This window comes from Halichoerus grypus, chromosome 8 (genome assembly GCF_964656455.1).
Source record: "Halichoerus grypus chromosome 8, mHalGry1.hap1.1, whole genome shotgun sequence".
NCBI classification, from domain to species: domain Eukaryota; kingdom Metazoa; phylum Chordata; class Mammalia; order Carnivora; family Phocidae; genus Halichoerus; species Halichoerus grypus.
Window position 1 is genome coordinate 5,864,988 of NC_135719.1, and position 131,247 is coordinate 5,996,234.

General features: G+C 44.2%; 2 protein-coding genes and 1 pseudogene across 6 annotated transcripts; 2 read left to right on the plus strand and 1 right to left on the minus strand.

Annotated features, from left to right (window-relative positions):
- Window positions 1–42,817: 42,817 nt before the first annotated feature.
- On the plus strand, window positions 42,818–53,003 carry ARPIN (actin related protein 2/3 complex inhibitor). Its single transcript, XM_036069922.2, has 6 exons — window positions 42,818–43,025; window positions 44,367–44,442; window positions 47,424–47,556; window positions 49,911–50,117; window positions 50,492–50,655; window positions 51,575–53,003. Exons 1-6 carry the CDS (start codon window positions 42,934–42,936, stop codon window positions 51,581–51,583), a joined length of 681 nt encoding a protein of 226 aa, XP_035925815.2. The 5' UTR covers window positions 42,818–42,933; the 3' UTR covers window positions 51,584–53,003.
- Window positions 53,004–57,401: 4,398 nt separating this feature from the next.
- AP3S2 (adaptor related protein complex 3 subunit sigma 2) lies at window positions 57,402–120,449 on the plus strand. Of its 5 annotated transcripts, none has more exons than XR_013450257.1 (7): window positions 57,749–57,929; window positions 63,072–63,163; window positions 63,554–63,665; window positions 82,371–82,442; window positions 82,675–82,732; window positions 86,850–86,990; window positions 109,076–109,184. XR_013450257.1 is itself a non-coding variant. In XM_078078878.1 (6 exons), the coding sequence occupies exons 1-6, from the start codon at window positions 57,608–57,610 to the stop codon at window positions 110,994–110,996; spliced, it is 525 nt and encodes a 174-aa protein (XP_077935004.1). In that variant the 5' UTR covers window positions 57,402–57,607; the 3' UTR covers window positions 110,997–120,449. The 5 variants fall into 5 exon arrangements, 3 of the variants coding, with proteins under 3 accessions (XP_077935004.1, XP_035925818.1, XP_035925817.1); XR_013450256.1 differs by lacking the exons at window positions 82,675–82,732; window positions 86,850–86,990 and adding exons at window positions 110,868–112,072; window positions 120,323–120,449 and having other exon boundaries at window positions 57,771–57,929; window positions 109,076–109,183; XM_078078878.1 differs by lacking the exons at window positions 57,749–57,929; window positions 82,675–82,732; window positions 86,850–86,990 and adding exons at window positions 57,402–57,619; window positions 110,868–120,449 and having other exon boundaries at window positions 109,076–109,183.
- On the minus strand, window positions 77,354–78,699 carry LOC144382810 (uncharacterized; annotated as a pseudogene).
- Window positions 120,450–131,247: the final 10,798 nt, after the last annotated feature.

Below are 131,247 nucleotides of genomic sequence, written 5' to 3' on the forward strand. Positions count from 1 at the left end.
TGAAGGCAGACCCTTAACCAACTGAGCCACCCACGTGTCCCTAAAGTTTGCTTTTATAAACAGTAGCTAAATGGAGATGATCTCACAAGAATTCTTTATTTTTTAAAAAGATTTTTATTTATCTATTTGAGAGAGTGAGAGAGCAGGAGCTTGGGGGAGGGGCAGAGGAAGAGGGAGAAGCAGGCTCCCCATTGAGCAAAGAGCCAGATGTGGGACCAATCCCAGGACCCCAGGATCATGACCTGAGTTGAAGGCAGAGGCTTAATCGACTGAGCCACCCAGACAACCTCACAAGAATTCTTTTTTCTTTTTTTTTTTTTAAGATTTTGTTTATTTATTTGACAGAGAGAGACACAGCGAGAGAGGGAACACAAGCAGGGGGAGTGGGAGAGGGAGAAGCAGGCTTCCTGCGGAGCAGGGAGCCTGATGTGGGGCTCGATCCCAGGACCCTGGGGTCATGACCTGAGCTGAAGGCAGACACTTAACGACTGAGCCACCCAGGCGCCCCCCTCACAAGAATTCTTATGTAGGAACTTTGCGCTTGTAAACAGCACTGAACCAGAGACAGGCCCATCCAAGTTCTTGTACATGATGGTGGCCCACATTTTCCATCCATTTCTTTTCATGTTAGCAACTAAACACATCTGCCAAGTAAGAAGCATAAATTGTAACTTACTAGAGCACGATCACCTTTAATTTGAAAATAAATGTAAACAATTGGATCAAGCTATGCAAGTGTTTATACTATCACAGCTGAATCAGGAAATATTACCAATACCCATCACCAGATCGATAGATTCACCATATGGCTACCAAGGACAGCTATAATATTAAATTTCATTACGCATGCACTAGTTATATGATCAGTGCTGGGATTATATTTCATCTCAGGATAAAACCAACAAGCAATTATAGTTTTCGTCAAGAGTTTTAATTAAGGCTTACTACTTTATAAAAGGAAAAGGGTAATAAATTTAAACACTGACAACAAAACTCTTTTGAAAGAGTCCATCCCCCAGTGAGAACACCCTTGTTCATTGACAGTCAGGGTCACAAACCTTACTGGCCAAATTATGAAGGGAGTCTGCATCACTCGGAATTAGCTGCAATTTGGGAATACAAAATAGGATTTAAAAAAATAAACGGGACACATTTTGCACAGAAACCTAATTCAGATGGCCAGATGCTTTTCCGCTATACAGTCAACAAAAAGTTGAAACTTCCCCCCTGCAGAGTCAGGATAAGCCCCTTTGTTATTCTCTGCAGATATTTATCAAAGGTAACCATATTCATTGATCTATTGAACACACTCTTGCATGTGTTTTTGAACACACTAAAAGGTTTTTGTTGGGATGGATTGATTATATTTGAGCATGACTGTATGCGCAAGAACCTTAAACTACCCCATGAGTGCCCCATTGGAGAAACATAACATTCTTTAAAACAACACTACAAATATATTCCCTATGCATGTATTTGCCAAAACATGGAATAGATAAGCCACTTTAGATTTTATTTATTTATTTGTCAGAGAGAGAGAGCACAAGCAAGGGGAGCAGAGGGAGAGGAAGAAGCAGGCTCCCTGTTCAGCAGGGAGCCTGATGTGGGACTCGATCCCAGGACCCTGGGATCATAACCTGATCTGAAGGCAGACGCTTAACCAACTGAGCCACCCAGGCGCCCCTAGATAAGCCACTTTAAATAAATAAAATGATTACCTACAGGAGAGGAAGGAGACAAGATGGGAGGGACAGGGGTAGAAGACACACTTCTCTGAAACTACCTCGTTTTTTTTGTAGATTTGACTCTAGAATTATGTGAATGTTTGGCATAAGAGTAAAACAAACTTAAATCAAAATGTATTGGCAATTTGTGTCTTCCTTTCTTTTTTCTTGATCAGTCTGTCTCGAGGTGGATCAATTTTATTGATCTTTTCAGAGAACCAGCTTTTGGCCTCATTGATTTTCTCTAATGTTCTCTAATGTATTGATTTTTGCTCTTACTTTATTTCTTTCCCTCTACTTACTTTGAGTTTAATTTGCCGTTCTTCTAGAAATTTCTTCTTTTTGAATACACGTACTTGCACAGCTATAAATTTCCCTCTAAGAATGTGGCATGTGTGTGAAGATGTTGTTTTTAAATTACAAATCCAATTTCTTTAACAGATACAGGGATATTCCGATTGTCTATTTCTCCTTATTCCAGTTTTGGCAATCTGTGAGTTTTTTTCAGGGACTTTTCAAGGAATACCCGGGCTGTTCAACATGGCCCCTCCACTCAGCCTCGCTGGAACTAAACATCTCCGTGCCCTGAATGGATGTGGGCATGGTTTGGCTTACAATTCTTGGACAGTTGTCCCCTGTGTGTCCTGCAAATATGGACGTTAGGTGTGCCCATACCTTTTGGGGAGTCACTTCTCCCAGGTCCTCTCAGGAGACAGGGCTAGGGACTAGATGTAAGTGTATATCTATACACAAACATACCTATGTCTATTTCTTTTCTTTTTTTCTTTAAAGATTTTATTTATTTATTTGAGAGAGAAAGACGGAACACAAGTAGGGACGGGGACAGAGGGAAAGGGAGAAGCAGACTCTCTGCTGAGCAGGGAGCCCCATGCTGGATCCTAGGACCTAGGGATCATGACGCCAATGGAAGGCAGACGCTTAACTGTCTGAGCCACCCAGGTGCCCCAGGGCCTGCCTTTATATACTTAGTTTTAATAATATAGTAAGAACTCATTAATCCATAGCCTAAAAGGAAAGCAAGAACTGTGACAATATTTTATATCTAACCGTATGTCCCCACCATACCTCTCTTCCAGACTTCTCCCAAGATAAGTATTATCTGTCTCACTATAGTTCAATCATCTGACTGCTATAGCTATTTGATTTGTATGACTTCACCATAGTTAATTCGTCTATGCCTCTATTGATGGGCATCTAGATTATTTCCAGGTTTTGTTTGCTTGCTTTACAATTTTTCTCTTTTTCTTGGAATTTGGAAGCTCCTTCAGGATGTGACAGTGTGTGAATCTTTTTTCACAAATTGTCCCAGCACGTGGAAGATTCTTTCAAGCTTGACCCCTATTTATCTTTTTCAGTGTACGGACCCTGTCATGATTATTTGGAAGTTTTTGATATTTTCAATAATGCTGCTATAAATATTTTTTATGTGTTTCTCTGGATGTGCATGTGTCAGAATTTCTCTAGAATATTTATCTAAGAGCAGACAGTATAATAACTTTGTTGTTTTCTAAAGTGGTTGCATCCATTTACATTTCCACCAGCAATGTTTAAGAGATATTAGAGATTCACGTCTTTTCTAATGCTTGATGGTATCAAACTTTCACATTTTTGCCAATCAGATATATGTAAAATAGCATCTCTTTGTGGTCTTGAGTTGCATTTACCAGATCAGTTTTAAATATCTCTTCACAGATTTATTGATATATATGGTTCCCTTTCTATAAAATGCCTGTTCACATCTTTTACCTATTTTTCTATTGGACTGATTGTCCTTTTTATATTAATTAATGAAAGTTCTTTAACCATTTTTGAGCTGAATTCTTTATCAGGGTGTGAATTTTGTTTTCTTTAGGTTTTCCTTTGAGATAAAAAATCTTAACTTCAATGTAGCTGATTTGTCGATCATATTTTATTGTCAATGTTTCTTGTAGCTTGCTTGAGAAATTTTTCTGTACTCCATGGTCCAAAGGGCAGACCTCTATGTTCTCCGTTCAATTTTTTCCAGTTTTGTTTTGAAATCTCAATTCTTAAATGTTCTGGAATTGATTTTTGTGTATGATGTGAGGTAGGGATTTTTTTCTCTAATTTTTTCCTACATAGGTAATAATTTTTCTCCTTTCTCACCGATCTGACACACTATCTCTGTTATTTGTGTATTGTGTATCAATAGAAAACTATTTTAATTATAATAAGTTCGTATTAAACCCTGATATCTGGTAGGGAAAATCTTACTCTCACCTCTTTGTCTTTAGAAATGTCCTGGCTATCTTTGGCTTTTTATTTTTCCATTGTACATTTTGGAATAATCTTAACAAGTTTTATGGCAAACCCTATTGAAATATTGATTGAACATGCATCGAATATACAGATCAATCTGGGGGAAGATTGATATCTTTATAATAATACATTTTCCTACCCAGGAACATGATACATCTCTATATCTATTTAGGTCATCTTTAATATGTCTTAATTGAGATTTATTATTTTCCTTAGAGGTCTCAAATATCTTCTCTTGATTTACATTTTCTAGTAGTTTGCTGTTGGGGTATAAAAATGCAACTAACTTTTGTATATTAATCTTATATCCTTCCATTTTGTTAAAATCTCTTCTTGTTTCTGATACTTACCTGCATATTCTTTTGGGTTTTCTGTGTTAATAATACTATCTACAAATAATGAAAGCTTTGTTTTTTCTCAATCATTATGCCTCTAATTAATGTTTCTCAGATTGTTGCATTGGCTAAGATCTCATATACAGTGTTAAATGGAAGTGATGATAGTGGGCATTCTTATCACATGTCTGAGTTTAAAGGGAATATTTTTAAAACATCCCCTTTAGAATCATGTTTGCTCTGGTTTTTCCGATTTAAGAAGTTCTTTCTGTTTCTAATTTACTAAGACTTTTAAAAAAATTCCACATGGGTGTTGAATTTTTGCAAATACTTTTTCTGTATCGAATGTTCAGGTGGATTTCTCTCTCATAATCTTTTAATATGGTAAATTACACTTGTAGATTTTCTAATCATCCTGTGATTCCTGGGACAAACCTACCTTGGTCATCGTGTATTGTCTTTTTTATACACTTTGGATTTGGTTTGATAACATTTTGTTTAGAATTTTTGCATCTATATTTATGTAATTGTCCTTTCTCATAATCTTTGTCTGGTTTTAGCTTCAAGATTATGTTGGTGCTGTAGAATGAGTGTACTAAATTGGTTTGGTCTGTTCCTTGAAGGTTTGGTAGATCTCTTTAAAGTTTACAGGCCCAGGGATGCCTGGCTGTCTCAATCAGTGGAGCATGTGACTCTTGATCTTGAGGTCGTAAGTTTGAGCCCTATGTCAGACATCAAACTTACTTAAAAAAAAATTGTGGGCCTAGTCTTTCCTTTGTGGAAAGATTATCAGGCACTGATTAACTTCTTAAAATAGTTATAGGACCATTCAAGCTTTTTATTTCTTTTTGGGTTAATTATGATTAGTTCTATTTTTCTAAAAATCTGAATATTTTGTCCGAGTTCTCAAAATTGTTAATTGTTGCCTCTTCTCTTCTTCCTCTGTACTTTATGTGTAATTATATCTCTATTTTCATTCATAGTATCTTTTTTTTTGTTAAGATTTTATTTATTTATTTATTTGACAGAGAGAGACACAGCGAGAGAGGGAACACAAGCAGGGGGAGCAGGAGAGGGAGAGGCAGGCTTCCCGCGGAGCAGGGAGCCCGATGCGGGGCTGGATCCCAGGACCCTGGGATCATGACCTGAGCTGAAGGCAGATGCTTAACGACCGAGCCACCCAGGTGCCCCTTCATTCATAGTGTCTTGTGTCTTATCTCTTCTCTTGACCAATGTTGCTAGAAGTTTGTCAATTTTATTTGTTCTTTTTCAGAGAAACAATGTTTACTTTTTGATCAACTCTCTTGAATCTTTGCTTTCTATTTTATTGGTTTCTGTTTTTATCATCTTTGTCTTTCTAGTCCATTGTTCTTTTTCTAACTTCTTAAGGTGATCACTTAGTTCAGTAAATTTTAAGGCCTTCCTCTCTCTAATATTTAAGTAATTTGAAGTGAAGATTTGCTGTGCCCTGCACAACCTGAGATATGTTTTCATGTTATTGTGTTCTAGTTATTTAGAAATGTCATGATGACCTCTTTTACCCATGAGTTATTTAGCAATATGTTTTATAGTTTCCAAATATGTAGGGACTTTTTACTTACCTTTCCGTAATTAATTTCTGTGAGGTGATAGAAAATATATATTGGTCTCCGCCCCCAGTTCCTGTCACAGAGCTCCTAAAACTTGTAATTTCCTAAGTGACAAGAACACTACGAGCATCTCTTGGTCTAAGATTGGTCTTTGACCTCTGCTCCTGACAATGGGCTCCTGAAACCCTTGTGATTTCCTGGGTAAAAGGAGTGTCTTATTCTATTGAGGTGACTCTGGCTAGATTCCTGGATGGGGGCTGGTCACCAGAAAGACCGCGCCATGACTAGAAGCTTGGAATTCTCATGTTTCATGTTCTCTTGGGAAGGGGGAAGGGCTGAAAATAGAGCTAATGATCAATCATGACCAGGAGGTGAAGCCTCCATAAAAATCCAAAGTAGGAGGTTGGAGAACTTCCAGGTAGGAGAATGTGTGTGGGTGCTGGGAGAGGGGTGTCCACAGACAGGTAATGGAAGCTCCATGTCCCCTTCCCTATACCTCGCCCTGTACATCTCTTCCATCTGATGTTCATCTGTATCATTTATCATATCGTTTTATAATAAACTGTAAATGTAAGTAACTGTTTCCCTGAGTTCTGAGCCACTCTAGCCAATTAATTGAACCCACGGAGGTGGGGTGGTTGGAATCTCCGATCTAGAGCCAGTTGCTCAGAAGCACAGGCGACAAGCTGGACGTGCAGCTGACATTTGGAGTGTGTGGCATGGCAGGGGGTGGGGGCCGTCTTGGGGGCGGAGCCATTAACCTGTGGGATGTGATGCTGTGTCCAGGTAGACAGTGTCAGAACTGAGTTAAATTGTAGGACGTTTGTCTTGTGTCACAGAGCATTGAATTGTTTGGTGTGGTATGGTAAAGATATAAAGGTATGGTGCATCTTTACCTATGCATTGAAAAATATGTTGAGGTTTTCTAGATCAGTTTTTGTTAGTATTTCATGTGTAACTGCGAAACAAGAATTGCATTCTTTCCCGGTTGGATGCAGAACTCTCTCTAGACTCATTAGATTGAATCTGTTCATTGTGTTGTTCAGACGTTTAATATCTTTACTGAGTGTTTTTCTGCTTGACCTCTCAATAGTCAAGAGAGATGTGATGAAATCTCCCACTCTGATGGAGGTACATTTAAGAATTTCTCTCTAGGATGGCTCAGTTGATTGGGTGCCCGACTCTTGGTTTTGGCTGGGGCCATGATCTCATGGGTGGTGAGATCTAGCCCTGCATCTGGCTCCCCCCTCAGTGGAGAGTCTGCTTGAAGATTCTCTCCCTCTGCCCCTCCCCCCACTCACATATGCGTGCTCTCTCTCTAAAATAACTCTTTAAAAAAAGAATTTCTCTTTATATCTTCACCAGTGTTTGGTTTATATACTTTATTAGGTGCATACACATTTTAAATTGCTATGACTTCTTGGAGAATTATGTCATTTATCTTAAAACAGTGACCTTCTTCACCTCCGATAATGCTCTTTGTCTTAAAGCCTATTTTATCTAATATTAATATGATTATTGCTACCTTTCTTTTAGTTTGCATTTGCCTGATAAGCCTTTTCCCATCCTTTACCTTCAATGTTTGTGCATCCTTATGTTTTTAGGTCACATTTTATATAAATAGCATATAACTGCGAAGTTTTAAAAATCCAATATTTACCTCTTTATCTTTTAAAATTATTTTAATTATTGGGGCGCCTGGGTGGCTCAGTCGTTAAGCGTCTGCCTTCGGCTCAGGTCATGATCCCAGGGTCCTGGGATCGAGCCCCGCATCGGGCTCCCTGCTCCGCGGGAAGCCTGCTTCTCCCTCTCCCACTCCCCCTGCTTGTGTTCCTGCTCTCGCTGTCTCTCTCTCTGTCAAATAAATAAATAAAATCTTTTAAAAAAATAAAAAAAATTAAAAAAAATAAAATTATTTTAATTATTAATATAATTGGATGTGGTCCTGCCAACTTATTATTTTAATTTTTCTGTTTCTTTTTATTTTTTTGTTTTTTTCAAAAATTGATGCCTAGGGGCACCTGGGTGGCTCAGTCGTTAAGCGTCTGCCTTCGGCTCAGGTCATGATCCCAGGGTCCTGGGATCGAGCCCCGCATCGGGCCCCCTGCTCGGCGGGAAGCCTGCTTCTCCCTCTCCCACTCCCCCTACTTGTGTTCCCTCTCTCGCTGTGTCTCTCTCTGTCAAATAAATAAAATCTTAAAAAAAAAAAAATGGATGCCTACATCTCCCTCCCTAGTAAGACAAAAGCTCCATCATATTAATATTATAGGTATGTTTACCTTTTAGTTTCATCTTAAAATTTTTTTTAAGACAAGCTTGATCGAGGGCACCTGGGTGGCTCAGTTGGTTAAGCATCCAATTCTTGAGCTCCATGCTGGGGGTGGAGCCTGCTTAAATAATAAAAAAAAAAAAGACAAACTTAATCACTTTCAGTTCTTATATCTCTTGCAGCATCCATTAGATTTGTCTCTGTTACTATTCAAATACTTTATGCAAAAGTATTTCTTCTTTTTTTAAGATTTTATTTATTTATTTGACAGAGATAGAGATAGTGAGACAGGAACACAAGCAGGGGCAGTGGGAGAGGGAGAAGCAAGCTTCCTGCCAAGCAGGGAGCCTGACATGGGACTCGATCTCAGGACCCTGGGATCATGACCTGAGCCGAAGGCAGACGCTTAACGACTGAGCCACCCAGGCGCCCTGCAAATGTATTTCTAGTGTGAATCTTGCTGTGGCAAATCTTCTCAGGCCTGGTATACCTCATGATATTTTTTTATCATGCCCTTCTACTTGAATGAAACTTTGGCTGGATGTAAAATTTTATGTTTCTAATCTTTTTCCTTCAATCGTTTGAAAAGAAGCCTCTTTTGCCATTTTGCATCCAGTACTGATATTGAAGAGTTGATGTAAATCTGATCTCAGTTCCTGTGATAAAATCTTTTCTTTTTCCTGTAAATTTTCAAGTTTCTCTTTGTCTTTGACGTTCTTAAATCTCATTATGATTTCTCTAGGTGTGGGATTTCCTTCTCTCTCTTCTGGGGCCCTCGTGGCCCCTTTCGATCTGAAATCCTTCTTCTTGGCGTAATTCTAGTGAATTTGTCTTTATTATTTTTCAATTATTTACTCCTCTCTGGTTTTTCCCCCTTTCCAGAGTTTCACCTATTTTTTCTGTTTAACTATGTTTTCTGTTCGCTATACTTTTTTGCAGTGGGCAGAATAATATCCTCCCAAAGGCATCCACCTCTTAATCCCCAGAATCTGTGACTTATGTTACATTACTTGCCAGAGGGGAGTTAAGGCTACGGATGGAATTCAGGTGACTAATCACCTGACCTTGAAATAGGGAGATTATCCTGGATTATCCAGGTGGGGCCAACATAATAATGTGGGCCCCTAAGTGTGAAAGAAGGAAGCAGGAGAGTTGTGTTGGAGTGATGAGATGTGGACAGACTCAACCATGCTGATGTGCAAATGGAGGAAGGGCCACAAGCCCAGGAACGTCGGGGGGGCCTCTGGAGGCTGGAAAAGGCAAGACAATGGATTCTACCCTAGAGTCTCCAGCGGGGAATGCAGCTTCGCCAGTGAGATCCATTTTGGACTTTTAAAGTTCTGGAACTGTAAGCTAACGAATTTGTGTTGTTTTAAGACACTAAATTTGTGACGATGTGTGATAGTAGCAGTCGGAAACTAATACACTTAAAAAAAAACCCAATACACTTAAAAATTGTTTTTCTTGTTTCTTTTTCTTTCTTAGGGAAGCCTTTTTAAATTTATTATATATTTTTTATTTTTTTAGGATAAATTTTTTTTTTTTAAGATTTTATTTATTTATTGACAGAGAGAGACACGGCGCGAGAGCCAACACAAGCAGGGGGAGTGGGAGAGGGAGAAGCAGGCTTCCTGCTGAGCAGGGAGCCCGATGTGGGGCTCGATCCCAGGACCCTGGGATCATGACCTGAGCTGAAGGCAGACGCTTAACGACTGAGCCACCCAGGCGCCCCATTTTTTATTTTTTTATAGTAAGCTCTACACCCAATGTGGGGCTTGAACTCATGACCCCAAGATCAAGAGTCTCATGCTCTACCAACTGGAGCCAGCCAGGTGCCCCTCTTGTTTCTTTATCTACCATTTGTTGGCTTGATTGCATTTTATTTTTTCCAATTTTTTTTTTCTTACAGATAGTTTGAAAGATCTATTTCCTATTTTTGTAATTCTGGTGGTTAGCCTTAACGTGTTCATCTTTTTACAGTGTTGTATATGTGCTCAGTGTCAGAGTCCAATCACTGTACAAGTTTTGTTATGAAAAATAGTCTCGCCCTTCCTCCCCCCTACCATTTCCTCCTCACCAGCGGAAACCACTTTCACTCCTCTAGCTGATTCTTCTCATATTTACTTCTTTATCTCTAAATAAACTGCTCCTTCTTGATTTTTCAGTTTTGGTCATCATCTGTTGACTTTCCACTGGAGAGGATGAAGATGGAACAGTTCCATCAGCACACGCGCATCCCTCTTCCCAATCCTCCCAAGCTGGTAGGAGGTAGGAGAAGAAAGAATAAACTTTGGTATGTTCACAAAGCTGTGGAAATGAATGAAGCATAGCTCCAGGAACAACAGGCATGAATCTCAACAGTCTAATGATGAGAGGAAAAGCACATCTCAGACGATCACACAGAATAACATTCTTTTTTTTTTGTAAGATTCTAAACCGAGTAAAACAAAACCATCCATTGTTCAGGCGCCCATATATGTGATAAAACCATTTTTAAAAAAGCAAAGAATGATAAACACAAATTTCAGGATGGTGGCTACCTTTCACTGGGGGGTGCTGGGGGATGGGAAAAACAGGAGGCGGCAGAGAGTTGTTGGCTAGTTGGCTGGTGGGTTTATGGGAGTTCATTATGTAAACAGATGCACACTGCATACATAAATGCAAGTCTAAGTGAATCAAATGAGAGAACATGCATGAGCTACGCAATGATAGCATGGTCTCAGCTCTTGTAAAAGTGTTCGCAGCAGCACTGTGCTTCACGGCAACAATTCTGGAACATTTCATCAAATTACATTGTTTTGTAAATACTTTCCGCTCCTCCATTTTCCTGGTTTTCTCTGTCCGGGCTAATTATTGGACCATTGGATCTCCTGGATGGATCCTCTATTTTCTCTCTTCTGTCTCTTTGTCTCTTGCTTTATTTGCTGGGAGATTTCTTCACCTTAATTTCCAGCTCTCTACTTCGACTGTTACGTCTTTAATTTCCGGCAGCTTATTTTTTATTCCCCAAATGTTCCTTTTCTATACTATCCTTTCATTTTTAGTTTCTAGTGGATTCATTTTTCCTCTCTTAAGGATTTCTTTTTTTATCCTTGGTGTCGTGAAATATCACACTGTGTCTAGGTGTAGATCATTTTTTTTCCTTCCCTCTTGATTGGTCTATCTTTCTGCTCTAGGCTTCACATTTCAAGTGTGTCAATTCTGACTTTGAGTTTGTTTTTTTAAATATCCAATTTACCTTTTTGCCAGAATCTCTAATTATTATTATTTTTGAATGCCAACTTCTCTTTTATCTATCTGAGGTTATTATATATAAGTAATCTAATGTCTTATTGTTTCTTCTGCTTGTTGGGTTTGGGATCTCTGTTTCAAGGTGTTGTTAATTCTCAAGTGTTTTTTGACTCTTGGATGTGTGATTGTCTCTGTGTTCAAGTGCTCCTATTAGCTTCTACAGAAGACTCTGGCAATGGGCTACAAATGGGCGTTCCTCACTTCTTGCTTCCTGACAGAACCCTGATTGTTTTTGGGCAGTCATATACCCAACCAGCTCAAGTGACAGATCCTGATTGTACTAAATCAATTCTAATTCCAGTGCCTCTTTTTTCCAGTCTCCCTGCAGCTAAGTCTGGCATGTAACAAACTTCTATCCAATGAGATATAAGTGGAAACCTACTGAGAAATTTCTGGGAAATCTTTTACTTTATTGTAAAAGGAACATTTGTATGAGGAAAAGTCAATGGTACTGCCTCTTTTCCTTTCTTCCTTCCTTTGACATAGATGTAATGCCTGGAACACAGCAGCCATCATGTGACCATGAGGCAGCTATACACTATGGATGTTGAAGTGGAGAGTATGAAATCGATTTGTGGATAGCTTTAATTGGGCCAGAGCTGCCAAACCTGAAACCACCTCTAGACATCCTGTGATGTGATTTAATGAAATGTCTTTTTTGCTTGAGGCACTATTAGTCATATTTGTTATTACTTATTAAAGATTTCTGACAAATGTGGCCAGCGCATGAACACTGTAACTGTTTCCCACATCCTGAATCCGGGGATTATGGTGGAGGAATGGAAGACTCTACCGGGTGAGGTGAACAAGGAGCTTATGTCTTTGACCAAAGAAGCTCCTTGCTCCTAAGTGTTGATGGCCTTCCTGGGCATGCCATTATTTTTAAGCTCAAGTGCCCCCCTTACTACTGACTGCAGGCAGATGCTTCTCTTGTCCTCTTCTTGGCACAATAAAGGGAGGAAAACAGAGAGCCAGTGTCCTGTTCCTACGTTAATGCCTCAACAAACCACCTTCAAGCAGCCAGAGAGCTTGCTTTCTGCTTCCCGTATCTGCCATTTCTGAGCTTAGAGCCTCTCAGCTGCTCTTGGCTTCTATAAGCAGTCTTCTCTTGCATGTGGTTTCTACTGTGGTTTCCTCCTTCAGTCTAGCCTCATTCTCCTTCTGTCTTTTAAGAGTTCCTGATCACTTCTGGTCTACTGAGAACACTTGTATTCCAGTGTCGCCGTAGTCTGCACGCATGCGCACACGAGCACACACCTGTGTCTGCCTACCTCACTTTCGATCCGATAGCTATGACATGTATTCACACACAAAAAATCGCCGAACTTTTAAATATCTAAACCCTCTTCTAAAGAGTCTATTTGAAGAAATAGAATTGTAGTCAAGGGTTTCTACTCATAGTTTTTCTTTCCAGCAGCAATGATAAAATTAAGGGGACTAATAGCTCAGAAAGTATTAGAATCTTTCCAGGAACATGACTTTCTTTCGGTTTGACTGGAAGCATCTACCTGCCTGCAGAGGAGGGGTGGGAAGGAGAAATATTAAGGCTTACTATAATTCATCATTTCTAAGACTTACATTTCTTTGAAATTGGGTGTGTCTTGTAATCAATGTTGGCTGACAGTAGCTGTTGGCTTGGCAACGGTCGGGACATGGTTGTCATTGTCAGCATATATGCAAACTTGGTCTGAAAACCTTCTATTAACACCTTCCTTAAGGCTTTTAAAAGGCTGGATGTTGGCGGGGATGCGGAGAAAGGGGAACCCTCCTACACTGTTGGTGGGAATGCAAGCTGGTGCAGCCACTCTGGAAAACAGTATGGAGGTTCCTCAAAAAGTTGAAAATAGAGCTACCATACGATCCAGCAATTGCACTACTGGGTATTTACCCCAAAGATACAAAAGTAGGGATCCGAAAGGGTACGTGCACCCCGATGTTTATAGCAGCAATGTCCACAATAGCCAAACTATGGAAAGAGCCAAGATGTCCATCGACAGATGAATGGATAAAGAAGATGTGGTATATATATACAATGGAATATTATGCAGCCGTCAAAAGGAATGAGATCTTGCCATTTGCAGCGACGTGGATGGAACTGGAGGGTGTTATGCTGAGCGAAATAAGTCAAAGAGAGAAAGACATGTATCATATGACCTCACTGATACGAGCAATTCTTAATCTCAGGAAACAAACTGAGGGTTGCTGGAGTGCGGGGTGGGGTGGGAGGGTTGGGGTGACTGGGTGATAGACACTGGGGAGGGTGTGTGCTCTGGTAAGCGCTGTGAATTGTGCAAGACTGTTGAATCTCAGATCTGTACCTCTGAAACAAATAATGCAATATATGTTAAGGAAAAAAAAAGAAGAAGATAGCAGGAGGGGAAGAATGAAGGGGGGAAATCGGAGGGGTGGACGAACCATGAGAGACGATGGACTCTGAAAAACAAACTGAGGGTTCTAGAGGGGAGGGGGGTGGGAGGATGGGTTAGCCTGGTGATGGGTATTGAGGAGGGCACGTTCTGCATGGAGCACTGGGTGTTATGCACAAACAATGAAGCATGGAACACTACATCTAAAACTAATGATGTAATGTATGGGGATTAACATAACAATAATAAAAAAAAAAAAGGCTGGGGAGGGGCAGCATGAAAACTTGCAGGATGGGTGTCAGCAGTTCCAGAGGCAGTGGCAGATCTCTTAGTCTCTGGGTTAAGAGATCCTGCGTGGACAACACTCTGGAAGCACAGACAACTCTGAGTTGAAGACGGATTCAGAAGAACCCTCTGCATCAGTCTCTTCTGCAAAGAAGTTTTAGGAATACTTTCCAATTTATTTCACTTCTGTTTTCTTTTTTACCGATGCACAGGGGTGATATGTGATAAAAATGTATGTCTAAATAAGTCCAAAAAGAGCTTTTGCAATAAGTATAAACCGAAATTCTAAATTATAAGAAAGCATCACTCATAACTTAATTGGCAGCTTGTTTTTCTTTCTTGGGAGTACCTAAAATAACAGTGCATCTTACAACCGATGGCATTCATTTCAGTGAATGCAAAATTACAGAAAGAATGAAGAGAGAAAGAAGGAATTAATATCTAGCTTCTGACATTCAGAATAGAATTATGCAGCACGACATTAGCCTTGCAAAACGGGTGTCTGTCTTAAAAGAAGATCTTCTAAATTATTTCCTTTTGATCCTAGGTACCCCCCGCAACCCCCCTTTTCTTCAGCATTTCAACAGCCGAGCTCAGAGAACTCAGCCTGTGGGGTCCTCCCTAAGTGGAGGAGATAATCCTTCCAGCTGGGGAAGGCAGGCCAGGAGGCTTGCTACTCTACACGGCAGGGATGGGAGGCAGAGCCCGGTGGAAGCCCGCCTGTGTAAGGCCTGGGGAAAAGCAGGAAGATGAAAGCAATGGAGGAGGGGCGGAGGGAGGAGAGCACATCAGGCAGAATGGGATGGGAGATAGAGAAGTCGGTAACTCCTGACACCCATGATGGGGGGCTGTGCCTCTCTTCCTGCTTGGAGCCCCTGGAAGCGGTGACCTCCCAGAAAGTCCTGTAACTAGCCCAGGCGCAGTTCCAGGTGGAGGGGCCCTGCATCTGGCTCCCCCAGCCTCTGTACTGCCTCCACATGGAGATCCAGACGTAGCTAAGAGGGAGCTGTCACGTTGCTGGAGAGGACCACTGTGATGTGACATCACCCGGGACTCAGAAGGCACCTGAGGAACCCCACGGCCAAGGAACCCCCAGCTTTCCTTCCAGCCCTGCCCCTGGGATCCCAGAAGCCATACTCCTTCCCCTGTTTCCCAGTCTCCATCTCAGCAATAGTGGAAGACTGGCCATTTTTCTTAGAGAGGCTGAGCCTCACCTATAGGGATTATTGACTAGGACTAATATTTGGAAGGTAATTTTTTTTCCCCCAGACTAGCCAGAGATAGGATATGGGGGAGACCAGAAAAAATGAAAGAGCTACATTTTTGCCTTCACCTCCCAGAGATAGTTGCATTTCAAGACCTTGCTACATTTATAAAAGTGAAAGCTGGAAACAATTTTGATGGACTGCAATAGGAGGATGGTTTAGCCAGTTATTACGCGTGCATCAATATAACTTTACACAGTTATCAAAATGATCTTTATGGACTATTTTAATTATACAATAAGTGGGAATCAGGAAGTAAATGTATATATACTGAAAGACCTCAGTTAGATATAAGAAACAGACTGGAGGAAATTCACTAAAATGTTAACAGTGGTTACTCTGAACAGAGAAGTATGGGTAATTTTAATTCCTTATACTCCTCTGTAGTTTCCAAATTTTCTACAATGAGTATGTAGAGCCAAAAAAATAATAACAACATTTAGAAACAAAATCTTATATAACAAATGTCACAAATGGGTTTCTGAAACCCCTCACTCTTCTCAAACATAACCCACCTGCAAGGGGATGTGGGCGACTTGGCTGAGGGAGCGATTGTGGGAAATGATCCCTTTTTCCCTGTTCCCTAATACCCAGCCCAAGTATGACAGTTTTCAGGGGAAAACTGACAGGATATTTCTGTAACACTAGCCCTCAAAGCAGAAATATAGCAGTGGTTTCTCCAAGATGTCCCTAAGCCCTACCACACAACACTACCCATTTCTTTATGAACACGTCAGTGACGAATTTCCCATTCACACTGGCCTCCACGCTAGCAGCTCTCGGAGGACCCGAGTCCGGCATTCTAATCCCCAGCAATAATTTACTTCTCCATAGGCACCTAAGACAAATAAGGATGTAAATACAAACAAAATGTGGCCAGATGAAGACAGCCTGTCTGTCTGATCAGGCAGAACAGTGTCCAGCGGTCGGAGCAGGGGAGCGTGGCCAGAGGCCCCTGAAGGGACACTCACCCAAATCATCCTGGCCTGTCCCACCTCTCTGCTCTGTCAGACAGTTTCCCTTACAGGCAGCATGACAACTTTGAATATGAGGGCATTTATTTTCCAAAACTCAGCGTCTTGCAAATAGCACCAAGGATAAAAACACCTAACACCATGTCGGGAGTCTCCAACACCACAGCTCCCCTGGGCAGACCTGTGCCTGGTGTGAGGGCTTCTAGTCTAGGGAAGAAGTAAATTTAATCCCTTCCTCAAAACAGGCAAGTTTCAGGGGCTCTGGGCAAATCAATCACACCTGGGTGAGCAGCAGTGGACCGTCAATTGGAAGAGGACACTCTTCAGCATTCTGGAATGTGAGTCTGGCAATAAATGGGGATCCCCTTGAGGATACCTTGCTTCAAAGGTTGGGGGACAGCTGCCGTCACTCAGACTGTGCCTTAGCAATGGAGATTCCTGCTGGGCAGAGAGAGACCTGCCTGGGAGCCCAGCATCACCATGCCTTAAGCTTTGAAGTTCAAGTATCACCCCAGGGGCTCTAATCTGTCTGGAATAGATTGATACACCTAGGAAAATAGGTATAGGAGGAAAATTCAAGGTCAAATAGAGAAGAGTTACAAAGGGGAACTTGCCTTATCAGTTATTGGAATATCTCCTAGAACTACAAAAATTAAAACGGTGTGGTACTACACAGAGGGTTCAGTGGGTCAGAATAAAAAGCCAAGAAATATTTGCAAGTAGAGAAAAAAAGAAAAGAAAAAAAAGATAGGACAAAGGTGACATTTCAAGTAGGGATGTATTTAGTTCTGAATATAATGACAAATTGGGGGTGAGGGGGATATCAGGAACTGCTACAGATATAAAAATTAGTTCCTATTTAGTAACTATGAATGCCATGGCTCACAGAAGTGCTTTCTAACACCCTCCTTGCTTTGGTCTTCTATTCTAGTTTCTTTATTTTGGGTCTTGATTTTTACATTTTTACTTCTGTTTGATTTTTTTTTTTTTACATGGGTAAGTGCTTTTTTTTTTTATCACTTTTATTTTATTTTATTTTTTCATCATGATAAGTGTACTCTTTAATCCCCAGCCCCTATTTTCCCCCACCCCCCACCCACCTCTCTTCTGGTAACCATCAATTTGTTTGCTAGTTAAGAGTCTGTTTCTCAGTTTGTCTCTTTTTCCCCTTGGTTGTTTTGTTTCTTAAATTACACATAGGAGTGAAATCATATGGTATTTGTCTTTCTCTGACTGACTTATTTCACTTAACATAATACTCTCTAGCTCCAACCACGTTGTTGCAAATGGCAAGATTTCATTCTTTTCTATGGCTGAGTAATATTCCATTGTGTATATATACCACCTCTTCCTTATCCATTCATCAGTCGATGGACACTTGGGTTGCTTCCATAGTTTGACTTGTAGATAATGCTGTAATAAACATAAGGGTGCATGTACCCCTTTGAATTAGTATTTTTGTATGTTTTGGGTAAATACCTAGTAGCGCAATTCCTGGATCATAAGATAGTTCTATTTTAAACTTTTTGAGTACCCTCCATACTGTTTTCCAGAGTGGCTGCACCAGTTTGCATTCCCACCAACAGTGCACGAGGGTTCCCCTTTCTCTGCATCCTCTCCAACACCTGTTGTTTCTTGTGTTGTTGATTTTAGCCATTCTGACAGGTGTGAGGTGATATCTCCTTGTGGTTTTGATTTGCATTTCCCTGAGGATGAGTGATGTTGAGCATCTTTTCATCTGTCTGTTGACCATCTTGTATGTCTTATTTGGAGAAATATCTATTCATGTCTTTTGCCCACTTTTAAATTAGGTTATTTGTTTTTTGAGTATTGAGGGTTTTTTTTTTTAAGATTTTATTTATTTATTTGATAGAGAGAGAGAGCACAAGCAGGGTAGAGGAGCAGAGGGAGAGGGAGAAGCAGGCTCCCTGCTGAGCAGGGAGCTCGACATGGGGCTCGATCCCAGGACCCTGGGATCATGACCTGAGCCGAAGGAAGCCGCTTAACCAGCTGAGCCACTCAGGCTCCCCAAGGAGTATTGAGTTTTATAAGTTCTTTATATATTTTGGATACAACCCTTTTAATAGGATATGTCATTTGCAAATACCTTCCCCCATTCATTAGGTTGCCTTTTAGTTTTGTTGATTGTTTCCTTCACTGTGCAGAAACATTTTATTTTGCTGAAGTCCCTATAGTTTATTTATTTATTTTTAGGTTTTGTTTTTAAGTAATCTCTACACCCAGTGTGGGGCTTGAATTTACAACCCCGAGATTAAGAGTCTCATCCTCTGCTGACTCAGCCAGCTAAGCATCCCAGTTTGTCTTTGTTTTTGTTTCCTTTGCCTCAGGAGACATATTTAGAAAGAATTTGCTATGGCTGACGTCAAAGAAGCTATTACATGTGCTCTCTTCTAGGATTTTTATGGTTTCAGGTCTCATGTTTAAGTCTTTAATCCATTCTGAGTTTTTGTGTATTGTGAAAGAAAGTGGCCCAGTTTCATTCTTTTGCATGTAGCTGTCCAGTTTTCCCAACACCATTTGTTGAAGAGACTGTCTTTTCCCCATTGCATATTCTTGCTTCCTTTGTCGAAGATTAAATTAACCTTGTACTTGTGGGTTTACTTCTGGGTTATGTTCTAGTCCATTGATCTATGTGTCTATTTTTATGCCAGCACCATACAGTTTTGATGACTACAGCTTTGTAATATAACTTGAAGTCTGGAATTGTGATGCCCCCAGCTTTGCTTTGCCTTTTCCAGGTTGCTTTGGCTATTTGGGGTCTTTTGCAGTTCCATACACATTTTAGGATTGTTTGTTCTAGCTCTGTGAAAAATGCTTTTGGTATTTTGATAAGGATTGCATTAAATGTGTAGATTGCTTTGGGTCATATTGACATTTTAACAATATTTGTTCTTCCAGGGCACCTGGCTGGCTCAGTTGGTAGAGTATGTGACTCTTGATCTTGGGGTTGTGAGTTCAAGCCCCATGTTGGGGCTTTTAAGATGACTTAAAAATAAAATCTTTAAAAAATTTTTTGTTCTTCTAACCCATGAACATGGAATGTCTTTCCGTTTCTTTGTGTCATCTTGAATTTCTTTCATCAGTATTTTATAGTTTTCAGAGTACAGGTCTTTCACATCTTTGGTTAAAATTATTCCTAGCTATTTTATTGTTTTGGTGCAATTGTAAATGGGATTTTCTTAGTTTCACTTTCTGCTGTTTCATTATTCATGTATAGGAATAAACAGATTCCTGTTTATTGATTTTATATCTTGCAACTTTACTGAATTCATTTATTAGTTCTAGTAGTTGTTTGGTGGAGTCTTTAGGGTTTTCTACATATAATATCATGTCATATGCAAATAGTGACAGTTTTACTTCTTTCTTACCCATTTGGATGCCTTTTATTTCTTTAAGTTGTCTGATTGTTGTGGCTAAGACTTCCAGTACAATATTGAATAAAAGTGGTGGGAATGGACACCCTTGTCTTATTCCTGACCTTAGGGGAAAAGCTCTCAGTTTTTCATCACTGAGTATTTTGTTGGCTGTGGATTTTTCGTATATGGCCTTTATTATGTTGAGATATATTCTCTCTAGACTTACTTTGCAGAGGGTTTTTATCATGAATGGTTGTTGTACTGGGTCAAGTGCTTTTTCTGCATCTGTTTAAAATGATCATATGGTTCTTATCCTCTCTCTTATTGATGTGACACATCACATTGATTGTTTTGCAAATATTAAATCACCTTTGCATCCTGGGAATAAATCCCACTTGATGATGTAGAATGATTTTTTTAATATAATGTTGGATTCAGTTTGCTAATATTTTGTTGAGGATTTCAGCATCATATTCGTGAGAGATACTGGTCTATAGTTCTCTTTTTTTTGTAGTGTCTTTGTCTGGTTTTGGTGTCAGGGTAGAGCTGGCCTCATAAAATGAATTCGAAGCTTTCCTTCCTATTGTATTTTTTTTAATAGTTTGAGAAGAATGGGTATTAACTCTTCTTTAAATGTTTGGTAGGATCGGGGTGCCCGGGTGGCTCAGTTGGTTAAGTGTCTGACTCTTGATTTAGGCTCAGGTCATAATCTCATGGTCCAGCCCCATGGAGGGACTCCATGCTCAGTGGAGGTCTGCTTGAGGATTCTCTCACTTCCTCTCCCTCTGCCCTTCTCCTTGCTCACATGGGTGTGTGCACTCTCTCTCTGAAATAAATAAATAAATAGATAAGTAAATTTTATTTATTTCAGGGGGTGTGCAGAGGCAGAGGGAGAGAGTCTTAAACAGACCCCATGCTCAGCCCGACAGGGGGCTCAATCCCACAACCCTGAGATCATGACCTGAGCTGAAACCAAGAGTCAGAGGCTCAACTGACTGAGCCACCCAGGCACCCCATAAATAAATAAATCTTTAAAAATAAATAAATGAATGTTCAGTAGAATTTGCCTGTGAAGCTACCTGGTCCTGGGCTTTTGTTGGTTGGGAGTTTTTTGATTACTGATTCAATTTCATTGCTGGTGATTGGTGTGTTCAAATCTATTTCTTCCTGCTTTGGTTTTGATAGGTTTTATGTTTCTAAGAATTTATCCATTTCTTCTGAATTGTCCAATTTGCTGGCATATCATTTCATAATATTCTCTTTCAGTTGTTTGTATTTCTGTGATATTGGTTATTTCTCCTCTTTCATTAGTAATTTTATTTGGGTCCTCTCTCTCTCTCTCTCTTTTAATGTATCTTGCTAGAGATGTCTCAATTTTATTCTTTTTTCCTTTTTTTAAATTTAAATTCTAGTTAGTTAATATATAGTGTAATATTAGTTTCAGGAGTAGAATTTTATTAATTTTTTCAAACAACAAGCTTCTGGTTTCATTGATCTGTTCTATTGGTATTTTTTAGTTTCTATATCATTTATTTCTGCTCTAATCTTTATTATTTCCTTCCTTTGCTGGGTTTGGGTTTTTGTTTGTTGTTCTTTTTCTAGCTCCTTTAGGTGTAAGGTTGGCTTGTTTATTTGAGGTTTTTCTTGCTTCTTGAGGTTGACCTGTGTGGCTATAAACTTCCCTCTTAGAACCACTTTTGTTGCATCCCAAAGGTTTTGGAGTATTATGTTTTCATTTTCATTTGTCTTCATGTAATTTTTTATTTCTTCTTTGATTTCTTGGTTGACCCATTCATTGTTTAGTAGCATGTTATTTAACCTCCATGTGTTTAGGCTCTTTCTAGATTTTTGTGTTCTTGTGGTTGATTTCTAGTTTCATAACATTGTGGTCAGAAAAGATACATGGTATTATTTCAATTTTTTTGAATTTGTTGAGACTTGTTTTGGTGCCTAATATGTGATCTGTTCTGGAGAATGTTCCATGTGCACTTGAAAAGAATGTATATTCTGCGGTTTTAAGATGGAATTTTCTGAATACATTTGTTAAATCCATCTGTTCCAGTGTGTCATTCAAAGCCATTGTTTTCTTGTTGATTTTCTGTTTGGATGATTTGCTCATGGATGTAAGTGGGGTGGTAAAGTCCCCTACTGTTATTGTATTACTATCGATCAGTTCCTTTATGTTTGTTATTAACTATTTATGTGTTTGGGTGTTCCCATGTTGGGGTGCACAAATATTTACAATTGTTATATCTTCTTGTTGAATTGTCCCCTTCATTATTATATAGTGTCCTTCCTTGTTCTTGTTACAGTCTTTGTTTTAAAGTCTATTTTGTCCCATTATCAGTATTGCTACCCTGGCTTTCTTTTCACATTCATTTGCATGATAAATGGTCTCCATCCCCTCACTTTCAATCTGCAGGTGTCTTTCAGTCTGAAATGAGTCCTTTGTAGGCAGCATATAGATGGGCCTTGTGTGTGTGTGTGTGTGTGTGTGTGTGTGTGTTTTATCCATTCTGTCACCCTATGACATTTGATTGGAGCTTTTAGTCCATTTACATTCAAAGTAATTATTGATAGATATGTATTTATTGCCATTTTGTTACTTGTTTTGTGGTTGTTTCTATTGATTTTCTCTGGTCCTTTCTTCTCTTTTTGTCTTTCATTGTTTGTTGGCTTTCTTTAGTGATGTGCTTGGATTCCTTTCTCTTTATTCTTTGCATATCTATACTGGTTTTTGATTTGTGGTTACCATTATGTTTGTATATAAGCTCTTCTGCATGTAGCAGTCTATATTAAGTTGATGGTCTCTTAGTTTAAACCGATTCTTTATTCCTCTTCCTCCCACATTTTAGGTATATGGTGTCATGTTTTACATCCTTATATTTTATGAATCCCTTGAGTGGGTTTTACAGAAATATTTGTTTTTACTGCTTTTGTGATTTTTACTTTTCATACTCTCACTTATGGTCTCCCTTTCCACTCTAAGAGTCCCCTTAATATTTCTTGCAGGGCTAGTTTAGTGGTCATGATCTCCTTTAGTTTTTGTTTGTCTGAGAAACGCCTTATCTCTCCTATTCTGAATGGTAGCCTTGCTGCATAGAGTTTTCTTGGCTGCAGATTCTTCCCTTTCAGCACTGTGAATATATCATGCCACTCCCTTCTGTCCTGTAAAGTTTCTGCTGAAAAATCCACTGATAGCCTTATGGGGTTTCCCTTGTTCATAACTTTTCTCTTCCCTTGCTGCTTTTATTTTTATTATTATTTTTTAAAGATTTATTTATTTCAGAGAGAGAGAGAGAAAGCACGAGTGGGGAGAGGGCCAGAGGGAGAGAGAGAGAGAGAGAAGCAGACTCCCACCAAGCTCAGAGCCTGATGTGGGGCTCGATTCCATGACCTTGAGATCATGACCTGAGCTGAAATCCATAGTGGGATGCTTAACCAACTGAGCCACCCAGGCACCCCTTCTCTTGCTGCTTTTAAATATTTTTCTTTACCGCTACCTTTTGCCATTCTATTTGTTTATTTTTAAGGAAACTCTATGCCCAATGTGGGCTTGAACTCATGACCCCAAGATCAAGAGTCACATGCTCTACCAACTGAGCCAGCCAGGCACCCCCACTTTTTTACCATTTTAATTACTATGTGTCTTGGTATGGACCTCCTTTGGCTGAATTTTTGGGGGTGTCTCTGTGCCTCCTGGATCTGGATATCTGTTTCTTTCCCCAGATTAGGGATGTTTTCAGCTATTATTTCTTCAAATGAATTTTTTGCCCCCATCTCTCTCTTTGTTTTCTGAGATCCTTATAATGGGGATGTTATTACATTTGATGGAATGACTGAGTTCCCTAAGACTATTCTCAATTTGCATAATTTTATTTCTTCTCCTTTCCTCAGCTTGGTTACTTTCCATTACTCTGTCTCCCAGGTCATTACTCCATTCTGTTTCATCTAGCCTACTATTTATTCCATCAAGTGTATTTTTAATTTCATTTATTCTGTTCTTGATCTCTGATTGTTTCCTTTTTGTCTCTGTGTTAAGGGTCTCATTGATGTTCTCCATTCTTTTCTCAAGTCCAGTGAGTATCTTTATGATCATTACTTTATTTTTTAAATTTTTAAAAAAATTATTTATCTTTTTAAGATTTATTTATTTAATTTAGAGAAAGAAGGAGAGAGAGCGCGCGTGTGTAAGAGTGAGCAGGGGGAGGGGCAAAGGAAGAGGGAGGTAGAATCCTCAAGCAGGCTCCCCACAGAGCACAGAGCTGGATGTGGGGCTCAAGGCCAGGACCCTGAGATCATGACCTGAGTCGAAACCAAGAGCCTGCCGCCTAACTGACTGAGCCACCCAGGTGCCCCATGATCATTACTTTAAATTCTCTATCAGGCATATTACTTATATCTGTTTTACTTTGGTCTCATGCTGTAATTTGTTCCTGTTCTTTCATTTGGGACATATTCCTCTGTCACCTCAATTTGTCTGATTTTCTGCATCTGTTTCTGTGTGTTAGGAAAGTACTTCTCTTGCTCCTATCAATAATAGCCTTATGACGAAGAGGTCCTGTAATGCCCTGCAGAGCAATATCCCTTGTTCCCCAGGGCCTGGTCCTTCAGGGAGTGTCTCCTATGTGCGTTGCGTGTGCTCTGCTGTTGAGTCTTGGCCTTTTATTCCTTCAGTCCAGTTGTCTGCAGAGGCTCTATTTGCCTATTTGGATGGCAAGGTGTGCAGTTGTCTGCTTGCAAAACAAGACCCGCCCCCACCACTGCTGGAACCAAGGTCCTCTGTGTTCCTATAAGCACCTCCAAATCTTTTGTAGAGAGAGACTAGGCACCAATAATTAAAAGTCAAAAGTTTAAGAAGGTAGATATGGAAAGTACAAAGTACTATGAGTATTTGAGGGAGGGAGAAATCACATCTGCTTTTGGAGTTTGGGATAAGCGCCAGGGAAAGGGTGGCATTCTAGATGAGTCTTGGAGGTTGAGTCAAATTTTAGGAGATGGAGATGTTGAAGGAATGGCATTCTCGGTGGAAGGAACAGAAAATATGAAGACAACAGAGACAGAAAAGAACTAGGTATCGTGAGGCACAGGGAGTGGTCCTGTGTGGAAGATGTATTCATTCATTCACTTATTCCGAAATATTTATTGAGGACTTAATATGTACCAGATGCTTGCTGCTGGAGTTGACTCAGTGGCTCAATTATATGATCAAAGACTTTAGTCTTTTGTAGATTTTTAATTGTCCGTATTCTGTGTATCAGCAACATTCCTCTCTGGGGACACAATGGCTGAAACAGTGCCTAGCACCAAATCTTCGTATGACAACATGCAAGAAAACAGTCTCAGTTAATATTAAGGAGGAAACCTCAGGGGCCACTGCAGACTTCCCTCAGGTCCAAGACTTTGTTTCCTTGCCCAGCTCCATTTACCGCCTGGTCTGTTCCTCACATTCTATCCTGCTACCTCCTATACTCACCAGTAAATGGAGCTGGGCAAATTGATTATCCATATGGCAAAAAAAGGTAATAAACTGCATCTCTTCTTCCTCAGACCAGTATGAAAATTGGTATATTCTAGATCTAAATGCCAGAAGTAAAACTTAAAACCTTTTACAAAGCAATCTAGGAAATACCTGTCTAATTTTAGAGTAGGGAAAGATTCCTTAATCCAGATGCCAAAAAGAGTTGTAACTATAAAAGATAAGATTTATACATTGCATTTATTTTTTTTTTTTAAGATTTTATTATTTATTTGTCAGAGAGAGAGAGACAGAGAGCACAAGCAGGGGGGAGGGGCAGAGGGAGAAGCAGGCTCTCCACTGAGCAGGGGGCCTGGGGCAGGGCCCCATCCCAGGACCCTGGGATCATGACCTGAGCCGAAGGCAGCTGCTTAACCGACTGAGCCACTCAGGCGTCCCTGAGAGTCCGTTTTCTCATATTCTCATCAAATATGAGCTTTATGAGTTTTTGAATCGTTTCTAAAAAATCTTATTTCCCTGATGTTTTAATTTGCATTTCTCTGATTACGACTGAGATGGAATATTATGATGTTTCCAGAGTTTAAAAAATTAACTAGTTTTTAATTGAAAAAGTAATGCATGTACATGATATAAATATCAAACAACATAAAAACATACACTATGCAACATAAGTCTCCTTCCTGTCCTGGAGCCCCAGTCCTCCCAAGGCAGCCACCGCCATCAGTTTCTTGTGTCTCCTTCCAGAAATATGTACATAAACAAGCACACACGCAAGAAAAAAAAAATGCATGAATGTACATTTATATCCTTTTTTGTATACAGCGAGAGCATGTTTTTAGAGAGAAATACAGATCCCCAGCTCTGCCTACTGCTCAGACCCCATCTGGGGCGCTCTCCCCACCAGTCACCACACTCTGACAGGACCAGCCATCTTTGTGGCCCTCACTCTGAGCTCTTTCCTGCCTCAGGGTCTTTTTTTCTTGCACCCTGCCGCTTCAACCCCAATGGCACCTCTAGAGAAGTCTCCCTGACCACGTGTTCTAAAGCAGCCCCACTTCCCCCGATCTTTCACAGTCACATCTCTTGGTGCACAGTTTCCTTTGCAGCATTTACCACGATCTGAAATGAGCTCATTTCTGGATATCCTATTTGTTCCTTGCGCCTCTCCTCTAGCAGAGTGTAAGCTTGGATCTGAGCCATTCCGGGCACCTCCATTTCTCCAGTGCCTAGGACAGGTGTGGCATAAAGCAAGTCCTTGACTAATATTTGTTGAATGAGTGCTTCTTGGGCACACTGTACTGAATTTTGCTGTTTTTATTTCACAGTGAGTGAACTAGTTCGGTATCACGTGCACACATATACATATGTTGTGTGTGTGTGTATATATATGTTCCATTCATTTTACTTCTTCGTAAATAATTCATGATTCATTTAGCCTGTTCCCCATGCATGGACAATTAGATCATTTGTAGTATTTTGGTATTTCTTTTTTTTTTTTTTAAGATTTTATTTATTTATTTGACAGAGAGAGACACAGTGAGAGAGGGAACACAAGCAGGGGGAGTGGGAGAGGGAGAAGCAGGCTTCCTGTGGAGCAGGGAGCCCGATGCAGGGCTCGATCCCAGGACCCTGGGGTCATGACTTGAGCCGAAGGCAGAAGCTTAAAGACTGAGCCACCCAGGTGCCCCTGTAGTATTTTGGTATTTCAAAACAGGCTCACATATATGTTAATCCACACACATAGGAATATATTCCTGGAAATAGAATTGCTGGATAAAGCGGTATGTGTGTTTATAGGTTTTTATATTTTGTTGAGGTGTAATCGACACACACCATTATTCTGGTTTCAGGTGTACCGTGTAATGATTCGTGTGTATTGGGAAAGGATCATCAAAGTAAGTCTAGTTAACATCCTCCACCACCCATAGTTACAAAATTTTCTTTCTCGGGATGAGAACTTTTAAGATCTGTGTTTGTGCTTTTAATAGATCAAGTGCCCTTTCAAAAAAGTCACACCAACTCCCACATGTATTTCCCCCAGAGATGTCTGTGTCTGTTTATCCATGTTGTAACCAAATTTTATTACCAAATGTTCTGATTTTCCTCAAACTGGGTGAAAATATGGACACAAGCAAAAATCGGCTTTCACAGAAAATATAAATGGCTCATAAAACATGTTAAAAGATGGTCAACCCTACTCAACGGTTTTATCGCATAGCTTTCACGATGAATGAGGAGGAGCACCTTTTGCCATGTTTATAAGGCAATTATAAATCTAAAACCGGGCTCCCCCCACCTTATTTTTATGCCATTGGCACATTGGTGCAGAACTCCTAATTACATGCACTTGCAATCCATGCCCCCCACCTTTTTTTTTTTTTTTTTTTTTTTTTTGTGGCCGAGAGTTTAGGTTTTGTTTGGAAAAGCCATACCACTCTGAAATTATTAAGCTTTTTTTGCATGTTTTTTTTCTAGTATTTTTACAGTCCTTTAGAACTTTCACCTTTAATCGATTGGGATTCAATGGTCCTGATACCACCTATTGATCTGTCCATCTCTCCCCTGCTGATTGGCAATGGCACTTTTATCATATACTGGTGTTCCATTTGTCTACCACTCCCTCGTTATGGGAACGTCAAGTCACATATGAATGTGTGAAGCCGCCTTCCTAGAGATTTTATTTGGGGGAAGCCTAGGAATCTTGAGGCATAATGCTGTGGTGAGGGTAAAGAAGTAAGCACCTTTGAGAGTAGCGAGAAGGAAGATCTTCCAAAACTAGAGCTCTCAGTGCGGGGGCACTCCCCGGCCATCTATCTCAAGGGCATGAGACAGGTGGCAGGGCCTGAGGGTGTTAGAGCTTGGGAGGTGGCTCAAGGGGAAATTTACAACCCTATAAACTGAGATTACTAAACGAGGTAGAATGAAAACAAAGGGTTTAGCATTCAATTCAGCACATTTTTAAAGGAACAAAATAAATGTAAGGAAAGCAAAAGGAAGGAAATCATGCAGCTGAGAGAAGAATAAATTCAAAAACAGAAAAACTATCAGCCAGAACTGATAAATAGGACTGGTTTTTGAAGAGAAAAAATTAAAAACTGTAAACAACGAAGAAGAAAACAGGGTAATGCACACTCATGGCAAAATGCTGAACTGAGATGCTAACAAATAATTCGTGTCTATTTTGTCTGTTCTAGGTTGAGAGAAGTAAATTAGTCTCTCATTTCTATTGTATTTTTTTAAGTTTTTATTGAAATTCCAGTTAGTTAACATACAGTGTAATATTAATTTCAGGTGTACAATATAGTGATTCAAAACTTCCATACAATACCTGGTGCTCATCACAGGTGCACTCCTTAGTCCCCATCACCTGTTTCCCGCATCCCTCCACCCACTTCCCCTCTGGTAACCAGCAGTTTGGTTTTTGTAGTTAAGGGTCTGTTTCTTGGTTTCTCTCTCTCTCTCTCTCTTTTGTTTTTCCTTTGCTCATTTGTTTTGTTTCTTGAATTCCATATATGAGTGAAATCGTATGGTATTTGTCTTTCTCTGGCTGACTTATTTCACTTAGATTATACTCTCTAGCTCCATCCATGTCATTGCAAATGGCAGGATTTCATTCTTTCTTATGGCTGAATAATATTCCATTGTATATATACACCACCTCTTCTTTATCCATTCATCAGTCGTTGGACATTTGGGCTGTTTCCATAATTTGACTATTGTAAATAATGCTGCTATAAACATTGATGTGCATGTATCCCTTTGAATTAGTGTTTTTGTATCCTTTGGGTAAATACCCAGTAGTGTGATTGCTGGATCATAGGGTAGTTCTATTTTTAACTTTTTGAGGAACCTCCATACTGTTTTCCAGAGTGGCTGCACCAGCTTGCATTCCCACCAGCAGTGTAAGAGGGTTCCCCTTTCTCCGTACCCTCGTCAGCACCTGTTATTTCTTGTGTTCTTGATTTTAGCCATTCTGACAGGTGTTAAGGTGATATTGTGGTTTTGATTTGCATTTCCCTGAGGATGAGTGATGTTGAGCATCTTTTCATGTGTCTGTTGGCCATCTTGTATGTCTTATTTGGAAAAATATCTATTCATATCTTCTGCCCATTTTTAAATTGGAGTATTTGTTTTTTGGGTATTGATTTGTATAAATTCTTTATATATTTTGGATACTAACATTGGGTATGTCATTTTGCAAATACCTTCTCCCATTCAGTAGGTTGCCTTTTAGTTTTGCTGATTATTTCCTTGCTGTGCAGAAGCTTTTTATTTTGATGTGGTCCCAATAGTTTACTATTTTTTTTTTTTAGGTTTTATTTTTAAGTAATCTCTGCACCCAGCGTGGGGCTTGAACTTACAACCCCGAGATTAAGAGTCTCTACTGACTGAGCCAGCTAGGCACCCCAGTTTGTCTTTGCTTTTGTTTCCTTTGCCTCAGGAGACATATTTAGAAAGAACTTGCTATGGCTGATATCAAAGAAGCTATTGCATGTGCTCTCTTCTAGGATTTTTATAGTTTCAGGTCTCACGTTTAGGTCTTTAATCCATTTTGTGTTTATTTTTGTGTATAGCATAAGAAAGTGGTCCAGTTTCATTCTTTTGCATGTAGCTATCCGGTTTTCCCAACACCATTTGTTGAAGGGACTTTTTCCCATTGCATATTCTTTCCTGTTTTGTCAAAGATTAATTGACCATATAATTGTGGGTTCATTTCTGGGTTTTCTATTCTATTCCTTTGATCTCTGTGCCTATTTTTGTGTCCGTACCATACTGTTTTGATCACTACAGATTTGTAGTAGTCCAGAATTGTGACGCCTCTAGCTTTGCTTTGCTTTTTCAATGTTGCTTTGGCTATTCGGGTTCTTTTGTGGTTCCAAACACATTTTAGGATCGTTTGTTCTAGCTCTGTGAAAAGTGCTGTTCATATTATGATAAGGATTACCTTAAATATGTAGATTGCTTTGGGTAGTATAGACATTTTAACAATATTTGTTCTTCCAACCCATGAGCATGGACTGTCTTTCTAGTTCTTTGTGTCATTTTCCATTTCTTTCATCAGTGTTTTATAGTTTTCAGAGTACAGGTCTTTCGCCTCTTAGGTTAGGTTTATTCCTAGGTATCTTATTATTTTTGGTGCAGTTGTAAATGGGATTGAGTCCTTAATTTCTGTTCCTGCTGCTTCATTATTGGTGTATAGAAAAGCAGTAGATTTCTGTATGTTGATTTTGGATCTTACAACTTTCCTGAATTCATTGATCAATTCTAGCAGTTTTTTTGGTGGTGTCTTTGGAGTTTTCTATATATGGTGTCATGTCATCTGCAAATAGTGACAGTTTGACTTCTTCCTTGCTGATCTGGATGCCTTTTATTTCTTTTTAAAAATTTATTTATTTATTTTTAAAGATTTTACTTATTTATTTGTCAGAGAGAAAAAGAGATCACAAGCAGGAGGAGCGGAAGGGAGAGGGAGAAGCAGGCTCCCCACTGAGCAAGGACCCCCCCCACCCCCAACATGGGACTCAGTCCCAGGACCCTGGGATCATGACCTGAGCCGAAGGCAGATGCTTAACTGACTGAGCCACCTGGGTGTCCCTGGATGGCTTTTCTTTCTTTTTGTTGTCGGCTTGCTGTGGCTATGACTTCCAGTACTAGCTGAATAATAGTGGTGAGAGTGGACATCTCTGTCTTGTTCCTGACCTTAGAGGAAAAGCTCTCAGTTTTTCCCCATTTAGGATGGTATTAGCTATATTTAATATATGGCCTTTATTATCAATATAATAATATTGATAATAAAAAATCCATGTAGCAATCTATATTGCTGCTGGTATGTTTCCTCTAAACCTACTTTGTTGAGGGTTTTTTAAAATCATGAATGGATGTTGTACTTTGTCAAATGTTTTTTCTGAATCTACTGAAATGATCATACGGTTTTTATCCTTTCCCTTGTGGATGTGATGTATCATGTGGATTGATTTGCGAATATTGAACCACCTGGCAACCCAGGAATAAATCCCACTTGATTGTAGTAAATGATTTTTTTTAACATATTGTGGGATTTGGTTTGCTGGATTTTGTTGAAGATTTTTGTACCTATATTTGTGAGAGATATTGGCCCGTAGTTCTCTTTTTTGTGGTGTCTTTATTTGGTTTGTGTATCAGGGTAATGCTGGCCTCATAGAATGAATTTGGAAGTTTTCCTTCCTCTTGTATTTTTTGGACTAGTTTGAGAAGAATAGATATTAACTCTTCTTTAAATGTTTGGTAGAATTCGCCTGTGAGGCCATCTGGTCCTGGATTTCTGTTTGTTGGGAGTTTTTTGATTACTGATTCAATTTCTTTGCTGGTTATCAATCTGTTCAAATTTTCTATTCCTGTTTCATTTTTGGTAATTTATGTGTTTCTAGGAATTTACCCATTTCTTCTAGGTTGTCCAATTTGTTGGCATAGAGATTTCCATAATATTCTCTTATAATGGTTTGTATTTCTGTGGTGTTGATTGCTATTTCTCCTCTCTCCCTTGTGATTATATTTGTTTGGGATCTCTCTTTTTTCTTTTTGATAAGTCTGGCTAGAGGTTTATCAATTTTATTAATTTTTTCAAAGAACGAGCTCCTGGTTTCATTGTTCCTTCTATTTTTTTTTTTTTTTTTAGTCTCTATATTGTTTATTTCTGCTCTCATCTTTATTATCTCCTTCCTTCTGCTGGTTTTAGGTTTTTTTGTTGTTCTTTTTCTAGATCCTTTAGGTGTAAGGTTACATTGTTTATTTGAGAGTTTTCTTGCTTCTTGAGTTTGGCCGTATTGCTATAAACTTCCCTCTTAGAACTGCTTTTGCTGCATCCCAAAGGTTTTGGACCATTGTATTTTCATTTTCGTTTGTTTCTGTGTATTTTTTAATTCCTTCTTTTATTTCCTGATTGACACACTCATTGTTTAGTAGCAGTAATTTAACCTCCATGTATTTGTGGTCTTTCCAGACTTTTTCTTGTGATTGACTTCTAGTTTCATAGTGCTGTGGTAAGAAAAGGTGCATGGTATGACTTTGATCTTCTTGAATCTGTTGAGGCCTGTTTTGTGGCCTAATACATGATCTATTCTGGAGAATGGTACGTGTGCACTTGAAAAGAATGTGTATTCTGCTGTTTTAGGATGGAATGTTCTGAATATATCTGTTAAATCCATCTAGTTCACTGTGTCCTTCAAAGCCCCTCTTTCCTTGTTGATTTTCTGTTTAGATAATCTGTCCATTTATGTAAATGGGGTGTTAAAGTCCCCTACTATTATTGTATTATTATCAATTAGTTCCTTTAGGTTTGTTATTAATTGTTTTATGTGTTTGGGTGTTCCCATGTTGGGTGCATAAATATTTACAATTGTTATACCTTCCTGTTGAATTGTCCTCTTTATTATTATTATATAGTGTCCTTCTTTGCCTCTTGTTACAGTCTTTGTTTTAAAGTCTCATTTGTCCCATATCAGTATTGCTACCCTGGCTGTCTTTTCACATCCGCTTGCATGATAAATGTTCTCCATCCCCTCACTTTCAATCTGCAGGTGTCTTTCAGTCTGAAATGAGTCTCTTTTGGCAGCATATAGATGGGTCTTGTTTTTTATCCATTCTCTCACCTTATGTCTTTTGATTGGAGTGTTTAGTCCATTTACATCGAAAGTAATTATTGGTAGATATGTATTTATTGCCATTTTGTTACTTGTTTCATGGTTGTTTCTGGAGATTTTCTCTGATCCTTTTTTGTCTTTCTCTCTTTCATGGTTTGCTGATTTTCTTTAGTGATATATTTGGATTTCTTTGTCTTTATTCTTTGCATGTTTATTAGTGGTTTTACCACTAGGTTTGTATATAACCTCTTCTGCATGTAGCAATCTATATTAAGTTGATGGTCGCTTAAGTTTGAACCCCACATTTCTTCTCTCCTCCCCACATTTAGGTATATGTGATTATATTTTCTATCCTTTTTTTCCTTGTATGAGTTACTTGAATAATTTTTTACAGAAATATTTATTTTTACTGCTTTTGTGTTTCCTACATTTATACTGTTACTTTTGGTCTTACTTTCCACTCAAAGAGTCCCTTTTAATATTTCTTGCAGGCCTGGTTTTGTGGTCATGAACTCCTTTAGTCCTCTTTAACTTTCCTTCTGTTCTGAATGATAGCCTTGCTGGATTGCGATTCTTGGTTGCAGATTTTTCCCTTTCAGCACTTTGAATATATCATGCCACTCTCTTCCGGCCTGCAAAGTTTCTGTTGAAACTATCTCCAGCTAGCCTTATGGGTTTTCCCTTGTAAGTTAGTGACTTCTTTTGTCTTGCTGCTTTTAGGATTTTTTTTTCTTTATTACCATATTTTGCCATTTTATTTACAATATGTCTTGGTGTTGGCCTGCTTTTGTTGATTTTGATGGGAGTTCTCTGTGCCTCCTGGATCTGGATGTCTGTTTCTTTCTCCAGATTAGGGAAGTTTTTGGCTGTTATTTCTTCAAATACATTTTTTGCCTTTTCTCTTCTACTTCTGGGACTCCTATAACACAAATGTTATTACATTTGATGGAGTCACGGAGTTCCCTAAGTCTATTCTTGTTTTGCATAATTCTCCTTTCTCTTTTTTCAGTTTCATTGCTTTGCATTACTTTGTCTTCTAGGTCATTAATTTGTTTCTCTGCTTCTTCCAGCCTGCTGTTTATTACATCAAGTATGTTTCTAATCTCGTTTATTGCACACTTCGTCTCTGATTGATTCTTTTTTAACTCTTTTATCTCTGTGGTGAGGGTCTCACTGATGTCTTCCATTCTTCTCAAGTCCAGTGAGCGTCCTTATGATTGTTGCCTTAAATTCTCCATCAGGCATGTTACTTATATGCCTGATGTGAACCTATGTTTCACTTAGATCTCTGGCTCTGGCCTTATCTTGTTCTTTCATTTGGGATTAATTCATCTGTCTTTTCATTCTATTGTATTTCTAATACACATATATACAGACATGTACATTTTTACTTTGTTTTAGAGGGGGAGGGGCAGAGGCAGAAGGAGAGAAAGAATCTTAAGCAGGCTCCATGCCCAGTGCAGAGCCCAACGTGGGGCTGGATCTCACAACCCTGAGATCATGAACTGAGCCAAAATCAAGAGTTGGATGCTTCACTGACTGAGCCACCCAGGTGCCCTACAGACATGTACATTTTAAAATGGCATTTCCGCACTGAAAATGGCCAAGCCTATGATATATTTAAACCTAAGGAGGGAGTTGCAGAGGACAGAAAATGAAAGGAGATATTTCATAGAAGATACTCTAAAGGATTGGATCAGAAGTAGTTCTGTTTTGGTGTCCAGGCATTATGCTAACATACAAGGGAATGAGAAACATCCTCTCATTTCTGCATGAAGCAAGGTGGGGCTGCAAAGAACACAGGGCTACACCAGCCTCTCAAGAACTGTGCTACCCCACAGAGTACAGAAGGAACAGACCTAACTGGAAAATGCAGCAGTGGTTGGTATGTCAGGGGAGGGGGAGGGAAGAAGGGTACCCAATGGTCGCTTGACATCAGAGGCAAAGATAAAGTGCCTTCCAGATTCTTCACACACAGCAGGGCCTCAATGAGAGACATAGGATCAGGCACACTGATCAGGAAAGGATGAGTGTGATGGATGCTATATGATCTTCTTGGAGGATGGGACTCCTAGAAATAATTAGGAGAATGTCATAGGGAGAGTGTGGGACATAAGGGTAGAAATCAATAAAATATGAGTCTGTGATGTTATTATGATCCATTTCAAGCCCCAAACTCATATCCTTAGGAAGTATGGATTACCATAATATTCAGAAAATAAACCCATTTAACTGTAAAAAAGTAAATAAAATAAAATGGCATTTCCCCTCTAGTCACTATTTCCACTCCCATTCCAACTCTGTTCTCCTGCCACCCTCATCCTCTAGCGCCCACTTTTATGCATTTAACTGTGTGTCCTTGGTTGGGAATGTATCACTGAATGACATACAGTGTTGTGGTCTGAATTGTGTCTCCATCAAAGTTCCTATGTAGAAGTTCTAACCCCTAGGACCTCAGAATGAAGTCTTTAACAACATAATTAAGTTAAAATGAGGTCTTTAGAATTGGCCCTAATCCAACATGACTGGTATGCTTATAAGAAGAGGAAATGTGGACACAGACATGTACCTGCACAAAGAAAAGACTATGTGAGATTTAGGGAGAAAATGACCATATACAAGCTAAGGAGAGAGGCCTTGGTAGGAGCCTACCCTGCCAGCACCTCGGTCTTGGGACATCTAGCTTCCAGAATTGTGAGGGAATAAATATCCTCTGTCTAAGCTACCAGTGTATTGGACTTTGTTATGGCAGCCTAGTAAACTAAGACATCCAGTGTTGGTGTATGCATGTGTTTGTTTTTTAATTTACATATATCATCTTAGATATAGACTCAGATCTGTTTCTTTTTTTTGCCCCTTAGTGCAATTTCTAAAAATGTTTTCTTTTTGCTTATCATATTTTCTACAGTGCATGTGTACATTGATTTTTTTTATTGTGGTAAAATCTATTTAACATAAAATTTCCCATCTTTGCCATTTTTAAATATACAGTTCTGTGTTGTTAAGTGCAGTCATATTCCTGTGATGTATCCTTCTCCAGAAGGTTTTCGTTTTCCCAAACTGAAGCTCCACACCCATTAAACAACAATTCCCCATTCTTCCCGCCCCCAGCCCCTGGCAACCACCATTCTATTTTCCGTTTCTGTGACTTGAGTCCTCTAGGTATCTCATATAGGTGGAATCATATAATATTGTCCTTTTGTGTCTGGTTTATTTCACTTAGCATAATGTCTTCAAGGTTCATCCATGTTGTGGTATGTGTCAGCATTTCCTTCCTTTTTTTTTAAGAGAGAGGGACAGGATCCCAGAGTTCTGGGATCGAGCCCCGCATCGGGCTCCCTGCTCATTGGGAAGCCTGCTTCTCCCTCCCACACTCCCCCTGCTTGTGTTCCCTCTCTCTCCGTCTCTCTCTCTGTCAAATAAATAAATAAAATCTTAAAAGAAAAAAGAGAGAGAGAGAGAGGGACAGGAGGAGAGCAGAGGGAGAGAGAGAATCTCAAGGAGGCTCTAAGCCCAGCGCAGAGCCTGACGTGGGTCTCAATCTCACAACCCTGAGATCATGGCCTGAGCTGAAATCAAGAGTTGGACGCTTAACCAACTGAGCCACCCAGGTGCCCTGCATTTCCTTCCTTTATTAAGGCTGAATAATATTCTATTGTATGTATATGCCACATTTTTTTTTTTTAATCCATTCATCCACTGATGGACATTTGGATTGTTTCCACCTTTTGGCTGTTGTGAATAATGCTGCTGTGAACATGGGTAGGTAAGTAAATGTTTGAGTCTCTGCTTTCAGTTCTTTTGGGTGTATACCCAGAGGTAGAATTGCTGGATCATATGGCAATTCTATGTGTAATTTTTGGAGGAGCCTCCATACTGCTTTCCACAGCGGCTGCACCATTTTACATTCCCACCAACAGTGCACAAAGGTTCCAATTTCTCTGCATTCTCGCCAACATTTGTTATATCTGTTTTTGTTTTTATATAATAGTAATTTTAATGGGTGTGAATGTGGATCTCATTGTGATCCCCTTTGATTCCTATTCATCCTATAATGTTTTATTTTTGAATTCCAATCCTACTTTATTTGACATGTCAATATTAACTTCATTCCATTTCCTTGTGGACTGTAATTTTTAGCACTATAAAATCCCATTTTATTATTATTATTATTTTTTAGTCTTTTTTTTTTAAGATTTTATTTATTTATTTGACAGGGAGAGACACAGCGAGAGAGGGAACACAAGCAGGGGGAGCAGGAGAGGGAGAAGCAGGCTTCCCGTCGAGCTTGGAGCCCGATGCGGGGCTTAATCCCAGGACCCTGGGATCAGGACCTGAGCCGAAGGCAGATGCTTAACGACTGAGACACCCAAGCGCCCCAAAATCCCATTTTAAAAAACCTGAGTTTGTGCATTTTGTGTTAAGTTCAGCCTTGTCTGTTACTACAAGTGTGACTCTGCCATTTTGGTTTGCATCTTTCTCCTCTTTGCCAAGTCTTTTTTTTTTTTTTTTTTAAAGATTTTATTTATTTGACAGAGAGAAACCCAGCGAGAGAGGGAACACAAGCCGGGGGGGTGAGAGAGGGAGAGGCAGGCTTCCCACAGAGCAAGGAGCCCGATGTGGGGCTCGATCCCAGGACCCTGGGATCATGACCCTAGCCGAAGGCAGACACCTAACGACTGAGCCACCCAGGCGCCGTTTGCCAAGTCCTTTTACATATATCTTTCTGGGTCGCTTTGTTTTAGAAAATTCTTGTATATGATTGTATTAGATTGGGTTCTTCAAAAAGCAGAGCCTGAGACCAAATCTCCCTTGCCACTGCTTTATTAGGGAATGCAATCCCAGGAAAGCCAGAGGAAGGGAACATCGCTGAGGGGCAGGGAAGCAGGAAGGGCAAGTCTAAGGGTGCCCTATGCAGTGGGTCACCACTTGGAAATAAGAGGGAGCGAGTGTCTGATCTCATGGGACCATCTTCTAAGAGGCCATCTGCCTTTTCCGCTATTTTTCATCACAGTCTGTACAGGGAGAGAAAGGAGAAAGAATTTACTTGGCAGCTTCCATCCCCCCTATTCTCAAATGTTCTCTCCAAGGTGTTAACTCCCCTGCATATGGGGTTGTGCAAGGTCGGTACCCAGAGGGCCCAGGTGTCTCATGCTTCAGCATCGACGTGGATGCCTCAGGGCAAGAGCAGGAGACACGCACTGGGGAGGGCTCAAGGCACCGCTGGGTTGTACCCGCACGAAGTGAGCTGCAGCACGGAAGTTCTGTCATCCCAGCAACAGCTGGAACAGAACACGCCGCTCTGTCATCCTTACAATCAGCTGCAGAGCCTGACTGCGGAGCAGTTTGCCCTGGAGCCACAGGAGATGAGAGTCTCCTTAAAAACTGCCATACAGCTCCCCATGGCGTATCCTGAGGTTGGCCGTGGGCTACCCTGAGCCTATCACCTTCTTTCCATCAGGGTTTCCATTGCCGTTCATAAAAAGCGGGCCTGTTCCACATGTCTCATAATTATCATTGCCCCCAAGACCCATCACAGGCTACAGACATTCCATCTCCCAGCAGAATGTCATCTCCCAGCAGAATGTCACCTCCCACCTGCACCTCACCCCATTTAACCACAGATGAAAACCTCAGGAATTTCGATGCCTCTCTGTGCCGAGGGTGACCACCACCCACTTTCCATAGCAAGTGTCCTTATTGCCATCAGACCAATAGGTAATTCAATTTCACAATCCTACGCTGAGAGTCTTCTTTTAAGGGCCACCCTTGGGACCAATTGTCTTCGGGGGCAAGTGTTGAGGTGTGGCCGCGAGGTGAGGGGTGGAGGATTGTTTCTGTGTGAAGTCAGCAGGGTTGGTCATCACCGAGGGGCTAGGACAGGACGGGTCAAAGGCCCCGGAGGCATGTGAGGACCAGAGGTTCTGATGTGGCCTGAAGAGATGTCTGCTACAAAGGCATATCATAGATTTTCTTCCCCAACAAGGCTTGTCCTATTTGCATTTATTGATGTAATGTGATGGATAGCTTTAGCTCTCCTTCTGGCATCTTATTTTATATTATGCTTGCTCTCTTCACTGCGTCCTTTGTTTGGCATCTTTTGCTCTGCGGTGTGTCTGTGTGTTTTCTTCAGGTGATTTCACTGCATTTGTGGCAATTTGGCCCTCTCTTTCTTCCGGAACCAGCAGACTTTGTCAAGACAAGATGTGTCAGATATGCTAAGATGTGTTGTGAGGCATAAAATCTAAGACTACCCACACAGGCACTTCTTGTTGGTTTTACTGTTATCTATTTCTGCTCTACAGAAATCCTGGTAAATTCAGTTTTGTCCCATGCACACCAAAAGAGGAAAAAAAAGGTTGGTGGGTTTACAATGACATGTGCGGCTTTAGTGAGAACATTCCTGAGTAAACATCCATTTTGACTAAGGTTAATAAGAACCAACCCTCTGCTTACGGTTTTACCTGTCTGGTGAGTAGGAGAATTTTCTACACACTAGCTTCCGGTTCCTTATGTTCCACAGTTTGTTCCTTGTCCTCTCCCCACGCGGTCTCAGTGCCAGGAGCTGCAGCACACATTTCTACTGTGATGGGACCCCTTGTCCTGCACCTTTGAGCCCTCCCCTAGGTGAGTCGGCACAGAGGCTGGTAGGGCCCTCCTATACCAGGACAGCTTGCAAAAACTGAATGATAGTGGGAAAGACTACAGACCCCATAAATCTATCCCACAAAGCCCAAACTAAATGTATCTCATGTCAACTGTTCTCTCATTCAGGTCCATTGCAATATCATCTGATGTGAGGCAAAGGAAAATACAGGCAAAAAAAAAAAAAAGATATTGGTCTGAACTGACTATAGCAAAAACTGCCCCACCTGTGAAAATTTTGTAAAAGCATATGCCCATATAAACATAATGTTTGGGGTCCTCAACCCTGTCCTCAAAAGGGGCCGTTGAACTGAGGGGCCCAAAGCTTAAGCTGTCTCCATGTTGTACCTCATGGTTTATAATTTAATATAGAAACATCAGTAACCTACAAATAGGTATAAGGAAGTCCAACAAAGTTCTGGTCTTTTCCCCATGATGATTGGTGCTCTTTAGGAGATAAATATGTTTAAAAAATGTTTTCTTGTTCTGTTAGCTTCCTGTCTTGCTGGTGCCTGGTCTACCAGTTGCACTGATGGGGTGAAGTCATAGAGCCCAGTAAGCAAGGGATTACTCTTCCCAGAAAAGGATTTACAGCCGTGCTGTCCCATAGAACTTTCTGCAATGATGGAAGTGTCCTGTGTCTGTGCTGTCCAAAATGGCAGCCACTAGCCACATGTTGCTAGCTATGAAGCCCTTGAAATGTGGCTGGTGAGACGGAATAATTGAAGTTTACTTAGGTTTAATTAATTAAAACTAAAATTAAAATAGCCATATGTAGCTAGTAGCTGCCACATAAGGCAGTGGAGATTTGAAGCCATTGGAGCGGGAAGTTGACAGATAGGGGAGGAAGTCGGGGGGCACACCAGCCACGTGGTTGCAACCAGCCTGGGGTTTTTTGTTTGTTTTTCAAACCATTTTATTGAGGCATAATTGACATACAAATCGCTGTACATATTTAATGTATACGACTTGATGAGTTTGGAGATAAGTACACACCCAAAAAACCATCACCAAAATCTATGCCATAAACATACCTATTGCCTCCAAAAGTTTATTTATTACTATTATTATTTTATGTGTGTGATAAGAACACTTAACATGAGATTTACCCTCTTAAGGGTGCTTGGGTGGCTCAGTTGATTAATCGTCTGCCTTCGGCTCAGGTCATGATCCCAGGGTCCTGAGATCGAGTCTTGCATTGGGCTCCATGCTCAGCGAGGAATCTGCTTCTCCCTCTCCCTCTGCCCCTCTCCTTGCTTATGAGCTCTCTCTCTCTCAAATAAATAAATAAAATCTTAAAAAAAAAATTTAAAAAAAGATTTACCCTCTTAGTAAATTTTTAAGTACATAAATCAATATTAACTATAGGCACTATACTGTACAGTAGATCTCTAGGTCTTTATTCATCTTGTATACCTGAAGCTTTATACCCCTTTGACTTCTACCTCCCGATTTCCCCCTCCCCCCAGGCCCTGACAACCACCATTCTATTCTCTGCTTCTGTGAGTTTGACTATTTTAGATTCCCCATGTAAATGAGATCATGCAGTATTTGTGTTCCCGTGTCTGGTTTCTTTCACTTTCAGGTTCATCCTTGTTGTTACAAATGGCAGGACTTCCTTCCTTTTTTTTTTTTAAAGGCTGAATAATATTCCATTGTATGTATATACCACATTTCCTCCCCCATCTATCCATTGATGAACATTTAAATTGCTTCCATGTCTTGGCTATTGTGAATAACGCTGCAAGGAACATAGGAGGGCAGGCATCCTTTTGAGATCCTGGTTTCAGTTCCTTTGGATGTACACCCAGAAGTGTGATTGCTGGATAACATGGTGGTTCTATTTTTAATTTCTTGAGAAAGTTCCATATCGTTTTCCACAGTGGCTGCACCAGTTTACATTCCTACCAACAGTGTATCAATGTTGCCTTTTCTCTACATCCTAATACTTATCTTTTGTCTTTTTGATACTAGCCATCCTAACAGGTGTGAGATGAGATCTCATTGTGGTTTTGGTTTGCATTTCCCTGATGATTAGTGATGCTGAGCAGCTTTTCACGTACCTGTTGGCCATGTGTATGTCTTCTTTGGAGAAATATCTATATAGTTCCTTTGTCCATTTTTAAATCAGATTATTTGTTTTTTTGCTATTAAGTTGTAGGAGTTCCTTAAATCAACTAGGGAGTTTTGAAGAGAGAAAGCCCAAAGATAGTTCTGCTCAGAGCCCACTAGGGCTCTTGTCCTTCTCTCTCAGACTTTCTGGAACAGCCAGGTAGGACAGACTGAGGAGGGAGGAGGGGAGGTAACTAAGCCATTTGACACAATGCCTAGGACCCATGAAAATGTTTTAATTTCTTTAAAAAATTAGAAGAAGAAAGAATTTTTAGGCTGAAGAAAATGTTTTAATATATAATATTAATGTATTCATCTTTATGTCAACCCACCCATAAAATATAATTTAAAAAAATTTTTTTTTAATCAAGGAAGGAACCCTTGAAAACAAGTGTGTAGGACCCACCAAAGTCTTAATGTGTGTGTGGGGAGAGGGTGTTTCTTCTACCACTGACAGCTCATCTTGGACTCCCAGGTATCTAACTGGCCACCTCCCCTTTGAATGCTCCCCCAGAGGCCACAGATGGGTCTAAGAGAACCAAGGTTCTCCAACAATCCCAGGGTCAGAACAGACTCCTGCACCCAGGCTTAGAAAATGCCCCTCTACACTGTTACATACTTGGGCAAAGGGCAGTAGGGAGCTGGGGGGGGGGGGGTTCAAGAACTGTGTGGGAAGGCAGAGAGGGGAAATACTATGTTCTAGAGTGAGTTTATGAATCGTTACCACCCCTCTGATGCTGACCCCATAGAGGAGGAAGCATGGGTTCAGAGAGGTTGAGACACTTGCTCATACTCACACAGCTGGGATTTAAACCTTAATAAGTCCTTGATCTGACACCCAAGCCTAGGCACAGATCCCTGGAACCCCTTCCTCAGCCACTGTGGGACCTTGGGCAGAGCATAAAGAGCAGCTTCTGTGCGGACCACCCCGCCATCCCTGAAGACTGTTCCCTTTTCTCCATTCCTGCTCCTTCCAGAGCTGAGGGCCTCAATTTCCCCTTTGTGCGTGTGTTGGGGCGGGGGTCTCCCTCTAGTAACCAGAAAGGGAGGGAAAGGGGAGGACTTGGCTCCCCCCACGCCCACAATGAGGCCCCAAGTGCGGCGGGTCTTCCCGGAAGCCCACCTCCCGCGCGCGCCGTCCCGCGGCAGGAATGGGGCCCGGCCCCTTTAAATCCCGCCCGGGCAGGCCGGGCCCGGACCGCGCCCTTCCCGGATCCGCGCCCCCCGCGCTCCCCCGCGCCCAGCCCGAGACCCCGCGCGCCGCCGAGCAGCGCCAGGCCCGCGGGCACAGCGGCCGTGCGCATCATGAGCCGCATCTACCACGACTGCGCCCTCCGGAACAAGGCGGTGCGGAGCGCGCGGCTGCCGGGGGCCTGGGACCCCGCCGTCCACCAGGGGTAGGCCCGCCGCGCTCTGCCCCCGCCTCTGCGGCCCCGGCTAGGAACCCGGGCTCCGGGATTGGGGAGGGGACCGCGATCCGGGTGCGGGTGGGAGGGAAGGCGGACCTGGCCACAGCTACCCCCCACCCCAACGCTCCCCTGCGCCCTGCGGCCGGAGCGCACCCCCTAAAACACAGATAGGCTTAAATCTCCCCACTGCCCCCCCCGCCCCGTACCCTTCCCGACGCCTACACGGAGCTCAAAAGCACCGACCTTTGTCTCAACCCCTCCCCAGCCGTGACTATGAACTCCGGCCACTTGCCTCGGCGCCCTGCCCGCGGGCCTTGGCACAGGCCGCCCCGCTTCCCGCCCCGGAAGGGAGGACGTCGTGCAGTGACCCCAAGAGCGCGGGCCAGTTGGCTTGGCGTGGCCGTGGGAGGGCAGTGCCAGCCTGGAGGCGCGTGGGGGCTCGGGATGGGGGGGTGGCTGTCGCAGGGAGGTTATGAGAACAAATGGACCATTCCATTTGCAGTTAGAAACGCAAGAATTTGGAGGTGAGGCGGTGGGTAGGGTAAGTAAAGTAGAGCGAGTTTCCATTTTCATGCCCATCCTTTCATGTCCCCACCCCCCCTCTCATTTCTGTGGCTCTAAAAAGGGAAGCCTCTGGTTCTGCTTTTTATGAGAACTAGGAGCGGGAAGCGGGGATCTAGTTCCTCTCGGCGAGGGACCCGGCGATCTTGGACTAGTCATAAAACTTCTAAGTTTGGGTTTTCCCGCCATTAAGTGGGTATGAGTGAGGAGAAGAATAGAAAGTGTTTTAAAACAGGTGGAAAAAAAAAACAGGTGAAAAAGGAAGATACTTTATAGCACCTTAGACCCCTCCCTCAAATTTGGCTAAATAAAAAAGTAAAATCCTTTATATTTAGTAAGCACTTAATAGTTTACAAACACCTTCACTTACACGATTTATGCTGTCATCACAGAAGCAGTGAGGTGGCTGTTACTCTCCCATTTTGTAGATAAGAAGACTGAGGCTCTGCTTATAGTAAGCCCTTGTGGGAGGGGCCACAGCTTGGTCTTGCAGCCTGAGGCGTCCCCCCTACCCTCTATGCAGAGCCCCAGCCTTTGGGACCCTCGGAGGAATGGAGGAATGGAGGCCCCATGTGGGAAGCACAAAGAAAATCGTTGTTCAGTACCAGGCCTGCTGGGGTGGGGGTGGGGGGCGGCCAGGTGACTAGCAGATGCTTGTGGGCCCTGCTCTTTGTCCCAGTGCAGACTCTGGCCTGGGCCGTTGAACTTGTGGTTCTTCCCTGAGGACTGACGGAAGCAGCGGATCCCTTCTTTCTCTCACATCCCCAGGGGCAACGGCGTCCTGCTGGAGGGAGAATTGGTAGATGTGTCTCGCCACAGCATCTTGGATGCCCGTGACAGGAAGGTGAGGATGCCTCCCCGGGGACACCCGCAGGGCACTGGCTTCCCGGTCCTCAGCCACCAAGCCATCTCCCTGTGCTTGGCTCTGCCAGTGACCAGACTTGGGGTGCAGCTCATTCCTGGAGGGGCTTGTAGGGCAGGTGGGGGGTGGGTGGGGAGATAGCAGCCCAAAGGGGCCACTGGGTGGGAAGGGGTCAACTGGGACTGTGCTGGGCAGAGGACAGAGGGCAGGACCTGGCTTCTTGCTCACAAGACAGACCAGCCCTAACCCCGTGGCGTGTTTGGGGCTGGGATTGGGAGGGTGAGAGCAGAAGGGGTGAGATGACTGGTTCGGGGCTGAAGCTGTGTGTGAGCTGGAAGGCACTGTGAAGAGGTCCTGTTGCCTTCTGTTTAGAGTGCTGGGAGCCTTGCTGGGTGGGCAGGAAGAATGGCTCTTTATTCTGGGAGGGCCGAGGGCCCAGATTCCTGGCTTCTGGTCTGGTGGTTCCCGCTGCCCGAGGGCCTGATGGACAAGGTCAGAGCGGGTTAGCAGCCTGTGCGGGTATGACGGGGTCAGCAGTGACCTTCCCCTTTCTAGGTACCAGGTCTGTTCCTGGGAGGTCTCACGTCCTTGGAATTTTTTGGAATTGCATTATTTTATTTTATTTTATTTTTAAAGATTTTATTTATTTATCTGAGAGAGAGAATGGGAGACAGAGAGCATGAGGGGGGAGGATCAGAGGGAGAAGCAGACTCCCCGCTGAGCAGGGAGCCCGATGTGGGACTCGATCCCGGGACTCCAGGATCATGACCTGAGCTGAAGGCAGTTGCTTAACCAACTGAGCCACCCAGGCGCCCCAGGAATTGCATTATTTTAAATGTACTGGTGGAATTTGCTTTTAGAAGGAGCCTTGAAGTTCTCCCTTTGCAAAGTGGTGAATCTCTTGGCATGGGCTCGCTCGTCTTTGAATACCACTGTGTGGCTGGGCACTTTGGGTTTCTGGGACCTCCTCGTGCATACAGGTGGGGACGTTGGGCTGGGAGGTGGGTTGCTGTGTGCAGGACCATTGTCCAGCCTATAGTCTGTGTTGTTGACCCTGCCGGGGGCTGCATCTCCCGTGTCTGCACGCCTTCTTCCCTTGCGCTCTCACGCCCCTGGGGTCATGCCGTCTGTCACCCCGCCATCTCAGGTGTGCAGAGACACACCTCTGCTTCTTGCCCGTGTTGCTTTCCCGAGCACTAGTTCTGAATTTCCACCCCCTCCCATACAGCCCCACTCTGGTGTGCTGACCACCTTAGTTCCTTGGTCTCTAAGGCCGAGCTCACCTCCTTGCCACTGAGGCAGGCCAGAGACCTGGTGCTACTCAGAGCCTGTTGCTGTTCTGCGGCCCAGGGGAGAGCCTGCTCGCCCACCCCCTCCTTAGTGTGCAAGTCAGCAGGGTAGACAACCAATCCAGAGCCCCCAGCCAGCCTGCCCAGCAGAGCCGACACTAGTAACTCCAGCCTGATGTGGGGCTCTCTTAGCCCGGCCCGAACTTGCCTCCTCTGAGTTCCTCCTTCCTCGTGATAAGGCAATAGACCTCCCAGCCGCTGGTCACAGGCCTGCAAGCCCCCACTGTCTCTTCCTCCCCTCTCCCCCAGGCCAGCCGTGCCTGGTCCTGTTGGCCTGCTCCCTTGACCATCCCTTCCCTGGCCCTTCCCTTCCTCTTTCCACTGGCCTCACATGGGCCTCAGGAGCTTCGCCTGTCCTCATCAAACTTGCACCTGCCCCTCCTTCCTTCTGGCTGCCCCCAGCGCTCGTCCTTGCCCTGCAGCCAGCTTGTTTCCCGAAAGGCATCTCTGAGGATCTCGCTGCTGCTGAGAAACCTTTGGGGATTCCTTCTTGTCTACCAGATCAAGTCCAAACTCCAAGTACCAGCTCAAGGCCCATCTCAAACTGATCCTACTTGCATTCTCAGCCTGGGCGCCCACGAGGCCTCTGCGTGCCCTGCGTTGCTCAGACACGCACATGGGACCTTGACTTTGATTTCGTACCTGTCCCAGGCTTTGAATAGTCTCCCTACACCCTTTTCCCCCCGCAGTCGTAGGTCTCTCCAGCCTTGGAGACCTTGCCTTTTCTGTTTCTCCTAGGAGGTGGATTCCTCTTCTTCAGTCTCTGGGAGCGTGTCGTCCACCTGCTTGCATTAGAGTAGCTGGCAAACAGCGTGGCCAGCTCGCTCCGTGTCTCCCACTGTGCTTGCTCCTCTATCCTCTCATTGAACCTTTACAGCACTCCTGAAAGTAGACAGCACGTTGTCCCCCTGCCCCAGGGGAAACTGAGGCTAGGAGGGATTTGCCTCAGGTCCCACATGTGTTGGAAGACGCACAATGGCCGCCCTCACTCAGAACCCTCACACAGCCCTTTCCATGACACTTTGGCTTCTTTCACTCCTGCTTCACAGTATTTGGGGTCCTTGGTGCTTGGGTTATGGTTTTTGTTTTTGTTTTTTTTTTTAAAGATTTTACTTATTTATTTGAGAGAGAGAGAATGAGAGAGAGCACATGAGAGGGGGGAGGGTCAGAGGGAGAAGCAGACTCCCTGCCGAGCAGGGAGCCCGATGCGGGACTCGATCCAGGGACTCCAGGATCATGACCTGAGCCGAAGGCAGTCACTTAACCAACTGAGCCACCCAGGCGCCCTTGGGTTATGGTTTTGTGTCTGTGTTTTCTGTCTCTGGCTGGGTGGAGACCGTGGGGTCAGGCCCGGGGCCTGCCGTCTCATGGCTGTCCACGTGGTTCATTTTGTGTGGCAGGTGCTGTACTAAGCACACAATTGGATGAATGAATGAATATTGGGCCGTGGGGGGGGGGAGGCATCTGCCCAGCTTGAATATCTTTTGGCGCTGAGGTGGGATTCAGGGTGGAGGGAGAGGTTGGGGGGGCGGTTTGCAGTGGAGCCCTGTGGGAGTGTGTGTGTTGGAGGGTGGGGGGAGTGAAGCACCCCCCTCACTCTCTGTCTGGCCCCAGGAGCACTACTATGTGCTGTACATCAGGCCCAGTCGCATCCATCGCCGGAAGTTCGACCCCAAGGGAAATGAAATCGAGCCCAACTTCAGCGCCACCAGGAAGGTGAACACGGGCTTCCTCATGTCATCCTACAGTAGGTATCCTCCATCCTTCCTCCCTCAGGGCCTCCTGACCCTGTGGCCTTTCTGTGTCTCTAGGGGTCTCGTGGCCCCTAGTGAGTGTCTTAGTTGTGGTTGGCCTTGAAGCCCATGTCTGGCCTGAGGGACCCTGACTGGACTCCTTCCTGCCCCCCCATTCACTCAGAGGATCCCCAGTGCCCCACCTCAATCCCCAGGGCCTGGCTGGCCTTCCACCTCCTGCCGACTCCTGCAGTCGGGCAGAGTCGTCCATGTACCCGGCTCTGGGCTCTCACTGCCCTTGTGCAGAGCCTCCATTTTCCTGCCCAAATTCCCATGTGATTCTTAGGCCCTTGGTGACTTCATTCCTCTTTCCAGCAGGAAAGAGGGGGGACCAGCAGGCCTGTTAGGAAGCTGTGATGGCCGGATTAAGGGCCTGTCGGTGAGGATGGAGAGACTGGACAGATTGGAGACAGAGGAGGGACAGTGGCCTCGGTGTTTGGCGACGGGGAGAGTGAGGGAGGAGTCAGGGACGACCCTGGGGTTTGCGCTTGGCTGCAGGTGTGGGGAGAAGAGTTCTGTCTGGGACGTGTGCTCGCACTTCCGGGGAGAGGTCAATGTCCACTGGGGCCTTGGGGACACCGTTCTAGAACCCAGGAAGCGGGCTGGGCTGGAGGCACATGTTTAGGAGTCAGGACACACTGCTGGTACTGAAGCTATAAAAGAGGATGGAGTCGCCCAGGAGGCCATCTTGGGGAAGAGCAACCACAGGAGAACAGGGAAGGAACCTGTAAGGGGCAGGAGAAGGGACCCCTGCAGAGGGCTGAGGGAGAGGGGGAGCCTGTGTGTCTCCGAGGCTCAGTGAAGGTGGGGGGTGGAATATGAGGGAGAGGTAGCAATGGGGTCAGGTGCTATCTCGGGCCCAGTAAAGTGGGGACTGCGGAGCCTCTGGCAGGCTCACAATGAAGAGCTCCCAGTGACCCCGGTCAGGGTGGGAGTGGGGGTGGGGGGCGTCTGAAGTAGTGGGTGTCAAAGCCAGAATTCAGGAGGGCATTAAGGAAAGATCCAGTATGGAGAAGGAGAGCCAGGTCCCCGAGGAGGGGGAGGGGGTGGAATCCGGAGCCCAGATGGAGGAACTGGCTTGAGGCGGGAGGGGGACCCGTGGTCCTTTGAGACAGAAACAGAAGAGAAGGAGGAGAGGTTTCATGTGCTTATCGGTAAATTGACAGGTGGTGGCAGGGGGTGAGTAGCCCCACCTCTGGCTTCTGCTATCTTGGGAAGTGGAGGTGAGGAGGTTTGTCTGAGGGACGTTAAGCAGGGCGAGGGCTGAGCAGAAGGGATCAGTTCAAAAGCCCTTGGTGGGAGTGAGGCATCTGGGGAACCCCAGAAAGCATCCCTGACAGAGCTTGGAGGTTTTACACCCTGACGGAAGGGGGTGTGGGCTCCCTGGGCTGGCTGGCTGCTCTCTAGCAGAGCTCTGCCCCCGGCTGTCGGTGTGGAGAGGACCACCTGCAGGACCGTTTGGGGTTGCTGAGCTGGGGGGTCGCTGTGCACACGTTCATGAGGTCTCGGGGCCTTGTGAGTCCTCCTGGCCCTGCAGGTCCTCACTGCTCAGTCTGGGACACCGCTGCCCATCCCCTGGTCCCCAAGCCGGGATCTGCAGATTTGGGACATTTGGGGCAGGCAGGTGAGGCTATTGGAATCCTCCCTGAGCCCTGAGCTTTGCCAGGACGGGGATGAGCAGGCCGAGGAAGAGTATGGGGATCACCACCATTTGCTGCTCATTCCAGCAGACCCCAGCCCAGCCCGGAGACCCTGAGAGCCTGGAGAGAACCCTGGCTCGTCACTGGGGACTCCATGGGAAGGCAGAATTCTGTGGAGGGTTGGGATCCTGCCTCCCCCACTGACTAGCTGTGTGACCTTGGGCAACTCACCTGACCTCTCTAAGCCTTCGTTTTCTCCTGTGTCAAAAAGGAATAATTAAGACATTTACATGCATTGAGGGTCTCCCATGCGCCAGACACTGTGCTGAGTGCTTTACGCGTGTTACTTCACTTACACCTCACATCAACCCTATCAGGTAGGTACCGTTTTTATCCCCATCTGTCAGGCCCAGAGAGGTTAAGTCACTTGCCCGAGCTCACGTGGCTTGTAAACAGATCGGCACCAGGCAGCCTGGCTCCAGAGCCCACGCCCGTAACTCCTCTGCCAGGAGTCCCCCTGGTGAGTCCCGGCACCGTGGGGTCGCAGAGCTCTACCTTCAGGTGCTTATGAGTATGTAGAACCCTCAGGCCTCCCCTGGCTCCTGAAAGACCCCCCTGCGTGCTTGCTTTTCCAGCAGTAACGACCTTCTTGTGCTGTGTGCCTACAGAGGTGGAAGCAATGGGGGACACGGACAGACTCACGCCCGAGGCGCTGAAAGCACTGGTACAAAAGCCAGAGCTGCTTGCGCTGACGGAGAGCCTTACCCCCGACCAGACAGTGGCGTTCTGGATGTCCGAGTCAGAGATGGAGGTGATGGAGCTGGAGCCGGGGGTCGGGGTACGGCTGAAAACTCGAGGCGATGGCCCCTTCCTGGGTGAGCATGTCCCCGTGGCCTGAAGAGGCTCCTGGCCTCCTGTTTGAGGCTCCTCTACCCCTCCTGCTTAGAACTCATGGGAGCAGGCCAGGTCTGCTTAGTCCTGAGATTTAGTCCTAAGTCTCTGGACAAGTGCCCTGGGGCCAACAGCCTAGACACTCTGGATCCTGGGGTGCCGCCCAATCCCGTGGTTCCTGTGGGTGATGTCTCCTATCTAGTGCCTCGGGGATCACACTCAGGGCCTCCCCGAGGGCACCCAGGTCTGAGAGAACAGTGGTTTAACCCAGGCCTCGGAGACCCCAGCAGAACAGGCCAGCCCCCTCTATGTTTCCAAAATAGGGAGATGGGCCATTCAACTTCTTCCCTCCTTTCAGAGTCATTAGCCAAACTTGAGGCTGGAACAGTGACCAAGTGTAATTTTGCTGGTGATGGAAAGACAGGGGCATCCTGGACAGACAACATCATGGCCCAGAAGTCTTCGGAGGGAGCCACAGCGGAGACCCGAGAGCAGGGGGACGGGGCGGAGGACGAGGAGTGGGTAGGTCAAGAGAGATGACTGTGGGCCTGGCATTGGTACAGTCTACCTCTCGGCAGGAGTTTTGTCTGCACGGGCTGAGGTTGGGTGTAGATCAAGAACGCAGCAGCACACAATTCACACCCCCATTTCACACCCCCAGCTTTGGTGGAATTCCACGGGATTCCTGAGTGTGTGTTAGCCTCAGGAAAGTTCTTTTCAAGGAATGAAGGGTGACCACTTGAGACCTTTCTTTTTGGTGGCTCTGAACTGTGCCAATCTACAAGAAAGTCCCAAAGATTGATAAAAGCAAGGGATGGAAAGAATGGACTATGGAGGGGAACCTGTGAAACCTGATGCCGTTAAATCTCCAGACATTTTCACTTCCAGTGAATACATTAGCCATGTTGTGGCAGCTGAGCTGAATGAGCATTTTTTTCCCCCTCCTTCGTTCTGGGCTCCCTGCCCAAAGTGGCTGCAAAATGGCTGGCTTGGTCCTCACTAGGTTGGGTATTTTTTTTTTTGCCAAGGATCAGCCCCCTAGTTGATCTTTAGTCTATCCACGGTCGATGTGTTTTTCTGAAGCGTATTTCACCCGAAGATTTGAATTGATGTCAAAAGGCCCCAAATTGAACATTTAAAACAAAGTCACAGAAGAATGGGCTATTTACCTAGGTGATGCGGATAATGATACTTGCCAGAGAAAGCAGGGCAGAAAGAGTGGAGGGTCTGGAGTCCCCTTTTTCTTAAAAAAGTGAGTCTCAGAATGAAAAACAATTAGAGCCACCAGACCCGATCCCTGGGCCCGCTCAAATGAGGTGAAGCCAAGAAAGGTGGCTGAGGGTTCCGCCGGTACCCCTCAGGGGAATCCTTGTTTGTCTGATGACTTGTAGGAGACTTTTATGAAATGCGCTCTGTTCATACCTCTTTACTTAACCCCGAGGACGACTGAGGTGAGTGGGAGTGAAGCGCCTCCCAGGCCCACCAGCACTGCTGAGAATCTCTTCCATCAACATCGACTCTGGAGTTCGAGGGAGCGGTCCGCCAAGCCTTCCCTGGTTCTTCCTACAGCTGCCACGGAATGCTCTTGGAATAAGCAGTGCTAAAATCAAATCCAAGACGGTGACATGAGCAGTGGCGCCCCATGCTGTGGCTCATGGAGGGGCCCTCCCTCGATGTGAGTCTAGATCTCCTAGATGTTTCCATGGTGGCCCTTGCCCTTAAATGGCAGCCTTGTTTCTGGAAGCAGTCAGTGGAACCAAACTTGGTCTTTGTGTAGACTTGGGGAATGTCCCTCATCTGCATGCAGAGTGGCTCAGGGGTCCCTTCCTCTGCCCTCGTATTTTCTCCTATACCTTCCACGCCTGCTCCCCCGCCCCCCTGGCCCAGTGCTCTGAGTTATAGTCTTTGCTCTCCTGTTCAAACTTCCTTGTCCCCTCTGTGCCCTTTTCCTCCCCTAGAGCTGCCAATTCTTTATTCCTCCTCTGGTTCTCTGCCACACGGGGGGGTTGCTGTCTCCTGACCTCCCTGGCTGCTTTGCTGGGGATGCTGTTCTCAGGGAGGCCTAGAGTCTTCACAGGTGTGGCTGGCTGGTCCCCACCTTTCAGGCTCACCCTGCCAGGCCACATTTTGATAACACCTTTGCCGCTATCGTTCTGTACTTTGAGAACTTTTTATGAGTGAGTAAATCTTCAGAAAAGGATTCCTCTGCATTGACCGGGTTATGTCAGGTATTAACGGTCTTCCAGCTGAGCAGTGATCCTATAAGAAGGAAGCCATGTCTTTTTGATCATGAACATCGCCTTGCTGGGTAGTGCGCCCACACTCAGATCCAGGACGGCTTGTGGAGTTGAAATCCACGTGTCCTAAGAATGGGGCAGAGACTTGGTGGCATTTGGATCCTGCTGGCCTCAGGGACAAGAGAGGGTGGTGGTGAACTAACAAGTGTTGAGCCCCCTAATGTATCGAACACGGCACTAGATGCTTTCCATGATGATAATCGTAGCCACTGACTGTCGAGTGCTTCCCGGTGCTAGTGTACATATCCCCTGCTTTTCAAAAGTTATATTAGGACACTTGACGTTCATGAAAGACCTACCTTAGTACCTGTTTTTTCTAACCAAAAGAAATCTGTGTTTTTATGAAAATAAGGCAAAAAAAAAAAAGGAAAATAGCATTCAGCATTTGTTTCGCAGGGAGCCATTATAGAGGCCGCGCACCCCAAGTAGTGAGAGCGACCCCACCAGTCTCCTCTCCTGGGAACATCTATGCTTTACTTCAATTGATTTCGTGTGTGTGTCAGCAAGATGTGCCCAGAAAAGCCTAAGAAAACGCTCAAAAATTTTTCCATATAAATGAATGGTGATTGCTTCCTCACTGTCTCTCATTTCAGTTTACAAAAGGTTTCATAGGAATGCTGTACTTTTTGGATAGTAGGGGAAACCTGTACTTGCTAAGCACTTGCACCATCTTACTTCACTGTCACAACAATCCCGTGAGGTATGTGTGATTATTATTCCCAATTTTTTCATATGATTCCGAAGCTTAGAGTCTCCATCTATAGTATATAGAGGAAAGAGGAATTTCAACTCAGGCAGTCAGATTGCAAACTCTGTATTCTTTACTGGGTTATTCTGCTTCCACATGTACACTCCAGGGAAGAAAAGGGGCTTCAGAAAGGTTAAGGCTACTTGCCCAGATTCACAGCTGCTAAGTGGCACAGCCAGGATTTAAATCCAGGGCTGTCGAAAGCAAAGCTTATGTTCTTCCCCCGTCCTTTGCCTCCTTGGCCTACAGAAGGACCTTGGACATGGGGGCCAGAGGAGTCCTGGCTCTGTGAAATGGGGTTATATTCCTAGACTTTAGGGAACTTGCCTAAACCCTTGACTGCTGGTCTGCCCAGGCTGAAATCAGTTCTATTGGTATTAGCAGTTGAGCAGGTAATATTACGCTTCCAGAATTTGTTACTATGGTTCCAATTTTCATTTACCTTCTTGCATATTTGAGCCTGGGCTTGACAATATGGCTGTGAGGCTTGGGATTCACACTTCAGTGAGGCCACCTGAAGTCACAGGTCACTGGTCTGCTCACGATCTCTTCTGTTCTTGTTGCCCTTTTCTTAGTTCAGACCCTTGTGACCTCTCACCTTGACTGTTAGAATAGCTGCCTCCCTGGTGTCCTGTGTCTGAATGGGGCTGGCTGGGTGTTGAGCGTGCTGGGGCCTCAACCATGGGGGTGGCCAGGGAAGTGGTTAAGCAGCAGGAGGATGGGGGATATTAACTAGAATAGAGACACCTGGTGAGGGCGTCCTGCTGCCCATAGCACTGTGGCCAAAGGGTATGGCAAGGTCATATAGGCAGGCCACCATTCCAAAAAAGGAGGTCCGGTGTGTCAGTGGGGGAAACCTTGGGCAACAAATGGGCTTAGTGTCTTGGGTGGGCGGGGAAGAGATGAAGGAAGGGAGGGAGGGAGAGAGAGAGGAAGGAAGGATGGAAGGGAGGGAGGGAGAGATGGAGGGAGAAAGGAAGGAAGGAAAAGGCCTTTGTGGCTGGAGGTCAGAGAATGGGTGGAGGTAGAGGTTGTTTGAGATGATGCAGGAAATCAGGCATGACATTTTTAGCATGTTAAGTATTTTAGGACTTTATCCTTAACTTCCTGGAAGCCAGTGATTCTGGGGAGAGTGATACGATTTGATTTGTTTCTATCAAAGATCACTAGACTGCAGAGAAACTGAAGGCAACGAGCCCAACTGGGAGACTGCTTTAATTGTCACAGTGAGAGGCTAGAGTAGTTTGGTGTATAGCGACAGGAGTGGAGATGGAAAGAAATCCAGGTAGATGGAGGAGGAAAGGGACTCCCCAGCAAGACAAGAGCACCTGAAAAGCCATGGAGGTGGGGGAGGGGCCCACTCCTGGATTATGCAAATTGTGTACATGGTTGTTATTATACCATACCTACACATAAAATTTGATAATCCTTTTTCAATTAATGTTATATAATCACTTTCCATATTGCTACACAGTCTTCATAACCATTGTTTAAGATTGACTACCATTTAATAGCTCTATCATTGCCCAATTTTTGGATAATTAATTGATTCCTACTTAGAGCTAATTTAATTAACATGTCAGTAAGTGTTTTAGATTATATAGTTCCCTAAATCTCACCCATACAGCCTCCCTGCCCTGCCCCCCCCACGTACCCCCCCGCCCCGTTCCCCACTCCCACCCCTCTACTGTATTTTTGTATTTTGAGGTTATTTCTTTAGGGACAGATTCCCAGGAGTCCGATTACTGGGAATCTAGGAGTTTTTTGTAAAAGTTTTTTTAGATTGTCAAATTGCTTCCCAAAAGTGTTGTTCTAAATTATAATTTTACCAGCACTGTAGGAGAGGACCATTTTCATGCTACCCTTGCCAGAATTGGGTGTATTAACATTTGAAAAATGATATTTGAGGGGCGCCTGGGTGGCTCAGTTGTTAAGCGTCTGCCTTCGGCTCAGGTCATGATCCCAGGGTCCTGGGATCGAGCTCCACATCGGGCTCCCTGCTCCGCAGGAAGCCTGCTTCTCCCTCTCCCACTTCCCCTGCTTGTGTTCCCTCTCTTGCTGTGTCTCTCTCTGTCAGATAAATAAATAAAATCTTTAAAATAAAATAAAATAAAAAATGATATTTGATAAGGTAAAAACAATACTTTAAAGTTCATACTTTGTGATTAGCCTTTCCCCTCGATTAATAGTGAGCTTAAACATTTTTCCATGTTCATTACCTAGATATATTTCCTCTTTGCTTACTCAGTTTCTTTGCCTATTTATATACTGAAGGTGGAGGTCTTTTCGGCTATTTAAATTTTAAACATAACCATTTACCATATTTTAACAACTTTTCTGTTTTTAAAAAATTGATTTTCTTACAAACATAAAATCTTTATATAGATATATCTGTTGACTTTTTGTGATTTTTATTGCTTCTAAGCTTATATTCTCCTTTCAGATGTTACTCAGTTTCAATTCTTCCATTTTGGTTATTACCTGGTTTTACATTTAAGTCCTTAATCCACTCCGCCTTTAATTTGTGAAAGGGTAGGAAGTGAGATAACTAAATAGCTTATTTTCAAATTGCTAACCAGTTATCCCAACATATTTATTGGATTCCTTCCCACTCTCAAGTTATGATGGCTCCTACATCACATATTAAAGTTATTTTATACTTAAATTATTATTCTATTTCAATAAGTCTCCCTATAGTAACAATTTGAACTATCATAGTAGGTTTTAATAGTTGGTAGAGCTAAGTCCCCCTCATTATTCTTCTGTTTTAGAATTTTCTTTGCTATTTCTCCTCAACATTTGAAACATTTTGTCAAAGTTTCAGTGCATATTTATTGACTTTGTATTTTTTTTTTTTTAAGTATGCTCCACACCCAGGGTGGAGCCCAAGAGCCCAACGCAGGGCTTGAACTCACGACCCTGAGATCAAGACCTGAGCTGAGATCAAGAGTCCAATGCTTAACCCTTCGTTTTTTTTTTTTAAGTTAAAAAAAATCTGGCACCAAGAGTAATACATATTTATTTTAGAAAATTCAAAAAATGAAAAACATCAAATTTCACTGCTGTTTGTTAAATCGCTTATGTACTAAATTATATGCCATGCGTTGTGCCAAGTGCTTACAAACAGTAACTAATTTTGTGTTTAACCATCTAAGTAGAATAAAACCTACTTTTATAGTAAAGGAAACATACCATGCCTGTTTTACAGATGAAGGCATTTGCCCAAAATACCCAGGTGGTCAATAGAGCCAGGGTTTTAACCAGGGCAGTGTTGTTACAAGGGCCTGTGCTGAACACTTGTGATGCTGCCATTCCATCAGACATGATGATTATTCATATTTTGGTGTATCTACTTACAGTCTTTTACCAAGTGGGATATCCACGTACATACCTTGTGTGATCTTTTCACTTACAGATATGCCATGAACACTTACCTATACCATATACCTTTCACAGTATTATTTTTAATGGCCATTTAATATTCCTCATGTGCCTGCGGAACAAGGCATTTAACAAATAACTCGTTTCAGAATAATTTGTTTCCCATTTTTCCCTGAAGTTAACACTGCTGAGACGTACATTCTTTTTTTTTTTTTTTAGATTTTATTTATTTGTCAGAGAGAGAGAGCACAAGCAGGGAGAGGAGCAGACAGGGAGAGAGGGAGCAGCAGGCTCCCCGCTGAGCAAGGAGACCGAGATGGGACTCGATCCCAGGACCCTGGGATCATGACCTGAACCGAAGGTACAGGCTTAACCGACTGAGCCAGCCATGTTCCCTGAGATGTACATTCTTGAGGTTTTTCACACGTCCACAATTTTTTTATTATAAATTCTACAACTGGAAATGCTGGGCCGAATGTTCTCTATATTTTAAAGGCTTTTGATGTCCACGGTCAGTCCTCTGGACAGGTGATCCCAACGTGTAGCTCTAGCTGCAATAAGGGACGTGGCTCCCCCTCACCCCCACTAAGTCATCAGAAGGAGAAACCAAAGCTACCAATTTGGGATCGCCACGTGGATGTGCATGGAAGAGTCCCTGATTCCACCTTCACTACCGACCATGGAGAAACGGCCCTTCTGCACGAGCACGCATTTGTGTAATTCACTGCAGCACTGTATGTAACACGGAAAAACGGAAATGAACCAAACGTCCCCTAAGCGGCCAGTGGCTAAATTAGCGGGCACCTCCACACTGCGGACCGTCCTGCAAGTGTGACGGGGAAGGCAGGGCTGTACGCTCTCGCGCGGACGGCGGGACAGAGAGGTCCCCGCCGCCCGGTCGCCTGGGAGCGGGGCTGCTTTCGGGAGCTTCGGCTTCGGGATCGGCTTTTCCGATGTGCTCCGCCCTGGATTCTGCGGCAAGCGTTCCGTCTGGGCGAGCGGCGGAGGTCCGGGTTCGCGCCCTGGCCAGGCCCTGACTGGCAAGCCGATGCTAGCCGAGGTGACGCCCCGGCCCGGCCCCGCGGTCATAACCGGCCCGACCCCCGCGAGCCCGCCGCCCACCCCGGAGCTTTCTCCTAGGGGTGCAGGGAGGCCGGACTCTTCGCGGCCGGGCCCTTGGGCGCGGGGGCACGTTTCCGCCGGCCTCGCCCCGCAGCGCACCCACCGGAAGTGGCCGTGTTGTGACGGAAGGAAATGCTTTGTGGGAGCTGCCGGCGGTGGGAGAAACGTGGCCGGCGAAGATGATTCAAGCGATTCTGGTTTTCAACAACCACGGGAAGCCGCGGCTGGTCCGCTTCTACCAGCGTTTCGTGAGTGCGGCCCAGCTTCGTCGCGTCCCTTCGGAGCGCCCGCGCTCCCGCTTCTCTCCCTTCGGCCGTTCCGGCCGGCTGACCACCTCGGGCTCCTGGCACCGGGCGTGACCCTCACACTCTTCACCCTCCTTGCGGGACCCGGGCGGCTGTCGGGCCGTCTGTCCCACCCCCGCGCTCCCTCACCCCTTCCTGGACCCCTGCATCTCTCTGCCATTTGGTGCCACTTCCCCTTGGGTCTCAGGGCTCGCTAAATGACGGTGGGGTGTGCCCCATTGAACACGCGACTGATTGAAGTCCCTTTAATCTTGTCGGTCCTTAAGCGCGGTTGTAAGAGTAGGAAGACACATGCCAGCTTATGAAACTTTTTGCTTTGGCTAGAAGATCTGGAGAAGTGCTTTCTTGGGCTTATTTTGCTTCATTGCTGGCCGGGACTGCCCAGGCACTGGATACCCTTCCTCCTGTAGAGTTGAAGAAAGTCAGTTTAAAAGCGGGAAGCGATGAGAAATTATAAATGCAACCGCGTGAGGGCTCAATAAATGATAATATAAATTTGAGTTTTCCCAGAAACTCTTCTGGGAAAACACAAACATCATTATTTGTCTCTTGCCCTCCAGCGTTGTATTTCTTCGTGGCAAGGTTTCAAAATGTTACAGACATAGCTGGTGAAACGAAGAGGGGAAAGAGTCAGAAAACTCCTGTTCAGGCCTCAGCTCACCTTTTTTACCCTGTGTCTGTTGACCTTGTGTTTTTCCTCTTTTTTTTTTTTTTTCTTTTTTTTGTCAAATAGATACGAACAAAATAATTTTACCTTTTTCGTGGAATTTTTAAAGCTAGATTACATTTTATTAAATATTTTGAGATAAAACTTAACAGTCAATAGAACCATTCAGTTTGTATTTGCATTTGTGTGTGTGAATTTTTTTTTTTTTTAGGTGTTACTGAGAAATAAATCACATACATATAGTTCACCTATTTAAGGTATACAGTTCAGTGGATTTTAGTACATTCACAAAGTTGTGGAACCATACCCATGGTCGATTTTAGGACATTTCCATTTCCCCAAAAAGAAGCCCCTACCCATTAGGAATCATTCCCTATTTCCTCCTAACTCCCTCAGCCCTCAGCAACCACTAGTCTACTTTCTGTCTCCCTAAATTTTGCCTATTCTGGACATTTCATATAAATGGTATACAGTATGTGATCTTTTATGACTGGCTTTTTCCACTTAATATGTTTTTAAGGTTAATCCAGCTTGTAGCATGTGTTAATTCTTCATTCCTCTTTATTGCCGAGTTATATTCCGTTGTGTGGATATACCATGTTTTGATTGTCCATCAGTTGATGTTTCTACCTATGGCTCTTGTGGATAATGCTGCTGTGAACATTCATGTACAAGTTTTTATGTACACATATGTTTTCATTTCTCTAGGTTATAAACCTAGGAGTAGAATTGCTGGGTCATATGGTAACTTTATGGTGACCATTTTGAGGAATTGCCCAACTGTTTTCCAAAGTGGCTGCACTGTTTTACATTCCCATCAGTAATGATAGGAGTTTCAATTTTTCCACCTGCCTATCAAAATTTGTTATTATCTTTTTGATTAGAAACACTTTAGTGGGTATAAAGTGGATTCTCATTATGGTTTTAATTTCCGTTCCCTAATGACTAATGATGTTGAACATCTTTGCATGTCCTTATTGGCCATTTGTAAACCTTCTTTGGAGAACGTAGAATTTTTATAAGAACCACATTAGCTTGTGAGAGAAAGTTACTTTGAAAACCGCAGAGAACTAAAAACTATTGAGGGATTGTTAAAGTCATTGAGGCATGTAAGCAAGTGGTAGTTCACCTTTCTGTTGAAAGTAGAAATAAGGGGTGCCTGGGTGGCTCAGGTCATGATCCCAGAGTCCCGGGATGGAGCCTTGCCTATGGCTGGCTCACTGCTCCGCGGGGAATCTGCTTCTCCCTCCGCCCCTCGTCCTGCTAGTGCGCTCTTTCTCAAATAAATAAATAAAATCTTTCAAAAAGAGAGAAATTAGTTAGCTTCACTGTTTCATTACCACTTCACCTATGACTGCTGCCGCCTCCCCCTAGGGTCAGATAAAAGGCTTTAGTTTGAAAGATGTTTTTATCAGGTTAAAAAGTGCTGATACTTAGCATGTTTTGTATTTCCAAGTACACAGAGTTAATCCTTTACACATCCTGGCGTCAGTGAGCTTTGTGTCTTTAAATGGAAACCAGGAAAATAGTAACTGATTGACTCAAACTTACAGTGACTAGTGATTAGCAGGTTTTCTTTTTTCTTTTTTTTATTTATTTTTTTTTAAAGGTTTATTTTTTTTTTAAGGATTTATTTATTTATTTGACGGAGCGCGCACGGGACAGCATAAGCAGTGGGAGCGGCAGGCAGAGAGAGAAGCAGGCTACCCAAGGAGTAGGGAGCCAGCCAGAGGCAGGGCTCCATCCCTGGATTCTGGGATCACAACCTGAGCTGAAGGCAGATGCTTAACCAACCGAGCCACCCAGGCATCCCATTAGCTGGTTTTCATTGATTGAGTAAATACTGAGAGCCACTGTTTATCCACGTTGAGTCAAAGTTATGAAAAATAATTTCTCCACAGTTACATTTTCCCTGGTTTTTTTTTGGTCTTTATTTTTTCTTTTATTTTTTTAAGATTTTATTTATTTATTTGACAGAGACACAGCGAGAGAGGGAACACAAGCAGGGGGAGTGGGAGAGAGAGAAGCAGGCTCCCCGCTGAGCAGGGAGCCCGATGCGGGGTCCCAGGACCCTGGGATCACAACCCGAGCCGAAGGCAGACACTTAACGACCGAGCTACCTAGGCGCCCCATCTTTCTTTTAAATAACTATTTCAAACTAAAATTCAATGCTTTATTATTTTTTTAAAGATTTTATTTATTTATCAGAGAGAGAGTGCGCACAATCAAGGGGAGCGGCAGGCAGAGGGAGAAGCAGGCTCCCCGCTGAGTAAGGAGCCTGATGTAAGACTCCATCCCAGGACCCTGGGATCATGACCTGAGCTGAAGGCAGACGCTTAACCAACTGAGCCACCCAGGCGTCCCAAATTCAATGCTTTAGAAAGAAGGGATTAACATTACTTGAATCTATTTTCTGACTCTTAGGGCAAGTCCAATCTGAAGGTTTTCTTAAGCTTTGCTACTCAAAGTATGATCCCCAGGCCAGCAGCATTGGTATCACCTGGAAGCTTGTTAGAAATGCAGTCTCAGGATGTACCCCAAACCTACTAAATCAGAACCTGTATTTTAATAACATTCCCAGGTGATTCATTGCACACTGAGATGTGAGAGCTTTTAATTACTTTTGTCTTAATGATCAGTTTCTTCCTTCCATCATCCTTTTTTTTTTTTTTTTTAAAGATTTTATTTATTTATTTGAGAGAGAGAATGAGATAGAGAGAGCACATGAGAGGAGGGAGGGTCAGAGGGAGAAGCAGACTTCCCGCTGAGCAGGAAGCCCGATGTGGGACTCGATCCCGGGACTCCAGGATCATGACCTGAGCCGAAGGCAGTCGCTTAACCAACTGAGCCACCCAGGCGCCCTTTCCATCATCCTTTTTTTTTTTTTTTAAGATTTATTTATTTATTTGAGAGAGAGCAGGGGGAGGGGTAGAGAGAGACCATCTCAAGCGGACTCCTGGCTGAGCGCACAGCCCATGGCAGGGCTCAATCCCACAGCCCCGAGATCATAACCTGAGCTGAAAGCAAGAGTCGGAGGCTTAACTGACTGAGCCACCCAGGTGCCCTCCATCATCCTTTTATTTTTTTTAACCATACTTATGAACCTCCTCTGTATAAACAGTGTGAATTTATAACTCACAGTGTGAGTTATCAAGAGGTATCATTACAGTCGAGCTTTCTTGTGTATGGTAGTGAAAAAAAAGGGTAACTGTTCAAAATTCTAATCTGTAAATAGAACTTTTTCTGTCAGTAATACTTTGTTGGTGAGTAACACCCCATCTAATATGTAATGCCATATTACCAGTACAGAAGATGGAAAAATTCAGTTTTTAAAAACATAATTACACAATTAAATCTTGACCTCCTTGAAGGGTTAGACCTATTGACATTTGTTATTTACCTTGGCATAGATATTTTCTAGGTGAAGGCAAAATATTCCAGGACTGGCCTTCTAGTTATCTTTGACCTTTTATGAGAGTTTATCAGTTCTCCTTTCCTTGTTTTTTGTTTTTTGGGGTTTTTTTTCTAAGATTTTATTGATTCAGAGGCGCCTGGGTGGCTCAGTCGGTTAAGCGTCTGCCTTTGGCTCCGGTCATGATCCCTGGATCCTGGGATCGAGTCCCACATCAGGCTTCCTGCTCATCGGGGAGTCTGCTTCTCCCTCTGCCCCTCCCCCCAACTTGTTCTCTCTCTCTCTCTCTTTCTCAAATAAATAAAATCTTTTTTTTAAGATTTTATTTATTTGAGAGAGAGTGTGCGAGCAGGGGGAGGGTCTCAGGGAGAGAGAGAATCTCAAGCAGAACCCACTGTGGGGCTCAATCTCCTGACCCTGAGATCATGACCTGAGCTAAAACCAAGAGTCAGACACCAAACCAACGGAGTCACCCAGGCTCCCCGCTCCTTTCCTTGGTTATTAACTATAAGGCTTACCTATCAAGACAGTAATGGTTAGTGACTTGATGTCCAGGTAAATATACCCTAGCTTAATTCCTGTAACTGAGTCTTTTTTTTTTTTTTTTTTTAAGATTTTATTTATTTATTTGAGAGAGAGAGCATGAGAGAGAGAGAGCATGAGAGGGGGGAGGCTCAGAGGGAGAAGCAGACTCCCTGCTGAGCAGGGAGCCTGATGTGGGACTCGATCCTGGGACTCCAGGATCATGACCTGAGCGGAAGGCAGTCGCTTAACCAACTGAGCCACCCAGGCGCCCCGTGTAACTGAGTCTTTCCCATTTTCCATAGATTCCCCTTTTATTTTTCCTTTACTCATCACTTCTTTTTTTCTGGAAACTGGTACCAAATGTTCAGATTGTTCCTTGTTTGGAAGCACTTCTCTCTTTGTTCATCCCCATTCATGGAATGTAGTTTTTCAGACTGCCTCCCCCGCTACTGATTCACTTTTATTTCTTTTATTCCATTAGCCAGAAGAAATTCAACAGCAGATTGTTCGAGAGACCTTCCATCTAGTTCTCAAGCGAGATGACAACATCTGTAACTTCTTGGAAGGTGGAAGGTAAATGATGGGCTTCCATTTTCTCCCTGTGTATCCACTGTTGGGTGCCCTTCATCACTCTTGCCTCTTCAGGTAGTACTCAAGTGTCAGGTGGTACCTGAGCTGCTCACGAAGAGACCCAATTCTGTTTTGGAAGCTGTTGAATGGTTGTGCTTCAGATATTACTCATTTAGATGTTTGGTTCCTGGGAGGGATGGCAGAAGAAAAGGTGAGGTAAAGTGGTTTTAGGCACCTCTTCCAAACTTGGTTGCTGTTCCCCTGGTAAACATGGCCTGTTGTTTGGCCTGTGCTCACCTTTCTGTTGCACCTGTTCTCATTCTTTGGCATAGGGTTTCTCTTTGAAATGTTTAATTAAGATACAGCCATTTAAACGTTTCCCGTCTTCCACAGTTTGATTGGTGGCCCTGACTACAAACTGATTTATCGGCACTATGCTACACTCTACTTTGTGTTTTGTGTGGATTCATCAGAGAGTGAACTTGGAATCTTGGACCTCATCCAGGTATGCATAGTCAGCTAATGATGGCAGCCACTAAAGAGAATTTGCACTGGATTTTTGAGTAACCATCCTGTAGATCTTTTTGTCAGTCTTTTTATTGATACTGGTAAGAGTTGCCAGATGTCCACCATATGGTGCTGTAAGAAAGCTCCTAGCAACCCGTAAAAACTCCTAGAGCTTTCGGACTCATTGGTTTCTACCCAGCCCTCTCACTGCCCTTGGTTTTCATGTACGATTCTGATACCAATTCCGATGTGTGTGCTTCCCCCTCACCACCACCTAGCAGTTAACTCAGTTCTCTGTGGGCAGTGACCAGGTGTTCCACAAATTTAACTCAATTCTGACACTATCTACCTGAAGATAGACACCAGTCACAAGTCCAGGTTGGTGTCACTTGTGCTTCCGACTGACTGGCTATGGATTGGAGGTTCCCATGACTTCCTCCTTGGGTTTAATTTGCTAGAGTGGCTCACAGAACTCTATAGAAGAACATGGTACTTACTAGATTACCATCTTACTATAGAAGGATATAACTCAGGAACAGCCAGACGGAAGAGATTTACAGGGCAAGGAATGGAGAAATGGGGAAAGGGCTTCCATGCCCTTTCCAGTCAGGCCACTCTCCAAAGTCCACCAACCTGGAAGCTCTCCAGACACAGACCTGTTGGGTGAGATCAGGGGTGGGACTGACAGTTCCAGTCCTCTAATTGCATGGTTGGTTTGCCTGGCAACAAGCCCCCATCTTCGGTGCCTTCTAAAAGTCACCTTATTAACATAAACAGGATACCTTTATCATTTAGGAAATTCCAAATTCCTTTATCACTTAGGAACTCTGTGCCAGAAACAGGAATGAATACCAAATATTTTCTTATTATAAATTACAGTATCATACCATGTTATGAAATTTTTTTCAACTATTAAGCCAAATGACATTTAAGAATTCATACTTTTTATTTTCACTTGTAATTCTAGCCTAAGACAAAGATACTTGATGTTTTGGTTAGTCTATGCAATCTTAACATAGGTAAACATGATTTTTTTTTAGGATTTTTGAAAATTAGAAATGGCTTACAGATTCTTTTATTTTTTTATTATTATTTATCCATTTGAGAGAGAGAGTGAGTGAGAGAGAGAGAACACAAGCTGGGGGTGAGGGTGGGGGTAGGCAGAGGGAGAAGCAGGCTCCCCACTGAGTAGGGAACCTGACACGGAGCCCCATTTCAGGACTCTGGGCCCATGACCTGAGCCGAAGGCAGACACTTAACTGACTGAGCCACCTAGGTGTCCCGTGGCTTATAGATTCTTTTTATTGTCTTTATGGAAACTGAGATGTGTAGGGACCCTAGCTTGGGAACCATTAATTTAGTATAATTCTATCATTTTAGATTTTTTTTAAAAGTAATTTCTGCATCCAACATGGGGCTCAAACTCTGAACCCCGACAGCAAGAGCTGCATGCTCTACCGACTGAGCCAGCCAGTGGCCCCTAATTCCATCATTTTATATGTGAAATTTTAGGTAGGCTTCCTTTAAGTGACTTGAATAAGTTTCTTAAGTAGAAAGCACTGAAATAGAAGCTTGCATTAAAACCTAATTAACAATTATAGAAAACTCTCTAGCTACAGAAATATAAATTTTACATTCAGAAAATGATTTAAGATGATTAAAAACTCATACATTATATTCGCGTATTGTACATAACAGTATATAAATTATCTAAAAAGATTATCTCAAGTTTTTTTTTTTTTAAAGATTTTATTTATTTATTTGACAGAGAGAGACACAGCAAGAGAGGGAACACAAGCAGGGGGAGTGGGAGAGGGAGAAGCAGGCTTCCCGCCGAGCAGGGAGCCCGATGTGGGACTCGATCCCAGGACCCTGAGATCATGACCAGAGCCAAAGGCAGATGCTTAACGACTGAGCCACCCAGGCGCCCCTCTCTAAGATGATTTAAAAAGCTTTCTTAAAACACTTGAGTCAGATTGGACATTGAGAGTCAATGTGGCATAATAGAAAGAGTTTAAGATCTAGAATCAGAAAACCTGCATTTGAGTCATGGATCTACCATCTGAATAGATGTATAGATTATAGGATTCAGTTGTGACAATGTATTTTATAGTATTGTAAACTATAGAATGCTATAAAAATGTGCATATAATAAGTGTATTAGAAGAAAAAGGAAATAGTGATAATACAGTTTAAAAATTGGGATGCGGTTATTGGAGGAAATGCACTTCACATATCTATGTTGTCAAGATAAAAAGAAATTAACCCTACAATGTAATGGGCGTTTATTAAATAATGGGCATTGGATTTGGGAAGATAGATAAATAGAAGATGAAAATAATAGGAACTAAGGGGTTTGATCTTTGAAAAGACAATGAAATCAATGAATAGTTGGCCTAATATATTGAGGATAAAAGTCAGAAAACATCAACATGTTTTTAGAGGATGATATACGTAATTGTATTACTAATGTATTTGAAATAGCTGACTTCAAAACATAAATACCCAAATTAGATCAACAGCAAGGCACTTAATCCAGTATTAGGATGAAATAAGAAAGGATTAAAAAAACCTGACTCCTTAATAGATTCAGTAGAATTTTTAAGTGTTGAAGTACAATAAAACCTCTGTATTGCATAAGGTATTTCTTAAACTGAGAATTTAAAAAATCATATTACTTAAGTGTATTTTACAGTGTAAATTGGTAGTAATCCAAAAGCCTCTCAAAAAAAAATCCTACTCACATATTGCATATTAGTTTTGGTACAGAATTACTAAAGAAGATCTTAGCCAATAATCACTTGTAGCAAGTCAGGAGACCTGGCTCGTGTTTCTATCTGTCCTATTAATAAGCAGTGTGACCTTAAATCATTTACACTTTTCTGGCTCAAGGGTTCTTGTTTTATGTTTTGGCTCTTCAGTGTGTGTGTGTTTCAGTTTATAAGTGTACAAGTTGTTCTTTTCTAGCTCTGAAAGTACTCTCTCAAGACTAGCTCATTCTAGAAGAATTATTCATTGTGTACAAATTGTCTTTATCCCAAGGATGCAAGTCAGTTTAATAAGGGGAAAGTTCTTAGAATCTATTACAGCAGTAAGGAAGATAGTGGAGACTGATAGAATTGCATCAGAGAGAAATGATTTCCAAATTATATTCCCGAAATGCTCTTGAATTGGAATAGGAAGCATTTTTCTTTGATTATTTAGTGCATATTTATTTATCGTAAACTATTTTTGAAGAAATAATACATGTACATGGTTCAAAATTCAAAAGGCAAACCAAGAATATGTCGTGAAAAGTATTTTTCTCCCTCTTTTCTCTAGTACCTAGTTTATTTTTCTAGGAGCAGCAAATTTTAGTTTTATTTATTTATCTTTTCAAGATTTTATTTGTTTTTATAGAAACGCTTTTATTTTTTTTAAGATTTTATTTATTTATTTTGAAAGAGAGTATGTGAGCGGGGGGCGGGCAGAGGGGGAGAAAGAGAAAATCCCAAGCAGACTCCCCACTGAGCGCAGAGCCCATGGCGCATGGGTGGGGGGGGGGGGGGGGAGAGATGCTCAATGTCACAATCCTGAGATCATGACCTGAGCTGAAACCAAGAGTTGGCCGCTTAACCAACTGAGCCATCCAGGCGCCACTTTATTTTTTTTTTTAGGTTAACTCTACACCCAGCGTAGGGCTCAAACTTATCCCGAAATCAAGAGTCACACACTCTACTGACTGAGCCCGGGAAATTTTAGTTTTAAAACCAAGAGCAGGGGCGCCTGGGTGGCTCAGTCATTAAGGGTCTGCCTTCGGCTCAGGTCATGGTCCCAGGGTCCTGGGATCGAGCCCCACATCGGGCTCCCTGCTCGGTGGGAAGCCTGCTTCTCCCTCTCCCACTCCCCCTGCTTGTGTTCCCTCTCTCGCTGTGTCTCTCTGTGTCAAATAAATAAATAAAATCTTTAAAAAAATAAATAAAAATAAAAACAAGAGCCAGTGTTATCTCAGGAGAGAAATCTATAGGCATTCATGAAAACAAGGTTGTCCCTTATTATTTACTCTAATTTGAATAAACATTTGTAATGAGTGATAAAAAAGGAAAGGAACAAGTTACATGGTAAAGGAAGAGAGAATTAAGTTTCACTATAGGATGGCCTGATTATATACCTAGAAAACCTGGAAAAAAACAGCAAAAATTATAATAATAAATAAGTAATGAATGATATGAGCAAAATAGCAAAATATGAGATAAATCCATCAAAATTGAATTTTTCATTTCTGTGAAAATAGCTAGAAAAACCATAATTAAAAAAAAAAAAGCCTCAATAGTGACAAAGGATATCGAGTGTTTGGAAATTAACTTAGTATGGAATACTTGACATTAATTCCAATAGAATTACGAAATTTAAAGGAAAAACATAAAGGAATATTTGAAATAAATGGAGCTACAGGCGCTCTCCTTGTTGGGAAAAGTCAAGCCAAGATAATAATAGTAATCAACAAATTAAATGGGAAACCAATTATAAATCCATCAGGAAATCTTATAGAACTTATTGAAGGGAAAATTCATCAGGAAAAATGAATGGCTAAGAAATTCAAAAGTATGTTTTGAGGGAAAAAGTTTAGTTAATGGGGGATAGGCTTTACTAGGCTTGCAGATGAAATTATTACCTAGGAAATCCAAAATGGTCACTGGGAAACCATTAGAGCTAATAATAGAGTTCAGTACTGGGACAAGTTTAACAAACTTAAAAGTCAGTAACTTTCAGGAAATATAATATTTAAAGGGGCCCACTCACAAAAGCAAAAAGGTTCATAAGATATCAAGGAATAAATGTAAAAAATATGCAAGATATATATGAAGAAAACTTTCAAACTCTACTGAAAATATGAAAAGGGCAAAATAAATGAATAACACATACCCTTTGCCTGTTGAGAAAACTCATTACAGTGTCCATACTTTCAGATTATAAATTTACTGAAAACCCGATCAGAATCCCTATAAGATTGTTTTTAAAATTATATTCAGGGGTACCTGGGTGGCTCAGTTGGTTAAGCGTCTGCTTTCGGCTCAGGTCATGATCCCAGGGTCCTGGGATCCAGCCCTGCATCGGGCTCCCTGCTCAGTGGGGAGCCTGCCTCTCTCTCTGCCTCTACCCCTCCACCCCGCTCGTGCTTTCTCTCTCGCTCTCTGTCTGCGCTCTCTCAAATAAATAAATAAAAATCTTTTTTTTTTTTTTTAAGATTTTATTTATTTGACAGAGGGAGAGACAGCGAGAGAGGGAACACAAGTAGGGGGAGTGAGAGAGGAAGAAGCAGGCTTCCTGCAGAGCAGGGAGCCCGATGCGGGGCTCGATCCCAGGACCCTGGGACCATGACCCGAGCCAAAGGCAGACGCTTAACGACTGAGCCACCCAGGTGCCCCAAAATAAAAATCTTAAAAAAAAAATTATATTTATTGTGAAACCTGTATATACAAAAAAAAAATCTAAACATGTCAATACAGTTTCAAGAATGCCAGTAAAATGAAGCTATCACCCAGATTAAGAAACAGTACATTACTAGTTCCGTAAAGCTTGTGTATACTGTTCCTCACTTCCATCCGCTCATTCATTGCATCCCTCTTCAGACTTTTATGTTGGTCTTCCCTTTGCTTCTCTTTATTTTTACCATGTGATGTATATTCCCTAACTGGTACTTATCTTAGTTTGGAAAATCTGAGTGGCAAGCACAACAATTAGTTGTGTAAGGAAAGGATAACTTGCCACTTTTAGATGAAGGCTCCCAACAGAAGATGAGCTGAGCAGAGTGGCTGGGTCATGGTCTGGCTTCAGCGTCCCTGAGAGTATACCTGAGCTCCTTCTGGGGACATCTGAGGGCAAGGTCATGTGAGTGCATCGGGAGAAACAGCTCACCATAGGTGGGGCATCAGGCTCTTGCTGTCTAGCAGAAACATGTCAGGAGGAATGGACCGCTCATTTTCTTTTTCAGCTTGTCCTGACCATACCCCTGGTTTTCAAGAGTAAGTCAAAGCACATTTCAGTGGGAGTAAAACGAGTGTCCTCGGCTAATCCAGGCAGCAGAGCAGTAGAAGAGATATTAGATTGTTTCCATTTTCCTTTTTTTTTTTTTTAAGTAACACAAATAAAACTACTCTATGTCTTTATGCAGACTCTTGGGCCTATTCACACCCTACTGAAAATGGAATTCCCGAGTGAAAGAGATGAATGTTGCTAATTATAATGCACGTAGCTAGGTAGATATTTAGGAGAGCTATATTAACGTAAGGTGGCTCCAGGACTGTTTGAGTTCATGTTTCTTCCTAGCTCCAACATTGAAATATGTCATTTTTAATCTCTACTCAGAGGTAGAGTGGTGCCTCACAACTGTCTGAATTTTTACTTTTATTAATTGTGCCTACTTTTTTCATGTGTAGGTTTACATTGTTCTTTTCAAATATACCTTTTATAATATAATTGAACCACTTGTCTGGTAAAGTCTAGATCCTGGTTTATAGTTTTATATTTCATCTATTCTATGATGCACATTTCCCCACACTTTAGTAACTCCTACATCAGGATGTATATTACAATAGATGAAATCTTACAATTGTAATTGGTAGCATTTTCTTCTTAGCACAGTAAGTGTTTTCTCTTATAATCAATGGAAAAGTAATTCTCTGTATTTTTGAGTTTATTTTAAAACTAACTTATTTTTTTCTAAACTATTATATTAAGTTGTAAATAATCCATTTTACTTCCCCTTATTAAAGAAACTGTAATGTATAAGGTTTAGAGTAAAATCGAAACTCCCTGTCAGTCTACAAGGCCTGTCATGATCTGGCTCCTTTGTCTTTCTCTGTTTGAGCTCATCATATTCTCGCTCACCTCCAGGATACTCTAGCCATTTCCACCTTCTTTCTGTTCCTCAGACACAAGGACATTTTTGCTTCAGGGTCTTTGTGCTTGTTCAGTGCACTAGAATGCCTTTGCTCAAGTTCTTTTCCTCTTTAGCTCTTCAAATGACTGGCTTCTTTATCATTCATGACTCGGCTCAAATGTTGATCCTCCAAGACTTTCATGAAGGCCTGTCTGAAGTAACCTCCATCCCATCATCCTGCTCATTTCCTTCAGAGCACTTATGACAATAGAAAAGATCTTGTTTATATGCCTTGTTCTTCCCACACCCGGAACATAAGCCTGGCAAGAGCATGACTTGTTGACCGAGGCAAGAGCATGACTTGTTGACCGAGGCAAGAACATGACTTGTTGACCGAGGCAGCCCCAGGGTAGAATGTCTAGCATGCGGGAACCACTCACTAAATATTGGTTGAATAAACATAATACATAGTGAGGTTTAGTTTTTACTCATCATTCTGTTCCACTGAGTTGTGTTTCTCTTTATGCATGAGTTTCATACTGTCTTATTTATTGTTGTTAATGTAGGTTTATATACTCAGTAAGACCAGTTACTCCCCTTGGGTGCAGTTCTTTTTCAATATATTCTCTGATATTTATAACCATTTGTTCAGCTGTATACATTCTTGAATAATTTGTAATGGTCCCAAAAGTCTCTGTTGGATTTATACTTAGAAATGAATTAAAAACAGCATTTCCTTCCATTTATTCATTTCTTCTTTCAAATCTTATGTTAGTTTTGTTGTTTTTTTTTCAAAGGAGGTCCTAATACCTTATGGTTTATTTTGAAATTTGAAGATATTAAGCTTTTATTCATCATTATATTTGCAGATATTTCTTATAATTACACAACCTTCCCTTTAATTCTCAGTTTAATTTACAAGTTCACTATTCACTGAGACTCTCTACTTTATGCTTATCTCCTCTTCTTCAGTAGTTGTGTTTGTCTTCTTATCACTGTTGTTTCCAATTAAAAAATATATGTATTATTAAGCTTTTAGCACAAAGGTTTATTTAAATCTCTTTAACACAAGATTTATTTCAATATATGTTGAGATATGGAGCTGAGTTACTTTTTCTCCATACCATTATCCAGTTTCTCCAAATTATTCAGCCTCCTGTCATTTTGCTACCCCTAGTTTAAACTTAAATTTCTATATAAATTTAGGCCTATTTCTGGAATTTCAAGGATATTATTTTGGGTTTTTAAAATTATACAAGTAGAAAAAATATTTAAAAAGTCATATAAATAGTATATGAATATATTCTTTTTAAGTTTATTAAGTGAAATGGAGAAGTCCTTCCCTTAGCATTCATTTCCTTCTCTCTCATACACCACTCTCCTTTCTAGAGGTGACCACTATTAAGTCTTAATGCATGTACACACACACACACACACACACACACACACACATCATATGCATTTACTTTTTTTTTTTAAGATTTTATTTATTTATTTGATAGAGGGAGAGCACAAGCAGGGGGAGCGGCAGGCAGAGGGAGAGGGAGAAGCAGGTTCCCCACTGAGGAAGGAGCCCGACGTGGGGCTCAATCCCAGAACCCTGGGATCATGACCTGCGCCGAAGGCAGCTGCTTAACCAACTGAGCCACCCAGGCGCCCCGTATGCATTTACTTTTTAAAATAAAAAGTAGTCACACCATATACATAGTTCTGTGACTTGCTTTTTTATCACTTAATAATAAGTCTTGGAGCTTTTTCCATTTCATATATTCTTTTTAGTGAAGAATGATTTTATAAAAATATAAATGATATGCTGTAATCTTTTATTCAGTACCCAGCTTCTCAGTGTTTCCAACAGCACTGCAGTGCTCCCCTTCACATGGTCTGTATGCTCGTGTGGTCGTTTCTTTAGGATAAATTCCTAACATTGGAATTGCTGCTTTGATTAAAGGATGTGTGCTTTTTAAATTGATAGGTATTGCCAGATTATCTCCCAAAAAAGGCCTGTTTCCCCATAACTTCACCAACTTTCAGTATTAAGAATATTTCCAAATGTTTGCCAATCTGATGGGTGAAAACAGAAATTCATTATTGTCCCTAGTTTTCTTGAATATTGCTTAAGTTGCGTGGCTCTCAGTGTTTACTGGTCATTTATATTTGAAAATATCTGACCATAGCATTTGTCCACTTTTCTCATGGCCATTTGTTCTATTCATTTGTAAGGGTTGCATTTTTTCTTAACTATATGGATATCAATCCTTTTTCTGTTACATTTATTGCAAATATTTTCTCCTAGTCCATTTGTCTTTTAACTTTAGGTAGTTACATCCATTGATATTTTTCCTGATAGCTCCAAGCTATAAAAATGTTGTCCAGGGCGCCTGGGTGGCTCAGATGGTTAAGCGTCTGCCTTTGGCTCAGATCTTGATCCCAGGGTGCTGGGATCGAGTCCCGCATCGGGCTCCCTGCTCCTTGGGAGCCTGCTTCTCCATCTGCCTTTCTCTCTCTCTCTCTCTCTCTCTCTCTCTGTCTCTCATGAATAAATAAATAAAATCTTTAAAAAAAAAAAGTGTTCAGTATTGCAGTTCCTTTATTTTTCTTTTGAGAAAGCCATTTTTTAAAATTTCCTCATACATGTGTGTATATATATATAGTTTTTTAGGCTCAGTAAACTGTATTGATTGATGACACATAAAGATAACCCTTATTTATTCTCCTTATTCTTCAGCTTTTTTTTACATTTAAAAAAATTTCCAGTATAATTAACATACAGTGTTATATTAGCTTCTGGTGTACAATATAGTGATTCAGCAATTCTGTACATTACTCAGTGTTTGTCACTCTAATTGTACTCTTAATCCCCATCACCTGTTTCACCCATCCCCCCTCCCACCTCTCCTCTGGTAACAACCAGTTTATTCTTTGTATTTAAGAGTCTGGTTTTTTGGTTTGTTTCTTTTTTGGTTTGTCCATTTGTTCAGTTTCTTAAATTCCACATGAATGAAATCATAAAATATTTGTCCTTCTCCAACTGACTTGTTTCACTTAGCATAATACTCTGTATCTACCCATGTTGTTGGAAATGGTAAGATTTCATTCGTTTTTATGGCTGAGTAATATTTGTGTGTGTGTGTGTGTCTGTGTGTGTGTGTGTACTCACACCACATCTTTATCCATTCATCTATCTATGGATACCTTGGTTGCTTCCATACTGTGGCTATTGTAAATAATGCTGCAATAAACATACGGTGCATATACCTTTTTGAATTAGTGTTTTCATATTCTTTGGGTAAGTACCCAGGAGTGGAATTACTGGATCATATGGTAATTCTATTCTTAGTTTTTTGAGGAACTTCCATACTGTTTTCTATAGTGGCTGTACCAATTTGCATTCCCACCAACAGTACACAAGGGTTCCTTTCTCCACATCCTTGCCAACACTTGTTTTTTGTGTTTTTGACTTTAGCCATTCTGACAGGTGTGAGGTGATATCTCCTTGTGGTTTTGATTTGCATTTCCCTGATGATGAGTGATGTTGAGCATCTTTTCGTGTGCCTATTGGCCATCTGTATATCTTCTTTGGAGAAATATCTGTTCGTGTCTTCTGCCCTTTTTTAACTGGATTATTATTATTATTACTTTTTTTTTTTGGTGTTGTTTAAGTTCTTTATGTATTTTGGATACTAACTTCCTATTGGATATGTCATTTGCAAATAACTTCTCCCATTTTGTAGGTTGTCTTTTTACTTTGTTGATTGTTTCTTTTGCTATGCAGAAGCTTTTTTTGTAAAGTCTTCCCAGTAGTTTATTTTCGCTTTTGCTTCACTTACCTCAGTCAGGGAACCTGTCTAGAAAAATGTTACTATGGTAAGTGTCAGAGAGATTACTGCCTGTGCTCTCTTCTAGGATTTTTATGGTTTACAGTCTCACATTTAGGTCTTTAATCCATTTCGAGTTTATTTTTGTATATAAGAAAGTGGTCCAGTTTCATTCTTTTGCATGGAGCTGTCTAGTTTTCCCAACAGCATTTGTTGAAGAGACTGTTTTTTTCCCATTGCATATTCTTGCCTCCTTTGTCAGAGATTAATTGACCATATAATCGTGGGTGGGCTTATTTCTGGGCTCTCTATTCTGTTCCATTGATCTGTGTGTCTGTTTTTGTGCCAGTACCATACTGTTTTGATTACTATAGCTTTGTACTGTATCTTGAAATCTGGGATTGTGAGACTTCCTGTTTTGTTCTTTTTCAAGATTGCTTTGGCTATTTGAGTTTTTTTGTAGTTCCATACAAATTTTAGAATTGTTTGTGTTCTAATTCTGTGAAAATGTTGTTGGTGTTTTGATGGGGATTGTGTTAATGTGTGGATTGCTTTGGGTGGTATGGCCATTTTAACAGTATTTGTTCTCCTGAGAAAACCATTTTTATCACCATCACCACCCAGTTTATCTGTGCTGGATATGTAGCAAATGGCCAGATTGTCTAAAGAACATCTGCATAACATTTCCTTCATGTTTCAAGAGATGAAAATAACTGCAAAAAGTTAAGTACCAAAGTACACAAGATGACACAGATAATCCATGTATGAAATTTTATCCCACCTGCAGCTTTTATATATTTGAAAAGTAGAATTCATGAAATAAAAAATTTGTCCTGTAAAGTTTAATGGAAGGAGATTTAGCCTGATTACAACACTAACACCAGTGTCACTGATTTGATTTTTATTTATTTTTGTTTAAGGTTTTATTTATTTGTCAGAGGGAGAGAGAGAGAAAGCACAAGCAGGGGGAGTGGCAGGCAGAGGGAGAAGCAGGCTTCCTGCTGAGCAAGGAGCCCAATGTGGGACTCGATCCCAGGACCCTGAGATTACGACCTGAGCCGAAGGTAGACACTCAATGGACTGAACCACCCAAGTGTCCCTGATTTGATTTTTCTAAAAAATGATCCCCCAGCTTTATTGAGATATAATTGATGTATATAGTGTTGCATAAGTTTAAAGTGTACAGTCCTGTTGATTTGATGCACTTATATATTGCAAAATGATTACCACTGAGCATTGGCTAACGCCTCTTACTGCATCACATAATTAACCATTTCTGTTTTTGTAGTGAGAATCATATTTTTTCAATAAATTACAGTGTGATACCCACACAAGTTGGAATGCTAGACCTCTGGTGAACAAGGACCTGATCAGAACAAGAAGTCTTTAAAGTCCCAAACTTTATAAGTGTGATCTTTTTCAAACTGAATCCATTCCTTGCATTATATGTGGGTTTATGATCTTGCCATTTCATACTGAGCATCTAGATTTCCAAATACAGTTGACCCTTGGACTGCCCTAGGTCCACTTATACATAGAGTTTTTTCAGTAAATACAGTATAGTACTGTATGTGTATTTTCCTTATGACCTTCTTAATAACAGTTTTTTTTAGCTTACTTTATTGTAATAATACAGTGTATAATACATATAACATGCAATATTTATGTTGATTGATTATGTTATTGGTAAGGCTTCCAGCTACTAGTAGTAGGCTATTAGTAGTTAAGTTTTGGGGGAGTCAAGTTATAGACGGATTTTTTGATTGTGTGGGAAGTGGGGGAGGGTCAGCACTCCTAATCCCCATGTTCTAGAGTCATCTGTACTTCTTCCTGTTGCTTAGTCTTGGAACTTCCTTCATCAGCTGAACTATACCCATCTTCGTCTTCACTTGTAATATCACTTAATTTTCTAAATTTGACGTTTTGGTTCTTGTTTTCAAAATTCAGTTTAATTCCATATTTAAGCAGGCTGGGATTTGTCCCCTTCTTTTTTGCCTTGCTGAAGCGCCTTCCTTTTTTCTCTTGTTCAGCAGGTTTTACTGGATTCACAACTGCGGGGTTGTAATAGCTAGATAAGACTATTCTTGTCTCTGCCAAAGTATTGATTTGGGCTAACATCTGAGCCATAGCTGTCTGAGGTGTCAGAGCAGTCCCGCTTTATGCACAGCTTCACTTTCCCTGGTTTCAGTTACCCGGATCAGCCACGACCCAGAAGCATGTCCTTCTGATTTATCAGAGGGTCAGTAGTAGCCTAATGCTGCATCACAGTGCGTTCGCCACTCACCTCACTTCATCTCGCCATGCAGGCATGTTATCTTTTGTCATCACAAGAAGAGTGAGTACAGAACAGTAAGATATTGAGAGAGAGAGAGACCACATTTATTTAACTTTTATTATAATATTATTGTTATATATATATATTTTTTTAAAGATTTTATTTATTTGGCAGAGAGAGACACAGCGAGAGAGGGAACACAGGCAGGGGGAGTGGGAGAGGGAGAAGCAGGCTTCCTGCCGAGCAGGGAGCCTGATGCGGGGCTGGATCCCAGGACCCTGGGATCATGACCCGAGCCGAAGGCAGACGCTTAATGACTGAGCCACCAGGCGCCCCTAATTGTTGTATTTTTATTATTGTTGATCTCTTAGTGGGCCTCATAAACTAAACCATCATAAGTGTGTGCGTATAGGACATAGTCTGTACATGGTTGGGTAATACCCATGGTTTTAGCACCCACAGGGGCCTTGGGGTGCACCCCACAGACAAGGGGAGCTCGCTGCACTGCCCACAGGGCTGCAGCAGTGAGAACAGAGCCTCCCGTAGCTGCGGCTATTTCTTGTTTTTGTTTTCTTTTTTTTTTTTTTAAGATTTTATTTATTTATTTGACAGAGAGAGTGAGAGAGCATAGTAGAGGGAGAGGGAGAAGCAGGCTCCCCGCCAAGCAGGGAGCCTGATGTGGGGGTCGATCCCAGCACCCTGGGATCATGACCTGAGCCGAAGGCAGATGCTTAACCATCTGAGCCACCCAGGTGCCCCTTGTTTTTGTTTTCAACAATTTCCTCTTCTTGCTGTTCTTGTAATTTCCAGCGTCTGCCCTTTCCAGCCCCCTAGCTAAAGCTTTTTGTGCACCCATTGCTATTTCTGCCTCTGAAGAGAGGTAGCCTAGGAGTGTGGCTTAAACTTTTGTTAACTCTTCTTGGTTTGTCCATTGTCTTCTTTATATCTTGACGTCTCTTCTGGTACTGCTCCTGCTTCTACCCCTATGCCTGTTGGTGTTGAGCAGGGACTAGATCTGATCCACAGTGCTTCCCCTGCTTCTGGATCATGGTTTCTTCCTCTCTCTGCTTCTAGATTATGGCTTCTGGATCTGTTCCTGGATCGAGACATTTCCACTCCCCGATTCTACTGTGATGATGCCTTTAGTGAGACTTAGGTCTTGAGTGAATTCTGCCTCTTGATGACTTACTTTCTTGTGTTTGTGTCTGTCCTCACCATTTTCAGATGAATTTAATCTCTCCTTTACTTTATAAGAAGAATGTTCTTTGTCAATATGTTCCTCAAATTTGTATTTCTTAGAGGATTTATTTTTAGATTCATGTCTTATTATTTTGCTCTCTGCGCCTGTAGCTTCTTCAGTTTCTTCACGCATTAGCATACTCTTTGCTTCTGCTCTGGCTCCTGCATTTTATTCCTACATTATCTGACTTTCATGTTCTTTTAATCTTGATCATGATCTTGAATGATGATATCGTGAGGCTCTAGGAGAAACAGATACATCTGACTGCTCTTTTTTGATCTTTATCTGGGGATATCTTTTCTGGAGCTATTCCATCTCATTCTGTATTACTGGTCTATTTGAGAACCCAATGTTATGGAGTAAATTGGGTCCCCTCAAATTTATATGTTGAGGCCCTAACCCCCAGTGTGACTATATTTAGAGATGGGTGCTTTTAAGGATGTTGTTATGGTTAAATGAGGTCATAAGCTTGGGGCTCTGGTCCCATACAACTCATGTTGTTATAAGACAGGAAGAGATACTAAAGATTTCTCTCCATGTGCACAAACCAAAGAAAGTCCTATCAAAGACACAGCGAGAAGGTGGCTGTCTGTGAGCTAGGAGAGCCCTCATCAGGAACCAATCCTACCAGACCTTGATCTGGGATCACTAGCCTCCAACACTGAGAAAATAAATTTCTGTTGTTTAAGCCACACAGCCTGTGGTATTTTGTTATGGCAGCCCAAGACGACTACTACACTAATTTTAATTTCATTAACCCTCTTTAATAAAAACAGCCCCTTGGCACAGTGCTGCTGAGCAATATGGTCTCCCTTTCCTCACATATGCTCTGGGCATCTTACTCCAGAGTCCTGGCTGCTGGGGCAGCGCTTTTAACAATACCGGCCACCCAGAAGCTTCCCACAGACTGACCAAGAGACCTGAGTGGCACAAAGGGGATCTGCCATTGCTTTTTTAGTTTGTCTTTTACACTTAGCTCAGTAATACCTGTAAGGTATTTTATGTCTGTATTGGGATAGGCAACTACCTTTAATTTTTCCCCTGAAGGATAGCCATTTGTCCCAGCACTGTCAACTAGTACAGCTTTTCCCCACCAATTCAAAATACCACCTTTGTCAAAAATTGTATTTTCTTTGCATGAGAGGCCCCATGTACGATGAAGTGCCCCCAAACCTTGTAGGGCAGGGAAGAGGAGGGGCACGTGCTGTAGAGGGAGAGGAAGAGGATTTGGTGGTGCCACCCACTGGAGGCTACGTGAATGTGGCGCTGGGCATAGAGGCAGCCTGGTGACAGGAGGCTCCAGTGACTCTTTCACAGACTGTTACGGCTTTCATGGTTTTGATCTTCCTAGATTACATCTAAAAATACTACACACAAAATCAACTTTTTAATTTTCTCAAGCTTCAAAACCCAGAGTGCCCATGATGTGTCCCCGTGCTTCACTGGAGTGGCTTTTCAGCATAGTTTGTCTGAAATTCCTGGACTACAGAATTCAAGACGATGGTAGATTTTATCATGATTTGCTTTTGAATTTGGTCTATTGAGGTTCACAATAAGTGGAAAATAATTTCAGAGAATTCATTTTTGTTCAGAATTGCATAGAATTCTAGAGCCAGCATTGTTCAGCATTAAGGCAGAAACCCACCTTTGCTTTTTATGGAAGGTATTGCTTTAAGAGATCGATATGATGCATTTTAATCTACCTCTATCTTAATTTATGGCAGGTTTTGTATGAATTTTAACCTTTTAACAAATTTCCAAAACTGGATTATGCCTTTGACAATAATTAAAATGATTTACCACGTCTGGGAGGGGGAGAGGAATGTATTTTCTTATACACATGTGTATGTTTCAGTATTTTATTTATTTATTAAAGATTTTACTCATTTGAGAGAGAGAGAGAGAGAGAGAGAGAGAGAGAGCACTAGCAGGGGGAGGGGCAGAGGCAGAGGGAGAAGCAGGCTGCCCGCTGAGCAGGGACGATCCCAGGACCCCGGGACCATGACCCAAACTGAAGACAGACACTTAACTGACTGAGCCACCCAGGTGCCCTGTTTCAGTATTTTATATCCTGTCCCATTGATCCATACTTGTATTTCTATCTTAGTATTTTACTATTTTAATGACCAAGGCTTTGCAATGAATTTTGATGCCTAGTCATTCCTTATTAACATTGTTTTTCTAAACATTCTTGGCAGAGTATTTTCACGGTTTATTTTCTGTTAAGAACTTTGACTTTGTTAGTTTTTTGTTTTTTTTTTTTAAGTCCTATTGGGAACTTCCACACTTCTAAGTTCATTTTTTTTCCTTTAAAACTAGAGGCCACACACACACATACGCGCTTGCGCGCACACTCACGCACACACACAGAACAGGAGAGGAAACAATAGCAAGGAACTTTTTGAAAGGAGGAAAGAATATGGTAATTGACTTGGCAAGGCCAAGGGAGCCACATCCTGGGCCAGCAGTAGAGAAGGCTGACAGCCACGCTGCTTCACTGCACGTAAGCCTCACGAGGCTCAGAGCTGGCAGCACGGCCCCTGGGTGTGGTGTGGAGTTGGGCAGGGAAAGCTGCCTGAGCAGCAGTTAGATCCCTAAGTCCTTTCCCCAGGCCCGGGTCTCTGGTTTGGGGGACACCAGACATGGTTGGTGGTGCACGGCAAGGGGATCAGTGAACGTGTGCCTTGTGAATGCTGTATACTGACTTCCTAGCCCTTTGCCACCACTCTGCTCCCAAATTTCGGGTAGCTAGTCTTTTCATCTTCAGGCTGGAGATTGTAAAATATTTCTGGGAAATTTGAGCAATCTGAGGGGAAGGAATAAAAAAGCCTAAAGGGGTGAAGGGGAGGATCCCCAGCAAATAGCTAGGGTTGCAGAGCTTCCAGTCAGCCTTTGATTCTTATGACTAAAAAAACAAGGCTAATCAGTAATCTGAGGAAAGCCTCTAACATGGAAGGTGAAGACTAAAATGAACAAACCGGAAAAAGCAATGTAGAGGAAATAGAGACCATAAAAGAAAGGACAACAGTAAAACAAACCCCTGTCTTTAAGCCACAGGGAAGTAAAACAAAAAAACGGTCTGCTAAATAAAAAAGAAAGATGGAACAAAATGTTCTCTTAGAAATTAAAGACCTGAGAGAAAACTGGAAGGGAAAGGATAAGAAAATGAGGAGGTCTAGTACCTCAGCTGCTAATTCCAGTTATCAGCAGATACAAATCAGCAGAAGCAGCTCCAAAAAGAAAGACTAGGGACAGGATAAGGGGGAAATTCTCAACTAAATTATTTGATAAAATTTTCCCAAACTGAAGGACTTGAGTTGCTAGATTGTAAGGGCTCACCAAGTGCCCAGGGATTGAAAATAAGCCCCTATTCAAGTATGTTATCCTTATAGAAAAAAATTCAGCCACTGATAAAAATGTAAAGAGTTATGGATAGTGCTGTTATGAAATTATGTTGTTTTTTTTGGGCATATATATGTATATACATATACATATATATGCATTTCTGTTGGGTATGTACCTAGGAGTAGAATTGCTGAAACAATAAAATAACAATAAATAATAAATAATATAAATAATGTCAAAGAGCTTTCCAAAGTAGCTAGAAATATGATTTCCATTTCTATTAGTTTATAGCCAGTCAAAAGCTGAAAACAACTCAAGTGTCCCATCTGTAGGAGAATGCATAAATATTTCTATGAAATACTATCCAGTAGTGAATATGAATAAGCTTTTATGACATGCAGCAGTGTGGAGGAATTCACCAGCACTGTTAAATGAAAGAAGTCAGACAAAAGGAATACATGTTGTATGATGTCACCTATGTAAATTCACAGACAGGCAGAACTAAACTGAGATGATAGAACTCAGGGTGGTGGCTACCTTTGGAGAGGGTGTTTTGTCTGAAGGGGCATGAAGAGAGCATCTAGGAGCTGGGAGTATTCCATTGCAGTATTTGGATGGCGGTTGATTATGTGATGTGTTCATTCTGAAAATTCATTAAGCTGTACTCATCATTTGTCTGCTTTTCTGTTTAAATGTTATATTAAGTTAAAAACTTAAAATTGTGAGTATGTTAAGTGATTCATGGAAAGGTGTTTTGAAGTTAATGTTAACTGGAATTAGCAGGACAAAACTATGATAACACCGTAATAGTAAAAATTTTTTGTACGGGTATACATGGAGGCTTGTGGAAAGGACTGCAGTAGTTGGTATTTCAGTTTGTTATTTTTCTATGTAAATTAGCACCTTGTAAAGGGGGAAGAAAAGCCCATGTGTCTGCTGCTGGTTGTATTGCTATACTAAAAACAAGATTGTCCTGTCCTAGACTGTGCTGTCTAAATTGGGATAGGTAGGGTGAGTGCCTGAAGCTGGTAGTTTTTTGGTTTGTTTTGAGATTTATCATAAGGTAAGTAGTATTGTGACTGCTCCTCTTTACTTTCAAATATGACATTTATGAAGATGTGAATATGTTTCTATTTCTTGATCTGTTTTTCCTTGTTTCCTAGGTTTTTGTGGAGACCCTGGATAAGTGTTTTGAAAATGTTTGTGAATTGGATTTGATCTTCCATATGGATAAGGTACCTTCTCTCCCTAACCAGGGTTACTAGAAAATTAAAAGCCTAGGATAGTTCTATCCACCTCTACACCTTTATGTTCTTTCTTGTGGCTTTTTACTCTGGGGGTAGTCCCAGACGTGTTTCATTCAATAACTTAAGTTTCATAGTTTTGGGAGTGTTTTGCTAAGATCTGTTACCAGTTTTAACACAACATGAGATTACTGGACCTATGTCGTGGTTCATCTCTTTACAGACAGACTTCTTGGTAGAGAGCAGTGATATCACTATAATGACTGGCTGCCACACCAATGGTGAGAGAAATTGTTTGATGTTGATTGTAAAGTGAGTTTCCTTGGCATAATGCAGTGACAGTGAAGCTTTGGAAGAATCATGACACAGGGTCTTTGACCTAGCTAGTTACTCCCAAAGAGTAACACAGTGACTCAGACATTTATAACAGAGTTTGAGGTCAGGTGATATTCTGTAGGGAAGCTGACGTCGGCCAGAATTGAAGTGGTACAAAGTACATGTTCTCAGATTTGTGCTGCTAGCATCACTTTGACATGGCCTATGTCCCCATGTGCCGAGTTAAAGGTGGGAGATAGCCAACAAGGGGATAGGAACTGTCTCATGTATTTTATCCAACTGGGCTCGTGCTGTATCCAGTGCTGTTCACCTTAGGTGTGTTTGCTCCCGGTTTTCCTCAGCTGATTGTTGTCACCATGCTCCATGGCCCTTGGAGAGAGCGAATGATTTTTTAGGAGACAACGACTCATTGCTAAGCCATGATCCTTTATTACTCTATTTTCATCCCAACAAGGTAGTTGTTTTTAGATCCATCATTGCTAGCATTGCCATCTAGAGGACTTTCTTGTCATTTTTCAATAGGATCTTCAGTCTCTGTTAACTCTCCTGAGATTCTCAGATGACACTCTCTGGGCGAATGCAGTGAGTGCGTTCTTAAGGTTGGATGTTGGAATGAGTGAAGTTTTCTCTCTCAACACCTAGCTTGGCATTAAGACTCCCTGAGCATCCCTGTACAAGAGAATCACAGAAGCCCATTCTTGCCAGAGATACTTGCCTTGGGGCTCCCTGCTAGGCTCAAGGCATCCAGAGCTCGTTGGTGCTTTTGAAGTGGTCACTCTCCCTTTTCATATGAAAGAATCTTAGAAGCTTCAGAGACCTCTTTGCCTCCTCTTCGCAAGCATTTAGAGTTGCTTTAAGCATGTCAGTTGTTCAAGGCGCTATCTTGTAGTTTCCTTTAAGGTGAGCCATAGGTCAAACCCGGTGTCCCTCCCTGCTAGTGGCGGTGGCTTTAAAAGGAAGTAAAAAGCCATCAAAATGTTGTTCTTTCTCCTATGTCTTATCTTTAAATAAGTTCCATAAAGTAGTTTGCTGCTGCTGCAGATTCCTTTTATAGTTTATAAAACTGTCTATTTTTAGTTGCTCATGTAACATCAGGAAATTACCATCCATATTTCCTGAGATCTTCGGAAAGTGATGGCGCAAGGAGCCAGGACCTCACCCTGCTCACCTTTACACTGTCTGAAGGTGTCTTACAGCAGGTGACTTTTTTTAATTCCATCTCAGGCTTGACTTTGCCCTCACGTAGAGCCGTTGCTAATTCAGGCATTATCTTCTACTGATAGGTAGGCAAAGGACCTGTCAGAAGACAATAGGAATGTCACCTTGAACTCCATCCTTCTGGATTGAAGAAACCTCTCTACCCTAAGTCTCTTCAGCTCTTCTCTCTCCCTTTCTTTCTGGCTTAAAGGAAAGTGTGTTTCGTCCCATGTGTAGAGCCAGATCCTCTTCCTGTCTCTCCCCGCCGTACACCACAGTGTCTCTGAGCTGTCTGTATCTGTTCCTTCTGCTGTGGCTGCGGTCTCTCACAGAACCCAGCTCTCCCCTTGCTTCTCTCGTTCTTCTAACTGGCATCTCATCTCCACTCTTGCATTTAAGGTGAACATCTTGAATGCATGAGTGATTTGCATGCAGTCTTGCATTTCTGCTTCATCTGTTCCCTTTCTGGAGCCCTGTCTCCTGGTTTTCACTCTCACCCAAAAGGCACTGATACTTTCCTAATCCTGTTTACCAGTATCACCTTCTGGAAGGTTTCTGCAGCATTCGATGATACTGATCCTTCCAAGAAGTACCGCCTTCTTAGTCCTTTTTCCACCTGTGCTTCTGTTACATAGAACCTTCCTGGCTCTTCTCTTATTCTCTTCCCATCTCTGTCACTAACTTATGTTGTCAGTCATCTCTTACCTCGCTCTTCTCACACTCCTGTTTCTAGCCTAGATCTCATCCTGTTCTCCTACTTAAATTATCCGTCTGGGTAATTCCCAAACTTGGCATTTCTAGTCCAGTATGGCCTGAGTCCCATCCCTGTATTTCCCACTGCTGCATGGCATTTCTTCCTCCTTTCATTCCAGCATCTTACTTCTTCCTGCCACTTCTTACCCAGAGCCGGATTCGGCATGGGTCTCCTGAAAACCATTTCCTCCTCCAGCCTCCCTTTTCCATTGGTGCTGCCACCATCCTCTGGCAAGTACATTCAGAGCATCAAAACTTTGCCCCCACCCTCTTCTTTGCCACCAATAGCCAGTCAGTCACTAAAACCTGTTGCTTCTCTCCATAGACTCCTTATATCTGTTCTTACATTCACCAGTTATTAACATTTGGTACATTTGCTTTTACATCTCTCTATTTACATATATAGTTTTCTTCTCGACCCATCCAAGTTAGTTGTAGACGTCATGACCTCTCATCCCTAAATACTTCAGTAGACATCTCCGAGAACAAGGACATTGTCTTATATGATATGTTGTGCATAATTCTGTAATTAACACAGCAATTTAACCACAGCATAATTAACATATTTGAAATCTAACACTAAAAAATACTGTTATTCAATATATAGTTCATATTTAAATTTTCTCCCTTGCCCCAGTGATGTCCTTTGTATTTTTAATGCCGATTCCACTCTGGGTCAAGCACTGTCTTTACTTAGGGTGCCTCTCGATTTCAGTTGTGTCTGTCAGGTTTTCTAACCTTATTTCTTCTTCCTTCTTGTTGATCCTGCACATGGGAATTACATATTTTTTTTCCCTAAAGCACCCATTAGACTAGCTGCTCCTTTGAGCACAGACCAGTTTTGGTCCCTGTTATCAAGCCTTGACCCCCTGGCCAGGTCTTCAAGGCTGTCTACAGTTGTCCCTATTCTATCTTGGCCTTACTTACCATTACTTCTTACCAGATACCTCTGCTGCAGCCAGACTGGACCAGTCTTAGTCATGTTGTAATTCCTGCTTAGAGCCTCTGCCTGAATTGCCTTTCACATCTTTTTGTAACTGAATCCAGCCTGTCATTCAGGCTCAGCTCGAATCCTACCACCCTAAAGCTTGTCCTCATCACCCTGGCATGTGATGATCTCTGTGGATGGACCATATAGAGTGCTATTTCTGGCCATATGTACCTAAGTTTATATAGGTTTGTATGTTTTCTGTACTTGATTAGACCATCCTTATCTTTGTGTTTGCCCTGTCTCCCTCACTGAATCCAGCACGGTACCTGCGTGAGGTAGTCTTCACATGAGTGTTCCAAAGATTCCCAGGTCACTAGACTCATGAGGTTGTTCATGGTTTAAGCTGCTGCAGGCTGGGTAAAGCCTGATTTCAGAGTCTCTGGGGTAGTCTTCAATCCATACTGTGCCATTTGGAGCTTACCTTGCCTGGGGCGTTTGGTTCCCTTTTGCTTTTGGAAATCCCCAAACAGCTCAATGTCATGACTAAGTTGGGTGTTGATGTTAATTAATTATGATGAATTGAGTTTTGTTCAAAGAAAACCATGTGGGTAGCATAACATTATGATCTACCAGTGGCTCATCAGCAAAGCTGGATTTGGCACTCAGTTGGGCTTTCAAGATTTGGTCATCAGAGTCACAATTCAGTGGCTGTGTCAAGGGAATTTATCCAGCCTTTTTTATGGACTATAGTTTGCAATGGGCTATCTCAGGAGAGCGGAAACATATGCTTTTGGGTGGGTCTGAGGCCAAGAAACCTCACAGTATGGAATTTAAAAATCTCTTGCTAAGTATAGACTGCTGAAATGGGAAAATGCTGAGGGCTCAAAATTGGAATGAACTGGTGAGCCCAAGATGAAAGGATCATAAACGTAATAAAGGACAGTGCTTTATTTAAAATGTCCCTTCTGGGAATAGAGCTTCTGATAACAGAGCTCATTAAGGCCCTCCACACCCTGTTGACGTTAAGGCCCTCTACACCCTAGTGGCGTTGAAGCAGGTATTCTGATTGCTAGTCTCCAAGAATAGAAGAAAGAGTGAGGGACACACACTTTGCATGTTTTTAGTGATGAAGAAATTGCTGTTTTGGCATAGAAGAATAAGACATTCTGTTTGAATTTTAGTGCTCGAGAAGGTGCTAGTTGGTGTGCTGACCATCCCTGGCTATCTGTGTCTTTCTGGCTATGCCTAAGAGAGAGGAGGGGAACCTAGGCCAACCCTTGGCCCCATTGTATCCTGAGCCCTTCTCTGCTGATGCTTGATGGGTAAGAATTTTGTAGCAGAATATTTTTCAGAGGCCAATATCTTATCCTTTCAGAGCAACTGACAGAGACTAGCAATGATGATTTCTTAAATTTCTAACATCACTATACTTTGTTTAAAAAGAAAGAAAAGCTGAGACTGCTCCAAACCACTCTTAATGTCTGCTACACTACTTCACTTTCCTTACTTGAACTTTGCACTGACTCATTGTCTGCCACTTGAAATTGCAGAGAGCCTATTTACTTTGTTTAATCATCCCTTAGTAATGGTTAAGGGCATTAGGATGGTAGTGTACCCAAGACAGCAAAATCTGACCTTTAGAGCTCTCTGTTTGTTATCCTCCCTTTTCAGTAAAACCCAATGTTTGTCAAGATTGTAGTCAATAGTAAGTAAAACTTACTATTAATGATAATACTTGGATATGTTGCAGATAAAACACATTACATATTACTTTGTTGATTTGTAGGTGCCCTAAAAGGCTGGAATTGAGATCAGTTCTGTTCTTGCTGTTATCCTTTATGATGCAAGAGAGGGTTCCCTAGTTGAGAACCCTTTGTCAGGCTTGATGTTTGTATCAATCTAGGTAGATGAGGTAATATATAACTCCAAAATTCCAGTAGTTTATATAGCAACAGGGTTTATTTCTCACTCATGCTGTGTGGCCGTTGTGGTGTCTCTGTTCACTATAGTCACTTGGGTGTTCAGGCTGATGAAATCCTCCTCAACATGTACTTCCAGCTGGACACTTGTGCCCTGGCTCTGAAAGTGCCGTGCTGTACCCACTATACTCACTGTACTCACGTTTCATTGGCCCGGGCAAGTCACCTGCCCACACCTAAGTGGCTAGGGAAGTGCCTTCCTGCCATGTGCCCAGGACTGGGGGAAACCTGCAATAGCTTTGAGTGTTACTAATGACTACCACACTTTTTTCATTTATTTTCTTAGAGGGAAAGCTGACGTTTGCTTCAGGATCAGTTTACGGGCAGGAACCTAGAAGTTTTGGTATCCGAAAGATACAGGAATGCTCGTGAAAGAGGGAAGCATGGTTGACTCTTAGAAAAAGGCATCTCATGTAATAGCTTTTCAGTTTCTCTACCAGAATGTGTGACATTCCTATCCTATACCTCTCACATGAATTTAAGGTGATTTAGGAAATTAAAATTCCTTAACAGAGTAAATTGCTTCCTTATCTGGGAGACCAATACCTCTTTCCTTGTAAAGGCTTTCCTCAAATCATCTATCCTTACCTTGGCTCTCTGACCTAAAGTACTAATGTCTGTTGAGAATGTTTGTCTTTTTTCCCCCTCTGTTTATCAGATGAATAACAAACATTTACTAATGAGAAGGACCCTGTGCTAGATATGGAGATACAAAGATGGAAAAGACAAATGCCCTACCCTCAAGAAGCTGATAGTCCAACTAGAAGGTTGAATCCCATAGAGACGTTCCTTGGTCTTGGAGTAAGCAACATTTTTGGAAAAGATGCCATAAGTTGAGTGCAATTTCTCGGTAGGCATGGTGTTATATGAGGGAGCTCTTGTCTTGCACTACTTTTTATAGAAGTGAGCACAAGTACTGCATTTAGTCACATATATATAGTATATCTGCATATTGTACTTTGTAAAACTAAAGTGTATATGAATTATTGATATAGAATAATATAGTACCTGTGAGTTCTTTGATTTGATGATATGTGATCCGTGGTAGAGAAAGAAAAGCGGGACTTTGAAGAGATGGCTGTTTCTGAGGCTAGGCTCTGAAATGGGAGTGGCCAGGGTAGATGGCGGCCCCCCTGCGCTCTGGCTGGGTGTCTGGGGTCCTATAGACATGGAGCGTGTTAGGCAGCCTACTGAGCGCAGTGGCCTTTGCTGAGTCATAACAACACTTGCCCAGTTGGGTGAGGCTGGGCAAGTACCATAGGTGTGGCGGCCCAAAGTCAAGTAGCTGGGGAAAAACCCGAGCAGTGTGCGGTAGAAGATCAGTGCTGCCAGAGAGGAGCAGTGAAAGCTGAATAAATTCCTGAGTAGAGCATTCATCAAGGGGAGGGGTAGTCATAAAAAGGGAAATTAATATTGAGTGGGCAGCTGCCTGGTGCCAGGCATTGCGCTAGGAACTTTATGCCCAGTCATCTTTTATAAAGGAGGTGGTAATACCCCTGTGTAACAGATCAGCAAGCTGACGCTCAGGCTAAAATGCCCGGAACGTTAAAAACCCACATTCTTTGCATTAAAGCTCAGATCTCAGAATTTGAGATAAGTTTTAAAGCATGAATATTATGATAGATATGTAGAAATTTACAGAATTTGTCTATTTTTAATTCCAAAACCAGAATTCAAGGAGACAAAGCAGTAGGAAGTGACGGTATGGCGAAGGGTGGGGAGGAGCGTGTGAACGTTCGGGGAGACTTGGAACCACCCATAAACTCAGCTCCATCTACACAGAGTCAGCCAATGCAGGCATTATCAGCATTTCGGGTAGTGCAGTTTTTCACTGAATTGCTGGTATTTAGCATTCCTGACCCCCTCGACCAAATGCCAGCAGGGCCCCTGCCTGATACACATGCAGGTGCCCTCTGGGGTGGGAGCACAGTGTGAAGGAGTGAAGGGTGAGCAGACCTGAGATCCTCGTCCTCTGTGGTGCTGCGTCCAGTGGGCATTTTCCAGGGATCTTCTCACCGAGCCGTTTGCACACTTCCTCCTCCTTAAAGCATTCTTTGTTCCTAGTTCCCATCGTACATGTTTACCTGGTCTTTTCTATACCTTTCTGGCCATTCCATCTGGCCTTTTAGGCTTCTTCTCTCGTAGTTTAGTCCCTCTTCTCTTCTTTTAGATGCTGTCTTCTTAGGAAATCTCATACAGTCATCTGTTTGCTGGTGACTTCTAAATTACCAACTGAACTCACTTCAGTTCAGACTCACTCACATCCAAAACTGAATCTCTAGCCCCCTGCATCTCCAGACTGACAATTCTGATTCACCCTTCAAGGAAGGGTGAAATGTTCGAGAAATGTTGGTACCATGTGCATATATTGCCTGTTTATTGCTTGGGGTCTTAAGGTTCACTGCACTGAAGAATACAGGTAGTTCTCTCTCTCTACGAGCTTTATTGCCTAGCACAGCAAACAGTTAAATTACTCTCTGCTGCTCTAAGGCAAAGTCTGAGCTTGAAGCTGGATAAATTGTTAGATGGTTTGCAAACTAGCCCCTTCACCCTAGCCTAGGAACTATGATTTATGCCCAGAGCACAAGTGGGGAGGGCCAAGGGAGTGTGTGCCAAGAAAGGCTAATGGCCCAGAGTGTGCCTTAGGATATGTTTATGAGTCTGAAAGCAGATGTATCTACAGGCTTGGTGAAAACAATACACTACATTTAATTCTCAGTCACTGTGAAATCTTTGTGGCCTTATCTGTTTATGACCTCAAGAATTAAGGTTCACATTCTGTAGAGAACAAATTGTTGAACCCATTTGTGATGTCAGCTGGGTCTGTACCATGGTACCATAAGATACTTTCAGCAGCTGTGGCAGAGACCTGCCTGGGCCCACCCCTGCTGGTTGAACTGCTGAGAGTACTGAAGAAAAGTCATCTGGTCAAAGCCAGGAGCTGAGTACTTCCCTGTTTTTTTGCCCAGTCACTACATAAATGCGGCCCTTTAGATTTTCAGAATCTACATACCTGAATTTGCCCTGCATGTATCATGTTTAATGATGTTGGTTATGGAAACCTCAGGAAAGGAATGGAAGGCTCTCTGCTGACTGGGCCCAGCCTCTTGGGCTTTAAGATTGCTGCTCCTTTCCCTCCCTACAGAGTGAGAGAACTGGGTATGTGCCCCGTATCTCAGTTCCTGGGTACCCTGCTGGCTTTCTCTTTGTGCATTCACCTTTGAGCACACATGTGCTTTGATCTAGATGGGGGATGACATCTATATTTCTTTCTTTTCTTTTTTTTTTTTTAAAGATTTTAAAAATGTATTTTATTTTAGAGCGAGAGAGCAAGAGTGCCTGTGCGCAAGTGGGGGGAAGGGGCAGAGGGACAGGGAGAGAATCCCAAGCAGACTCCGTGCTGAGCACCAAGCCTGACGCGGGGCTTGATCCCACGACCCTGAGAACAGGACTCGAGCCAAAACCAACAGACGCCCAACCGACTGAGCTACCCAGGTGCCCCACAACATCTACATTTCATTCTGATCAAGCTAAAGGCTATGTTTCCCAGAGTGTGCGATACCCCTTCATCTGGATGACCTGCCACCACACCAGACCACTCATATTCTCCATCCACCTCCTTTCCTGCCTACCTTTCACTCACTAACCTCTCCACCCAGTATCTTCTCCTCAACTTCCCCAGCCTGTGGGCAACATCCTCTTTCTTTAAGGCATGGAGACTCAGGGATGCCTGCTTTTACCTTCTAGTTCTAAGTGATCACCAGGTGGTCTTGATTCTTCTTTCAGTATTTTCTCCAAGTTCACTTCTACCTTTTCTTCTCTTTTTTCTTTTTTTTCTTTCCATGACCTAAATCCAGGTAACTAACATGTAGCTCCAGCAGCTATATCCAATCTTTCCCCCAACCTCCCTCACTGGTCTGATCTTCCATAGAAAACATTCCTACCATTTTCCCTTCGTTCGACATTCTTCCCTTTTGCTTCCAGGGATCTCTGGATTGTGGAGCCTCATGGCCCTTAGGATCTCTCTGCTTGGGGACCCAGACCCCTCAGGCCCATGAGACGTGTCTTCCATACATACCATGCCAATTCGCACCTTTCTGCCCGTGCCCACACCAGTCCCCCTTCACTCCCAGCACCTTCACGTCCCCCTGTCAAGCTTTCCAGGCTTCAAGGCCCAGCCCACGTTTTACATTTGATGAACTCTTCTCTGAATTCCAGTGTTCTGGTTCTCCAAGTTATTTGTCTTGCCCTTGCTCTAAAGTTTTTAGTCCTAATTGTTTCCAGTATATGGAATCATGTCCATTTGTAATGCTGTGTTGGTTTTCTGAGCAGCACAGGGCACTCAAATATAGTTGATTGGTTGACATGTAATAAATGTCCTAATTCTGTATCTGTGTATCTGTTTTTTTGTTTGTTTTTAATTTTCAAAGTACTTTTCAGATACAATGTCTGATCAGCACAGGGAGAGGCCTCTTCTGTAAACAGATTTTTATTAGTTTTTGACTTTGAAGGTTTCTGACCTGTGCATGCTCCCTAGTTTTCAGGGTAGGACACTCTCAGCTTTGCGTTGCTCCCTTGGGAGATGGATAACCTTTGGATTGGTGCAGAAGAGCACTGTGTTCCTTGAGGGGATTCTTCCTCAAGTGGCCTTGTAGACTTCTGACTTTACTGGATTCTAATTGTGTGACTTAGGCAACCCTCTTGAAGACCTCCTTGTGCCTCACTGTCTTCACTTGTACAACGGGGATGATACCATACTTCATTGATTTTTAGACTCCCATTTTTGGTAATATTTTTGATTTTAACATCTCAAGTCAAGATTTGTCTTACATCACTGGAATTTCATAGTTTAATTGGCAACATTTTTCTCTTTTAGTGGTACATAAAGTAATGGTGTGTTTTATAATCAGTGGGGTACAGTAACTTGGCTTTGGTGAAGTACAGTAACAGCTACCGCTCTTGGTTATTTTGAGGATTGGATTTAGTGAGTAATTGCCAAGTTCAACAAATGGTGATCTTTATTTTTACTTTTTTCCCCACTGTTCTCTTTGGCTCCAGTATTACTCCCTTAAATCCATCCTTTACACACCCACCTAATGACATTAAAAATGTGTTTTGACTGTCTCCCTCCCTCGTCTGAATTATTCAGTGGCTCTGTATCCTACACAGCAGTGATTCTTACAGAGAAGGAGGACATGCCTCGCTCCTTGCCCTGCCTCCTGAGAACCCTTATGAATGCGAAACGACACCTGAGTGATTGAGGAAGTGTGTCATACAAATGGGTTTTCATGAGTGTAGAAAGAGTTGGGGACCACTGCCAACGGGATGGCACTGAGGCCCCTTCACATTGTTTATAAAGACCTCTGACATCTGTCCCAGCCTGCCTCTCTAGGCTCACCTCTCACCATTTCCTGCTTCGAACTTTGTGCTACAGCAATACTGAGTTATTGATATAACTTGTCTTTAGGGATGTCATAGCTTTATAAGTTTTTGACCCAGCTCAGAAAGGGCTGGAGAGGGTGGAGCAGGGTCCAAGGCCATCCCAGAAGCAGGGCTTTAGAAGGAACGGGAACTTCATCTCCTTAGGAACAAGTTTGTGGATTGGAGCCTGGCATTTAGAATTTTTTCTTGATGGTCACATAAATTGTTCTTCCTTTACCTGACTGCCTGCCATTTGGTCAGATTAAAAAGAGTGATAGAATCCCAGAGTAGAGGGCAGGGACTTATTCTTTGCTGCTTCACTGGGCAGAGGTAAGGCCAGGGGATGGAAGTGGTTCCAAGCATACTGCAGCTCAGAACAGTTACGTTCTGACAGTTAGTGCTGCTCAGAATAGTTAAAAATGTTCTGACAGTTACTGCTGTCTACTTAGGTGAAGGATCTATTCTGTCTCAAGAGCTAAAGAATACCTGCAACGGGAAGGAGGTTGGACAAGATGACTTTGATTGTAATTACTCCATTACCTAGTATTCATCAAGTACTTATTTATATTTCAGGCACATAATAGCTAAGTGCTTGAAATACAATGTCTCATTTATTTCCTGCATCATCTTACTTTGTCTTTGGACTAGGCCAATCAGATGAGAACTGTAATTCTCCCCATTTTACAGAAGAAGAAACTGAGCTTAGAAATAGGAAACCTCAGTTTCTGTAAGGCCACACAATACTGATAAGTAGCAGAGACAGAATTCAGACCGTAGGCTTGCTGATTCCAGAGTCTACGCTCTCCATACGCTGCCCTTAGTGTCCTCTCCTGCTCTGGCATCCTCAGTGTGGAAGGAGATGTATCTGGGTCATGTTTTGTTAGCAGGTAATCCATCAGAGAGAGGATAAAACTCAAGAGGACAAGGCCTGGCTCATTTTCTTTACCTAGTACTGTGCTTAGCATTTGGGACCAGTATTGTAAAATACTGAAGATAGGCAGGAAATGAAGGAGGATGAAACAGTAGACGGGTAAGGAAAAGTCCTGCTGGGACATCTTTAAAAATTTACTTCACAGAGCACTCCCAACTCATAATAGGCATTCTTTTTTTTTTTTTTTCCTTAAGAGATATTATTTATTTATTTGACAGAGAGAGACACAATGAGAGAGGGAACACAGGCAGGGGGAGTGGGGGAGGGAGAAGCAGGCTTCCCACCGAGCAGGGAGCCCGATGTGGGACTCGATCCCAGGACCCTAGGATCATGACCTGAGCCGAAGGCAGACACTTAACGACTGAGCCACCCAGGCGCCCCCATAATAGTCATTCTTTGGGAAAAAGTAAAAAATGAGGAAAGAAGGAATAATACGCAATGAGCATGCTGTGCTGCAGTCACCTGTACATACTCAGTGTCAAACACGAAGCCAGCGAGTGAGGAATCCTCTTATTAAAGAATTGTTAGCAGAGCACGGAGAATAGTTAATGAGTTGCAGGGCGATCTGCCGTCCTCTCTGCCCAGATGCCTTTTCCTCCAGTTATCAGTTCGAGACCCACCCTCCTCTGAACTCCCATAGCATTTTGTACTTGGGTCATAGTACTATCACAGCCTTCCTTTAATTACAGTTCATTTTGTACATGTTTTATCTTCCTTAATTTGATTCTAAGCCTTTTGAGGACAGGGTTCACATCTTATCTTCTTTCCTCCTTCCAGCTCTTAACCATTCTGTGATGTTAAGCATATTTGAAAACACATTGTTACAGGTAACATCCTTTTGGTGAAAACGAGTGAATGCCTCAAACCTAACACATCATCTTGTGTATAGTGAGTACAGTGGGCTCACATGTACACGTTTAGCTTATACGGATTCAGCTTTCACCCTTTGGAACAAAGATGGAGGATAACAATTCCAAATACAGAATGGTTCCATCCACAATTCTACTCAGTTCGTGTGTGCCTGCAGTGAGGGTGACTCCGGCTCTTCTTTGTCTCTGCTCTTTAACACCTATCATGTGCCTCTCATAAACATCATCTGGTGCTTGGAGTGATTGTAGTGCTTAAAGATACAGTACAGCTTTTCGGTCTGTGGCCCCTAACCAAGCCGGCCACTTCAGCAGTGCCGTTGGTGGAGGAAGACTACAGGCGATGTAAGGGATGTGCGGCTACACATGTTTCTGTCTCTTCTGGTGGCTTACAACTTAAACTGACGTAAGATGAGATTTCACTAGACTCATTCCTGTGTTGTTGAAAGAGTGTGTGATCATATGAATGTGAAAAAGAAGGAAAATCAAGGGAGAGGGATTGAGGTTTGTGGAGTTACGTGACAAGACATCTGGAAAGAAGCGGTGCAAATGTCCTGTCTCCATCTGAAGATTAGGAGATCATAAATGTAGTTCAGGAGATACTCATAACAAGGAAAAGAGAAAAACGGAACTTTACAAAGCAGGTTGTTTCTTTGCCTGCTTTCTTTAATAGCTGCTTGGGACCAGACAACCCTGTGGCTACGTCCCCCAGGGGCATCTCAGAGTCAGGGTGCATTCACTAACGGATATTAACAACGAGCAGCGAAGAAAAAGCTAAATTGTGTTGACTGTATTCTGTTTTAGAAGTCATAAGAATGTGAAGTATACTTTTTTTGTCTTTTTTTACCATTCTATACCCAGGTAGTTTATTTTCCACCTAGTAATTCAGCATCAACAGTTTTGTTATGTAATGTTTCTCTACAGCATAATTTCTTTGGCAGTGCAGATACTTTAGAGTAACAAAATAATAAATAATCCCAATGCCTCTCTGCTGTCCCTTGTGTCATTGCTGTTGTTTATCTCACTTATACATAAGCATGAATATACATACAAGCATGCACGTAAAAACACTTGTTGCTTTTTCTTTTTTTTTTTTTTTTTGCCTTGCTTGCCATTTATCTTTTTATTCTAGCTGGGTGCATCAATCTCCAAATTCCAGATTTTGAGGTTTGTTTTCTCACCCTTCAAAACAATATAAAACCTGGAGCTCCTAGTCTTGTGTTAATCATTCTGAATCAGTTTTTCTGGGATATCATCTGATCTTTTCAATATGTAAAATCAAGTTATGTATTTTTTCTATTAATCTTTGAATATATTTCCTCTCTCCTATTGTTCCATTTCTTTTTCTGGCATATCAGTTATGCACATGTTGTATCGCTCTCTTTTAAAAAATTTTTTTTACTTTTTGACCCCCTTGACACATTTCTCCCACCCCCTTCACTATCATCCCCTTTCTCCCTGCCTCTGACAACCATCGTCTGTTCTCTATATTTATGAGCTTGGTTGGGTTTTTTTTGTTTGTTTTTTTGTTTGTTTTTTTTAAGATACCATATATAAGAGGGGCACCTGGGTGGCTCAGTCGGTTGAGCATCCGACTCTTGGTTTCGGCTCAGGTCATGATCTCAGGGTTGTGAGATCGAGCCCTGTGTGGGGCTACACACTCAGCATGGAGTCTGCTTGGGATTCTTTCCCTCTCCCTTTCCCTCCCCCTTTGCCTCTTCCCCCCTCCCCCCCACAGGTGCATGTGCACTCTATCTCTCTCTCTCTAAAATCTTTAAAAAAAAGATTCCATATGTAACAGAGATCATACAGTATTTGTCTTTCTCTTTCTGACTTATTTCATTTAGTGTAATGCCCTCAAGGTCCATCCATGTTGTCATAAATGGCAAAATTTCCCTTTTTGTGGCTGAATAATGTTCCATTGTGTGTATATATATTCCACAATTTCTTTATCCATTCATACATTGATGGACACAGATTTTTTTCCATGTCTTGGCTATTGTAAGTAATGCCACAGTGAACATGAGGGTACATGTATCTTTTCAATTTCGTGTTTTCATTTTCTTCAGATAAATATCCAGAAGTGGAATTACTGGATCATAGGATGATTCTATTTTTAATTTTTTGAGGAACCTCCATACTGTTCTCCATGGTGGCTGCATCAGTTTACATTCCCACCAACAGTGCATGATGATTCCCTTTTCTCCACATCCTCGCCAACACTTGTTATTTCTTGTCTTTTTGATATTAGCCATTCTGACTGATGTGAGGTGATCTCCTTGTGGTTTTGATTTGAATTTCTCTGAGGACTAGGGATTTTGAGCATCTTTCCATGTATGTATTGGCAATCTGTATGTCTTCTTTGGAAAAATGTCTATTCATATCTTCTACATTTTTGAAGGTTTCCATTAAAATAGTTTAATATGGTGAGTTAACGTTTGACCCTTTCATGCTATGTTTTGTCTCTAGCTAGAGAATCAACTTCCCAGTGGAACCAGGTATGCCTGGTACTTCTCTATGTGGTGCTTGTTGTTCATTGCAGTTACATCTACATAGACACTCAGCCGACGGTTGTTGAGTCTAATTACCATGGTTCATTTGCAGACAAGTGAAATGAAAGGCAAGCCACGGAGATGAGGACGGGCAGTCCTCAGCATGTTTCAAAACTGATAAAACATTGGACTTTGGAACGAAAGTAGGGAGAAGAGAGAAGGCTTGGGTAGCAGGTTTCTGAAACGCCTTTTTATGTCCTCTTCCCCTTTTCATTTCTCTCTAAAATAGATAATATGGGAACTAGAGGCTGACTCTGGGCCAAGATGACTCTCATATGACTTTCTTTTCCCCTTAGCAGTACTGAGCCCATACTTTGGCCTCTTGAGAGCCACTGCCATCCAATGTGGACAAGGAGGTGATGGAGACCTCATCCTACTGAGAATTTCTTCCCTCCTCACTCTCCAGAGGTCTTTCCTAGGAATTAATGAAACCAGCCAAGCCAAGAAGAGGTCAAAAAAGTTATCAGCACTTAGCTTTTTTTTTTTTTTTTTTTTTTAAGTAACCTCTACACCCAGCGTGGGGCTTGAACTCACAACCCCGAGCTCAAGAGCCACATGTTCTTCTAACGGAGCAGCCAGGCACCCCAGCACTTAGCTTTTAATATAGCAGAGTATATATCTTATCAGTCATTCTTTCTTAAAATGTAAGTATGAAAATATTGGTATCCTACTGTCCCAGTACAAGCACTGTGGCTGTGCTCTTTCGTATTTGATTAGTGTTTTACTGTCTTCTGTGTGATAACACGGTTGTTTTTAGAAAGATATGAAAGTAGGAGTAGGTAGTGGGGATGGAGCCCTTGCTTTTTGTGGTACTATAGGCTTTTGTCCTCCAATGCAAGAATCTGGGGTGGGATTGATCTAGTCCAGAGGCTTCTGTGGATGGGATTAAGCCTGGAGTGTGGTGTGCCTTAACGTGCCACTGGTGTCTCAAAAGATCTTACTGACCCCCTCTGCCTGAGGAGTTCTGCTAGATAGGTTCCTGCCATCCCAGTATAGAACTGGATTTTACTAAAGAAGCAGTATTATTCATGGTATTTAGATGTAGATGCGGGGCTGCTCAGTGATACTACATTCTAGGTAAGCATTATGGATTTAAGTCTGCTTTTGTGAGCTGCTAGCATGAGAAACTTATTGTATCTACAGAAAAATTCATTGTAAGTTTAATACTTAAACTTATGGAACATGGCCAGTTTAGGGTGTGAAGACTGTGTTTTGACTAGAGGAAAAAGTAATGTCTTGTTTGTTATCTTTAGGCTCCAGATCAGTTTGCTTTTAGTGATGGTCTCTGTTGACCTGGGACTGGATTCAGTACTTTTTTGACTTCAGTGAGAAACATAACCAAGGATAGAACTCTGGCAGATCCTGGAATCCTCTGTCCTTGTATAGGGTTGCTGAAACCAACTTGTGTCCATCCCCAGCTGTGTGCCTAAGGAGCATCTCTGTCCTTGAAGTGACACTTTTATGTTCCCTCTTAGACTCTTGATCCTGACATGAAACTAGCAAGTTTATTTTAACCCACTTTTATCTGTAGAGGTTAACTCTGTGTCCTGGACAGTAGAGCTTGTTTCTCAGTTCCAGAATGGGAAGTCAGGCCAACTCAAAAAGCCTGTGCCTCGTCAAAATCAGGACTTTTGAACTAGACGACCTTCTTTCATCCATTCAGCCAGCATTTATGAAGGCTCTGCTGTAACCCAGCACAGTGCTTAGTGCTGGAGACCCAGAGATGAAGATGACATAGACTCTACCCTCAAGAGGTGCCTGGGTGGTGTGTTCGGTTGAGCATCCGACTCTTGGTTTTGGCTGAGGACGTGATCTCAGGGTTGTGGGATTGAGCCCCGTGTTGGGCTCTGTGTTCAGTTGCAGTCGGCTTGTCCCTCTCTCTCTGCTCCTTCCCCTGCTTGTGCGCTCTCTCTCTCAAATTAATAAATAAAATCTTAAAAAAAAAACAAAAAAGAAATCTACCCTCAAGGAAAATCATGGTCGAGGGAAAGAGGCAGGCAAGTAAAAAATATGACAGCGCACTAAATTAAGTACCTCAGTAGAAATGCACAGGCTCCAGTACTGTCACTGAGAAGAGGGTGATTGTCTCAGCCGAGAGAGCCCTTAGCCTTTCTTGAGTTTACTTGGCCCAAGCTGTGGGGATTCCACACCTCAAATCCTGGAAGAATGTCTCTGATTTTTACAGAACTGCTTAACAGGATCAGCATAAAGAATGGTAGAAGGTAGTGAAGGTTAGGATTAGAAATCTCAGCAGAGTCAGCGGCAGTACAAGCCCTTGTTCCAGTTTGGAGAAGGGCTTTCTTTGCTTCAGGGAGTCCCAGCAGGTTCAGTAGTCATTAAACTCTCCTCTGATGCCTCCTGGTGTCCTTTTCCCCCTTTCTGTGCATCTTTGCAGTAGAACTGCTGGTCAAGCCTTTTTTGGCCCAGAACCTCTGACTCAGGTTCTTTAGAACAGGAGAGTCGCACTTCCTAGGAGTGCCAGAACCGTACCTAAGCACTGTTGAATCCTCAGCATGCACCAGATTTGTTCTTCCTATTTCATCTAGTCATGAACTGGGTCACAAAAAAACTTCCTGGGGGAGCCCTACAAGCCACAAACTTGTAGGTCCCCATCCTGAAGGACACTCATTATTGCCTCTAGGGAATGAGATGGGGAAGGTCTCAGACAGTTAACTTATATTGATAGGAAAGAACAGTGAGGCCAAATTAGATCCCCACAGAATCCAGTTCCAGAAGTAGGTATCTTCAGGGGTGGGAGGACAATGTGACAACTTCTTAGAAAAGAAGAACAAAGGAATACCATTGTCCAGATATGTTGGGAGGATAGGATAGTACAGAGGCTTGATAGCAGGTTAGATTGCCTTTAGAGGAATCGACATTTTTTTAAACATTTTATTTATTTATTAGAGAGAGAGAGCAAGCACAAGCAGGGGGAGGGGCAGAGGGAGAAGAAGAAGCAGGCTCCCCACTGAGCAGGGAGCCAGCCACAGAACTTGATCCCAGAACTCTGGGATCATGACCTGAGCCGAAGGCAGACGCTTAACTGACTGAGCCACCCAGGTGTCCCAGAGGAATAGATATTTTGATTCTAGTAATGACAATTGACACTTGAACAATGCAGGGTTAGGAGCACCAACCCCCAGCACAAATCCGTGTATAACTTTTGACTGTCCTCCAAAACTTAACTACTAATAGCCTTCTGTTGACCAGAAGCCTCACCAATAACATAAGCAGTTGATTAAAACATATTTTATATGTTCCATGTATTCTTACCATAAAATAAGCCAGAGAAGAGAAAGTGTTATTAAGAAAATCCTAAGGAAAAGAAAATATATTGACAGTACTGGAGTGTATTTATAAAAAAAAATCTGTGTATAAGTGGATCCACAAAGTTCAAACCGTGTTGTTCAGGGGTCAACTATATTTTACTTTTTGATTGTTTTGAGGGATTTTAAGAAAAAAAATTTAAATAGGACCGAATTATAAACACCAGCTTTTACTCATTGAAGTGTGGCCATAAATTTATGTTTCTTTGATCTTGTAAAATATGAGTTTCCACCCAGCATTTTACCTGTTAAGATTTCAGATTCATGACCCAAAGTATCTTTTCTTTTGCCTTCCTCTTACATCAGGTTGGCCTGTTGGTTTATTGGAGTTATCTCAATCTTATGTTCAGTTGAAGCTCCTCTGGTTGTGATTATTTCTAGGTCAGAATACCATTGGATTTGCCAAGAACTAAGAAATCAGTAGTGCTTTTGTTTAAATTCTCTTAACGGGTACTTCTGAATGAGTTTTGGTATTGTCATTGTTTTAGATGGTTGTCAAAATAGCAGAGAGCTATGAGTTATTATTACTTGATAATTCATGTTTGTTTGGTGCACTTGATGTTAGGCTGGGTTTAGGGTTCCTGAGGACCTTTATTTTAGCTCTTTGCTTTCTTCTATTCTTGCGTTTTTTATTGCCACCTACATGACTCAGATTTTAGGTTTCCTTTTCCCCTGCCTCCTCTTTGTTGGTTTGGTACTTTCAATTCTCAATGTTCTCTGAGGTACTCACCTACATTTCTGCTGGCGTCCTCAAGGTCAGTCCATCTGTCAACTCTGGTCATTCTTTGTGATCTGACTGTATCTAGTTTCTTAGGTGCATGAGTTTGGTATTGATTCTTCTTTTTTTATTCAAGAATAATTAACAGTACAGTGCTACATTAGCGTCAGGTGTACAACGAAATGGTTCAACAGTTCTGTACATTACTCAGTGTTCACCATGGCAAGTGTACTCTTAATCCTCTTTATCTATTTCACTCCTCCCCCCACCCCTCCCCTCTAGCGACCCCTCTGTTCCCTGTTTTTAAGAGACTGTTTTTTTTTGTCTGTCTCTTTTTTCCTTGTTCGTTTGTTTAGTTTCTTAAATTCCACATATGATTGAAGGCATATGGTATTTGTCTTTCTCTTTTTGACGTCTTTCACTTAGCATAATATCCTCTAGGTCTATCATCTGTATTGTTGCAAATGGCCAGAGGTCATTCATTTTTATTGCTGAGTCATATTTGTGTGTGTGTGTGTGTGTGTAGTATTGATTCTTGGCAGCCTTCTCTACACACCCATGCTTAGCAACCTCCAACTTTCTCATGTCCCCTCTGTCTGCACTCGAAGAAATGTTATTCCTTTCACGGTCACTTCATGTTCAGTGGAAGGGGTCTTCACTGACTTGTCAGATTAACCTGAGCAGCTGGGAAGCTGACTTTTAGTTCCTCATCCTTTGCTCATTTATAGCACATGAGTCACTATGCTGACCAAAGGGCAGCTGTGATATTTGTAGACCTGTTGATGCCAGTCAAACTGGTATTGTAATTACCTAACTTAATAATATACAGATAAATGAGCAAAGAGAATTGTTCTATGAAAACTAAGGTGAACACTTTGGAAAGGCTAGTTACATAAAAAAGGAAATGAAGTTGAATCAGATTCGGGCAAGATAACTGTAGAAGACTAGAGGTGGAGGAACCTAAAAATCTAGGAGTCCGTACTTAGTGCTCCATGGGGGGCTGAGTTCTCCCTGTGCTTAGAGAAACTGATATATATGGTTGACTTTGATGTAGGAAAAGTGGGCATAGAATTCTGGTCCACAGGAAAGATCTCGTTGGCCCCAAGGTACAAGTTTGGTGGCTCTCAAAGTGTTGTTTATAGCAAGTGACTGGGGGCTTGGATGGGGAGGGGGGAATCACAGTAAAAGTCATGGTAACTGTATCTTTATTACATGAGTTGTTTTAAATGATACGCATTGGCTCTTAGGTACTGAGAATGGGAGAATCAGAGTTCTTGTTCTTCCTCTTTCCTTCCCCGCCCTTGTCTTCCTAATTTCCGCTAGTTGTAGCTTTTCAACATTGTAAGGCACATAGCATTGGCCTCTATTGTCGTTGTGCGCCCCCCCCCCACCCCCCCCAGCCGTGGCCCTACCTGTAAGCAGACTCAGTGCTCAGGGTCGATCTCTCTGCCCTCACCTCTTGGCTGGCAGAGGTGTTTCCTTTTGTAGATTTCTCCAAAAAGACTCATGGGAACAGTGTTTTCCATGCTGTCGCTCTGGATCAGCAGCCCCCTGGGTACAGCTCTTGGGTTTCACTGCCTCTCATTGGCAGTTGTGTAGGTACTGCATCTTTTTATGCTAGCACTGAATTTTACTGGGGAAATTTTTTTAAAAAAATTTTTTATTGTTATGTTAATCACCATACATTACATCATTAGTTTTAGATGTAGTGTTCCATGATTCATTGTTTGTGCATAACACCCAGTGCTCCATGCAGAATGTGCCCTCCTCAATACCCATCACCAGGCTAACCCATCCTCCCACCCCCCTCCCCTCTAGAACCCTCAGTTTGTTTTTCAGAGTCCATTGTCTCTCATGGTTCGTCTCCCCCTCCGATTTCCCCCCCTTCATTCTTCCCCTCCTGCTATCTTCTTTTTTTTTCCTTCTTGACATATATTGCATTATTTGTTTCAGAGGTACAGATCCGAGATTCAACAGTCTTGCACAGTTCACAGCGCTTACCAGAGCACATACCCTCCCCAGTGTCCATCACCCAGTCACCCCATCCCTCCCACCCCACCCCCCACTCCAGCAACCCTCAGTTTGTTTCCTGAGATTAAGAATTCCTCATATCAGTGAGGTCATATGATACATGTCTTTCTCTCTTTGACTTATTTTGCTCAGCATAATACCCTCCAGTTCCATCCACGTCGTTGCAAATGGCAAGATCTCATTCCTTTTGATGGCTGCATAATATTCCATTGTGTATATATACCACCTCTTCTTTATCCATTCTTCTGTCGATGGACATCTTGGCTCTTTCCACAGTTTGGCTATTGTGGACATTGCTGCTATAAACATCAGGGTGCAGGTGCCCCTTCGGATCCCTACATTTGTATCTTTGGGGTAAATACCCAGTAGTGCAGTTGCTGGGTCGTAGGGTAGCTCTATTTTCAACTTTTTGAGGAACCTCCATACTGTTTTCCAGAGTGGCTGCACCAGCTTGCATTCCCACCAACAGTGTAGGAGGGTTCCCCTTTCTCCGCATCCCCGCCAACATCTGTCATTTCCTGACTTGCTAATTTTAGCCATTCTGACTGGTGTGAGGTGATATCTCATTGAGGTTTTGATTTGGATTTCCCTGATGCCGAGCGATGTTGAGCACTTTTTCATGTGTCTGTTGGCCATTTGGATGTCTTCTTTGGAAAAATGTCTGTTCATGTCTTCTGCCCATTTCTTGATTGGATTCTTTGTTCTTTGGGTGTTGAGTTTGATAAGTTCTTTATAGATTTTGGATACTAGCTGGGGGAATTTTCAAGAGTTTGCCCCTCTTTTACGTGATTTGATCTTTTTGCCTGGTTGCAGAAATCTTACCCTCAGGGTCTGTCTTGGCACTGACTGTTCTGGGCCAGTTTTTCCTGGGATACAGTGTGTCCTTTCAGTATGTGGATACTTTTGTTTCAGAAACATCTGGAAGTAGATCTTCATGGAATGTTTATGAGCAACTCTGCCTGTTTGTTTGCTTCAGTTACAGTTCTCCTTTCTGCGCATGCTGCTGGCCTTGGCTGTCTTCCGTAACTCCTGTTCGCGCTCTCTTCCGTTGAGAACCCCTTTCCCGTTTCATTGTATGTGCTTTTGTCCATGTCCCTCCGTTTTGTTCCTCACCATGCTTTCCACAGTGTCTCTTCTCCCTTTTGTTCCTTTTTGTTTTACCCTCATTTCGGTTCATTTTTTCCTTCCACTTCCCTGAGCTGTGCTAGTTGATGCCTTCTCTTCTCCCCGTCTCTCCCTACCTCTCCCGTGAGCGCTTGCTCTTCTACTCTGAGCTCTTTTTTTTTTGTCAGAGAGAGAGAGCACAAGCAGGGGGAGTGGCAGGCAGAGGGAGAAGCAGACTCCCCGCTGAGCAAGGAGCCCGATGCAGGACTCGATCTCAGGACCCTGGAATCATGACCTGAGCTGAAGGCAGATGCTTAACTGACTGAGCCACCCAGGTGTCCCTCTGCTCTGAGCTCTTGCTTCATGGTTTTCTTTTATCAATTTTGCAAAAGATTTTATTGCTGTTCATCTGCTCTGCAGCAGCGTTTTCCAGTGTGTAGTCTTAGTCTGCCTTTTGGTTTTCCAGTTTCTTCCCTAATTTTTTTTGTTGTATCTCTGTATATATCCTGTGCAGATTTCATTTTTATAACTCCTCTTTAAATAGTGAGTTTTTCAGGGACTAGCTCTTTGCGGGATGCTTGTATAGAAGAGGTACCAAGTCTGCGTGCCATGCTCGCTGCAGCTGTTCTCATGATTCAAGGTTCTGGGTGAGTTCATTTACCCTTTCTCTCTCTCCAGCCAGCAGAGATAGGCATCTGTGAGCTTTTCCACGATGCAGATGCTGCCACAGAGTTTAACTCTGTGAGGCAAATATAGCTGGTTTGTGTGGTTTCCTAGCTCCAGGGCCATGGACATTTCTGCCTCTCAAAACCAGGAATCTGTTTGGTCCCAGAGAGCGTGTCCTTTACCTACAAGAAGTCTGTCTGGACAGCTCTTTCTCTCCAGCTCTTGTGTCCCCTCTCCGTAGTATCCGTTCTTTTCTTTCTCTAAAGGAAAGGAACCTTGTTTGAGCTCCCTGCCTTTGACAGCTTTTCTAGCTGTTTTAGAGTCTGGGATTTGGGTTGTCTTCCAGTTTTGTTGAAATTGGGAGTTTGCATTTTTATTTATTTCTCCTGTTTGCACTTAGAACACATCTTGAATAGCATTTTAAAATTATGATTTCATGATGCAGTGTTCAAATCAGAACTCTTAACTGACATTTTCTGTTAACCAGTGGCTGGTCCCCATGATATTCTGTATTAGGCTTTCTGCTACACCTTCTCCATCCAGCCTCCACCACCACACTGCCTTCCACCTTCTAAGCACCTAAAGCCCCAGGAATATGCTACTCAGACTTACGAAAAGCCTTTTCATTCAGTCAGTATGCCTCCTCCTCACTGGGCAGTATTCTAGGCCTTGGGGATAGAGCATGGAAGAATTCATACAAGATCTCTGACATACCAAAGGCAAGTCTTAAAATGATTCTGTTTGGACTAGGGGTAAGGGATGGACAGGGCAGAAGACACAGTTTGGGATTTTGACGCATCACGGGGGAAAGGGTGCAGAACATGAGGTTCGGAGCCAGACAGACCTAGCCCCATTACTCTGTCCTGCTTCTGATACGTGTGACATCAGAATAGCTAATTGACGTTTCCATATTTCACTTTCCTCATATATAAAGTGAAGGTCATATTACCTACCTCACGTGAGTATCGTAAAATTAAATAAGTTACATATGAAGTGCTCATCATGTAGTAGATGCTCAACAAGTACTACTTCCCCATGAAGAAGGGGCTCATTAAACAAAAGGAATAAAATACTAGGAGTACTGGTAAATTTTATGTTACATAAAATTTACCATCTTCATTTTGAAGTGTCCAGTTGAGTAGTGTTAAGCACATTCATGTGGTGGTGTGACCCCTCTCCAGAATTCATCTTGCCCAACTAAAACTCTGTTCCCATCATGTTCCCATTAAACAAGTTCCCATCTCCTCCCACCTTAGCCCCAGCAACCACCGTTCTACTTTATACCTCTGGTTTTGACTACTAGGTACCTCACATAAGGAGGTCATGCTGGATCTGTCCTTCTGTCTCTGGCTTATTTCACTTAGTATAATGTCTTCAGGGTTCGTCCATGCGGTAGCAGGTGTCCGAGTTTTCTCCTTTTTTAAGACCGAATAATACTCCTTTGTATGCATACGTCACATTCATCCTTTTCTCCTTTTATCCATCAATGGGCACTTGGGTTGCTCCTGCCTTTTGGTTATTCTGTGGATAATGCTGCTGTGATGATAGGTGTACAAGTATCTTTTGGAAACTTTTGTTTTAATTCCTCTGAGTATATGCCCAGTGGCGGAATTGTTTGATTATACAGCTATTCTATTTTTAAAAAATTTTTTGAGAAACAACCATACTGTGTTCAGAGGCTGATGTCTTGATGGGGAAATATAAAGAGTATAAGTTCCCCAACAAGTAATTTTAAGATCAGTCTTATTTGACATTTTGTTAATTATCTAGATATGAGCGTTTTGCCATCAAATCTCCATTTGCATTTAAGTAATGAAATAATTCCTATTGTATAAAATTTAAGAATGCTGCATGAGTGTGTCTATGTAGACAGAAAAGTGATTTGTAAAACTCAATGTAGGCAAATATACTTTGTGTTTACACATATGCTTTTTTAAGATTTTGCTTATGTATTTAGAGAGAGAGCACACAGTGGGGAGGGGCAGAGGGAGAAAGAGAATCTCAAGCAGACTCCCTGCTGAGCACGGAGCCCGACGAGGGTCTGGATCTCACCACCCTGAGATCATGACATGAGCCGAAATCAAGAGTCAGAGGTTAACCGACTGAGCCACCCAGGCGCTCCAAAACATACACTTTTATTACACTTCCTCCCTGAGGCCAGAAGATGTACCCTGGTTATATATCAGTTAATGCATTCCCTCCACTTTACTATGGGCAAAATACGGAGAACTGATGTGCCAGAGAGCTTCATGTGTCAAAAATGCACACGAACAAGCACACAGACACACGGACACATCTTTTGTCTTGACTCTTTGTTGCCTACAGAGTAGATTAACCCTCAAATCCTCCATGGTCCAGTCTAGACGCTAGGCCAGTGTGTCTCAACTGGGGGCGATTTCGCCAGGAGACATTTGACCATGTCTGGAAGCATTTTTGGTTGTCCCAGCTGGAGGGGTGCTACTGGAATCTAGTGAGCAGAGCCCAGGGGTGCTTCCGAACATGCTACAATGCACAGCCCTCCTCCCCAACAGAAAATTAGCCAGCCCCAAATGGCAGTAGTGCCCAGACTTTAGGCCCAGACTACCTTGTCAGCATTGTCTCCAGCCTCTTGGTAAATCTGCCATGCCAGCCAGATCCTGGTGCTCCTTCTACCCAACACCAGCTGAATTGCTTCCTCCAGGGCCTTTCACCTCAGCGTCCTCCTCCGATGTCAGAGCCCAGCTCAGTCCTCTCGCCATCTCCATGAACCTCTCTGGGCTCTCCAGCCACTGCCCTCTTCCTTCTCAGACTGCTAATTTGGCACTTAATTAACAATAGAAGGTGGTACCTGTGATCTTCCCAGCATGACTGAAAGCACCTTGAAGGCCATGTTGATATGATTTGATTTGAAAGAGGAAGCCCCACTCCCCCTTATGGACCCCAGCGGGCACCTCTGACCTGACCCTCTGGGGGTTTCCATGGCAGCCCTCCCGCTACCGTGGGCCGCAGCGGTTGAGTCAGCACCACGGCTCCGCAGGCACAGCAGTCGAGCACACCGAGAGTCACCTTTGTTGGGGAGTCCTGGCTAGATGGAACCCGAGCCCAGGTGTGAGCCTGGTACCCAGGCGAGTATTCGTGCTGAGCCTGGTTTCTTACCCGAGCTCTAAGAAAGGGATGCGGGCAAGTACAAAGAAAGGTGCCCATTTTGCCGCCAGCGGAGCCCAGGCGGAAGGGTCTATCTTAGGAAGCCTGGGAGACATCCCACTGGGCAGGGCTTGCTCTCCCACAGCTGGACGGACGGAATGCATCCGTGATGATGGTGATGATGATACTGGTAATGACAGCCATCCTGATGCACCAGAACCTGTTGTGGGGCAGACGCCAGGCCAGGTGTTTGATAGAGGTTATCGCGCTCAGTCCTCACCACGGTTCTGGAAGGAAGCTGGAGGACTGAAAGGATAATTTGCCCAAGATCACCCAGCTAACAGAGCAGAGCTGAAATTTTAAACAAGGTCCGTCTGACTTCAGAGCCTGTGCTCTCAGCCACCACCTCCCTGCCTCGAGTGTGGCCAGGCAGTTCCGCAGGTAAGAATGAGCTATCACTGCTCATGGAAGAGATTCATGCTAGGGAATGCCAGGGCGTGGGGGCCATCCGTGTGGGCTCACTTGAGAGGTGGATGACCCAGGGGCTCAGGTGTCTGTTGGGAATCAGGAGCTGGTGTGTCAGGTCCGGCTGCTGGGCTGGTGCCGGAAAGGCCCATGAGGTCTCCGTTAGGGCCACACCCCAGCTACCACGGGGTGCTCTAACCCTTCTTATTTTTGCTTCCCTTCTAGGTGCACTACATCCTTCAGGAGGTGGTGATGGGTGGGATGGTGTTGGAAACCAACATGAATGAAATCGTGGCTCAGATTGAAGCTCAAAACAGGCTGGAGAAATCCGAGGTGAGTGCACAGCTGTACTTTTGCCCCGGCTGGTTCCAACAGCCTGGGGCAGAAGGAGGAATGGATACATGTGTTGGTTTGTGTTGCTGGGAAACCTTAGGGATGTTTTTGCTCCTCTTTCTTCTTTGAGTCCATCAAAACCAATTGACTTGAAGGCCAGTGCTGAAAATTAAACATGTAAGAATTAAGGTTAAAAGTGTGAATGGAAAAGTCAGATGGCACAGGAAGACAAACAGCTCTGGGCTTGGGGGATTATGGCCCATGTTTGTGGTTTGTCATTCCTCCTTTCAAAGCTACACGTTCCCTGGAGGGAGACAGAATGCCCTTCTCAGGTCCCAGCGTGGTTTCCTAGTGCTGTGGCAGTCTGATCTCCCAGCGGCCATTTCTCATGGTGTCTTTCAGAACCTCGGAGTTGCCAGTTGCCTTATTTCCAGTTAGCCTTCTACTCAGCTGCAGTAGAGTATGGGCTGGGTTTGCAAATAACGTACCCCAGCCCACCCCCACATAGTGCTCACAGTCGGGGCACCTGGCTGGCTCAGTCGGTGGAGTGTGTGACTCCTGATCTTGGGGTTGTGAGTTCAAGCCCCACGTTGGGCATAGAGATTACTTTAAAAAAAAAAAGAAAATGTTCACAGTTACTTCTGTCCTACCCCTCTGAGGTCTCTCCATCACCTCCATCAGCCTTCCTGGAGAGTAGAGGCTCCAGGCATACACCTTCACATGTGGCAGAAATAGCAGAATAAGTTACCTCGTTAATGAGCTGAGCGTCTTCAAGAGCTTCATTGCTCCTTGTAACAGAACTTGATCTTGCAAAACCAGGAATTCCTCTGTCTGTGAGGTCTGGCGGTCCTGCTGAAGAAGCTTTTCCAGACCACAGCTAGAGTGGCACGACAGTTCTTTGAGGGAGGCAGGCCGGGAAGCTTCCAGGAATAGTAAGTGAGTCAGAGGCAAGGGGTTTGGAAAGCAGAAGAATGGAGACGTGCTGGGCAAGAGTAGAACTGGAGTCAGTCTCCTGAAAGCAGTCGGTAAGGAGGAAATGGTTCTGAGAGTCTTGTCGGCTTCTCCCCTTCTCTGCGCACTGCAGGTGAGCCAGAGGGGAGCACCGACCGTGGCCGCCTTCCTCTGTGTTTGTTACCAGCCCTTCCGTGGCCGTGGGTACATCAGACCCATGTCCTTCCTCCCATCTTGCTGCCACATGACATTTCCAAAGCCAGCTCTTTCCCATCTCACAGTGTTCGTTGGCAAGCAGTTGCCCTAAGCTCTGACTTTCCTTTTCCTTGTAAGAGTTTCCCTGTGATTGCACTTGTCTCTAAGAGTCAGCCTCTTCAGGAAGGGTTTTGTCTTGGAGCCTGAAAAGGGCCCCCAATACTATGACTCGGTTGAACCATCTCAGGTTATTGCAGCAAAGCACCTGCAGTGTTCTGGGCACTGTTAGGTGCTGGGGCTACAACACTGCGTAAGCCACAGCCCCTCCGGGAGCACAGAGCGCAGGTCCCTACCCCATGGCTCCCGTCAGCCTCGAGATCGTCGTGTTGGCTACCTTTGAGGAATAAGGACGAAAAATCAAAACACGCATTGTGTGTGTGCAGTGTGGACGCTTTCCAGGTCTCCGTCGCTTGTGTTTCTAAGCATTAGGGAGATGACACTGAGTGTGTGTCTCATGCCCCTTCCCATTTCTCCTCAGGGTGGCCTTTCAGCAGCCCCTGCCCGGGCCGTGTCTGCTGTGAAAAACATCAATCTGCCGGAGATTCCTCGGAACATCAACATTGGTGATCTCAACATCAAAGTCCCCAACCTGTCCCAGTTTGTCTGAGGGCCCACGGCTACTGAACTGCAATCCTTGAAGCAAGCCAAGCCAGTCCTGCCGCAGACCCCACTCTGAGACTTAGAAGGGTCAGGCCCTGGGCCCTGCCCCCTGCTGCCGTGGAGTCGGGGCCGGGGGGGCGTCCCGGGTTCACGGCTAGCGTGGGCTTGGTTCTCACATGTGCCGCCTGCCGGCCTCTGATACATGTGGCCACTGCAGATGTGGGGGGGCCCCCGGCTTACTCCGTGGGGCTCCACGTGCCCGAGCCACTCGTACCTTTACCTCCCGCATGTAGCCACTCCCAGGGACTGGGCACTGTCTGGGGGTCCACCTGCTTCCTAGAACCCACCACTAGGACATTCTCTGCCTAGAGTCTTCATCCTTAGCACCGCCATGCTTCTGAGGTCCTATAGCATTCACTCTTGCTAACGAGGTGCCATAGCTAGAACAGGGCCGACCCTTCAGATTAGGGTATGTGGTGAGTGGCAAACAAGGGCAGAGTTTGATGAGAACCAGAGAGTTGCCTCCTGGCTCTACTAGGGTTGTCATGCCCAGAGTCCTTTCGTCTAGGCAAGTTTCCTGGTTCCCACCACCTACGGAATATGTTTCCCTCACTGTCACAGTCCTAGCTCTGTTTGCACAGGACTTGATCCAGATCATGAACCTGATACATGCTGGTAGGGAGAGCACCCCCTTCCCCACGGCTGTTTCTCCAGCTCAGCCACAAGGTCCCTTATCAAAGGGGAGAAGCCCTGCGTCTGTGGAGGGCAAAGCTGACATGTGGAATATCTCAGAATTATGACTCTTTCCAGGTTTAAATACATTCTTCTCATGAGGAGCAGATGGGTCAGTTGCTGTGTTATAAATGATGAATTTTCTCCATACAGGAAAGCCACTGCCATCTACACCCGCTTGTGGAGCAGGAGGGCCTGAGCTGGGATCACTTGTTCTAGAACTGGCACTGGGAAGGCTGGGGACACGGGAAGCGTGCCGGCCAAGACTGGTGGCAGCGCCGCGTCTTCTCCCTAGTGTGGGAGCAGTCCCTCCCTGAGCTCTGCTTATGGGCCCACGCTGTTCCCCACCAGGTGACTGGCTTTGGAAAGCTGTGGGTTTTTACACGTGATGAGAATCTTTCTTTCTGTGGGTAACTTAGAGCTCAGACTGCGCCTTAGAGTGGTGCCTCTTCCAGCACCACCTCGGGTGCCGGTCTCAGGGCCTTGGGGAGCTCACCGCACCGTCACAGCAGTCTCCCGGTTCGGGGGTTTCTCGTGCCTGCTGGCCGGGGGCCCAGGCTCTTCGCCCAAGTCTGCTGCTGCTGCAGAGCCCATCTGAGACGGCGCCCGCGGGACCACCGTGCTTCTGTGCTTGGTGCCCAGTGCTCCCTGCGGCCTCTTGTCCTCACTCTTTCAGGCCCTCCCTGGTAGCCTCGGAGGCGAGTGTGCTGATCAGAAGGTAGGCTCTCTTCTGTTGGAAGAGAGAGATGGAGGTCACTCTATCTGATGTCACCGCTGATAGCATTCTTTGAAGGGTTTAATTTTTTTTTAACAGACATTTCAGGGCATTCACATCCCTCTTGCACATTTGCTAAATGTGGAATAAGAAAGAAGGAAGAAGACTGATGTTTACTTTGCACGTACTGGAAGGCAGTGTGAGCAGGATCCTTCCACAGCCCTTATAACAGACATTATTGTCTTCATTTTGCAGGTGAAGAAAGTAAGACTCAGAGAGGTCAAGTCACCTGCTTTTGGTTACACAGGGCTAAGAATTGAGACTCTGCTTGCCTAAATCCAAAGTCCATTTTCTTTCACTGCTCAGCAATGGCTTCTCCCAATTTTATCCTCTTTGTTACAGATAAGGAAACCGAGTCTGAGGGAGGTTAGTAGCTTCTTACAAACCCTGATCAAACCGAGCCAGTTTGCTCACGGGACCAGTGACGGTGTCATAGAGGGCGAGAGCTGGAGGCCCTCTGTGCTGGACTGATGAGGGGACAGCAGCCCAGAGTGTTAGGTGTTGTATTGAGAGTCACAAAGCTAGAGCCTAGTCACTTTTCTTGAGTTTATTTCTTTGTTTTGTGGTTTCATGTATTACTTCAGGACAGCTGGGTGCCCTGCATTGCCCGGGACAACCTTCCAGTGTTCTTAGCTGCCAGAGACCGTTGCTTTCTGCCCTGTTCCCACAAACCACTGACTGGTCCCATAGACCCCCAGCAAGTCAGCATCCCAATCACATCCCTCAAACTGCCTCTAAAAGTGGCCTAAAACTTCAGCCTGCTTTGCTTTTTTTTTTTTTTTTAAGATTTTATTTATTTATTTGACAGAGAGAGAGACAGGGAACACAAGCAGGGGGAGCGGGAGAGGGAGAAGCAGGCCCTCCAACAAGCAGGGAGCCTGATGCGGGGCTCGGTCCCAGGACCCTGAGATCATGCCCTGAGCTGAAGGCAGACGCTTAACAACTGAGCCACCCAGGTGCCCCCAGCCTGCTTTTTTATTTGGAAAACTCCATCTCTTTGGACAAACCACAATAATTGTTCACTAACTACTTGAAGTTGCCTGCAAATCCAGCTAGATCTCTAATCTGCTACCAGCAAAACCATAAACTTTTCTTTTTTAACTGAAAGGAAATTGTATGCCTTTTTTGAAGAAGGATACAGATTGTGCTGCTTGAGAGATGTGAGTTATGAAAATAGGGACTGGACCTAAATTTGGGAGTCCCTGGCTCCGGACGGTTTACACTGAGGGTTTCCTGAAATGGGACAGAATACTGGGTTTCCAGTGCTCACTGCCCCTAATTAAAATCTGAAATTCTTCTGTTATGCTGCTTCTAAGTGCCTGGTGCATGTCAGGCTCAGCTTCCTGATCTTGTCTCTGCTGAGGACCTCTGAGTGCCCACACTGAGTGACTGGCAGTCTGAATTTGTAGTGACTGGAGTTGGTGACTGTGTTATATGGAATATTTAAAAGACAAGAGCCCATTTCCCACCGCTAGCAGCCCCCATCATGCCCTTCTGGCCATGCTCTAAACAGCCTTAGTTCAAGCTGCTGTAACAAAAAGACCTTAGACTGGGTGGTTGAACAAACATTCCTCACAGTTCTGCGGTCTGATCAAGATCAGGATGCCAGCAGATTTGATGTCTAGTGAGAACCTGCTTCCTATTCCGTAGACTGCCGTCTTCTTGCTACGTCCTCACGTGGCCGAGAAAGTTCTGGGTTCTTCATCCCCTTATAAGGGTGCCAGTCCCATTATGGGACTCCACCCCCATGACCTCATCCAAATCTAATGACCTACCAAAGGCGCCCCTCCAAATACCATCACATTGGGGATTAGACTTCAGTATCAGAATCTGGGGGACACAGATGTTCATCCATACAGGGCACCTAATTCCTTACCTTTCCTCTTGGCCTGGTCATAGCCCTGTGCTTGTTACATTGAGGATTAAGTTGGGATATCTTGAGTCTTCTCAAGTCCCTGTTATTCAGGCCTCTGCCACTTACAGAGCCAGCCCTTCCCCGCCCCCACCCCCACTTCCGTGGAGCCACCCTAGCGAAGTGCTCTGGCCCCAGCTCCACCAGAAAACCAGGGGAGCATGCCGGCTAAATCCTGTCTTGTGGATCAGCCTCCCCGTCCCCAAGATTGATTTATTTACTTTAGAGAGAGAGAGCACAAGCAGGGGGAGGGCTGGGGGTGGGGAGAGAGAGAGAAGCAGACTCCCTGCCCAGTGGGGAGCCCAACTCGAGGCTTGAGATCACGACCCAAGCCGAAACCAAGAGTTGGACCCTCAACTGATTGATCCACCCAGGCACCCCTGAACCAGTCTGAGGGGGTTTCCTTAGTATAGCCATCTGTCTATGGCTTTCCAAATAGGATGCATCAGTGGTGCCTGAAGATAAAACTGGGAGTGAATGTGATAGCCAGGATGGAGAGCCACTTAAGTATGAGAGCAACCCAGAGGTGTTGTCAGCTCCCAGCGAGCGCCCTGCTCTTCAGCTTCCCATGCGTTCTGCCCTGCCTCCCGGGTTGCCTGTCTCACTGCGCACGGTTAGTCAAGTGCCCACACACACCCATGTGCCACCTGGCCCATGCTCACAGGCTGCCAAGTGGCTGTCCCCCTGCTCGAGACTTTGCTCTGTGTGGAGCACAGAAAAGCTCCCATCTACTGTGTTCTGTCAGCCGTCGGCAGATATGCAGACAGGCCCCCTTTAAGGAAATAGTTCCATGGAAATGATTAATCTTTTCCAAAAGACTGCACATTCTTTCCTATTTCAGTGAATCAATGTTTTTAAAAGGAAATATATTCATGTAGTTCAAAATTTAAGGTAACCGAAGGCTGTTAGCCAGATTCCCACCCTGTTCCCACAAACCACGAAGCCCCTACCTCTGATAGCAACAAGTGTTTCCAATTTAAAGGATTAAGAAATAAAGTCCCTGGATTTTTATTACCAAAACCAAGAGTGTTCTCTTTCTGAAAGAGTTACGTTCTTTTTGACCTTGGTGATTGGCCTTAGCCTGTTACAGCCATGCCACCCCCTGGACAGAGGAGGGGCCTCTCAGACCACCCCACATAAAGGAGCTCCCCTACTTCTGCCTCCCTACCCCAGCGCTGCACTTTGTTTTTCCATGGCACTCCAGCATGCTGTATATTTGGATTGTAACTACTGTCTGTCCCCCGCTAGGATGTATGCCCCCCAGGGGCGGGGTTCACCCCTCGTTCGGTGCTGTGTGGACAGCGCCTGGTGCATGCTGCTCAGTCAGGAACTGGTGAGTGAGTGAGGGCTGAGGGAAACAGCGGTTCCCTCTTACGAGAACATGTAGCTTGTGCTCTCCGGGGCCCTGTGCTTAGTCCTTTGGGAAGGAGAACCAGGGCAGTAGCGTTGGGAGTAGCGGGAGGGGAGGGACCAGGTGAAGGCCTGTGAAGGCTGAGGGAGAGGAGAAAGGCAAAGCTGATGACTGAGGAACCCAAGTGACGGGAGGACCGGCAAAGGTGTTACTTGAGAGAGGAGGAGGTGGTTTGGGAGGAAGAGAGAGCCAGAGTTCGGATGTGGACACGTTAGATTGGAGTTGCCTGAGAGTAGCTGGGGCAGACGTCCACCAGCCAGCTGGGAGCCTGGGAGTGGCCAGGAGAGGAAATGGGCTGAAGCTGTGGGGGCGAGCAATGTGGCCGAGAGATGACGGGAGGGTGAGGACACAGCCGTGGGCAGGGGAAGGGAGAGGAGAGAGTGGAGCAACCTCACGTCAAGGGAGGGGCCTTCAGTGGGAGAGACCAAGGGGTTGGGGACTAAGAAGACATGGCCTCTGAGCTCGCAGTTGTCCCCAAGTGAGTCAACACAGCGAGGGAACTTGAAGGGTGGTTCTAGCGAAGTGGCAAGGCGGTCATGTAGGAGTGTGGGTCATAGCCCCACTCTGGGACGCACAGAGCCTGCAGAAGGTCAGCGTCTGCAGCCAGAAAAGCAGGAACCAGGTACTCCTGCCTCAGCGTTGTGAGGGTTAACTGAGAGAACTGCCGTAGACCATGGAGGGCCCCCTAAACTGGCTGCCATCACCCCGGGGGCGTTTAGCAGAGGGAGTGGCAGAAGATGCGGGAAGCCAGGAGGTTTGGTGGTGCTGGGAGGGAAGATGACAGAAGGCGGGAGGCGAGCCAGGGTGGGCCTCCCAAGACAGGCGGCTGGCCTGGCCCCACCAGTGAGGCCAGGCTCATATCCAGAGGCCTCCACTGGATAAAGTGGTAGCAGAAGTGGGGAGGCTCTGGAAAGCAAAACTTTTCTTAAAATGAGGAGCAAGCTTCTCTGATCGGTAGGACGTGAAGTGTGGGAGACACGGCCTGGAACCCCCAGTCAGCAGGAAGGTGAGCGGTGCTGCAGGCACAGTGGAAGGAGTCTGTTTGGCCAGGACTGGGGTGAGGGCCTCTGGTCAAGCAGGCCTGGCTGCTTCCCATGAGAATTGGGATCTTTGGGCCTTTGCTAGAGCAAATCTTACATTGTTCAACTCTGACATCAGCCTGGCCTCCTGAGAGCCTTAGGAACAGGGATGCCCTCCTCTGCCTCCTAGGATTGGGCCACAGCTTCAAGAGGGCAGGTTGAACAGGTAGATTTCTCAAGGACTGGGGTTCACTGGTCCTCCAGATTGAGGTGATCCTCAAAATATTTGCCCACCAGCATGGCTCAGGCACTGACCGATCAGAGTGGAGGTACCAGACAGGGAGTGGGGGTGTTACTGGTTGTCCATGTTGGCCTTGACCAGGAAGGACCCTGCCTCTTCGGAGGCAACAGAAGAGAAAACCCAGGAGGCAGCCACTTCTTTACCAGCCTGGGTGCAGCCAAGATGAGCCCCTGGGTTTGCCTGTGTGGCTTGGTGAGTCAGCGTGCCTCCTCCAACGTGGGGCAGTGCCATGGGAGGGGGCCTTCCCACACCCCATCTCTGGACCCTCACAAGCCCGCAGTGAGGCTGGAGGCCAAGAGACAGCCACAAAGCCAAGGCACGCCCCACGGCCAGAGACCACTACTTTTGCCCTGGGCAGACTGGGCGTGAAGCTCTCCTCCAGCCTCTTGGTCCTGAGCACTGGGCCCTGAATGCCCTTCCTTTGACTCCTCCCCAAGCCTCTGGGTAGTGCCCAGCTGGCCGCCCGCCACACGACTCTCGCTCGGGCAGCCTGGCATGAGGTAGCTGCCTCATGCCAGGCTGAGGTGGCGGCGACACGTATAGCCGGGGAAGTAATCCTTCCTTGCTCGGGAAACTGAGACAAGCTACTATTTGAACTGTCAGCTGCTTAGCCAGCTTTCCTGGAGCTTCCTTTGTGTGGCTGGGAGGTATGCCGGCTGCTTCCCCGGCACCCATCCCCTGGGAGGAGGCTCCCACCCCGATGCTGGCCTGGGGCACTTTGGGGCCTTTTCTGCTGAAATTCCCCTCCTGAATGTCCCAGCCTCCTCCTGCTTCCTCTCCAGCAGCTGGGCCCTCCTGTGCCCAACCCATCAGCTGTTTAAGTGCATGACGATGTAACAGCTTTGGAAGGAAATCCCAAGGTCCAAAGTCTATGCCAAACAGGCAAGCGCCACAGTGATGCTCCCTGGCACCGAGCAGCACCTGGCTCAGGTTGACAGCCCAGAGGGGGCCTCCCTGTCAGGTGCACCGGAGCTGCAGGGCTCGGGGTCATACCTCACTCCCAGCCCCCAGCCCCCAGCCCCCAGCCCAGCCCTGCGGAGCTGCTCTGGGCTCCTGTGGCCCCAGAAAGGCCACGGACCCAAGGCCGGGCTGGGCTCCCCTGGCCTCCCAGTGACCTCTAGCTCCCATGTGTCCTCAGAGGTGGTGCCTTTGTTCTGAAACTGCAGTCCCCAGCCTTGTCCCTGGTTGAAGCCTCAGGTGGCCCAGCCCCTATGTTCTCACCCCTTCAGAGCCCCCAGGGTTAAGCCCCCTCCCTGGGAGCCCACTGCCCACCAGTCGCAGATACTGTCTGATAACCAACTGATTGTCCTGGAACCCGCATGTCACCCCCACGTCCCCCCCATCCCCTTCCTGGACACCATCGCAGCCCCTCTGCTGTTGCTCTACCCCCCCTTTGCCTCCTCATGGCCTGTTTTATCACCCAGCAGCCAGACTGAACCTTCTGAAGCCTTCATCAGACCACAGCCCTGCCTTGCAGTGTTTAAAACCTTCCAAAGGCTTCCTGCTAGCCTCAGAACAAGACACATGGCCCTGCCTCGGTGCCCCCACCTGGCTTTCTGTCCTCCTCTCCTGCCGCCCCGTCTGACTTCCCTGCTCCGACCATCCTGGCCTTCACGGTTCCGTGAACATGCCGGGCTCGCTGCCGCCGCGGGGCCTTCACCCTCGCCTCCCCGCGGCCGGTCTTCTGGTCTCCCTCACTTCGGGAGAGCCTCTGCTCAAATGTCTTCAGAGGACCCCCCCCTCCGCCGCCTGCTTTCCCAGTCACTCCCTCCCCCTCCCCCCGCTTTGTCCTTCTCGGCACCTGTCACCTGACAGGACAGCCTGTGTAATGTCTCCTCTGCTTTTTTCACTATTTACTGCTGTTGTTCTGCTGGTATCCAGCACAGTGCCTGACCCCCGTTAGCTGTCAGTCAGTAAATGAGGGCTCGATGCTTGAATGCACGTTCCCGTTTCCCTCTCAGTGTGCCGAAGCTCCACGCTCACTCCAGGTTTCAGGGCCGGAAGCTCTGTGGGGTGGGAGTCACGGGGCCTGACTTCGTGACTCACTGTGTGACTCCGAGTGAGTCACTTAGCTGCCTGCTTCAAGTTGTAGGAATAGTGTATGAGACATAGACAGAAAGCCCTAAATGGGGTATAAACTTCGTTTTGAGTCCTGGCTCCAGCAGGTCAGCTGTGTGACCTTCGGCAAAATACATAACCTCTCTGTGCAGGTTCCTCATCTGTGAGATGGGAATAAAATAGCTCCCTTGAATCAGTCGAGCTTCTTGGTTGCAAACAGTAGAACCTACCCAGTAGCTTCCTAAAGGGCTATGGGGAAGCTCTCACAGGTTCAAAAGGAAGGTGGAAAGCCCAAAACCAAGGTGACCAGGACACAAGGAAAAAAAGTCCTCCGGAAATTATCACCGACACTGCCAACCCTGGACCCCAGGGCCGCAGACCCTGCCGGCCTTCCTTGAAGACACAGACTCCTAGGCAGGTGCCTCTGATTGGTGAAGTTCAGGGGCTGGGACGGGAAGTAGAAGAGGCCGGCCCCAGCGTCACACAGCGGGGAGCTTGCCGAGCGAGGTGGAGACAGCTGTCCACCACATCGCGTGCCACGGGCTGTTGTGCAGGTGAAGACTTAATGCAGGACTCTCTTCTACAGCTGGTGGGAAACTGGCAGAATCCACTGGAGTTAACATGCTTATCCTAGGACTCTGTGGTGCCAAATGAGTGCACGTGTCCAACCAAAAGATGTGGACAAAGTGTTGATAGCACTATGCATAATGGCCAAGAATCAGGAACAACTGAATGCCCGTCTAAATGGTATGCGTGAATATTTATTCATACCCTGGAATGCTGCACAGCCATGAGAAAGAGCTGACGACACCGACATGCTGCGACGTCATGAGATGTCATGGTGTCAGACACGAACAGAACGGCGGACATAAGAAGCCAGGCACAAAACAACGTAGATTGTGTGATTTCACTTATTTGCACTGCAAACATGGGCCATGTGAACGAATGGTATTAGAAGCTGGGATAGCGGGTATCCTTCTGGAAGCTAGAGACCGAAGGGGGCAGGAGCGGGGCTCCTGGGGTGCTGGGCATGTTCACTTTTGATCCGGGTGCTGGTTTCACTTGTGTGTTCCCTTTGTGAAGCTTCATTGAGTTCTTCACTTACGATTTTGTATTTTTCTCTAGGTTTGTTAAACCTCAATAAAAAATAACATGGATTTGAGAAGAAGAAAAAAAAAGCATTAATCCATGGGAAGCACTTGGGATAGTGCCTGGCCCATGGTATGAGCTGAATAAATGTTAGGTCACTGTCGTTACTGTTGTCCTTGTCACTGGTTGGTCTCTCCCACCCCACAACTCCCCTCCCTGTCCTCTCAGACTGGAAGAGACCCACATGTCTACAACCCTCGGTAGACAGAGCTGGTGCCACCATCCAGAGACTGAGCTCATTTGTGGGGAGATGGAAAAAACCTCCAGGATTGTACATCTCAGCTCCTTCCATCACGAAATTAGCTAGCTACACACAAAGGCCAGGGGGCCAGAGGGTGTAAGAGTTTGCAGATTAAGGGCTCTTGAGCAGCTAGAGTAGGTGTGGAGACATCGAGGCCAGGGAGGTGACCAGAGCTGGGGCCTTGCAAGGCTATCCTGAGGACAGCAGGAAGCCAGCAAGCGACTGTGTGTATTGGTTGTGCATAGAGAGGGTGATGATGCGTCCCGTTTTGCACCCTGGCTTTAGTGCAGAGAATGGAGAAAAAGGGAGGGAAAATATCCCAGGAGGCCTTCAGTGGCGGCCCAGACCAGGTCAAGGTGGGACCATAGAGATAGACGTGGAGGTTGCGTGGGACGTCATGGGGTTAGAGCTAACAAGGCTTGCAGCTCGTCCTGTGGCATGGAGGGAGGTGATGACCAGGGCTCTGGGCAGCCATGGGGATAATGGGACCCTGTCTTGTCGGGCACCGTGGGAGAAGCAGGATTGGGGGTGGTAGGTAAGTTAGGTTTGGGAAGCAGAGCAAGAAGAGATGAAATGCAGTGGGCAAAGTCTGTGGAGGGCCGGGTCACGGAAGGGAAGGGGAGCCATGTGCTCAGAGAATGATTTGGAGAGTGGGGGCCATGGAAGGAGGGTTTCTGGGGCTCAGTGGGGAGGGTGCACAGAGTGGGTTGTGGCCAAGGATAACAGCGATGTGGGGTCTGGTGGACTTAGCTAATCTCTACATTTCCAAAACTGTGAACTGGGTACTGGTGAATGGGAGGACCCTGTCCATGGGGAGAAGAGAGCCCAACGCAGGGTGGTGGTGCCTGGGACATCAGCTGGACCACATGTGAGGAGCATTTGCATGATCTCCATCTCGTAGAAGGGGTTAATCCGAAACAGTGGTAATAATAGGGAAAGCATCAGTGGTAGACGTTATTACTGTTCGAAGGATCCATTGCCTCTCCGTACTCTGGGGGGAACATGACACTTCCCACAACTTTGCCATCAGGCTTGACGACCCGACCCTAAGTGAGGTGCACCACTTCTAAGAGGAAACTGTTACTGCAGCGTAGCGGGACCTCAGTGGACTGCCTCAGCAGCTCCTGGGTTTGGGGCGCTTCCTCTGCACCGGGTCCTATGGGGTTAATCCTCACACAACTCTGTGAGCACAGCAGCCAGACACGTGATTGCATTTATGTACAATTTGAGAAACATAAACTAATCCATGATGACAGAGAGCAGGTCAGTGTGGCTGCCTGGCGATGGGGCGGGGAGGGGGGGGTGGCAGGAGGGATCACAGTGGGGCTCGAGGAGACTTTTGGGTCACCAGCTACCTTCGGTATCTCAATTGTGGAGAATGCGTCATGAGAAGGTACCTGTCAGGACTTGTGGACACTGCATGTCAAGTGTATGTCAGTTTCAACAAAACCGTTCTTAAAGAACACCCAACTCTGCTAGACTGGAATTCTAACGAAATTCTTATCCCTATCTCACAGATGAGGAAGATGGGGCTCTTCGGGATTAGAGCACTGGCTGACGGTCATACAGCTACCAAAGGGTGGATCCGGAAGGTGAGCCCGGTGTGCCCGAATCCCAAACCCATGCCTTTCAACCTTGAAGGAGTCCGCATGGCTGGCGGGGTCCGAACATGGGCTACATACAGGAACCCCAGAGCCAGCCCCTGCTTAAACATGGGGTTCCCCAAGAGTCACGCTGGGGTGAAGGGGAGGTGGGCAGACCCCAGGCCCCAGTTTTTGGAGCACCCACATCTCCTGGAAGAGTGGGGGCGGCGGCGGCGGGGGTCTGGAGCCAGCGCGACCCAGCTCGCGAGAGCCCACTGTTAGAATTACGCAAAGTCTGTGAGTCCATTGTGAACCACAGCCATTATTAAAAATTAAATGATAATTGGCTTACAATTAAATATAGTAAAGACAAAGGTAATACTCAAAACTCATGGCTTCCTAATTACATTCCCGCGTCTGACTGGTATTTATGCTCTTGAGGTTCTACAGTGGTGTGCCCCGCCTCCCCCAGCGTCTTTTCCCAACTCTGCCTCCTGTGGGAGCTTGAACTTGGATGTGTGGGGGGTTAATTACCCACGGAGATCAGAAAATGCTAAATCAGGACTACCTCATGCCCACCACCGGCGGGTTGTTAAACATTTAACCATCCCCAGCACTGAGCCCTACCGTCTGGCTACCTGGCTACCCGCAGGGGCAGGGGCGGGCACAGCCCAGCACCAAGGCCCAGGGCTGCCGGTGGTATTCCCTCACTTAATGCCTCACCACAGCACTGTGAGGCAGAGTGCTGTTTCTATTGGCAGATGAGGAAACTGAGGCACACAGGAGCTACCTGCCTACTCAGCTAATCAATTCTCACAGCCAGGATACAAAGCCTGATCCTTAACAGTCACTGTCCACACTCCGCCCCCCAAAAGTACCAGTGTTGGACACAGGTCTGGCCTCTTTCCTGAAACCTTCAGCCAGGTGCAGACCCCTCCAGAATCCTCGAGTGGGCTTCAGTGATCACCAGGCCCATGGCCTCACTTCTCCTGTGGACAGCAGGTCTTGGGGACCACATTCTGTGCAGATCCGAGTGTCAGGGAGAGGACCGACCCATCTCCAGAGACCTAGGCCAACGATGGGGGGGGCTCTTTCCTAAAACAGCTTGGGGCCCTTCTTGGGATCCCTGGAGCACTAGGGGCAAAGCTGGGCAGGTGGAGACCCCAGGGCTCTGAAGAGGAGAGCTTCCAAAATGGCGCAGCCTGAGAGCCTTGCAGCAGGTCAGTGGGGGGTGCGAGGGGAAAGGTCCCTGGGTTGAGAAGGGGTCAGACTGTCCAACACCTGGGGTTTCGAAGAAAGGAATTCTAGAAAAGGTCTCAGGCTGCCGGAGCAAGAGGAGGAGGCCCTGGAGGAGAGAGCCGGTTGGAGCAGTTCTCCCTGGGGTGAGGCGGTTGGGGTCCCAAGGGCAGGCGGGAAGGACACGTCACAACTTTTCGTCTGATGCTGGAGGCAGGGGAGGCTGTGACATGGGGTGTGGCGTGAGGGGTTGGGGTGCTCTAGGTGAGCCACGGGGGCAGTGGGCAGAGGCTGGCCTGGAAGAGGCTGAGGATGGGTTGAATGGTGGCCCTCCAGAAGCTAGGTCCACATCCTAATCCCCAGAACCTTGTGAACGTGACCTTATTTGGGAAAAGAATGATAAAATTAAGTGAAAATTCTGGAGATGAAATCCTCTTGGATTACTTAGGGAAGCCCCACCTCCAATGACAAGTGTCCTTATAAGAGACACCCCAAGGAGAAGGCCATGTGATCACAGAGGCGGAGATGAGAGGGACACAGCCACAAGCCAGGGACCGCCTGGAGCCACCAGAAGCTGGAAGAGACAAGGAAGGATCCTCGCCTGGAGCCTTGGAGGGAGCATGGCCCTGCTGACCCGTGCATTTCAGACATCTGGCCTCCAGACACTGAGAGAATACATTTCTATCGTTTTAAGCCACCCAGTTTGTGGTCATTTGTTACCGAAGCCCTAGGAAACCAAAACAGCGGAGGTGAGAACTGGCCTATTACAGATTCTTCCGCTGTACAGGGCAGCCCCTGGGTGGGAAAGGAGGTTCACAGACTGGCAGGGGGGCGAACGGAGGGAGAGGAGGGGAGCGGGGCAGCAGGGTGGCGGCCTCGGGCGGGCTCAGGCGGGGCGGGCACAGGAAGGCCTACAGAGGGCGATGGATGGCCAGGGCTGCGGGCAGGAGGTGGCCAGAGGCCTGGAGCTCTCAGAGGGATGGGAGAGCCAGGCTCCAGGAAGGGGATTCAGGAAAGGGCACTTTCAGGAGATGGCAGGGCCTGGGAAAGGATGTGGGAGGATGGCCAAGAAGGCAGATAGGGAAAACCCCAGAGCTGCCGATTGCCGGGGGCCAGAGGCCCGGGAAGTGGCAGGGCCAGAGCGGGGCACAAACCTTGCCAAACTGGTCGAAGATGGACACTTGGACGGCGGGGGTCATCACTGAGGGCTTCCTGTGGGCCCGATGGTGGTCAGCGCTGTACACGCTGTTCTTCATGTACTTCTCACAACAACTCCATGAGGGACTGTGCCCATTTCACAGATCCTCATCTGTGAAGGCTCCAGGGGAAGTAACCGCCCAAAGTCAGTTAACGTGCTGGTGCGTGTCAGACCCTGAGAGGAAGCCGTGTGCCTGACTGCAAAGCTGGCCTCCTACGGAGCACCCTGGCCTGCCCTGGGGAGGCTCCCCGGAGTGGGGTTCTGAGGGAGCCCTAGAGTGGGAGCCCACCAAGGGGTGCAGGGCTCACTCTGCCTTCCTGCCCTGCCTGCCTGTCCCTTCTCACCCGGGCTCGGGACCTCTGTCCCTCCCACCGTGCTCTGGGTCCAATCTGTCCCTTCTGCAGTCCAGGACCCTGCTGGGCCCAGCTCCACATCAAAAGCCCTTTCCTGCTTCCTGCCTGGCCAAGGCAATCTGCTCTCAAAGCTGCTCTGTGTCCTCCTTTTTTTCAAACAATGTGTTTTTAATCAATTTTATAATAAAACCCAAACTGAATTCTTGAAAACAACAGCAAAGAGAAATAATAATAAAAGCATCCCAGCTCCAGCAGCCGCTCGGGTTCATCCTCCCTCCCTCTCAGATAACCTACCTCCTCGAGCCTGTAGTTCCTGCTTACCAAGCCTTAATATCCCCAAACTGCCCCCTCCTCCACTGAGTCTCTCCACCTCTGGAGAGCCCATACCCCGTCCCAACAGCTCTCCCAGCCTCCCACCTGACTCTCCTCCAAACGGGTCCCGGACTGTCCCCCAGGAATGTAAAAGGCAAATCTATCTCCAGTAGTCTCTGTTTCTCAAAATTCATCAGGGACTCAGCATCCCCTAGGGGCAGCGCCTAAAATCCTTAGCATGGCATCCAAGGCCCCAATGTCCCATCCTCACCTGCCCCAGCCTGATGCCCCACCATGCACTTGACCCCCTGCCTTTGCAGATATTGGTCCCTCTGCTCAGGACAACCGCCCTCCACCTGTCCACTAGGCTAATTCAACTCCATCCTCGAGACTCAACCCAAATAGCTCCCCCTGTTCACTGATCCTCTCCTGCCCTTCCCAGGCACAGAGCGGACCTCCTGCCACTGTCACAATAGTGTGGAACTTGGTTCCTTCATTCGCCTGGTAAGTGCCAAGTCTCATGCTAGGCACTAGGGTACAGTGGAAAACAGTACTGATCCAGCCCCTGCACCCTGGGAGTTTATGAGCCCTGCCACTGATACGTAGGTAGACCAGGACTCCCCCAGAACAGGTCCCACCTGCATCCGCAGAGCCACGCTTGGTGCCCACATGCAGTGTATGCTCCTTAAACTTGTTTGTTGATTGACTGACCAACCAAACGAGTGAATGAATAACAATAACCCTTTCTCTATTCACTCTCTGGCTCCTGGGCAGGGACTGTGTTGGCCTCAGAGTTAAATCACCTGCTCACAATAGGTGTTTAGTTCTAGGACACATTGTTCCCCCAGGGGAGGGGAGTGTATAGGGTAGGGACCCTGAGGGATGAGGAAACTGAATGCTCCTGGTCTTCCAGGCTGGGGACCCTAGGAGTCTGCACCCCTCTCCTGCCTACTCCCACACTCTTTCTGAATTCAAGGGGAGATGGAGACCTTGAAGGGACTGCTCTGGTCCTCAAGGGACTCCAGCTTGGAGGAGGGGACTTGAGGGAGGGCCCTCATTGAGCTGCCCTAAGTTGTTCCCTGTCCCACCGTGACATCAGTCACTCCCGGCCAGGGCTCTGCCCAGCAGCCTCAGAGCTTGCAGCGGGGATCAGGAGCACCCAGGGGCCCCACACGGGATGGGCAGGGCCTGGCTCCTTCCATCTCCCCCTTCCCCCTGGCTTTTTTGTATCCTTTTCTTTTAAATAATATTTTACTGTTTGGGTGGTGATTGCTACAAAAACAGTCTATGTTTGTGCTACAATTTAAAGAGTACCCAGGTATATAAGAAAACAAGGTCAGTCTCCCGGCCCTCCCTGCAGCCCCCTGCATCAGGTTGACTTCACTGAGAACACTTCGGTTAATCATTTGGCACGTGACTTTCCACTCATGACAACGCTTATGACACCACCCCCAGGAGAGTTCTTATGAAGATGGAACAGTAGTAAATGTGTTCCTTTAGCACATGCTTTTTTTTTTTTTTTTTTACTTACAAATATCCACGGACATCATTCCAAGGTAAATACACAGAATTGACTCATTCTGTCTAACTGCTGTGTAATGCTTTGTGTGGATGTTTCTAATAATTTGTTTAAATGGCACGCTATGGACACTTTGGCCTTTTTATATTTTTCATATGATGAGGAATGCTTCAATAAACATCCTGCTACACATCCTTACATTTTTAAAAAGATTTATTAGTTTATTTTAAAGGCGGGGAGGGGCAGAGGGAGAGAATCTCAAGCAGACTCTGCACTGAGCGTGGAGCCCAAAGCAGGGTTCAATCTCACGACCCTGAGATCACGGCCTGAGCTGAAACCAAGAGTTAGACGCTTAACTGACTGAGCCACCCAGGTGCCCCATCCTTATATTTTTAATAGGTCTTGCCATTGTACTTTCTCAAGCAGTCAGACCAATTCACAAGTGCTCTAAGAGCCTGTCCCCCACACCCTTGCCAACTCTAGGTGTAGTCAGTTGTCTAAACTTTTGCCAGTATCCTGGGGAAAATTTGACATCTCGTTTTGAAATTGTGTTTCGACTAGGACTAAGGTTGAACACCTTTTCATGTATCAATTGGCCTTTTTAATGTCCTTTTCTACAAGTCTTTTGAGTCTAATCCTTCATCCGGTTTTCAACTGTGGCATCTTTATTTTTAAAAATCACTTTGGTAGCAACTTTTTTAATGTTACTGATATTCTTTGTTATATGTACCTCAAATATTATAGCCCAGTGCAATTGTCTTTTGCCATATGGAAGTTCATATATACTTAAATCATTTTTAACTTTTTATTACAGAAATTTGAAAACATACTCAAAAGTAGTAAGAACAGTATAATAAACTCCCAGTGTACCCACCTTTGAGTTCCCACAGTGATCAAGGTAAGGCTGATTTCCCCCCAGTATGAAGTTTTCCTTTTGATGTTGCTTGTAGTGGTTTTTGCAGTGCAGAGATTTTTGCTTTCACGTAGTCAAATTTCTTACTTTCCTTTTGTGACTTTTGGACTTTGTATAATTCTTAGAAAGGTCTTTCCAGTCCATGATTATTAACAAAACAAAAACAGATTCTTCCACTACTTCTAAAACATGATTCGTTATTTGTTTAAATGATGACATAGTATTTTTTCACACGGAGGACCATAATTTATTTAACCAGTCCCCAATTACCGAACATTAAAGTTGCTTCTGGTTTTCCTCTATTTTAAATCCTGCTGTACTGAGCAGCCGTCCCTGACTTCCCCCTGCACCTGGATTATTTCCAAGCAAACCCCAGACATCAAGTCGTTTCATCTGCAAATATAGAAAAGTTAAACAATTTTTATATTGTAAAATCTGTTAATCCTCTGGTCTTTTTGCGTTGCACTTTTACTTTTATTTTGAATAGGGAGCATATTCACATGGCTCAACATTCCAAAAGGATGCATGGAAAATCTGCTTTCTACCCTGTTCTCTATCTGCTCTGTTCCCCTCCTAGAAAACAATCAGTGTTATCAGCGTCTTGCCTATCTTTAGAGTCATTATTTACATATGTCAAAGTGAATTATGTGCTTTCTCCTGCTTAAAATACAATTGATAATCTACTTGAACAATGATCTGTTTATTTTAATTTTTAAAACATTTATTTATTGGGTGCCTGGGTGGCTCAGTTGTTAAGTGTCTGCCGTCAGCTCAGGTCATGATCCCAGGGTCCTGGGATCGAGCCCCGCATCAGGCTCCCTGCTCCGTGGGAAGCCTGCTTCTCCCTCTCCCACTCCTCTTGCTGTGTCTCTCTCTGTCAAATAAATGAATAAAAAAATCTTTAAAAAAAATTATTACTTTTATTGCTTAACAACTTTTTATAGGTAGCACCCCAGCTCTTTTTTACAGCTACCTACATTCCTCGTTGCACGGACATACAGGGAGCTCAGTTACCCTGTCTCTGCTGGTGGACTTTTAGGTTCATTCCAGCTACAGACAATTTTGCAGTGAAAAGCCTGATGCAGGCACCATATCACTCCTGTGTGAGGGTATCCGTAGGATAAATGTGCAGAAGTGGAAATGCTGAGTCAAAGGGAACATGTGTTTATGTTTGATAAATATTGCCAAATTCCTTCTATCAAGTTTAAATCTCTTTACACCACCAGCCAGCCAGGTGGGAGGGTGTATGTTCTCTCCCACCCTTGCAAACCTAGTGTGTTACCAAACCTTGTTGTCTCTGCTGATCTGGTAAGTGAACAACAGTATCTTCGGAGATAAAGTTTTCATTTATCCTTATAAGGGAGTTTTGAGCATCTTTTCACGTGTTTAAGATACCATTTGAATTTCCCCTTTTTCTATGAACTGTTTCTTCATATCCTTTGCCTATTTCTCCCTATTTGAGTCATTATTGGTTCATTTAAAAATGATTTGTGGGACCCCTTTTATGTATTAGAGAACTCATCCCTCTGCCTATGTTATGAGTTGCACAACCCACCCTCACCCCTGCACACCGCACTCCCAGTTTAAAATTTCTCTTTTGACTTGGCTTGTGGTAGTTTTTGCGATGCAGAAATTTTTATTTTTTTGAGGCTTTAGGTTTTGTGTAATACTTAGAAAGGATTTCCCCATTCTGGTATTTATGTTTTTTTGTTTTTTGCTTTTTTAATTCTCCCATGGGCTCATTCAGCAGTTACAAAACATGATTTGTTTTTCATGGTGGGATAGTATTTCATATGGGAAGACCGTTATTTATTATGGTAGCTGAACATTTAAGCTATTTCTGATTTTCCTGAATTATGTCATACTTTCAGTGAAGAGCCTTGTCCGTAAATATTCTTTTTTTTTTTAAAAAAAGATTTTATTTATTTACTTGAGAGAGAGACAGAGAGAGCATGAGCAGGGGGAGGGGGAGAGGGAGAGGGACAAGCAGACTCCCCGCTCAGTGGGGAGCCCGACGTGGGTCTTGATCCCAGGATTCTGAGATCATGACCTGAGCCCAAGATCATGACCTGAGCCAAAGTCAGAAGCTTAACTGACTGAGCCACCCAGGTACCCCAGATATCTATTTCATTAGGCTAGATTCCTGAAAGAGACCTTCATTCTGTCCTCAAACTGCCCTCCAGAAAGCTGGGCTGCACTTCTGCCACAGAAGCATGTTTATTCCTCTCAAAATGACCTCAGAGCCTAAAGCAGAACAGCAGGAACCCAGGGTGGAGGATTCTCTCCTGTCCTGAGGGAGCCTTTCCTTGGCTTCTCAGCCATAGAGCAGATTACGCGAAATATGCTGGAGGAGGGGGCGAGGCAGGATGAGACCCGAGAGAGAGAGAAGGAAAACCCACAGTAGCTGCTGGGGTCTCACTCAGAGCCTACCTACTCTTACTTTACACACACTTCTATATTCCAATAAATTTGTGACCTGACTTTCAAGAGCACAGCAACAAATTAGGGAGGGGAAGCAAGACTGCTGCTTAGAGGCACCCTGGTCCACTCTACAGTTGCCAAAGGAAGAGCAAGTGAAAGTATAATAAAGTGGAATCAGAAAACACCTAGTCTGGACCATGCAGCACAGTGCTTAACTGTCCCACAGATCCCAGTAATGGATAAGGAGGGGCCGATTAGATTGGGTGATCTCTAACTGTGCTTCTCAACTTGAGATTCTGGCAGGCATCTTGAATATTGTGGTAGGCAGATTAATGTCCCCCTTCCCAAAGATACCTCCTCCTCCTCCTCCTCCTTCTTCTTTTTTTTTTTTTTAAGATTTTATTTATTTATTTGACAGAGAGGTGAGAGAGAGCACAAGCAGGGGGAGCTGGAGAGGGAGAAGAAGGCTCCCCGCTGAGCAGGGAGCTCGATCCCAGGACCCTGGGATCATGCCCTGAGCCGAACGCAGATGCTTAACCGACTGAGCCACCCAGGCGCCCCAAAGATGTCCTCTTCTTAATCCCCAGAATCTGTGACTATGTTACGCTATGTGGCAAAGAGGAATTAAAGTTGCGGATGGAACTGAAATGGCTAATCAGCTGATCTTAAAATAGGGAGATTATCTTGTTGGACAATGTAATCTCAAGGATTTTAGAAGTAGAAGCAGGAGGCGGAAGAACGGCTAGTGTTGGATTGACACAATGTCAGAAAGAAGGGGCCATTGCCAGCTTTGAAAAATGGTGGCAGCCACACACCAAGGAATGTGGGCAGTCTCTGGAAGTTGGAAAAGGCAAAGAAATGGATGCTCCATAGAACCTCCAGAAGGAGGCCCTGTGGACACCCTTGAGTTTAGCCTAGAGAGACCCATTTTGGATTTGACTAACGAAACTGTAAGGTAATAAATGTGCACTGTTTTAAGTTTGTGTTAACTTGTTAGAACAGCCAGAGGAAAGGAATAGGGAGATCATCTGGTACTGCCCAGCAGAAAGATGCCCCTAGAAGAAGAGTGCCTTGCTCCTGGCTGCACGGCGCCTGGACTCCGGACGAGAAGCGCATGCATACTCC

Bases quoted from the DNA above. Each gene is read 5' to 3' on its own strand.
- ARPIN (XM_036069922.2), top strand. From the start codon at position 42,934: ATGAGCCGCATCTACCACGACTGCGCCCTCCGGAACAAGGCGGTGCGG. The intron at 43,026-44,366 runs GTAGGCCCGCCG...TCACATCCCCAG, and splicing joins GACCCCGCCGTCCACCAGGG to GGGCAACGGCGTCCTGCTGG. The intron at 47,557-49,910 runs GTAGGTATCCTC...GTGTGCCTACAG, and splicing joins CTTCCTCATGTCATCCTACA to AGGTGGAAGCAATGGGGGAC.
- AP3S2 (XM_036069924.2), top strand. From the start codon at position 57,861: ATGATTCAAGCGATTCTGGTTTTCAACAACCACGGGAAGCCGCGGCTG. The intron at 63,164-63,553 runs GTAAATGATGGG...CGTCTTCCACAG, and splicing joins AACTTCTTGGAAGGTGGAAG to TTTGATTGGTGGCCCTGACT. The intron at 63,666-82,370 runs GTATGCATAGTC...CTTGTTTCCTAG, and splicing joins GAATCTTGGACCTCATCCAG to GTTTTTGTGGAGACCCTGGA.